The 144,179-nt window shown below is 39.8% G+C and overlaps 1 protein-coding gene across 1 annotated transcript; it reads right to left on the bottom strand.

The window, feature by feature from the left end:
• Positions 1-21,155: 21,155 nt before the first annotated feature.
• Positions 21,156-114,828, bottom strand: DKK2 (dickkopf WNT signaling pathway inhibitor 2). The gene is made up of 4 exons (XM_046657359.1): positions 113,910-114,828; positions 27,183-27,333; positions 25,839-25,994; positions 21,156-23,466 (listed from the first exon to the last, which is right to left on the bottom strand). The coding sequence occupies exons 1-4, from the start codon at positions 114,129-114,131 to the stop codon at positions 23,216-23,218; spliced, it is 780 nt and encodes a 259-aa protein (XP_046513315.1). The 5' UTR covers positions 114,132-114,828; the 3' UTR covers positions 21,156-23,215.
• Positions 114,829-144,179: the final 29,351 nt, after the last annotated feature.

Consider the following 144,179-nt stretch of genomic DNA (forward strand, 5'->3'; position numbering starts at 1 on the left):
ATTCCCACCATCCCTTTACGCTATAGCCGCTTGGTCGTCTGTAGGTGGCAGCTACACAGAGAGAAGAGCTCCCCATAGATCTTAGCACAAGCTCCCCCTGCATGGATTCACGTTAGCAGTGGATACACTTGGCTTTTAGAGTAACTGCTTGGCAATTCCCCCTTTGATTCTCCAACTCCAAACTCTAGACCCTATTTCCAACTCCTCCACAACTGACTAGACGTAACAAACATAACAAATTTTCCATAACACTCATTGCATCTCTGCTACTCCAACTGAACCCTAACCAATAAAATGGGAATTTACTCATCTTGACTTTTTGAAAAATTCGCCCAAACTATCATAACTCCTTTCTCATTCTCTCTGCTGTTTCTTCAGTGTTTCAGCTTAGTCCTTGTGATGGCTCCTATACAAACTTTTCTGAGAGTTACCTCCATAATACTGAAACAACACCAACCACTTTCAGGAAGTTCATACCTCTTATATGATGATTAAAGTTTTCTCCACAAAAAAGGATCAAGTAAGAGTTCTTCTAGTCATTGATTCATATGATACTTTGACTGACAGATATGAACCAATTACTGAGAGAGAAAATAGTGAGCAAGAAGGCATACATGACCATTACTCATGAAATTTAAAATCGAGTTGTTGATTATTGGCAAATAAATAGTCCATACAACACAGTGTAGAAAGTGTTATGATAGGGAGAGTATAGAAGAAAAGCAATGTCCCAGATCAATGGAAGGATGGAGCAAAAATATTTCCTAGAAGATATGAGACCTATCTTGAAATATATATATATTCCAGGGGAAAGAAATAGAATATTCACTTGCCCTAGATGAGAGGAAAATGGTGAGTTCCTCAGAGGAACTGACTGGGCTTCGTACACTGAGAACACAGTCTGACAGTCGGTGTGGTAAAAAGTAAAAATAAAACAAAACAGGAAACTGGAGAAGCAAGGGACCTTTCAGGCTGTATTATTCTAAGAGTAATAGGGACTGATGGTAGGGCATCAGTCAAGGAAATCATGCGATTGCATTTTGTCATGGAAATAACACTGTCTGCAAGAAGAAAAATGAATTAGGAGGAAAGGATGGCTTAACTAGGGATGAGAGTGAAGACAAAGCGATCAGTCAGGGAGCTGCAGGAATAATCCTGTGAATGGTGGGCCAAACCGGTAGATGTTCCGAATAGACAATGCACAGGACTTCATGATTCCTCGAACGCAGGGAAAAGCAGACATGAGTGATAACTCCCAGGTTTCTTTCTTGGGCAAATGAAGGGATAGTGGTGCCATTCACTGGGGTAAGAACCACAAGAGGGCATCTGGTGTTCTCAGGGGAGGTAGAAAGGTGAAGAATACAGTTTTTTACACGTTAGGCCGGAAGTGCCTATGGAATATCCAAGTGACAATATCTTCAAGACCCAAGGTGGAAGAAGAGATCTTGGTAGTAGAGACAGACTTCAGATTTGTGGAGGACGCACATTGTTCTGGCTTGCCTAACATCCATTTTCCCTGGTGATGGAATCTCCATTTCTCTTTGAGAAACTGCCAGCAATGAGGGAAGCCTGCTTACAGAGGGAGTCAGAGCTTAGAGACAGAATCCTGATGGAGAGAACAAAGTACTGGCCCTCCTGTTCCATCCTCCTCCCAGGTTAACAGCATCTCCATCATCCCGATCGCTTGAGACAGAAACATTTGTGTCCATTGCAACTCGTTTCTTTCCCACGCTACCTTCAGTTCTTCAGTGAATTTTCTTGACTCTACCTTCAAAATATAGAGAATTCAATCACCTATTATCAACAATACTCTACTGTGGATCACGAGCCTCCCAGTAAACCCTCTGCAAAATGATTTTGCTGCTTTTCCCATAAACTGACAGAATCATTTCCCTACTCTTTAACTCTCGACTGGCCTTGTGACTTGCTCTGGCTAACAGAATGTGGCAGAGATGACTGGGCTAGTTCTGCAGCCAGGTTACAAAGGTTTTGCTTGCTCCTGCTCTGTCACTTGAAACCCTGCCACTACCACATGAACAAGCCCAGGCCAGCCTGCTGGAGGGTGAGGAGGAGATGCCAGACATCCCAGCTGAGACTATTGTAGGCCAGCCTACAGTCGGCCAATCTTCCAAAACGTAGGAGGGCCAAGGTCAACAGAGCTACCTGCAGCCAACCACAAATGCATGGGTAGGCTTAGCTGAGACCAGACGAAGAAAACATCCAGATGACCTGAAGATGCATGAGTGATATAGCTAATGCTTACGGCATTAAGTCCCTGAGTTTTGGGGTGATCCATCCATCAACTCGTCTTCCTGATTCCAACTTTGCTTCCCTTATTCTGGCGACCAGAATAATCTCATCAAAACATAAGTTGGATCGTGACACTCTTCTCCTCAAAACACAAGCAATGGTCAGATTTCATTCAGAGTAAAGAGCCAAGGTCCTCACAAATGCCCACAAGGCCCCATGTGATCTCCCACTGGTTACGTCTCTGCTTCCATCTATGACTGTCTCCCTCACTCACTTTTCTGAAGCTACTCTGGAATCCTTGCAGTTCTGACACTCTCTAGGCTTACCCTACTCCAGGGCCTTTGCACTTGCTGTTTCCTCTGCCTAGAATGCTCTTTCTCCAGCTGTCTACATGGCTTACTCCTTCAGCTCCTTCAGATCTTGACTCAGATATAACTTTGTCTGTGAGGGTTTTCCCTAACTACTTAAAATAGCGGCCCCATTCTATTCTGGCCCTCCCCATCTCCCCTTCATGCCTTATTTTTCTCCCTATCACTTACCAGCATCTAACATGCAATGTATTTTATTTGTGTGCTTTTAAAATTATTTATGTGTTTGTTTCTTGTAAACTACGTGATGTGAGAGACTGTTGTCTGTTTAGTTGGCTTGTCTAGCCCTAACCCTTAAATGGCACTCGGCTTGTAGTAGGTCTTCAATAAAAATTGTTAAGTGAATGAAGACACAGCACCCTTATAATAAATAGGCCTAGATTTTTCAGTTGTGTGAGTCAATAAATACTCTTTTTGGAAATTCACTTGGTTTAATTTGAATTGCTGTCACAAGCCTCTGAATGAGTCCTGACCAAGTGAGGAATTGCTACCAAGATAATGGGATCTAAAGGCAAAGGACAGGATAGGACATTCCTGGGAGAGGCTACAGAATATGAGGGAAAGAGGATCTGGTTCTCTGAAAAGCATCAACTTTTCCAGGTGGAAGGACAGCGAGGAGGAGGCTGGTCAGGACGTTAGTGAGAGGATGCTTCACGACAGAGGGCGTGCAGACAGTGTTGGGCGTTACTAAGAAGCCAAGTAAAATGCCACCTGGAGGTGCTGTCGAAGCCTTGATCTTGCACCTTCTTGCTTAGGGTGTGATTTTGCTTCTTTGTGAATCTTGTCTGGGGCTTCTTCTGCTCTCTGTGATAGAACTAATTTTGTAATTCATTTTCTGGTTTCCTGCATCCTTTTTGCACTGGGACTGAACTCTCCAAGGAACGTCTGAGCTTTGCATCATTCTCTTGACGATGATCCATTTGGACTGGAGTATCAGTGGAATGGTGCAATTGTAGAGACAGAATCGGTTCTCCATAACCCAGCTTGCATTTATTTTCATGTATTCTTGGAGCTTGATCCACGAACAAGAACCATGCACCCAGCCACTTACAACGACTTTGGGGAGAGTCTCTTCCTTTAGTAATTTTAGAAACCACAGGGACCACATAAGGACTCTATAGATGAATACCATGAATTAAGAGAAAGAGGAAAACCGGTGCAAAAAAACCACTTCATAAGGGAAAGTGTTAACTTTTAAAGATGAGCAGCTGGGATTTTCATATCAGGCAATCAGAGCCAGCACCTGTGTATTAATGCACTAATGCAGTCTAAGGGTTTTTAAAAAGGTTTTACAGTGGGGTTGTGCATGTTCCCTCACTCTGTCTTGGAGTATTCAGATGCATAATTTCTAATAAAGATGACTGTGGCTCACTCTGCCCCATACCCAAGGGAAGAGTTCTGCTGAATAAAATTTCTCAGCTTATTCATCACTTCTCCTTGAGGACTCTGATACGAAGGCTGCACATGAAATCATTCTCTGTTTCCAAGTGATAAATTTTATGTTCCTTTATGCTCCCCAAAGATAGCATTAGGCTTTGAGAAGGACTCCTTCAAACCCTGAGTCCACTGCAATCGCAAGTCAGACTGAGAACAGGGTCCTGGCCATCCTTCTCCAGAGGTGACCACCAGAGTTCCTTCCACTCATTCAGAGATGAAGCCTGTCAGTAGGAAGGAAAAAATGTGTCCCCATGGGCCATTTCCACCCTGAGTCTTTTTTGACAGAATAGATTGCCAGTTGGACCAAAGTGGAGGTCCTTTAGTTATGTGCTGGGAATGGAGTTCTCTGGGAACAGTGCCGAGACCACCAGACTCATTGAACTCAACTTTTTACCATCACATCATCAGAATGAATTCCAGTCCCTCTGGTCAATATTGGATGCCGACCAACGTGAGTCAGGTGAAAGGTTACTAACTTAAAAATTACTTTGATTTTTTTCTCTCCCTCTGACCTCTTCCCATTGTCCTGGTAATTAACTCGTGTTTATCACTCCTTAATACAAGGTTATATGTCACCGTATACTGGATTCTAGGCTACTGGTTGACAAATGTCTGCTTATCTCTATACGGTTATAATTATTTAAGTTGAAAAATTTTAAACATAATTTAAGAGGGGGGTTTGTTTATAGGGAAACTTCATAACTAAGAATAAAAAGTAACTTTAAAATCTGACTCCTGCTGCATGTATAAAAGGAAAAATTTCTGATTCCTCCTTTGGGACTTGTCTTTCTGAAAAATTAAAACTTAAATAGACACAATGGCGTCATTGCCTTGGCTAATTAGGGTAATGCCAACAGAGGGTAATTACACAGGACGGAAAGTAAAACCAAGTTGAAGGACATGTTAAATTCAATATGTGGCAGCCAGACCCGCCTGTGGAATGATGTGTCTCAAAATACTTTTACAGCAGACGTTATCAAATTATTCTGCAATATCCCGTGAACTACCCCATTCTCCCTAGAAACCCATTTTTTTTTCCCCATAAAATGAGCTTGGGAAATGACCATCCTTCACAGGCATGAGTTTCAACAGATTTTTATATTATAGTCAACAAATACTTATTGAGAACCTGTTTTGAAATGCAGATGGAAAACAAGTTATGTTTTTCTTTTAACTGACTATTTCCCCCCTGGTGGTGCTGAGCTAAGCCCTGCTGGTGGACACAGAGAGGATGGACTGAAGCTTTCAGCTTCTATGGTCTGAATAAGATCAAAATGTTCAATTGTTAACGGTATCACCTGAGATAGCTGCCCAAAACACCTAAGTCAACTCACAGCCACAAAAACTTATTAATTCCTAAAAAGAAAAGTGAATATATTTTTTGCCTGGAGTTTATGGAGGTGCACAATGGGGTGGGTTTGTTTGCTTGTTCTGATCTGTTTCATAGGTCAAAGAATGTGTGTGAGATTTTCCAGATAGAGCAGCACTTCTCCAGTCTTGATGCTCTTTTTTGAAATAAGAAAGTTGCCTTGATATTACTATCAAACATGGAGCAGAATCGTCTTTGCACTGAGAGAAATAGTTACTCAGAAAAAGTCACAGTTGCCTAGGGACCACTGTGAAGGCATCTGGGTGGGTGCTCTCTTGGGACTGAGAAAGGCACGACCATCCTCCCCTTAGCCAAATCTCTGGGCTGCTGCCAGAGTGTGCTTTCTTCCCCAAACAAACAGGCCTAGTGTTTTTCAGTTGGAACACTTCACAGAGAGCTGGGGCTTCTGGCTTCTATTCCCAGGTGCACCATCAGATCATGGAATGACCTTCTGTGAGCAGACCCCTCTGTGATGATGTGGAGATGGTCGCCCATGAGCAGAGAAGAGGTTGGACGCGTGTCTCATGTTTTCTCTGAGCATCCTGCCTGAAAGCTGTTGCATGTCTTTGAGGAAGGTTAGCACATGATGTCATGACTTCCAGCATGTGCTCAGATGTTAAGAAAGAAGGGAGGACAATGAAAGCCACACTATCTTCCTGGCGGTGTTGTCAGGAATTGAAGCGGGGTGCACCAAGACGCAGGGGCAGGTGGCTTTCCTACCATAAGGCAGAACTTTGCATCATGTCACTCTGATGAGGGGAGCTTAGGGAATATTTTCAGCAAGGTGTGATGCACACTAGAAATGTTTGATGAAAGGACCTGGGGAAGTGATTGGGGATCTGGAAACATGGACTCGACTTGAACCCTTGGATGAAAATCCTCTCTTCTGGGTTGTTTCTGTGACTTGTAATATTACAGTGATGACATTTGCATTCTCCAGCCCAGGATTAGCTAGAGAGGAAGTGAGGGCTCAGTTCAATTGCTTTAGTGAGCACATAAACCATGACATCTCCTGGAAGATAATTCTAATTAAATGATAGTAAACCCTAAGTCCATTTGCCTCTCAACGTGGGTAACAGAACTATACACAGTTGTGACATTTGCCTGAATAGAAAGAGGAACTTTTTCTTCACCATTTTCTGCATTCTGGTTTTTGGGTTGAAAGAAGTCATAATTTTCAAATGGTGATGTCAGATCCATTCCCACAACAGAGATTAGACAATACCACAAACACAGATTTATGGCTTCGTGGGAGAAATCTCCTGTTTTCAAACATTTGTCTTTAACAATGGGCTACTGGCAGGGAGGGAAAGCCACCAGCTGCTCGTGAAAGGTATGATCTTTTGTTGTCGATGATGAACAATATACAGACAGGAGCCCTGGTTTCCTGCAGTGTACCCACTCCCCCCAGGACCACCATTGCTCTGTCGTATGTAACACTGGCCATCATGTACCGAGCACACGTGTGTGGATGGCATCACAGCTCACTTGTGTACCAGAATTATCAAATGTTCATCACAGTCAACAGTAAAAACATGACAAAATACCTTGCATTTCTATCAAGGTAATTTCTATATTCAAGGACTGAAAAAATCTTTTTTAAAAATCCATATTTAACTGTGGAGGAAACTGGAGCAAAAACATCGCTTCACTTTCCTCCTCTGTGAAAAGATGAGATTTTACTAAAACATCCAAACCCCTTCTATATCTAAAATTATTCCATCATAAACTTTTTAGTTTGCTCAAAGGTACAGATTTTCTAATAGTATCATGACACTGCACTTAGTAATTTCAGAATAAATTATTTAAAAAAACTATTGTCCCCATCTCAGCATTTTATGGCGATTTAGTGCCTTTTTGGTATGTCTTTAAATACTATCTTGCTCCAAAAAGGACTTCTGGGGATTTGTGAATATGTACACAGTGTAGTAAGATGAAATAAATATGTGCTGAAAGTAGGACAAAGAAAAGATAAGGGAGAAAATTAGAGTGAGGCTGGCATTTACACTTTCGTAAAGTTCACTCTGGTCCCCAGGGGTGAGTCTCACATTTGGCCCTCGTCTTTCCAAAAGCCAAAATGAAGTGGGAAAACACTACCAATTACAAGATTTTATTTTCTCTAAAGCAGTAGTTCTCAAAATTCATCTGAGTATACCTGGGGGTCCCTTACACCCTTCAAGGGGGCTGCAAATTGAAACTGTTTTCAAAGTAAGACAAAAACATTATTTCCTTTTCAATCTCATTCTTTCATGATGGCACAGGCAAGTTTTCCAGAGGCCACACGATGGTCACTCTGACAGTGTGATCATCTGAAGGCTGATGGACCGTGTGCCTGTGTATGCTTGCGTCTTAATAGCTTTTTGTGTCCATTCCTACTATGGTGACTATCAGTAGAGACGGCCCACATAAACAAAAGCACTTTGGGGGTCCTAAATCATTTTTAAGAGTGTAAAAGGATTCTGAGAACTGCTGTTCTAAATGCAAACAATTTTGTTTATTTTCACTATATATTAAAACCTGAAAATTTTCTGTCACGGAAGTTTCATATTAGCTATTCTATTTGATTATGAGCAGTGAACAACTTTCAGGTTATTTATAATGTATTATAATCTCAGGAAAACAGTGGGTCTTATTGTGCTCTTGTTCTGAAGTTGTTGAGGACCCGTTGAAAGCTATGAACTCTTGCAACCAAACAATAACAACAGAAACACAACGGCTTACAAAGAATTTCATAATGTTTGTGATCACCCATAAGTCTGTCTGTTGACACCATAAGGGTCTAAGTATTCCTGCACAAGGATCAGAAAGAAACCCAGATATCCTGGTTTCTTGTAATTGACTTCTTTAAAATACAGATTTAAGGTAAATTTGGGTGATAAGATAAAGGGAGGCTTGGTGAATAGTGGTTCCTTTTTCGCCTCTCTTTCCTGTCATCTCTGTTTCTCCCCACAGCATAAATTAAGGCAAAGTATTTCTAGCTACACTGTAACTCATTTTAGCCCAGAAGGGAGCAGTACTGCTGGTCAGGCTGGTGTAGGGGAGGGTTGCAGGCTCAGCTTTTCTTCCTTAGATCCTGAAAATAATGACCTCAATTACATAGCATAAATCCATTTCCTCGGAATATTCCGATGATCTCAAAAATAGAAATGCTCAAGTCTCATAGATTTTAAAACTTGGCTGCCTGCCGCGAGGTGGGCTGACGCGGGACTGCAGCAACTCGTGAGGGTGGCTTAGTTCCAACCTCAGCTTCTGAACTCACGAGGATGCATTTTCTGAGTGTCTCCTATAATGCAGACCTGGGCACTGCAGCGGCTATGTGAGTACACAACAGCATTTGGCTGAGACTCAACTAATTTATAGGACGTAATTCATAAATGAATAGACATAACATATGCAGGAGATAGTGTAACATAATCAAGCAGAATGGTTAAAAAGAGTGTTTCTAAATTCAGAAACCTCGGTGGGTGAGAGCATTTACTGGCTGTGTGGCTTGAGCAAATATTTTATTTTGGTCTATTGAGTTGGCATAAAGGCAGCACCTGATGCATAGGATTATCGTGAGAATTAACTTTAGTAATGCAAACGAAGTACAGAGAAACGTGTGTGTCGTATAACAAGTGCTCTCTAAATGTTATTACAGCGCAGCGCTGTGGGATGTGATGCAATGAAAAAGGCAATATGAATCTGGAGAAGGAAAGGATCACCAGGGGTCAGCAGGGTCTGGGGGAGAGTTCGCGAAGGAGGTAAGACTTCAGCTGTGGGGATACTAAGTGGAGTGGGGAGTTATAAAGTTCTTGGTGCGCCATAAATTTAAAATCTAATGGAGGAGAGAAGATCAGCCCCAATACATATAAGCAAAAGTGTCAGAAACATGGAAAGAATGCTCCGGTCTCTAGAGGTATATATAGAAGTGCTACACAGGCAAGTGAAAAGGATAAGGAGTGGGCGTGAGTTATTAAAACGATTGGAATGGAGCTAAGTATATTGCACTACTTATGGGACCAGATTGTTCCATTCATCCCTCCCAAATTAAACTTCACTTCTCTCGTAGGAATCTTTTGTGGTTAATTGTTCCAAAGGGAGGATTTGTCTTTTCTTTTATTTATTTCTAAGGAAAACACACCTTCTGCACACAGAAAATACACATGCATACACACTCACACCCCAAAAATGAAGTACCAGAACTGTTTATGTGCCTGTTAAGACATTTATGCTTTTTGTGTATTCATTGAAAGAATTAAAAAAATAAAAGATTATGGAAGGAATTTTGGAAAAGTCTCACAAGTACGTGTTAATGGAAACAGAGACATTTCTACAGAAAAATTTCAAGGATATTCTAAAGTAATGGCTTTGCAATTCTTTGCCTATTTTTTTAATGGTCATGATGATATATCCTGGCTTTGTTAGTGCACTTTCTCTGATTAAGAACCCCCATTACTCTAATTAAAATAACACCATCTGGTTTTAATACCACACAATAACTCTTCTACTCCTTAATCCCAGGGCTGAAGCAACATTCACAGTCTGGACCACGCAGAGGTCATGTGGTATTAGTTCACTGGCTGCTGCAATTTATGGATTTGCCGGTGGAGAAGCTGAGAGGTAGTGGTGCTAAAAATAAAATATATGTATATATATAATATATCTTTATCTAGACACACACACAGGTACAGGATTCAGAAGAAAGAAGAAGATCCTGAAGTTGTGTGCGTACACACTAGATCCTCCAACCAAAATAGAGACCTTCAGGTGCTAGAGAGAAGACCTTTTTGAAGAGAGAGCTTTCGATAGATCTCTATGAATTAGGGAAGGAAGCCTGTGACGTTTGGGTGGGGGCGTGCGTATGGAAACTGCTAGGCAAAGGGCTGGAGAAGGGTGAGTTTGATGGGAACAACCTTGGTGAGTTCAAAGAACAGAAAGAATATAAGCTTGGTTGGAGTGGAGTGACAGAAGGGGAGGGAGAGAGGGGCCAGGTCAAGAAGGAAAGCAGAGACCAGATCATGTTGGATTTTGAGACCATTCTGAGGGTAATGGGACACTGGAGTATTTGTAACAGGAATGTGTGACATTTCACTTTTTTCTAAATGTACAATAAGAAGAAAAGCCCAAGCTCAATTAAAAGAAATAACTGATACTCAGAAACATCAGGGAGTGGTGGGAGCTGGAAAGAGAGAGAACAGCGCCCCTCTTAGCTCTGGTCAACAGGTGATGGGCAGAATGCAGGCCAACATTCTCCTGTAGTTCAGGGTGTTTTGGGTTTTTGTTTTCAGGAGAATCTAGAAATCCAGATTTCTATGTAAGAACTTTCAATTTTCTAAATGTTAGCAAATAATACAAATTTTCCTAAAATTAGTATACAAGCCAGCACTCTGTAGACAACACTAAACATATTTGGAAGTCATATGAAGGCCTGGCCTTGATAATTGACCATCTTTATGATGCTACATCTTGACTGTCATAGACTGTGAAGGAGAACAGTGGAAAGGAAAACAGAGGAACACTTATCCTTAGGTTGGGTATCAGGAAACAGAAGGCAGACAGAGACAGGTAACTGAGGAGAGGTTGACGAAGGGACTTAGCATGAAGGGATTTACAATGGTGTAGGCAGGGTTAAGAAAAAGCGCACGGGATGTTGGTGCCGTCAGGGCTAGGATCAGCAGGTGTTCACACTGCTAGGTCTGAAGGCATCATTCGTGAAACCCAGAGAGGAGTTAGAAGGGTCTTCATCCCCATCTGTGGCCTTTGGTGGAGAAATAGCGTCACTGTCCGACTCTGCCACATCAGGTAAGAGCCAAGAGGAGATAGACTCTGAGCCCTCGTCTCATTGTCACATCTTCCTCAGGTGTCTCCCTTTGGCCAAACCAGCCAGGAGCTGGAGATGTAGGGAGCCCACTGGGTTAATTTCCTGGGACACAGGAGGGCAAAGGAAGACCATCCAGCATGTCAAGTAGGTTTTTTTAAAGTGATTTCCTATATATTACAACTTAATAATTATACCGATACAATCAGCAATAATGATCTTTCCAACTTAGCACGTTTTCATGGAAATCACTTATAAACTAAAAGTTGTGGCTTTTTCTTTTTAAACCAGCGAAATACAGTCATTATACAAAGTCTTTTCTACCTGACTCTCATTCTTCAAGTTCTTGCTTTTCTTCAAAGAAAGAAATGCTTCTCGAGAGTACCTTTCATATTCTGGTGAAAATTACTCATCAAATCCAGGGTTTTTAAGATAACAAGATCTGAACTCACAATCAACCTCATTTTTCTTTTTTTTTTTTTTTAAAGATTGGCACCTGGGCTAACAACTGTTGCCAAACTTTCTTTTTTTTTTTTTTCTGCTTTATCTCCCCAACTCCCCTCCGTCCCCCCACACAGTTGTATATCTTAGTTGCAGGTCCTTCTAGTTGTGGGATGTGGGACACCGCCTCAACGTGGCCTAATGAGCAGTGCCATGTCCACCCCCAGGATCTGAACCCCGGGCTGCTGCAGCGGAGCGTGAGAACTTAACCACTTGGCCACGGAGCTGGCCCCCTCGTTTTCCCTTTTAAGGAGCCAAATGTAATGGGCGGGTGGGTGGATGGACGGATGCCATCAGTGGAACACTGTTTGTAATATAAGAAATCACCATTCCTCCAGAAGCTGTTAAATTCTCTAGGCCACATTAGGCAAAGAAATATAGTAATATTTTAAAAGAGTGCATAAAATGACTTGGCCCACAAGTAAAGCACAGGTGTAAAATCAAAGCATATTGGTCATGGTTTGGGCCAATCTCCACCTCCACTTCCTCTGGCCCCCTCCCAGTGATATTGGCAAGTCGTTCTGTTCAGTCTGTGTTTCTGGTTCCCTGGCAGAATGACTGGACATTTAAGAAAAGTATGCAGTTAAAGAATGATTTACATATTTCCATCATGTTTAGTAATTCTGTATATTATCTAAATAGAAGTAATATTTTGGTAAGGGACATAAAGCAGTACAAGTTCAATGGAATCTTAAACTGACTGTTTAAAAAACAATATTTTCAAAGAAACGGTGATTAATTTTCTGCTCTGAGCCGTGTTATCACACACAGTGTGAGGTGGGGTGAGATGGAGACTCACTTGCTGTTTTAGCGTGTTAGTCATGCTAAAGCTGATTCCAGCCACATACTCCCTAAATCCTGCTTTGAAAAACTGCATATCTGCTTTCCATTCTTTTTTGTTTTGTTTTGGTTTTTGGTTTTTTTCCAAGCTGTAATTTTTATTTAATCTGTATCCTGAAATTGATACTGTTTTCTTTTATTATCATTATTTGATTATTTTATTGATGTCATGTTGGTTTATAACATTGTGTAATTTCAGGTGTACATTGTTATATATCAGTTTCTGTATAGACATCATGCTCACCACCAGTAGTCTAGTTTTTATCTGTCACCATACATAGGTGTCCCTTTAACCCTACAGCCCCACCTCCTGACCCCCTTCTCCTCTGGTAACCACTAATCTGTTCTCCTTAACCATGTGCTAGTTTATCTTCCACATATGGGTGAAATCATGTGGTGTTTGTCTCTCTGTTTGCTTATTTTGCTTAACATAAAACCCTCCAGATCCACCCATGTTGTCGCAAATGGGATGGTTTTGTCTTTTTTATGGCTGAGTAGTATTCCATTGTGTATATATATACCACATTTCTTTATCTGTTCATCAGTTATGGGCACTTGGGTTGCTTCCATGTCTTGACTATTGTTAATAATGCTGCAATGAACATAGGGGTTCATAAATCTCTTTGAATTGTTGATTTCATATTCTTTTTGGACAAATACCTAGTAGTAGGATAGCTGGATCATATGGTATTTCTATTTTTAGTTTTTTGAGAAATCTCCATACTGTTTTCTATAGTGGCTGCACCATTTTACATTCCCACCAGCAATGTATGAGGGTTCCTTTTCTCCACATCCTCTCCAACATTTGTTATTTTTTGTCTTGGTGATTATAACCATTCTGACAGGTGTAAGGTGATATCTTATTGTAGTTTTGATTTGCATTTCCCTAGTAATTAGTGGTGTTGAACATCTTTTCACGTACCTGTTGGCCATATGTTTATCTTCTTTGGAAAACATCTGCTCATGTCCTCTACCCATTTTTTGATCAGGTTGTTTGTTTTGTTGTTGTTGAGTTGTATAAGTTCTTTATATATTTTGGAAATTAGTGCCTTGTTTGATATATGATTTGAAAATATTTTCTCCCAGTTGGTGGGTTGTCTTTTTGTTTCATTCACAGTTTCCTTTGCCTTGTAGAAGCTTTTTAGTCTGATGCAGCCCCACTTATTTATTTTTTCTTTTGTTTCCCTTGCCTGAGTAGAAGTGGTACTCAGAAAGATGCTGCTAAGACCACTGTCAAAGAGTATATTGCCTATATTTTCTCCAAGGAGTATTATGGTTTCAGGTCTTATATTCAAGTTTTTGATCCATTTTGAGTTAATTTTTGTGTATGTGTAAGATAATGGTCTACTTTCCTTCTTTTGCATGTGGCTGTCCAGTTTTCCTAACACCATTTATTGAAGAGACCTTCCTTTCTCCATTGTATGTTCTTCGCTCCTTTGTCAAAGATTAGCTGTCCATAGATGTGTGGTTTCATTTCTGGGCTCTCAGTTCTATTCCACTGATCTGTGTGTCTGTTTTTCTGCCAGTACCATGCTGTTTTGGTTACTACCACTCTGTAGTAGATTTTGAAGGCAGGGATTGTGATGCCTCCAGATTCTGTGCAATCTCAATCAGAATCCTAATGACATTCTTCACAGAAATAGGAAAAAGAATCCTAAAATTTATGTGGAACAACAAAAGACCCCAAACAGCCAAAGCAATCCTGAGAAAAAAGAACAAAGCTGCTTTTCACTCTTGTGAAATGTTGAACTTTTGAATTACCTTTGAGTTGTCCACATGTCAAATGACACAGTGTTTATTTGTAAACTTTATAAACTGTAGAGGGTTATATACCCATGAGCTGTTCTTGTTAACATGATCCAAAATGCTACCTGGGCAAGTCTGTCCCCTGAAAGAAATGATTGGGAAGGAATGTCTACTGAGGGAGAGAACAATATATTATTAGCCCTAATTCCAGCACTCACAGCTGTGGTTTTCGGGAAAATAAGGAAACTGCTTTAGCAAGTACTGAGTAATCTTGGAGTAAAGAAGCATTTATGAAGGATAGCTGCTGGGCTCAACTCTCACACTAACGAGCTCTGTGACAGTAGGCAAACCACAGAATCCCCATAGTCCTAAAAGGTGAAGTTATTTCCAGTGGAGACAGCATAACCTAATGGACAAGAGTGCCAGCTCTGGCCTCCACGAGTTAGGGTTTCAAATCCTGGATCCATCTTCATGGCTCTAGAGAGGTTGTGGGAAGAATGACCTGAGATCACAGAGAGATACCACTAAGCCAGCACCTGGCAAACACTTGAAAGAGACGAGAGTTACAAGCCTGTTGTAAGGAAAAAAGTGTAGTGACACTTGTGATGCCATTCTGAGGCAAAGTACAAACTGCTGGATAACTATGTGTCTGAGTCCTACAGAAGAGCAATCCTTGCCAACTGATGATGAGGTAAGATCGGGCTTCTCAGTAAGATGACTGAAGAATCGGAGAATGTTGGACTAACACAGTGTTCTGTTTGGAAATTCCCTAAATCGTTGGTTTTTCAGTGAAGCTCACACCCCCAACAGCCAGTTTTTGTCCAATCAATCCTTCCCTTTGACATATTTCAAGGCTACTAAAACAAAAGTTTTTCCAAAAGAAAGTTCACACATCCCCTGCCCCCTGGGCATCGTCTTGAGTTGTCTCTGCCTGTCCCTTTCTTCCAGAGGGGCAGTGTCTTCGGCCTATCCCACTCTTAACACTGATAGGTTGTCCTGAATTTGTTTTTCCCAAACAACAAATACTCATTCTCTTCTGTCATCATTAAGCAGTATTTTGAACAAGTTCACACTCATTAAAGAAAGAAATCCTAACTGCTTTCAAGTTACCTTTACCGCTTTTATTTTAAGGAAAGTTTGGCACAGCATTCCCACATTTCTCCACAGCTAACATTGATTTGTAACAGTCCCAAACCAAAGCCCAGAGTGTACTGTAGAGTTTACTCCCCAAAGAGAGTTCTTTTTTTTAAAAATTTTTTTTTAAAGATTTTATTTTTCCTTTTTCTCCCCAAAGCCCCCCGGTACACAGCCATGCATTCTTAGTTGTGGGTCCTTCCAGCTGTGGCATGTGGGACGCCGCCTAAGTGTGGCCTGATGAGCAGTGCCATGTCCACACCCAGGATTTGAACCAGCGAAACCCTGGGCCGCAGAAGCAGAGCACACCAACTTAACCACTCAGCCATGCGGCCAGCACCCCTAAAGAGAATTCTAAGTCCCTTGAAACATGTGAAAAGAGTTTTGCTGTGTATTCCTCTCAGGCACTGTAAAAGACAGCATCATTATATTTGGATCTTGGAAAATTAGAAGGCATGGACATGTGTTAAATAGCTTGAAAGATACTGTGACATTTCCATAGACATTGCTCAGTCTTACTGTTATCTAAATAAGCTTTAAGGATAACACACAATTGGGCACAGGATAAATGGCTAGTGGAACAAACAAGAATAGAGCTGTAGGGAGCGATAGGCAAGGTAGGAAAAGAAATGGAAGTGAAATGATCTCAATTTCAAAGTCTGCCTGAAAAGCTTAAGTAGGACTTAGAATATTTCACACGCGCTAGCTGATCTGATGTTCTCCATCTGTTACTGGGCCCTGGAGGCTGACTGGCCATTAAACACAGAATGATGACTGGTGCAGCAGGTGCAGTGAAGTGGGAAGGTGTGGAGCAAATAAAACAAGTCCGTGGCATCTATAAGAAAGGTTGACCCCAGGAAATTTTAAAAGGTTGTGCGCTGTGATATTCATGACGTATGTGTGAGAAGTATGATGGCAAATGTATTTCTCATGAAAGTACTTCAATTACTTGCATATTGTTATTTCTTTAGCATTCCCAGGTCCTACACTACACAATTACTTAAGACTCAAAGAGAACTAGGACTTGCTTTGACAAATTACTTTTTAATGCAATTCATTGGCCCAATGTCAATGGGAGTGTTGCCGGAGCTACACCTTTTGCTAAAACAATTTTCTAAACCTACTGCTGTGTGTCAGCTATCCTCTTCCGTAAGTTTTCCTTGACACCCTTTGACATCTGTATCAAATTGAAGCTTCTTATTAGCACCTTTTAGGATTTCCAGCATTCCACTTGATGCATCTCTTTCGTACATTCTCTTGGGAACCTCTGCTCAATCTCTGTGCTCAGGCCCCTGTTTATTCTCTTTTCTCTATCCTCCTGCCCCCATCCCCCATTCTTCTATTTGTTTGCAACTGCTTCCCTTAGTGCATCCAACAAGTTCTCTCTTTTTGTTGATGTAATCCCTTCTTCACAGAGTTTTTCCTTAAGTTATCTAGAAGGCTGGTGAGAAACTTACAAAGGGCAATATTCTAATGAATTCTCAGTATTCTACCAAGGGCATTTTGTTTTTTTTATGTATTAAACACAAGGACACGGTATAGGAAAGAAACTTTTTTAACCTTTTTTTCTTATCCACAGTTTCTCTTTCTGTGTTTCTGATCCTCATGCCAGGCTGGAGAGATTCTGCTCTTTTTCTCACAACCCACATCCAGTCCAACAGCAAATCCAGTTGGCTCCCCCTCCAGCATACCCTGAACCCACTGATTCCTCATGACTTCCACCTCACCTCGCTAGTCTAAGCTGCCAGTGGTCCTTCCCTGGACTCCCTACAGCCTGCTCTCCGCACAACGCCCTGGTGATCATGCTCAACTCATGCTACCCCCATGCTCAGAAGGTCTTGCCATCCATCTGTTTCAAAATAGAACACTTCTGACCGTCAATTGATGTTCTATACCACCTGACCCAGCTCCTTCTCTGACCTCATCTCCTACGTCGCCCCCTTCCCCATCCCACCCATTTCCCCCTCAGCTCCTTCCCATTGTCAAGTTTGCACTTGCTCTTCTTCCTGTGCCACTGTTTCTCCGGAACTTTCCATCACCACCCCCTCACTTCATTCAGGTTCATGCTCATATTTTCCTCCCCTAAGAGATGTTCCCTGACCCAGAATCTGAAACAGCACGATCATCTCCCTCTGTTCCTTTACCTGCGTCAGTCTTCTTCATAGTGTTCATCTCTGTCTCCCATACTATTTGTTGAACTGTTTTTTAGTTATTTTTCTGCCTCCTAGCTATTGCCCTAAAGAACAACTGGAATGTAAACACAATGAGAGGATGGACTTTATTGGTTTGGTTCTCTGCTTCTACTTACTGAGCCTACAAGGCTGCCTAGGGCATAGAAGTTGCTCTCAGTGAGTGTGTGTTGAGTGAGGGAATGGAAGTTGGGAGTGTCTCATGGGCTCCTGGGCACCATTTGCTAAAATAGTTTTCAGAAAGATCAATAGCAATTTTATTTCAGGAATCTGTTGATGCGCTTCTACATCTAAAACAAATGCAGGGTGAGGGTATAAGTAATTCCACAGCGTGAAGCAGTGGAAGCAGCCACTGTGGCACCCCTAAAAAAGTCAGCTTGCAAGATGCTGTGGAGGCCACATCTCCAGACCAAACCTATTCTCAGTGAGGCACTGGTGATGCTTTGAATCTGCTAGGTGCTTAAGAAAGAAGCCCCAGTGAGGCTAATGTCATGGCTGATTTCTACACCTGATCAGTTTTACATGAAGGCAGCAATGCCTCTAATACAACTCACTCTCTAAAATGATGGGATTTTAGATAGATGGAATGCATAGGTGGATTCTCCTCCCACTCTACCGTATGGTAAAATATTATGCCATATCTAACATCTTGGTTGGACACTTTTCCAAAGTAAGTTTAAGTTCATAGGTCATGGGTTTCCAGACAATTGATTTGGATTGGTTGACATTTTTAGCAAAGCAAAAACAAAGATTTTCTCCATCTATTTTCCTTCGCTCAGGTTCCAAGCATCTCTGGCATGGTTTTTGACAATACTGTGCCCTAGATATGTTAACAGCACATTGCTTGAGATATCTGCTCTAAGAGCTGGAGACTGGCTTGCTTTCTAAATGTGGTGACATCTTTCACTTAATCTTGTGTGTCCTAAAAATTCATTGGCCTTTATTAAAAATGAAGCCTCTCATTCCAGTGAGACACTGTCCAGGCCATGGCGGGTGAAGGAGACACGCTTCCTCCAGGTGTCAAGAGTCCCCCAGCGGAGACGGAGCAGAAAATACGACAAGGGAGGAAAACTTTAGGCATTAACTTGAGGATTTTGAATTTCAATTTCTTTGGACTCCTCATTCTAAAGAGGAAGCTAATAAATACAGACTTTGATTTCTTTGGACTTCAACTTATTTTGACTTTAACATGTAAGAAGATTTAAATTTTGTACTTTAATTTCTCCTAGGGATTTTTTTTTTAAAGATTTTATTTTTTCCTTTTTCTCCCCAAAGCCCCCCAGTACATAGTTGTATATTCTTCGTTGTGGGTCCCTCTAGTTGTGGCATGTGGGACGCTGCCTCAGCGTGGTTTGATGAGCAGTGCCATGTCCGCGCCCAGGATTCGAACCAACGAAACACTGGGCCGCCAGCAGCAGAGCGCGCGAACTTAACCACTCGGCCACGGGGCCAGCCCCCTCTCCTAGGGATTTTTTAATGGACAGGATTTATATTCAAAATTGGGGCATTGCTGTATTGTTGAAATTTTATGATTGAAGTGCTTTTTTACGTTTTATTATCAGATGGCCAGTGTCTGACAGTGAGATGTCAGAGTCATTTAATTTCACTGCAAAACCTCTGAGAGACTGTGTTCAGTAATATGATGGATGTAATTTGGGATGGTAAAAAGAGAAAGGAGTGATTTTCCAGTCCTGACTGTAGCGTGGTCTTGAAATCGATTGAATTAGTGAACTATTTTCATCCATTTTGCAATCTTTTAGAGATAAAATCTAAATTGCCCACTGCTGGTCCTGAGAGGACCCACAAAGAAGGAGCAGCTGGCATTGGGAGGATGATTGAGACTTCAACTTATTTTGACTTTAACATGTGAGAGGATTTAAATTTTGTACTTTAATTTCTCCTAGGGATTTTTTAATGGAGAGAATTTATATTCAAAAGTGGGGCATCTGTGTATTGTTGACCTAATCAGGTACTGATTAGATCTTGATGACCTAAACAGGTACTGCTCCAGGAGATAGCTGATCAGATTTTGGTTAAAACCCACATCTTGACCATAGACAGATGGATATGTAAAATGGGTTAAGAATATAAAGATCTGGGTGATGACATGGGAAGGTTCTTTTTTCCTAGTTCTTAATGTTAGTTTAATGCAGAGTGTATGATAGTCCTTGTCTTACTCCATTCCTCACTCCTCTTATGGGATATGAAGCACCAGTTTTGGAGAATTTCAAATGAGATTCTTGAATGAGAAAGGCATGCTTCTCTGTTCCCTGCCCTTCTTCTTTGGCACTAACTCCCAGAAGAAAGTGTGTCATGTCTGTTCTGCTCATCCATGTTGCACAGTTTACAGGGCAGCTCCCACCGGTAGCACCGATGCTGTCTGGTGTTGCCTGGGAATGGGCATAGAGTCTGTCCCTTCCTGGTGTGCTCTTGTCCACAGATACACACCATATTCTCCAGTATTAACTTTGTCAGCCATAAGGTCATCTGTCATCTGCCTTTCTTTCTTAACCTTTTTCTCAAATGGCCTGAGTTTGGGGGAGGAGAAAAGTATAACTGATTGTTTCATCCTTCAACTCCTAAGTCTGCAATAGCATATTTTGTTTCTTGGCTAAAAAGGAAGTCAGGATGATTTGTCAGAGCATCTCACTGAGCTCAGTGGAAAAGAAAAATATCACTCATGATTGTTATAGTCCGAAAATACACTGTAGCTAGGAAATATAGCTGTTCTAAATTTGAGGAAATGGATAACTATTTAAGAATACACTTAAGTGGTGGATTAGAATAATGTGGGAATTATTTCAGCAGTGGGGCTATCTTCACTTCTGACCTCTAGCTATGGGACTGTTTTAGCTTCCTTAACTGCCACAGCTATGCTTAATCCATTCCACTATGGCACAGAATGTTGATTTTCCACATTTCCAGCCCATTAACATCTCTCATACAACATGGGTTCTTAATCGGTGCGTACCATTTGTCAAATGCTCCTGACATCTCTGGGTTCAGGAAGCAGAGAAAGACCTTCCCAGAAAGTGGATTTGAGTTCACTCAGGCCACGTAACTCAGCCTGTATCCATACAGGGCTAAAGATATTTTATAGCTTCTTTGTGCCAGAGGGGAATGAAACAATGCCCAAAGCATGTTGGCATCTCTATTTTGGAAAATTTTAACCTGGAGAGAAGACTACAGGAAATATGCTAGGTAGATTTGAAGAGGTTTGTTGGGCCCTTGTTCCAAGATGTTCCAGAAGGCAAAGTCAGAATAAATGGGTGGAAAATACAAGCTGGAATCCTTTAGTTTAATGAAAAAATAACTTTCTATCAATTACAGCTGTCCTGCCATGAAATAGGCTGCCTTCAGTAATAGTAAACTGCCTTGGATCATCTCCTGGTGGTGTCGTCCAAAGGATTCCTACGCAGACTGCAAAATGAGACCAAGTCCAGTTGAACTCAGAATCTATGGTTCAGTGGAAGTTTTCCCATAAGCAAAACACAAGGAAATTTGAATTCAATTTTTGGAGGAGAAAAATTTAATATATTTTATCTTATTATACATTTCCCCTAAATTACAAAGTCAATAGCTGCAAATATATTCTGCTACAAAGCTTTCTGTAAGAAATATCTCTATAAGAAAATACATCTCATTAACATTTCCTGTAAATAAATTACTTCAAATAATAATTTTTGAAGGGATGTACATAAGGGGAATAATGCAGAAACCAGATTGTGAATGTAATTGCAATATAGGAAATGTTTGACTGAAATGTTCCATTTTCATGTTGCCAAGCTTGTAGAAACCTGTTGTACAGACTTTCCTTCTTGGATAGATTAGCTTGTAATTGTTGCTTTAGCAGACATGTGGGGAAAATGTAAGTCTTAATCATCCTAGTAAATATGTGTGGGAAGCTGAAATTCTTAATAGACGTGGGCTCAGCTTCAATTTCTGCTGGGAGACCTTGAGTTTGAGACTGCAGATGGGGTCTGAGTAAAATAAAACTAAGGAGTGACTTGCAGAATACAAAAGAAAAGGTCAAAGGTAACAACTACAAGATAACTTTTTTTTTGCTTTATGCTTTAGACGTAATATTTAGGACTGAGTAATGTAAAAAAGCAATAAAATGGTTTCAAAGAATTTGGAACCTATGGTTTCCATAGATTAGCGATATGTAGATTTTACAAGTTATTCCGTTTATATTTTTTAATCTCAATGGCTTCAGAAAACGGAAACTATATCTTTGGCAATAAAACAGTTGTTTGAGAGAGAGATTGGTGCAACAAAATCAGGTGGTGTCATTGGCAGGTTCTCCTCATACTGAGATTATCTAAGGACCTCAAAAATATAAAAGAAATATTTTGAGGTCAAGTGACCTCACACCGAACTCATCTGCATAGTAAATATTGTGATAGCAAATCCCATGGAAAATTTCCATTTAGGTTGGGCAGCCAGGGGCTTCAACTATGCAAAGTCGGTTTGCAAGTCAGACCTATGATCTACGCGTTGCCCAAACCTGGATCCCTGACAGTCTTTCCCGTTGCCTTGCTCTGCTTCAGTGCAGGATAGACGGAGCTGAAGGCTCTGTGTCAGCTGTCCCTGCTGTACTGCAGAGGACGTAAAGAATGTGTGTACTCTAACTCTACCAAAGCATAGGGAATGCCAAAGCCTTCAAAAATAATCATCTATTAGCTCTGTTTCCCACCTATTTTGAAGATCTTAAAAATACTTGTAACCTGTGAAAATTCTGCTCTGTGCTAATCATACTTAATGGGCATAGTTTGGAAAGTAAAAGACATCCAGGGTAGGAATCACATAAAATTAAGAGAGATCCAATGTGATTCCTTTCGAATCTGAATGGACTGTTCCTGTCTTATTACACCAGTTCTTATTAATTATACGTGAAATTAAATTTTTGAAAAATGTAAATAAGCAGTTTGAGCAAGACCAAGGTTGTTTTTTGAAAGGCCTTGATAAAAGACCTGCAATTATTTTGAAAATATGTGGAAAATACTGACTGCTTTTTCTCTTGTCTAGCAAGCCCTTTAATTGAGCAGTAGACACAGTGCTCCAAGGTAAAAGGTGATTCTGTGTTGCAGATTAACTATGCTCCATGCTTTCATTTCCTAGTTAACAACTCTTCTCATGTTTTAGAGCCTATCATATGACAAGATACACTGGGAGTATTTTGTTAAACTGTAAGTTTGAATAGAAATATGGCTTTTAGATTATTTTTATGGGCCATCACCAACCTGAAGGAAACATCCTCCAGCACAAGCTAAACTTGTGGAAAGTCACACAGTATCTGTCACTAATTTCCACGCGGTGATTTTTTTCAGGAACAGCATTTTCACAAATGTGTACATTATTTACATCAACAAGTTGCATCATGGAAACACACTGGCTGTACTACGCTCGTCACCCTTTCTCATCCACTTGCTTCTCTTTTTCTTTCTCTCTTTCTGTGCTCTAGATTCGCAGCACGTTCCTTTAGCCATTCTCCTGGGATGCAAGTCCTCTTTTCCAACGTACGATGATGCATTGAATATGCAGATTCACATTCTGCTGACGGCGCCTCTCCTTGGGGTGATCAGATTTTCTGACACACGTGGAGTCTGGCTTTGGAGGAGTAAGTGGCATCTTTCCATACTTTACACGACAGGCCCTTCGCACAGTCACACCGCTGGAAGATTTCCAGCCCGTGAGAGCCCTTCTTGCGCTGTTTGGTACAGACCTCCCCCTGATGGAGCACAGGCTTGCAGATTTTGGTCCAGAAGTGACGAGCACAGCAAAAGCCTTCGATGCAGTCTGAGGAGCGTAGGCAGGGGTCTCCGTCATGCCCTGCGGACGTGTGACCAAAAGATATTATCATGACACTTTACAAAAAATTCTACTTTGCAACAGAAGCACATAAAATATTTTTACTTGTACTATCTTCCATGTTGTCACCATTTATAATGAAAAGTCTTGGATTCATATCAATTGGCTCTCCCTATAATCAGGTAAATCCATTATTGTTTATTTCCATTATTAGCTGTCTGAATATGAAGTTTAATGAACAGCTAGGACTGTGCTTCTCTTTACTTTGTCACGCTCTGCTTTTAGATATTTCCCTGATCATCGTTTTTTTTTTTAACTAGGTGAGTGAAAAATAAGTAAATAAAAAGAATTGCTTTCAAATTAATTAATTTGATACTTTCTCGGAAGGTGCGAACCAGGAGAGGGCTGAAATTCTCAGTGACCCCTAAGACTGCACATCAGTCAGAGTCTAGCCAGGAAAACAGAAACTCTGAGTGTTCACAACAGATAGTGGCAGGGCTAAGAAGTCCCAGAGGATGGTACAGCAGCACAGCAGGAAGACACGCCCACGTTTAGGCTGGGGGATCCGCAGGAGCCAGTGACGCCAGAATCCGGGGCTGGAATCACGGGCTGGGACTAGAATCCCAATGGATCCACCTGGCAGGAGCTGAAGCCCCAAAGAGATGGAGATACAGCTCTGCCAGGAGCTTTACCTGAGGCAGGGAGAATAAGTGTTTGCTGTTCCCCTCCTCTGCCTCTCAGGTTCCCACCACAGCCAAACCCATGTGGCCAGAAGCCCCCTGACAGGGAGCCTGGGAAATACAGGGTGGAGCAGAGACACAGCACACAGCCCCAGTCAACCGAGAACCTGGCAGAAAAACCTGTGGAAGCACAAATCTGGGCATTTAATTCAGAAAAAAGGATTAAGTCAGCAAAGGGCACCCAGAAAGAGGGGGTCAGCAAACTTCTCTGTCATGAGCCAAACTGTAAATATTTTAGGCTTTCTAGGCCATATGATCTGTGTCACAACTCCTCAGTTCTGCCACTATCTTGCATCTCTAGATAATGCCTAAAAGAACAGGCACATCTGTTTCACAATAAAACATTATTTACAAAAACAGACAGGTGGACAGAGTTGGCTTACAGGCCGGAGCGTCCTAACCCTGCTCTAAAAGGTTGTCTGTCCTCCCAGAGGTCACCAATCCCACTGTGTGATGTGGACACAATTCACTCGCCATCGACATAAGATCTCTTCCTAGTTGCCATCAGAATATTGCACATACAATTATATAAAAATAATTAGTAAACTGGAAACTGTACTGTGACATAGATATCTGTTGGAATAAGGAAGGATACTCATGTACTAACAAATGTGTGTGAATCCAGTGGGTTGAAAGAGGAGACATGGATGGAGGGCTCAGCCCCTCAGGGAGTGCAGACAAGACAAAGGATCCCTGATGAGGAACTGTCAATCTCTTTACACTCTCCGTGTGAGCATCAGTATTCCAGGTTGGACTAACAGGTCAGATATTCTATAGGAACTAGCTCTGTGGAACATGAATGTGTAGAAATGGTTTTGTGGTCAAGCAAGCTGGGGAAATAAAGTTTTTAAAAATGTTAATCAATTTTCCGCCTTGCTGCTCTTCTCAAAGCCTTTAACATATCAATGTTTATTATAATGTTACAAAACTGGGGAGATGCATTATCGCAAAAGTCTTGAACACAGGGCACATTTATTCACAGAATGTCTTGAAAGAGCAGTGTTCCACGAAATACACTTGCAAAAGCCTCCTATAAAAATGGAGGTGTTTCATGCTTTCAAAATTTTACTATTAGTGATTAGGTTCAATAACTTCATGCTTTCAAATTTTACTATTAGTGACCAGGCTTCCCAAATATTTTGCTACAAGGAAGGGGATTTTTATGGCCATACATAATCCCACTAGAAACCAATTATTTTTGGTAAGCTGGTTTAGGAATCCAGTTGTTTACCTGGTTGTTTAGTGAAATAAAATTTCTGAATCTGCAAAGGTGAGAAAGATACTCAAAAACTTAGTGACTTAATCACATAGCAGCGAACATTTTCCCATTTATTTTTCAGAATCCTTTATCCTTTGATCTGTGACAGAAATGCTGGTAGAGGAGATTTCTTCTAAACAGCAGGCCTGTTTAGGAAATGACATGCTTGATCAGGTACTGCAATTCTCATAATAGATGTCTTCTAAGGATTTAAGATCTCTAAGAAACCTCTAGCATCTTCAAAATTAAGAATTAATAAATTCTGTTAAAATCTTGCCACTAAAGTATCTCACTAGTATTTTTTTTCTAAAACCAATGGAATTAATTGTCTGTATTTTTCTCTTACTTCATTATAAAACAAGAAAAAGTAAACACAGGACTACAGATAGTGCTACCTTTTATATGTGGCATCTTAGTGTGTGGTCTTCCTAGGTTCTGCCATCCCAAGTCGTGGTTTGAGTAATGACCGTGGTTTCGATCTCTGTGCCGAGTGCCATCCAGAGCCGGGATGTGAGGGGTTAAGATGCTCTCGGTGACCGGGATGCAGATGCCTGGAGATGGTCAGGTGAGCAGTTAGACTTGTTCGGTTCTATAAGGTGTGGTTCTTAGCCAAGTATTCTCCTGATGTGAGGGATGAAGCCGTCTAGCTATCATCTATCTATCCATCTATCTATCTATCTATCTATCCATTCATCCATTCATTTATTTACAAATTTATTGAGACTGAGTATTGACTAGTTTGGCCCTAAGCCAGACTTCCTTGATTTGAATCTTGTCTCTTTCAAGACCAATTGGCCCCGGGCAAAAATAGGAAAAAAACTAGAATTCATTTCACTAAGTTATTGTGAATACATGTGAAGTACTTAGAATAGTGACATAGTAAAGCATGTATTAAATTAATATTAGCTATTAGTACTTTAAAACTGACCAGACATCAATCTCAGGATCCAGGTTCCTTTGTTCAGTCAATAACACAATCCTAGTCTACACCGTAAACATCCCTAATGGTACAAGTCTTCTTCCCATCACCTCCTGTACAAGGTACTTCCGGTAGGACAATGCCCAGAGGTCAGGACCAAGTATAGGAATGTGAGCCTGATTGTGTTGCTTTCTATGACTGAGTGTATGTTTCTGATCACCTTCTGCAACTATTGAACGGTCTGACCATGTGTCGTCTGGGGTTCTTCATTTCATCATTCACATTGATTGTCTGCCTGTGTTCATTGAGATTGGGTGAAGCCATGCTTATGGAAAGGCTGGGGAACGGACTCCTGTGTTTCCTTTTGGAGGAGCCAATCCCTCCATCACCAACTGAGTGTGCCACAAGGTGGAGCCTTCAAAGAAGGACGCCTGAGTCTAACAATCAAGGTGTGAAACTGGGCTGAAACTGGCAGACAGACTCACAGCTGTGCTGCTGAATCACAGCAGGTTCCTTTCTTCGGCTCTTTTGCACATATTCACTCACGTGTTTAGTGGAATAGAAGATCTAGTCATTTATATGCAACACTTGAACAAGACGAATCCTAGATCAGCACGGATTGTAAAATACAGAAGATGATCAGAGCCCAGGAAAACTAATATTTGGGAGGTGAGCAAGGTAACCGAACACGAGTCTAAGCCATGATCCAATCCCTGCCAGCTGTGAAATGCTCCTTACGTTCCGGGGGTCTGCCTAAGCAGAACGAGCCTACTTGCTGGCTGGGCCCCCTGCGGCCCGTCCACACCCAGCGCCATCTCACCATTGTTGCAGCGGGCACCCGGACAGCACATGCCGTCTCTGTGGCAGCGCTTCTTTTTCCTTCGACACACCATGCAGGCCGAAGATCCTTGGTGGGGACTGTGGCAGTATCTCCCCACCTCACATTCCTTGTCACTGCTGCAGGGGTAGGCCTGGCACGAAAGGGAACAACACCAAAAGCAAAGATTAGACCTGGTAACGCTTAGGAAAACTACTGCAGCAAACCACGATGGAAAATAAATCACAGTGTGTCCTCTCCAAAGGAAAGACACCATTGCAATAATGCTCCACGTAGTGACACTGACATAAGTGAGGACCGTATAAATATAGATGGTCGATGGTCACAAAGATAAAGTTGACACTATTCACATATTTTCATGGACACACTTTGAAGTTAGGATTTAGACTTTGCATTATTGGGAGGCTCAGAAACCGTCGTAGCTGTTGTCTTGTCACTGATTTAAGGTGTAAATGAACAGCCCAGCCATTCTGTTGTTCATCTGCTAAACTAGGATGAAGGAAGGTTAAACAAAACCACAAAGGCCGTGCCAGAAGCTAAAACACATCTCCTGCCCAATTATGGAACAAATATTTTAAGAGTGACTCTTCGCAATTCCTGCCTCTGAGGAGCAAGGAGGGGAACCACTTCCAGAACGGTTTGAGGCAATGAACTATTTGGCATGAAGAAATCAAGGAGCAGAGTCCTTGTTCCAAACTCGGCGATGAGCAGCAGCAGAGTTCTGAGTGGCCAGAGAGATGCTGAGGTCCAATCACATGGCCATGTTCTCAGGAGACAAAAAAGCAGACTCCTTGAGTACAAAAATAGCCCAACAGGCTGTCGCATCTTCAATTTACACAGAAGGGACTTCCTTTGATACAATTCTCTACCAGGTGTACGTTCAGAAGGCTACGTACGTGTGTCATACATTATCCCCAAAAATAAAAGTATGTTCTCTAGTTTTGTACTCCTTGCCTCTTGGAAGTTATTGGAACACTTAAAATGCCCCTGTTTTCAGAGACTGAGAACTGAACTGCTGAAATGTCACACATCAAACATAATCCGATTTTGAGGCACGTTGACAGGGAGACTTATTTGTGAGTCTTTTACTTTGCCTTCTATAGTTCCTTTTTTCCCCCTGATTTTCAGAGTAATGCATGGTTATCTATTTAATCGAAATATACAAAGAATAAAAAGAAGTTATGTAGTTGTTTTTAAGCAAGCAAAAATGATGTGAAGATAAAACTGTGATAAATTTTTGTGACTCAAATCATTAGTGTGGTTTGAGTGTTTTACTCATGAAATGAGGTTTGAGGGCCTGTGTGAGCACTGATTGTTCCTTCCCCTGTTCTTTCTCCCTTTCTGTTTCTTCCACTGCCCTTGCCTTCCCTCCCCCCATATGTTGTACACATTCAGCCCTCACGTATTTTCCATTTAGATCTGATCATCTTCATTTAGAAAGGGGAAATAAATATGAAGTTGATGTATGAGTCTGAGAACTTTACATGCTGTTCTATGGGAAAAAATATACTTTCAGCATCATTACAGAAAGAAAATAGAAAAACCACAGACTTCACATTGAAAGTGCTTTTGAAGGATTGCACAGTGGCGATGTTTAATGCCTGCATTATAATTGGAGCCAGATAAAGCTATAAAGTGAATTTGCATATTATCGTCTCATTCTGGACCTCCATCATTAGGTTTAAGAGAAAATGAGGTTGAATTCGGAGTATTAGGCTGTTTTTCAAGAATCCAAGACTGATGAAAACATGTCCCGCCTTGCCACACTCCTTCCCCCAAGCACTTCACTCTTTTCATATTTAAACCCATTAATTTTGAATGAAATACAATTCACATGTTTCTGATTCATTAACATTTATTTCATCGAATTGTTTTGCAAGAAACATTTGGTGTCTTACAAGTTTTTTTGCTTCCTCAAAAATAGAACAAGTTCTTTCAATGGAAATAAACACGTGCCACCTAAAACATCATGTGCAATTTACAACTCAGACAACAAATCTTCAAGGATTCTGAATATAGAATGATACTTTATTCCATTCCTAAAAAAAGTGGTTTATATGCTAGAAAGTAAGTTCTTTGCTAAAAGTAGCAGTTCATTTATGCAGAAAATTGTGGAAGGCACATCATCATCTTCCCATTCTCAGTTGGTGGGAAATGGAAAATATTGAAATGGAAAATACTTGAAATGGGAAATATTTGATGCAGATGTTATCACAAGAAGTAATATGTGCAGTAGTCCTTTATTTGAATGGAATATGATAAAATTCTCAATTTTTTCAGAGGGAAGCTCATTTGTCTAAGAGAGAAAATATAAGAGAGGATGTGTATTATGGAGTTTTATTATGCTCCAACATATCTGTCAATTGGCTTAGAATAGAAATGATACAAGCAGAAAAAGTATGCAGGAAATATTTTTTAATGGAAGGTTATTGTTAATGTGAACTTGTACTTCGAATGGAATCCCACAACATAATATTAAGAGGAATTCTTGGACAATTAAAAAAATAAATTTTAATAATTGAAATGCAAAGTTATACTACACTGCTTCTAGTATGCTTATGAAACACTTGGCTCCAATAAACAGCCTTTATATATGAATAAAATCAACAAAGGATGAGACAAATTGATGGAAGCAGGTTTTAGGGAAAGCAAGAGATATTCGGGGGCATGCCTCGCCTTCTGAAATCGATGTCCCCCAGCAAGGAACTACTCAGCCAGAAAACTTCCCTTGGCACAACCATTAGCAAGGAAACAGAGAACATAAGAAAATATGGGTCTGACCCACAAATAGCAATTCTAGTGTTTTCAGCCTAATGCAATATTTTTCAGTAAAGAGTTTTAAAAGAGGCATTTTCAACTCAAGTGTGAGGGCTCTGGGGCTTGGTATTGGGTTTTTTCCTACATTAACTCCTTTAACGTTTCTGGAAATGGTCTCATAGTAGATGAGAAAGGGAGAGAGTGAGAGATGGGAGCGAGAGAGAGGGAGAGAGAGAGAGAAAGAGAGAGAGAAGTACTTGGTTAAATAGTTATGGAGGATCCTGAAGAAGTGATGATGTGGCAATTAACAGACCATTGAAGGGAATTATACACATTAATAAAAGTGCCATCCAGAAACTGTCCCATGGAAGACCTTTATTTTCCATTTACTCTGGCCTCCAAAGGCTATTCCTGATCCCATCTGATGATGGTTTTGTGAGAAACAAAAAGTGAATTTGAGTACCGTAGTCTAAGCTTCCGTCTAACACACACAATGATACGTTTCCCTGGTACTTATTTTATAAACCAATAAGAAGACTGATTTTTTTTTTTACCTGCTATGGAAATGATTAATTGTGCATTTTGATGGCTCTTCACTGACTTGGCTCCAGGCGAATAGTCTGAGGAACAGCGATAGTCTGTGTGGAAGCCTGGGAATGAAGGGAAACCACCAGGGAGAGACCCTAGTACCCAGCCCGCCCTGAAATGCCCCCAAACGGAACCAGAAACCCAGCTGCATGAGCATCCTGGGCTCCTCGCCTTCGTGCAGTCTTTCATGACGTAGCCTCAGTCACAGCTAGGAGATGAATTCATCTGAGACATGAAATAATAGCAGACGATGGGCCATAAGTTAAGAATGTGTGAGAGCCATCCATGATCAGGCCGAAAAACAAAGAAGTTGTGCCCAATCCCTTCTAGGCTAAAAATAGAGTGATTTCCATGAATAGCAGTGCCAGTTATCATTGCAACCATGACGCGAACTAAAAAAAGAGTGAACACATTGGACACAGCTTGAAAATAAAGTCTATCAGAAGTTAGCATTTCTTTTTAGTATAAAGGATTTTTTTTTTAAGTCCATTTACTCTGTCCTAATTTGGAATCATTATTTAAAATTTTAGCAGCGAAGTGAAGAGAGGTTAAGTAACTTCTGCAAATAAGTCACATGTGCCCAGCGGCAGAGGACTCGGGGATCCGGAGCCCCGGCTGGCTCCCAGGCCTCTCTACGAGGTGTTGAGGAGCATGTAAGAGTGACGGTAACACACTCACAGGGAAGGTGACTGCGTCGTGACCTCCGTACTGATTATAGAGATTAGAAAAATAAACTTGGCCTCTTCTCTTTCTGGAAGCCTCCAACTACCAGCAGCACGTCCTGCTGCAGCCACTGGAAGGACAGATGCCAGCAGAAAACACTGACAAGACTGAAAACAGCATTTTCTCATTCAGTTTCTGGACCACACTTCTATGTCCACTTCAACTCAGTGTAGCCAGAGTTATAAGCAAAAGTCCATCATGAAAATCATGATAATTAAATAATATTCTCATGAACAAAATAAAAGGAAATGTTACTGCATCTTATAGGAACTGAGTCTTTTTATTTTTTCAATTATTCTCAAAACTGCAGGGAGAAAAGACCCATTAATTCGAGACTTAGATTTAGGGTAGAATTATTCTTTTTTTTTCAGTTGCTGCCCATGCCTTTGAACACGCAAATGCAACCATGAAGTAATTAGATTCCTAAGAGTAAAGAAAGGAGAAAAAGTGTTTCTTGTACTGACTGCTGAATAGACCTTTGGCCACAGCTAAATCCTTAGTTTAACTCCCAAGTTTTCAAAATAATGACATTGTTCCTGTTTAATGATGGGGCGAGCGGAAGTGGGGGGCAGAAGAGGGAAATGCCCCAAAGTGTTCATGTGGGATGGCCACCCATCCGGATTCTTGCAAGACCAGCCTGGTTTTGTTGTTGTTGTTTTAATAGGGACAATCCTTTGTCCCCGCCAGCACTGTTTGTAACGATCTCAGAAGGTTTCTGGAGCCAAAAAAACGTCATCAACTGGGTGGGCAGGAGAAAGCCTGCAGGGCGAGGACCCAGCTGTGGGAATGGAAAACATTTGGAGGGAGTGGACAGAGGGAGGTGGCAGCTAAGGGCTGGGGACTGGAACATGTCCGGGGTCTCAGAGAGAGCACAGCAGAAGGTTGGCAATTACATGTGGGAAACCAGATCAGACTGGCTTCCCCTGTGTCCCCAGAGAAAAGATTAATTTCCCTCGTCATGACATTCCACACGACAGATCTATATTCTGATGAACATGCGAGGCATGCTACCCTTTCAGGTGGTTGTTTCAAAATCATACACTAAAACTGCAACTCTGGGAGGTGTGGGGACACAGAACTCAGTCTGATCAACGCGGAGTTCTACACTGCACGCCAAGGGCTGTGCAATCCGAGCCTTTCCTCTGTCCACAGTTTCCTCCGGGGGGTAAGGTTGTACTAGAGGCATCTCTGAGGATCCTGAACATAAAGCCAGGAGGATTGAGCTATATTAAATTTGAGGGGAAAAGTTCAGATATTTTGTGATGTTCTGCATGTGTGCCACTGGTTCATTAAGGCAGCTGCTTTGTTACTCCTTCAATATTCAATAATTATTTATTCAGCATTTATTTATTGAACATCAGCTATGATCCAGACACTTGCAACTAGCTCAGTGATCTGCAAATATTTGTCTGTTACCCCTAAAGTAATTTTGAAAAACATATAGCCTCTCATACATTTGACAGGTAAAATGTTTCAGCATGTTTAAATTGGTTTTGTTAATATGATACATATTAGAAATTTTATAAGATGAAGTTCATAGTAATTTGCCATGATTCAATAAAATAGATTTACCGACCATATTGATCAATGCATGGTGACCCTAAAAAAAATCACAACATATCTATTGATAGGTATTTTTACTTGAAAAAATTAGATAGTCTTAGAAGACATTGAGTTAAATTTTAAAATATACAAACCATCGCAGCTATTTTGGATGTTTTGTATCCAGAACTTTCTAACTGGGGCCAAGCTTCACTTTTAAAGAATTAGTGATAAGAGAATTACTGTGTTTATCATGCTCTGATCAACCATTAAAAATATCTTTGTCAGGGGCCTGGCCTGGTGGCATAGTGGTTAAGTTCACGCACTCCACTTCAGCAGCCTTGGGTTCATGGGTCAGATCCTAGACACGGACTTAGCACCACTCATCAAGCCATGCTGTGGTGGCATCCCACAGAAAATAGAGCAGATGGACAGAGATGTTAGCTCAGCAAAAATCTTCCTCAAGCAAAAAGAGGAAGATTGGCAACAGATGTTGGCTCAGGGCCTATCTTACTCACACACACAAAAAAAAATTAAAGAAAAAAATATCTTTGTTAAAAGCAATAGGCCAAGTTCTACTTTAGTTTGTCATCCAAAAAAGGTTTTTCTACCTCTGGTTAATGCAGTATATCAAGATTTGGAATGCATGACAGTTTTGCCGTTTTTTCCACGTAAAATGGCAAAAGACTTATTGTAAACACAGGCATATTCCCAGATAATCTTAAGAAAAAGAATCATGGAAGTCCAAGATCTGGAGATTGATTGCCTTAAAACAATTCATGCTGTACACACCATGAAACCTGTACCTTTTACACATGTCCATTTTAAGGCTAAATTTGTTAGACATTTGGTTTTTGATATAAAAGTTCAGAGTTGAGAGAATTTCTGCTAATACTGCCTGGATTATAAATTAGGAATGATGGATTTCTGCCAGTGGTCCATTAACCTTCCCAGTGTTCTCAGAAAGCCTCACTCACGTCCCAAGAAACAATAATTCTGTGCAATGAAGGCAAGGTCCTCTCTAACTTGGGCTGTTCCACCCTGTTCTCTGCATGTCGTTAAGCAGAAAGGAGATTCCAGGGAATTCTCAACTTTGAACATGGACCAAATTCTCAACTGTAACCTGAGTATTACTGCTAATGATCACGGAGTGAATGAGGAGAGCTAACACTTCCTAAGTGGTCTCAGCACCCAGAGAAATCTAAACCATGTAGTTTACCTGGCTTCCTATTTTTGCTTTTTTTTGACCCATTTCCCCCCAGTTTGGAATATACAGGACAAAACCCTGCTATCCCTCTCAAAAAGCAGCATCGTAGGACTGCTTGGGCAGCAGTGGTTGGAGCCCTTTATACTCTGTATATGGTTATAAAGCCCTTTATAATCCTGCGATTGCTTGAGTTGAACTGTCCTAACCAAAATGGAGGAAGAAACTATACAATTTCAAGTTTTCTTCCAAATCCAGGGTTGAATGTCTGTAATATCAAATTTTCACTCTAGCCCTACAAATTTCCCTGAACTTTATGACCTCAGAAAGGTGGTGTGGAAGGAAGAATTTTGGAGTTAGACTGCAATTGGAATATACCTTCACAATTAATTTCTTGGTACAAGTTACTTAACTGAGTTTGTTTCCTCCTTGATAAGATGCACATAATTTCTACTGTCAGCAGCGTTTGTCTACTTATCTAATCTTAAAAGTCTCACAGGGTTTTTTAAAAAAATACTTCTTTGCAGGCTCCTTCTCATAGAAACTCTAATTCTATAGGACTGGAAGTTGTCCAAGAATTCATATTTTCAGTAATACCATTCTGGTGACCATATGATAAGGTAAGACAGGGAAACACTGCTCTACAGAATTGTTGCAAAGATTAGACATGCCTCCTATACATACATCATACAGAAAAGGTCTGGGCCTCATGAGATACGGACTCAATATTATCCCTCAGGTAGACGTGGGTCTAAGTGGGGTGTAGTTCCCTGACATCAACATGAGTCTAGGTGAGAGACTCACTGACAACAACAACTCTTTCCAGAAGGGTTCACCTGGACTCCCAGCACTTAGCCACTGTGCTTAGGGGTGGGCTGAGAGTTTCTAACACTATATGAAAAAGTAAAGTAACACATAGCAAACACATCAGTGCACTTTGGGAGAAACACAGGGCGGACTCAGAGCTGTCAACACACCCATGATGGCTGGATTGCTCACAGCCTCATGTGGTGTACACCTGTGTCTTGTTGGCAACACACAGTTTTGCTGCGTTCTTTGCATCTTGTATCCTGTGGGTCTTTTCATAACAAGTACTCTTCCTCCCCATATCAAGTATGATAAATAGATGAAGTGTGTTTTTATTATTTTCTATTTTTTGTATGACATCAAATTTCCCTTTTCAATGAAAAGCACATTTAAAATTCAAGTATTGATGACCAAGTAGATATGAAAACATAACACACTTTCAAACTGCTGTTTAGAAAAGACCTTCTTTATGATCATAGGACAATGTTGATATATATTTCTGTGCCCAAATGTAAACACTTGTGAATTTTAAATGTTGTATGAATTTGAGTCATTTTTCACTTATCATGGGTTTAGAAATGAGGATACGAGAGTCCTGTGAAGATGTATACGTGTGTGTATATATATGTTTGTGTTTGTGCATGTAGACACGCATGTACATAAGTTATCTTGTGCTATCTTGGGAAGTATGCTCAAGAAATGTGTAACAGAATTCACCCATGGGAAGGTAGACAGGGTTATTGAGAACAAAGAAAAGAAGAAAGTTTAGTTTCCATGTAAACTCTTTTAAACATTTTATAATTTGAATTGGGTGTGTGTATTATCTATTAAAATTAATAAAATTTTGAAAAGAACTAATACTACGAGATTCAGAGTGAAATTTTGGATTCTTTCTAATTGTGCCTCGTGGCTTTCACATTGGGAAGGCTTGGAAGAGCTTGGCTTTCCTAGAGCCAGGGCTCCTTAGAAGAGTTTCAAGAATCCAGGCTGAAGTTTCTTGGTTAAAAATTTTCTTTTTGTTTCATAAAATGTCACCTATTAGCAGAATCAGACTATCAATGCAATATTCAAATTTTATATATATAAACAATCCATTTTTCCAACAGTTATTTCATTGAGCTAACGTTTATTGTTGGCTGATTTCATTTGGTATAGAACATGAAAACTTTATGCTTCTCTTATCTCATTTAATTCTCTTTCATTTCCTCTAGGAATGAGGCGAGTCTAATAGTCAAATAGCCACTCGCCACATTCTATTCTGATTTTGAGGAAACAGTTGATGGAAGCCGATAAATTGAAAAGATTGCTCTTTTGTGGCCGGGAAGATGGAAAAAAGCACAGAAAACTATAATCCTCAAAATTCATTTGCAGTGAGAAGACAATTTCTGTTTAAGAACTACTTTAAGCCTTGTATAAATATTGCTTGAAAATATAAAATGTTATCATTCAAATTTAGAGTCACAAACAGGAAGGCAGACAGCGTTTTCTCCCTCCAGATGTGCTGGGAGGAGAAGCAATGATTTGAGAAGCATGGCCCAAAACGATTACCCAGAGGGTTGGAGCTAGCGGTCCACTCAATAGCGATAGCCACAAAGATTGAATCGACAAAGAAACCTTTTGACTAAATAGTAGGATGAAGAGTTCTAACACAGAACTCTGCCTAAATAACTCATCTATTTCTGCCTCTGCCATTTGGAGGGAAAAAAACAGTAAGTCTGTGAAGAGTCTTGGATTAGAATCATTATGATATTCTATGCTACTGAGATATGGAGCGACTGGGATGCAAGTTGTATGTGCAGCAGGATGAAGGACTTCAACTCCTGAGCTATGGATCAGCCAGCTTGTCTGTTACTAAGAGAAAGGAATGGAAGTTATCTCACATAATCAGCTGTTTTACCAACCTTATTCTTTCCCATTTCCCAGCTTGAATCCTTCTCTAGGTATCTCAAGCTGATATTTATATAACCTGTAAAATAGGTAAGGATCTGTGCTCCATGCCTGTGTTTCATTTTTATTTTTTTGGACTGTTCAGTTGATAAGGCAGATCTCACCTAGAAATGCACGCAAAGAGCACTCTTAGTACATTTATATTGTCATTTCTGGGTTCCAAAGACCAGGACAAACTATGTTTGAGAGAGTCTCTAACATAATGATAGGGTTAAAGCTCCTGGCGGAAGAGGTGCCTAACTTCCTGACAGATGAAACTGCAAAAGCCAAGGACTCATTTATTTCACCTGCGTTTACAAGACGAGGGTTGAAAAGCCCCATAGTGGAGAGTATTTTTATTTTTAATGTCTGATAATAGCAATAATATGACTGTATGTTGTTTATTAAAATAAAAGATTTTTCAAAAAAATAATCAGTATCCCAATACACATGTGATCTTACTTCTCAGCCTCCTCCTCCCATGAACCAATTTAAATTCTTATTGTATGGAAGAAGGAAGGTAAAGTGAGCACGTAAGGACAAAGGAAATGTCCATCTAGCGAACAATGTGGCATAGAGAAAGACATCTCTCATTGGCTTATAATCTACTTCTATCAAAAAAATTCAACTTAAATGCTTTGCTAGAGGATTGGAAAAAGAGGAAATTATGAGTCAGATGACAGATCCTTTGTGTGTGTGACCCTCATTTTCAAATCTCAGCCTCAGAAATGTGTACATCTTGTGATGGCCTAATGTGTTAGTAATCCCAAAGAAAATACATTAAAGACGTTGGTTCCCCCCACGCCATCCACATCCCAGTACATCTGCTTTGATGTATTGACCAGCACATTCTCAATAGTGCAAGAGAGGTCAGATGATTTGTTACTAGATGAAAAAAATGAAATCATGTCTGCAGGCTTAAGACACCTCCCCTCCATCCCATTGGTCCTCCCAGACTGTGCAAAGAATATGCTCCTCTGTATTTCTGCTGTTTCTTTTCTCAGCCCTTGTTCGTTACTAAGGATCCCCCGATGTACTGGCATTGGACTCTTTTTTAACACCTCTGTGTCTGGCCTCACATTCCAGCAGAATTTGCAGCAAATGTGGGGCTTTAAAATGTGATATGGGAGAGTGCTGGAGGGAAAGAGAAATGGGGTGCAGCTAAGAAAGCAAGGACCCCGGTGATTTGGGTAGATATGTCCCACCTCAACACAACTCAAGTGCTATCTTGATTAATAGGAAATTTAGACAACAAATTGAACAAAATTCATTAGCCAAGTGGTTAATAGAGACTTTACACAATCTCTAATCCTATGTTTTTTTCAAATTTTTTCCCCTCATGTCCAACAGTAAAGTGTTTCTAGAACTACATTTGGCATGCTATCTGAAATCTATCCTGTTTGTTTTTGTTCATGTTAACCAAAGAAGGCATCCATGTTACAGTAGAGATGACCAGAAAGCATGTCTGTTCTTAGCATGGGCTGTGATCCCCATGTACTGCCCCAGCACTTGCATTATACACCCAGCTACATGGGGCTACCTGCACATCCCTCAGTCCGCCACACTCCCTCATGACTATGCAGGTGCAAAGAGTTTCCTCTGCTGGGAACACCTTTCCGCCATTCTCTTCATCATCAGAATAATTCCAAGTCATCATGCAGAGATTACACCCAGTAACTTCACGTTTGGGAAAACTTCGGGCTGGCTCCTCACTCCCAGCTCTCACTCTTCCTCTTTAACCCACACTCTGCTGACATCTCATGCTTATCTGTACCATGATATAGACCATGCCCCGTTGAATTCTTCATCTGCCTTCTCTATGGTCTTTGATCATAGAAATCACCTTCCATCTCTGTATCCTCAGTAGTCACATAATGCCTGCAGTAATTTAGCATTCCACATTTTGTCTAGTAATGAATTAATGAATGAGATTTTGTTGCAACAGTAGTTGGAAATTTGTACCATTGAACTGACAAAAATGCTGCATAAGTACCCAACAGAATATGGTAAAAAGAAAGAACTTGAAAATTAAGAGGTGATTTTGGATATATTTTGCAATTGATTCTAAAAAATCAGCCAAGTCCTACATACACTGTCTGTAACCTACAACTACATAGCTAGTGACATCATATGTGCTCAAGAAGAAAGGAGGCTGGTTGATGAGAAATTTTCCAGCCAGCAACTCGACTGCGAGTGTTGCATGTTGAGCCTCCGATCCACACTTTCAAGCGCTATCATCAGTCCTTTACATTACGTTCCTACAGCTGACATTTTTCACATATAAATGATCTAAGGTGAAAAGTGGGCTCTGCCACAGCCATTCGCAGCAATGTCTCTGTGTTTCTCCTCTTTCCTAATTGTCCTCAGGGACTTGGTTCAGCCTGTTGGTGGGGAAGAGCTATGACACTGGGTACTTGTGAGGATCAGATGAAGCTGGTGACACTCCATCCTGAATACTTCTGTCTAATGTTTTTTTGGCTTTGTATCTCAATATTATTCTCATTGGTGGATCACATCTGATAGTGTTCCTAGTTAACCTCCACCAGTATGAGGTGTTATTGCAAAGAAGCAAGAAGTAACTCATGATGGCTTCCTTTAAACATCTTGAGAGGACGTCAATGGAATACCAAGGGGATTCAACTGCTTGATACACCTTAGTCTCAGCAATATAGCAACCAGTACATAACACAAGTAGTTTTTCCAAGTCTTGCCTCCTGGAACACCACACCAAATCATTTATTTGATGTCTGACTTGCTTATGATCCTAAACAAACTGAGTTAAACAAGGTTTTCACCAGCCATGTTAAATTACTTAAATTTCACTGGCGTGTCGATTTTTACCAAAAAATGTGGACAGTGCTTCTAGGTTTTGAACCAAATTCATTTTATGTCACGTCTGTGATTCTTGTACTCACCTATCCAACACCCCTCAACATGCCCACACATCAGAATTTCAGAGACACCCATATGTTTTTCAGGCCCCACTCTCAAATTTGAGAACGTAAATGACTATTCAGCCTAAGCTGGGTTGATATTTGGTATTTGTAGAAAGATAATATGAGCCTGTCGCCTGGGCAAAGAGGCAAGAAATAAGAACACTACCTTCTAGATCAAATTTCCTAAGCTACATGTTTTGAGTCCAGGCAGGGATGTCACTGTGTGTTTGAACAGGTTAGGTCTCCCTTGGACTCCTGCACAGTGTAGCTGCATGGGCTGGAGAGCAGAGTGGCTGGATCCCCTTGTTCTGCAGGAAGAGCAGAGACGCCACACCTGGCACAGCAGGTCTCAGAGAGGATGGATTACGGTCTGGATCTAACATTTCCTGGGTTTAAATGAGATCACCAGAACTTTATTCACAAAACAAGTCGTTTCCACATTAATGTTGGAATAAGTGATTTTTATTACAAAACCCAGCACCAGCAGGCTCTTTTCTGAGGGCCGATCAAAAGCATAAGGACCTGCTGCTTTTCCTCTCCCCTCCTTGAGCACAGCACCGTCTAGTACACACTGATCAAATTCTGCCTGGGATTTTAAACAGGACCGTTTGGAAAAGCCAAGAGTGAGCTCTTGAAATAAAACTGCTCATCTCAAAACAACAAAAATCGGAGCTGCACTTTTATAAATGGTATGTTAAAAACTGTTTACAACTTGCAAATGATGATTCCAAGAAACATTAGGATGCCTTTCTTATAGAGAGACATTAATAAATAGCAGTAAATTTGCTAAAAACATCCAGTCCTGCTTTCTGGGAAGCTTCCAAAGAGAAATGATAGATCTTTAAAACACAGTTTCACAGAATGAATCAGTTAAAAGAGCAATCAGCCAGTTACTTATTATATAATAACAATTAATATTAATATTTAATAGCAACTGTACATAGGACCCTTTGTCTTCAAAACCGTGAACTTCTTAAGTATCATTAACAAGTTAACTCTGTCACAACTGCCAACAAATGTTTGGGGAGCTCTGGGGAGAACGTCATTTAACGTCGGTGTGTTCTATCCTGGTAAATGTCTGCAGGAGGATCTTTCCTTCGTTAGATAAACACATTTGGATGCACAGAGGTGGGGTGATAACACGCACCCGTGTCCTGCGTCTGGCTGGTTACTGCTGAGTCCTCAACTCATACCCAATCCCAGGCAAAATGTGTTTCCAGTGATAGAGCGGTATGGTTTTCATTGAGGACAGACTTTGCCGAAAATGATACAAAAATTGTCTGGGAATTTGGGTGCATAACCTGGGTGTGGTGAGGATGAGCTTTTACATTTCTCACTAGAGTTCAGTGACTCTCCACATAACCCCAGCCCAGCCGTGGATCCTTAAATTCACCATCTCACCAGCCAAAAAGACTCCTCCTGCTAACAGATGCCATGGTTGCTAGAGCTTCTCCACAGACTGCACATATTTTCATGAGACCCTGAAAATAACAGGCTCCTGGAAACTACAGATATTTTGCAGATGTGCTTTTTACAAAAAGATTTCACAATTTGCCTAGGCATTCTATCAGTGTGCCACTTTACAGATGAATAAAGACCAACCACTGGTCTTTATTACAAATCACAAATTTTAATTGTAATCACTTTTCCTCGATAATTTCCAAAATTGTAAGCATTCAAGAATTCTACTTACTGGATATTTAATGATATTAAGGAATTACTGTTAACACTTAGTTTTGATAATAGTATAGCAGTTTTTTAAAAAACTTCTTGCCTCTTAAAGAAACAACTGGAGTATTTGTGGATGAAATAACATGATGTGCAGGATTTATTTTAAAATGATCTGCAGAAAATGCGGATGAGTTGGGGAATGTGGATGAAGCAAGATCAGTCATGAGTTAAAAATTGTTAAAGATACAAGATGGACACATGGGGGTTCACTCATATTATTCTCTCTTCTTTTGTGTATATTTGAAATTTCCATTAAAATAACAACTAAAGAATTCCTGCAAGATAGGCATAACTCTAAAACTAACCTTCAAGGAGCAGCCAGGTCCAAACATAATCTGAAATCACTTGGTTCCACACACACAGCACAGGAAGCATCCTGACAACATGGAATCAAAATTTTCTCCTTCTCTTAATTCCATCCTCACTTTGGAGAGGCTGGAAAGCCCACCTCTGGTAAGGTTGCCTCAGGCTGACAAGACCTCTGATTGTGTGAGTAATCTTCTGAGCTTTGACAAATGGGATTATTCACCATCTACTACATGGAGGTATCCATGAATTCATTAGCTTTATAAATTAATGCTCCAGCCTCTGATCCTCAAATTTCTAGAGTGAAAATTATGCCAGAGGCCGACGGGAAAACATCCATTCTGAGCCATTGCCATCCACTGATTATTTCCTGAGGTGCTGCTAATGTCGGTGTCCTAGGGTAGTAAAGATGCATGAGACATGGTCACTGCCCTCAGGAGACACCTATTAATAAGGCAGAAACAAGCCATTGCTTTTGTGGGCAGTCACCGCCCAGGTGATGACAGCACACTCACTCTCAGCCCATCTTTTCGGGGAACACACGGGAACTTCATCATCCTGGAATGGGCAAATGAGGGAAAGAGACTGGATACCAGACTGAGTGAAAATTTTCTAAGTACGTAGAGTCTCAATTTCTTGCTTTCTTTATTTATTCCTTTGGTTTTGGAATTACGGGGGTGTATGTACGACCTGCAAGTGTAGGATTGAATCTCTTAGTACTAACCACATCAGCTGCAGCTGGGTTCCCCTCTGCCCGCCCCAAATTCACCCCAAGACAGCTACTTGAAAGGTACTATAAAGATAAAGTCTTTTCTTTAAAATGTTGCATTGTTTGGCAACACTTGCTAAACGCCTGTCTAATTGACATGACAGGGATCTTTCTGTTTTTCAGGAAAAATAAAAGTAGCAAAGGATAGCTACTGTCTGAGCAGCCTTCCCATAAACTCACCGCTGTATTTCACATTCTGATTGGCAGAGAGCCTTCACGCATGTTCTCTCCTCTGATTAGGGAGGCGAGTTAGGTTGGCATTTTAAAAAAATTTATTGATGTGAAATTCACATGACATAAAATTAACCATTTTAAAGTGAACATTTCAGTGGCATTTAGTACGTTCACAGTGCTGTGCAACCACTATCTCTATCTAGTTCCAAAACATTTCCATCACCCCAAAATACCAGCCCCCACGCCCACTGAGTGGTTTGTGTAGGCTGCATTAACCTCAGCTTTATGGGTAAGGAAGCTTATTCAGCGACTGGTAAGTGACCTGCGGTTAGGCAGTGCTAGCGCTGGAAACAGAGCCCAGGAATTCCTTACCAGACCAGTGCGTCTCAAACGTTAGCCTGCATCAGAATCACCTGGAAGAAACGTTAAAACACAGATGGCAGGGCTCCGGCCTCAACGTTTCTGTTTCTGTTAAGTCTGGAGTGGGGTCTGAGAGTCGCATTTCTAAAAATTTCCCAAGTGGTGCTGATGTTGCTGGTCTGCCGAACATACTTTGAGAACCACCGTGCTGTCTTGAGTTGCCTGATCCCTATTTTCTAATTATAGGTTTTGCTAATTCGATCAGGGATATTATATATTTAAACAAAGTAGGCTTATAGGAGGTGTCCGCTTTCTCTGCTTCACGTGTTTATTGACTGGGTCAACATCAAAATGAAAATGTGGGTGAAAGCACTTTGTCAGCTTAAACATTACCATGTAAATTAGAATCTTATTTCTTGCTGAAGCTCAGCCCTTTTACTTAACTAGCTGAACTTATTCTCTCTTCCAGCATGTCTGAGGAAACTCCTAAACTGTGCAAGTTTGTACTTCCCAAACGCCAGAACTAGACGAGTCTCCCATCATGAGCTTGACACACCGTGCCTTCCTAGCATGGTCATGAGATGATGAATGAATTAGTTTACTTAACAATCCAAGGGAATAGGGCTTCTTTACCATCACTTGAGGCACTTCCAAATAGATGGCTGTGGACTACCCTGTCTGATTGACGTTGTGGACACAGCTCTATGCATAGGTTAATCCTACCCCAGTCAGGTTTCATGCCAGGCTCCTACTCTGCCTGCACTAAAAGGTCTTAAAACACCAATCGGGGCGTTCCTCCTCCCCTGGATCTCTGCATGACCTGATGCCAGTGTTTCAGCACCAACCTCAAACCACTTTCTTTGCTCCCCTATGTGTATACAAGTGTACAGACGACAACTTGCAATATAGCCAACATATGTTCCAACATCTGCCTGCCAGATCTGTGCGTGCTCTCCTGGCCACTCAGCTTGAGGTTGAGTAAGGAGGAGCCTTGCAGGAGAGTAAACGGTAGAGCTGACAATGTCTTGTTTCTAAAGTGCTGGGATCCTTTAATCTTCTTTCTTCCTTTGATGTCTGAGATTTCCTCTTTATGCAGTGACATTGGGACCAAATGAAACACCAGGAAACCATTTACCAGCAAAGGGGGTGTGTTACAATCACCTGCGGAGCCGCTGGTACCAGGTGACTTGAATTACTCACACATTTCTAGGTCTCTGCTCTGTGGGTGGGTAGCCATTTTGACTCTTTTTTACTTTGAGTAAAAAGATGACAGCTCCGGTCACACTGCTATGACTTCTATTTATTTTCTGCCCCTACATCAAATAAAGGCACAAATAATCAGGGGAAGAAACAAACCGTGTATAGCTCTGGTGACTCTAAAAGCAGTTGCTTGAAAAGGCATAGAATCTTTGTACAAATGGTTTTTGGATTCAAACAAAAGAGATAACATATAGTGGTCCAAGACGCTGAGGACTGGGAGACTGACTCTGGGTTCAGGTCCTGACTTGGCCATCAGTTAGTATGTAGACTTCGTACTTTTCACTTAACATCTGTAGGCTTCTGGTTTTTCATCTGTAGAATAAAGGAAATCATCTAAAAATGAAGTTTTCTTTTGATTTTTGTTTTTAACAAGCTATCTGTTGCAACTAATAAGAATATTGCCAATTTCCCGGGAGCTATTTGTCATTAATCTGCTTTTCTTTTGCATTACAGAAATAGTATGATATTACCTTCTTGTATTGTTTGTTTCCAAAAGGAAGGAAAATCTAGATAACTAGACAGAACAGGTGGGGAATATGAAATAGCATCAACACTGTTAGCACAGTCTGGCATTACAAAAAATTTTGCTAATAAGCAACATTTATTGAGTGTTTACTATGCACCATGCTCTGTGTTAGTGCTTCACAGGCAATCACTTGTGTATACAGATCCCACTCAGTGGAAAACAAGTCTTGAATTGCCAAACTTTAACAATTTACTCCAATTCAAAAAGGTCCCAGCAGATAATACGTTCTGTGAAAATCCATATGGGTGGGAACGATCCTTTGGAGAGCTTGAAAAAATATTACAAATGCTATTCTATTTCTTGTTCACGGCAGACCTTCCCATCTCTGTGAACAGCGAGTCTGTGATGGCAGTTGTCAGGCAGAAAACCCTGCAGCCGAGCCGGCTTCCTGCTTTCACTCCAAATCCAAATCCATCAGCAAATCCAGGCTGTTCTCTCTGCCAAGTGTTTTGAGAATCCAGCTTCTTCTCACTGTCCACCCTGTTCCAAGGCTTGCATCCTTGCCCTGCATCCCAGAATTTCTCTCTCACCGTTTATTCTCAACACAGCAGCCCTCGGGGGCCTCTTGAAATGAAGTTCGACCTTGTCAGTTACTCGCTAAAGACTGTCCACTGGCTTTGTGTCTCACGCAGCACGAGAGCCTGAGCCCCTTCTGTTTGACGTGAGCTGACCCTGTATTTCTTTCTTACCACTCGCTCCAGCTCCAGTCCCCTGGTCTCCTTGCTGTGATTCCTCCACACTGTGAGTCCTCGAATTTAGGGCCCAGCACCAGTTCTTCTCTTTGCCTGGAAAGCTCTTCCTCAGAGAGCCAGGTGGTCCACCCCCTTCTCTCCTTCAAGTCTCTGCTCATATGTCACCTTCTATTGAGGCCTCCCCGACATCCCATTCAACCGCTCCCTCACCTCCTTACCTCTTTATTTTTCTCTTTCTAGCATTCCTCACCATCTGACATGCCCTATATTCTAATCATTTAATTGTTTATACTCTGAAGTGTAAGCACCATGAGACCAAGCACTTTTTGTTTTGTTTCATTTATAACTATCTCCAACATCCAAAACTGGGTCTGGCCTGTAATAGATGCTCAATAAATGAATGAAGAGATACATTTTATAAACATAGTTTTGCTGCTCTAGCATTAAGGAGGTCCTTTTCCTCCCTACTTCTCTCTTTGAGGTTCCATAGACTCTTCCTCCTGCAACTGCTTTTCCTTTCTCTTGTAAAAGTTTGCCCGGCTACCTGAATAAGTTGTTTTCCTGAATTTGACTAGGGAGAGGTTAGTTTAAAAATGATAGTGTGTTGTTTATTTCTCCCCATCTACTAGCAAATTTTCTTTCTCTTGCAAAAATCTCTTACTAAAAGCAAAGTCTCTAAACAGAGTTTCTAACAAAGTCTCCAAAATCTTACCATGGAAATTTCCTCTCTTTCATTGGTAAATTTCTTGAAAGAGTAGTTTACACACGTCGTCTCCTCTTTCTGGCTGCTAATTTATTCCTTAACTCACCATTTAACCTCAAATCTGATGCTGCCAATGTGCCGAAGCTTATCTCTCAATCCTGGTCGTGCTGAGCCTTCCAAGAGCCCAACTCAAAGTGTTGTCCTTGACTGGACCATTCGCTACTCTTCTCCCAGGATATGGCTGTCCTTTATGGACATCATTTTCTCCTTAGTTTCCAGCACACACTATCCTGGTTCTTCATCTTGTCTTAACCAGGTCCTTTTCATTCGCTTCCTTTCTAACATAGTAAATCTAAACAGATTTTTAATTTTTTTGTAGAATCTTTTATTCCAGAGTTCCATCCACTTCTGTGGCTTTGACTGCCTTGTGCAGATGGCGTCTAGACAATAACGACTCAAACTTGTCCCTTGCAATACCAGACATTTCCCATTCCTACCATCTCTGGCTCTCTTCCAGCATCCTCAGTGTTGCACGTGGCACTCACCACGATTCAGTGAAGCCATCTCTTCCTCATGACACTCCTATTTCTCTTTAAACTTCCTCCCAAAAGGGGAAAACTTGTAGCGGTTCAAAAGGTTTAAAAGGAGACCAACAAAACCTTGTGACTAGTGGAGCAGAAGATGAGATTGCGGAGGGAGTGAAGGAAAGCAGTGTTCAGAGCATCCTTAGCAATAAAGTTAAATATGTTAAACTCTAACATTTTATTGTTTAATCAAATATAGAAAAGCACTAAAAGTTCTTCATTCTGGGTGGTGGAAGTCAGGGGCTTAATTATTCTTTTAAATTTTTAATGTTTTAAAATTTTCTCTAAAAATATGGCTCTTAAGAAAAAAAATTGATATGTTTACTATTTGGGAAAACATTTGCAAATATGGAAAATAATGAAGTCAATTATTTGCTTATCTTTTCTAAATTCCATTACACAAAATTTAAGTTTGGAAATAACTGCATGTTTAGTGTCGTGTTGACTAAACAAAGAGAAAACTAAATCTTACATTTGGATGTGAGCTTAGCTGTTATTTGACTCATGTTATTTGTCGTTATTTAGCTGTTATTTGAAGCTTGTGTTCAGCATCTTTGATACGTGGGCATCCAGCCTTGGCTCCAATGAGGAAATTATGACCTCAAGGGGTTGTCCGCTCCATTTTGGAAATGAATTCCTAAACTGTTCTTCCCCATGTCAAGTAAAAGTCCAATTCCCTTTTCATTCCTATCCAGCTTTTCTGGTTCTGCCTATTAAGTCTACTCAGAGTAACTCTTATATCTTATCAGTCCGAAGGTTTTATTTAACTTTCTGTGATTATCTCTTAAACCACAAGAAAGCCTCTGCTTGACTTTGGTCAATTTCCTTTAGGAAAGGACCCATTTCTATTCAGATAATCTGGTATCACCTAGTCTGACAGTAGATACAGCAGGATTTTTTTTAACTATCGGAATTGGGAACTTAATGAACTTTCCAACTTATGAGATGCAATGAAGATGTATCACTATGACTGTCTGTTAACTACTTTTTATAAATAATCAGATATTGTGCCCTTCAAAATGAAGAGTGATGTTGATGCCAAAATTCTTTATTTGTTTTAAGGCTATGATTTAAAATGAGCACTACCTCAATGCCAGTATGTATTTGGTGAGTCCTTCAGTAAAAATCATCTTCTAAAAAATAAAAATTGCCTCAAATCCTTCAAACATAATGATAACATGTTTAATTCCATGAACAGAAATAAGAAGTTAAAAGTTACTGGTCAACCACTTCTAGTGGAAGGCCTGAGCTTTTTCTAATCTTCAAACACCTTACCATGAATTCTCAAGAGGTTTAACTGAACTTATAGACATGGTTGCCACTTCTCTTAGGATTTATAGACACTCCAAAAAGCAATCTATTTCTGTTAGTCCAAATTCTACAGAATTTAATCTTGATCTTTCATCTTCCCAACATGTTAGTCAATATGCTTATAAAAGTAAAGCAAAACTTAAACTCACAATCTTCATCTTATTTTATTCTGGGGAGACAACATTATCTTTTATCCATTTTTTAAAGCTCTCTGACATATTTCTTTCTGTCTTTTGCAAGTTGCATCTAATTTCCTGCTTTAGCTTAGTTATTTCTTGGTATTCCTCCTAGGTAACCACTTTTATTTTGTGGTATTCCCATTTGTGTTTCAACTCCTTGTTCAAATTTTTCCATAGACAACCAGCTGTTAAGCTTAAGAACACCAGATGTTAGCATAAGATTTGAGATGCTGTTACCAGGACAACCAGCCCTGAGTGCTGGGCCATTCCCATCACTGTTTGGAGTCAAAGAGGGGATTGAACTTCACCTTTTTCTATGGAAATAAAACAGACAAAAACACATATGTAGCACAAAGTTAAAGAGCTGGCTAGGCCACCCTTCTGGTGTAAACTCTGTTTATACCTTCCCAGTAGTTCTGCTGTACATGAAAAGAACAAAGTAACAAGCATTTAATACAGAAAAGTGGGAGACAAAGAAGGCTTTAACCATTACCGCTTGGAGGATTGATCATATTTTGATGATTTTCAAGGTTGTAGATGAGTTGCCTTACTCAGTAGATGAAAAGGGAAAGCTTTGAGACATCTCATCCTTCCTTCCCTTCCCTCAGAAGCTCAGAGGCTACTGAGAGTTTCTTCTGTGTCCATGTGAGGCAGCCTCTCACGTAAAATGAGAAATCCCACATTTAAGTTACAACATGGCCCAGTGAAGAGTTAATCAAGAGATTCAGAGTGTTCTCTGCAGAAAGGGCACTATGTCAGCCTCCTTCGGACATTCCAGAATCACAGAATCACAGGACACAGAACTTATGATAATGTAGTACAACGCTATCTCTCTCAGGTAATGAAATCAAATATTTTAGACTTCAAATCTGTACTCACTTACTTTATGAATCTAGTAAATTTATTAAGCTCTTGCTGTCTGGTTTTCTTATGGCGACAAGGCCCTGGTGTGCAGTATAGTGAGGAAAATCCACGTTGTGGGTAGACTGTGAGTGCCATCTCTTGCAAATTATCAGCCAAGTCTCTGTTCCCACAAATGCATGACTACGGTAATAAGAACTATTGTACCTATGCATCATGGAGTGGGAGAATGAGATAATATATTATCTAAAGTACATTCTAAATGTTGTAAAAGTGTTATTATTCTAGGGGCCGGCCCAGTGGCATGGCGATTAAGTTCCCATGCTCCGCCTGGGCAGCCTGGCATTCACGGGTTCGAAACCCAGGTGTGGACATACATACCACTCATCAAGCCAAACTGTAGCAGCATTCCACATACAAAATAGAGGAAGAAGATGTTAGCGCAGCGACAATCTTCCTCAAGCAAAAAGAGGAAGATTGGCAACAGATGTTAGCTCAGGGCCAGTCTTCCTCACCAAAAAAAAAAAGCGTTATTACTCTCATTGATTTACATGAAAGCCCTAAAATAGAAATTAGCTGGTGTGATGGAAAGCTGTTTACTCTCCCATATGTAGCCAAAGTTCCCTCTGTGCCTGCTAAAATTTCACAGACAAAAAATTTAGAAGGTAAGCCATTATCTAAACCTCCTAGGACTGTGCATTGGAGTTTTGAAGTTTGGAGTTGTTTTGTTTGTTGATTCATTTCGCCTGACATACTGTTATATGTTTGCTTATAGTTTTCTTTTGGATTACCTAAAAGTTTGTTTTTATCACAGGAAAATAAGAGAGAAAGAAGAGATGACTGTTGTAATTGAATTTTAATGAAGACACAATACGTTCTTCAACACGCCACTCCGTTATTTCAAATGACAACCTAAAGCAGATTTGAGAGATGCCCGTTTTTATGTGACAGAGAAAAGTAGGTCTTTAGCTTTAGTTCATGGTATGCAGAAACCACCACTAGTGTTCAACAGAGGCTGTGTCTGTAGAGACTGGAATGGAAACATTTCTGGACAATGCGCAGGGGGTTCCCCATTGTGGAATACGACCTCACAAGTTCATAATTAATAACACTGCTTTGCTTCCAAAGGAGAGCCTTGGGAAACTGTGCAGTGAGGCAACCTCACATGTCTTCTCAATGGAAATTATTTTTTTATTCATAAATTAAGTAATAATGAACAAGACAGAGTGTGCTAGATTTCAATGTTAATTATCTTCTAAAATACCAACTTACTGGAAATGTAATGGGTTTTATTTTCTCTTCTAATGTTATACTCATGACGTCTCCAAAACTGGAGGCTGAGTGGCTTTTTGCCCCTCTCCCTCAGCTATATTTTCCTCCTATCCTTCTAAACTCAGAAGAAGAAAGCGTCTCTAGAGCTGAGCCTCTCTGCAAGGAAGAGTGAGGTGAACATAGTTTTAACATAGATTTGTGGCTGGCTCCGCTTGCTGAGGTAGAGTGTGATGTCTGGGGAGGTTTTACGGGACAGGCAAAGGAGCCACCACACCATAGTGTATCTGTTAGAGAATTGTTTTTCCTCCCGTAGAATCACACTCAACACACAACATATCACCCATGAATTCACCACAACTCATCCTTCACACTTAACAATTCAAAGGGGAAGCCAATTATTACTTTTTTCCAATAAAGGTCAACAATTATCTGACGTGCCATGGAAACCTTTGGTGAAATTGCAGCTACACCTAGATAGACCAAACGGTGTTATGTGCCATAATCAGAAATGCAAAGAGAGCAAATGAAAAACACTTCTTGGTACTAAGCTGTTGCTATTAACTACAGAATACTGACAAAATGAGAAATCCTATGTTTACGTCATGACAAAGCCCTGTGAAGAGTTAAGTGGATATTACCCTCCTGTGGAGCTCTCTCCTCCCGCACCCCAGCCCCAGAAACGGAACTCCCACCCAGGCTCCCAATTGAACTCATTTCCATTTATTGCAGTGTTTATCACAATCTGCTATAGTTGTTTAGAAGTTTCTCTAAGGACAAGTAAAGTGTATAGCTCATCTCTATATGCGAGTTCATGATATGGTTTATGATCCACAGGAAAGGATCTGGGAATAATTATCAAATATGGGAATTCTGAAGTCTAAAGAGCATTTAATCTAAGGAGTAAAAGAATGTAGTCCATATTTGTTAAGATGATACTCTACTAGCATTTTTAAAAAGAAGTAGAACTCTTGAAAAAATTTAGCTGACCACTTCTATTGAAGTAAAAGAACTGAGAATTCATTCAGAATTGTCTGCATTGCAAAACTTCTTTTCGCAATTTCTATGACCTAGGATAGAAATGACTGATAACGTGATAATGTATGTTAAAAGGTATGTTAGACATATAAACTGTATGTAAATTATATTAAGGGTCCTTGGAATGAACTGTTTTACTATCTTTTATCTTTGTTGAGAGTTTTATTAACAGAATATTAATTATCCTCAGCTCAAGAATAAATACTAATCACAATCCTTTTTAAAAGGATCAATCAAAAATAGATGCAAATCTGAAATCCAGGAGAATATGCCTGGATTACGCATTACCTACAATTTCCAAGATTTGCACCTATATTCAAGAAACAAGGGTGATATTGTCACTTTCAATTTCCCATTAAAATAAAGAAAGTCCTACTGTATGGAATAGATGGTAGGACCGGTGAAGGAAGTCTAAATTCGTAGGTGCATGCCTAGCATCATTTTTAAAGGATCTGGTTTGGTAAAATTTTAAGTAACCAAGGAGGACAAAAATTATGAGCTTAAGCCAAGCTGCTTCTAGTTTTTGGTATCCAGTTCAACCAATTGCTCTCCTGCCTAATTGATCCAGTTTTCTTCTTGCTCTCTCCATTCCTTAAATAAAACAAAATGACTATAAAGGTTATTGTTAAGAATTTAAGAGATGAAACAAATGACATTAAAGACGGACATATGTTTGCATTTCTTTTCTTAATAGTTGACCATATCAAGCAGACAATATTTTGGAAAGCCAAAAATATATGCCCAATTACTGTATTTGACTTTCTAAATTCACAAGACGTCTAAAAAAAGATTTTATTTGCCTGTGTGTGAAAATATTCCAAACATATAAAAGGGTTTTCCTGGTGGATTAGGAACGAAATAGCCCAAGTCTCCACATCACAAAAATTGAGTATATTAAGCTGTTTTTATGAGTGCCTGATTGCTTCATACAAGTCTGCATTCTTGATTGATCTCATTCTTCTTTCTCAGGGACTTTAGAATATTGGTCTTTCGTGCCATTAAGGTTGGCTTGCAGTACTCAACACAAGGAAATTACCCCTTTCTCTTTCATGCAAATCTCTCTGTTTATCTGCGAAATCTACTTGATTGTCTATGCCTATTTTTTCGAATGTTTCTTAAGAGGATACAGAGATTAAGTAGGACCTAGACCCACAATTTGTAAAATTGTAAAATTTGCATAAGTAACTTTATTCCTAGAACAGAATAGTCAGATTTTAATGGGAATTTCCCAAAAAAAATTTTTAATATGGAACATGCTTAACAAAGAATAAGTTAAAAATCTAAAATATGAGCAAATCCATGACAATAGTAGTTTGCGAAAATAAAGGATGTTGGGAGAGTTATGGTTGGCAGAAATTCACTCCTCTGTCTCTTATTCATTCATTTAACAAATATTTTTTTACCCCTTGTGAAACTGATTGGCCCTTCCTACCATAGAGTGTATAGATATTCATTTACGCTCATACACAATGATGCTTAAGTAATTTTTAACGTGTAATTTCTGAGTTTGCTTAACATGTCATGAATTTGTGAAACAGTTTGCTCACTGATGTGAAAACTGAACTGAATGGGTGCAAACTTAGGCAAAAAGGATAAAACTAGTTATGTGCAGAAAGAAGAACTTGCATATCTAGATATCCATTACAAATTTCTAAACAGTGATTTATGGCTCATTAAATAAAAGATCAACTAGCCTTAAAAGACACTGCTTGAAGTTTCAGGATGTTTCATGTTGATATTCATAGTGTTACAAAAAGTGTAAACTTTTCTTAACGTTAATTATAATTTATAATTAGAAAAATGCATGTAAATAATTAAATTCTCTTTTCCTACTGAATCTTAATAATGATTAATTAAATTGTAAAAGAACAATAAAGTGGGCAGGTTTATAGTTTTCCTATTTTCTTCTTTCTTGCTGATTTGTTCATTCTATGGTCATAGGCCTGCTTTACTTGAAGAAAATGGTTTAATAATATGGTCACTGTATATTTATTATTCATTAGATTTATGCATATTTGGGGAATCAGAGCATTTGATTTTTTTCCTTCTTTTTATCCAAATTTTTCTCTTTTGACAAGTTAATATATGAAGAGGTTAATTCGATTTAAATAATTCATCTATTTGTTAGAAGCTTAACTAATATTTTGATAAAGGAAAATTTTGATATTAATGTTAATACTAATTTTGGCTTGACGCTACATAGGAATCCTTATGCCATCTCACCTTCCCTTTCTCTGGAAAATCAAAAGTTGGCTAAATTTCTGCGTGTTCTAAACTGTAATCCTCAGCCCATTAAATGTTTCAGAAAAAAAGTGTTTTGACTCTGCTGAAAAGTTGGTACATGTTGTCGGTTATCTCTTTTGCAAAATTTTTAGAGTCGAAAAATATTTAACGTTTAATGATAGTAGCCATGTTTTAACATTATGTTAATTTTCCTAAGTTTTTAACCTTATTAAAACTTCTGAGATCTTGACATTTTCACAACAAAATTGTTTCAGAATTCCTACAGAGTCAAACAACCATGTAACAGTAAATTTTAAAATGTCTTAACCTTATAAAGAAATTTCAAACTCTTATGTTTGCAACCGCCAACAGCTTGTACCAAAAAAAGAAGAAGAAGAAAAAGTCTGGTAATAGTTAACAATCACAGGCTTTCTTTGCAAATGTGAGTTTTCTCTTTCTTGTGTTTCTGACATTAACAGTTGAGTTACAACAATGTATAAATTAGATAGACAATAATAAACTTCTTATGCAAATTTATGATATTCAAAATATGTTTTGCAACTTCTTCTACTGAAAAAAATTTCTCACATAATCCTGCCCCTCCATCATTCTCTACAAAACTCAGGCAAATACAAAGAAACCAACTATCAATTGTATACCACAATAGTTAAAAGACCGTAATGGGCCTGGCTCCATCACTTACAAAACTGTGTAACTTTGGGCAATTAGTTCGCCTCTCTGTGCATCTGCACAATCTTCCCTCGTGAAGTTTTCTTAGAGTGATGTGATGAAACATATAAAGCACTAAGACCAATGGCTGGCACTGAAGAAGTGCTGTAAGTGTTAGCTACTGCTGTTAATGTTCTTGTCATCGGGGCGAAGCAGGAGAAATTAAATCACGCAGAAGCTCCAAGTCGCAGCTGGTCGAACCGTCATTCTTTTTCTCATCACACAGAGGACTGGTTCTTAACCAGAGGTCTCTGAACTTGGTTGGGAAAACACGACGTCTTTATTTTCACTAACCTCTAGCTGCATGTCCTTCAATTGTGAAGGCACAATGCGATCACAGTGGTATTAGCAGTATCTGTGACTTTGTCAACAACAGAAATCACAGACATGTGCATATCACATTACAGTTATTTCTGGATCTCAAAACACTGTTTCCACTCACCACCAGTTTAAAATTATGGTAGCTATTAAACCTGCACCTAGATCTTGTTATTTAATACAGAAATAAACACATATATTGCTATATCACAAATTCAATTAATCATATATCAAGATAAATGGTGTTCCTTTTAGTTCTATTATTGTATCTAAACATTATTCTGAGAAGGGGTCCCTAAGTTTCATCAGGCTGCCAACAGGATCTTGTATACTTGACCTGCTGATCAAGGACACGGTGGGTAGAGCGAGCTTCGTGTATCTCTTCCATTTTTGATTCTCAGATGAATGTACCAACATACAATAAAATTATTAAAGAATGAGCAACTAAAGGAAGAAAAGGTAATTATCAGAAGTACCAGAGTTTTCAAAACTTCTTTATTTTGAAGTTTAAATGAAGACTATGAATTGAATTGCCAGCAAGGGGCAGATAAGAAAGTTGGAGACTAATAAGCAAATTGGTGTTTGTGATGGTTTTTTCATGTGTCAATTTGGGTAGGCTAATGTGCCCAGTTATTGAATCCAACTGATCCATCTAGGTATTGCTGTGCAGGTATTTTGTAGATCTGGTTAACACCTACAATCAATTGACTTTAAGGAAAGGAGATTATTCTTGGTAATGTGGGTGGTACTCATCCAATCAGTTGAAAGTCCTTAAGCACAAAACCTGAGGTTTCCCAGAAAAGAAGAAATTCTGTCTGAAGACTGCAGTGTTAACTCTTTCTGAGTTTCCAGCCTACGAATTTCAGGCTTGCCAGTCCCACAATCATGTGAGCTGATTTCTTTTAAAAGATAGCTAGTTAGAGATAGAGATCTATATGTCGTCCTCACTCTCTTTCTCTCTCGCTCTCTCTCATCTATCTGTATCTACAAATATATTCTATATCTATCCTATTGGTTCTGTTCCTTTGGAAAGCCCTGACTGATACAGTGTTCATTATCACACAGCCTACTTGATTTTAAACAGAATCAAGGTAAAAGAAGAAATCTTTCCCCTTCCACATTTCTCTTACACTCCTACATCCTTTTTACTTTATCTATCTCTTATAAATTTTGTTTCTTGACATTTAAATACCACCTAAGAAGCAGTTTTGAAAATACAGAATAGAAATATACCTTTATGTTGTTTTGTTGATATCCAGATAACCAATATTTCTTATTTCTTGGAATAGCTAATATCAGCCACTGTGTTAAAACTATGGCAACATATCTTTTTGAGAGTCTAATGAGTTATTTCCAAAAGTTTGGCAGGAATAGGTTTCCCAAGAATGTCAAAGCCAAGAGTCATAATGATCCTCCCAATTAAAAAGCAATAAAAACTGGAGCCTGTAACCAAAAATGAGATTTAATATGTGTAACCTACTTCCCTTGTTTTTAAATATTTTATATAATTCTTTGCATTTTCTTCCAAAGAATGTTAATAGCACTGAGAAGTTCTTGGTTGTATTTGAAGTCCAGTGAAAAATCCAGTGATACATATAGTAATTTAAGATTTAAAAATAACTTGGGAAAATCTGAAGACTTTTAAGTACATAGTTACAAATGAACTTAGGTTTGGATGTCTGTAATAAGTCATGGATAATTGATTTATACTTGTAAGGTGATTGAAATGATGAGATAATGACCAAGTAGTAATTTAACACAATAATTTGCCAAAAAACAGTAGCTAAAATAGTGACTCTAGTAAAAAGTTGGCTTTTGTGACATAATATTCCTTCACTGAAGAATAATAACAAACATTTCCAAACTTTGGAATCAGATTCTGAGTTTAAACAAAAGCATGCACTTCGTTCATTTTTTTCACACACAATGGAATTTATGTGGGAACATGCGTTATCCGCCAAAGTGTATGTAGCATTACTTCAACTCCAGCCACAAAAGCTGCAACTGAACACCAATCTCATCCATTTCCTGGGGCTTTCACTGGTAGCCAACTCTCCATCGCTTCTAGATTTTCAACCCTTCTAATTTTCCCAAGAATGGACGTGTGTTTTTTATTTAAATCTCATCTGTTAGGAAGTAAACGAGATGCCTTGACCATTGTTCGCATTTAGTTGTCTGAGAGAGCCTATTGGAAGCCTCTGGTTCTTTCCCTCTTTAAACAACATGCATCTTAATGAAGAGCCTGGAAGTCATAATTCTCTGGAGGCTGTCTCAGAACTACCAGGCTTTTCAGCCATAGGTTTCTGGTTAAGAATAGATCACAAGAAGAAGAAAGGTCACAGTAAGGAACTATCTTCAAAGAATTGTCGTCATTACTACCATTTGTGTACTACAGATGTGCACAACTTTTTAATTTTTTTTTATTTTAAAGGAGGGACTGATTTATTTGAAGCTTTCCAATCACTGATAGGGATAAGAATTGATGACAGTGAAGTTCTTTGGTGGATCCACTCACTCACTCATTCATTCAACTAACAAATATTGAGCATTTATCATAGGTCAGGCACCGGGGGAGGCACAAGCTCCACAATGATGGAAGAAGATCAACACAATGTTCACTCTTATGGAGCTTGCTGTTTGGTGGAGTAGAGATTAACAAACAAACATGAGAAGCTTAGGTCGGTACCCTGACTAAATGTGGTGCAGTGCCGTAGAAGCACAAGCAGAAGAAGCTCATCCAGATGAAGGGTCAGAGACAGGCCTTCCAAGGAAGCGACATTTGAGCTGAGATTTGAAGGGTGCGGAGGAGTTAACTGGTGGAAGGGAGGGCTGTGCTGAAGAATAGTTCCAGAAAGTGGAAATGGTTTGTGTAAAGTCCCTGTGGCAGGAGACAGCATGATGAAAACAAAGGCTAAAACGTCCAGAGGGATGAGAACAAGGTGGCGACAGAGCAAGAGGGGGCTTGCTCAGCCAGGACCCAGACACTGGTCTTGAGTGTAAAAGAAACTGGAAGTCACAGAAGGAGTTTCAGGAGAATGATCACGTGATCCTAGGGCACAGCTCTGTCTTCTCCGTTAGGATTTTGTTAAACATCTAGAACACAATGCCAGGCACTTAGTAGAGTTGATAAATACTTGTTAAAAGAAAAGAAAGAATGGATGAATGAAGGGAGCTGGGAAGGAAACCTCGGAGAGTGAGAGATAGTACAGGTAGAAGATTCAGAGACAGCTAAGTTAAGTAGAGCCCCATCCAATGCTGTGGCTCCTCAACTCTTTCCAGAGCGTGTCTCATTTTGGTTGTTAGCATCATTTTTATAGATGAGGATAATTAAGCAACTTGCTTAAGGTGATACAATGAGTTCTCATACCAGTCCTCTCTCCAGCTTACTAGTACATGTGTGTATGTGTGTATGTGTGCACATGTGTGCACACATACATATTTTTTTCTCTCTATCTCCACTGAGGAGGTCTTGATCACGATTGAGACTGAAAGAAAGAATCTAAATAATGGAATCCTGCCTCATATTTAAGTTATTGCAAATATTGCATTTACTTTTAATTAAAGTTGCTGTGAAACACAGTGTGCCCAACAGATAGCAGAGAGACCTACTGCATAAAACGAACTGCATAATGCAGTCACTGATGCTTCATTTTCCACACGGCTTTCTGGGCAGTTTGGCTCCGAATGGGTTGGCGGGATTCCTGGGCTGTCGTCAGACACGGGCTTTATGGAAAATTGAAGAGCTGGCTCTGGCTGCAGTTCCTTCAGGTTGAGAGGAGAAGAGTTGCTAGAATTGACTGCCCCACTGCAGGGAAGATGCAAAGACACTCAAGATCTACAGTTCCCCCTTCCTCCCTTTCCCATGTTGCCAATTTGGATTCCGCAGAAGCCTAAGTGGTCAACTTAGAGACATCCCAGAGTGAAACAAAAGTACTCAGGAAGAAGATTTGGCCCTTGACCTAAAGCACATCCCAGTTTCTTTCTGGAATTAAGTTGAGTGGTGGGTTCTTGGAGGATGAGGCTGATTTATGCTTAAAAAAAAAAATTAAGAGTCAGTTACCCCAAAGAAGCAGTTTCACGGTCTTTGCTTAGAACTGAAATCTGGCTTCCCTTATTCAGCCTTTCCCCAAAATTTCAGGCTCCAGTTTGGGGCTTTTGATATTTACTTTGAGTGTTTGCTTCGGGTGTGAACAATATTCTGCCACTTTATGAGCTAAGGAAAACAGGGAGAAAAATGTCACTTGGAACTGACTGGTGGAAGCAAAGGAAAAGAGCTGACAGAGGCAGACACGGGGTCCTCAAGAGCAGAGGACTCTCCCCAGGGGTTAAACTGGTCAAGGATTCTCCATTCTTACAATTCCAACCTCCCTCAAGCTCCGCTCTGTGGCATCCCAACTGACTGGGACAGACGACCTGGAGAACTTCTTGTTTCTACTGCAGAGCTGAATGCAGAATAGAGGAAAAGGAGATGCTTCCCACACAGTTTCAGGGATATTATGAGGTGCATAGGACTTTATGAAAAGCCAACCACTGTCATTATTTTCCTCAGAACATGTATTTTTGAGTCTGGGTCACTTTAGCATGCTCCAGCCCCGTGGCTTGGGTTTGAATCTCAGTTCTTCCACTTTTGAGGTGCCTGACCTTTGACAATTTATTTAACCTCAGTTTTCACATTTATAAAATAAGGACAATATTGCTATCTGCCTTACAAGGCTATTGTCAGGATTGAATGAGTTAATTAATGTAAAGAAATGAGGACATTCTCTGTTGCTCCATGGGATTGTTAGATTAAAAATGTAAATGAACATTTTGAAGCTTTCTGAATATGTGTATAACTGCACACATGCAATTGTAGTCCATTTAGAGAAGAGTAATGGTTATCTATTTTGACCGTTATCTCTCTAAAGAGTCAGTGAGATGATGGATGTGAACTTCTCAGCAAAGTGCTCCGCATAGAGCGAGCGCTCCACAGGAGCTGTCATTATGGCCATCCCCATCTTCCTCATCCTCCTCCTCATCATGAGTTATTGTTACAGGACACTTTCTTTTTCCAGTGGCGCATCCATCAGGCTGTCTTGATTGGCAGGCCCTGTTGCTGTTACAGAACTTCTCAAATGGTTGACCCAACATAGACTCATTGCTTTTGGTCAAAATTCAATCTAATTTTCCCCATTCTGGTCTAGTTTGTGAAGTGCTACATCCGCACAGGGCCTGTTGAGCCCACAGAACGTTAGGAGTGTGGCAAAACTTCATCACTGATCAATGGAAAACTCTTAAACCTGGACAGTGCAGTTCCAGAACTGCAGGTGAACCCCTAATACCCACACGGCTGCCTTGTATCTAAAGAGGGCAAACTGGCAGCCACAATTTACATTTGACAGTGTGTCTTAGGAAATCTTACTCTTAAATGCAATTGACCAGTTCTCTGAGAACGACCAGGAAGGTAAAGTTTCCAAAATGTTAGCACGACTATTTGGAAACAGAAAAAAAAGAATCAAATAACCGTTGTTATTATGTTTCAGACTCCTAAAATACCAAATTAGGTTTTGCTTTGCTTTGCTTTGCTTTGCTTTGCTTTACAGAAGTAAACATTTGTTTGGGTGGCCATCTTAGGATCTACTCTAGCGCTGACTTTTGTCATAGTGTGCAAACGTTTCCTTGCTTGTGTTTTCTCTGGGTAAACATATAGAGAATGTGATTTTCCACATGTACTCTGTCGTTTGCATTGCTTCAGGGGATTGGATTAGTCTGAGATATACAAGACCCCTGCATCAGGATAAACCCAGCCACACATTAAGTGATATTGAGCTATTCCTCCTGGACATGCAATTTCTTTGTGTTACTGATTTCTCTCTCCTAAAACAAAACCATGTTACGCTCCTCCTCATGCTTTCTATATGATTAAAGCAATAGTAGCTACATAATTCAATTTAACATATTTCAGAAACAACTATTACACAATTTATGTCTATACTCTGCTTCATGCTGGAGGAGGAAAGGACTAGAAGGTATATAGTATACTGGTGAGACAGAGGAGGGAAACTCCCGCCCTCAAGGTCATCAGCACCAAAGACAGGCACACAACTGCCTCCAGTGGAGGCCGGACCACTAATGTGAGTGCTTCAAAGTCTTCTGAAAAGTAACGCCTGAACTAAACAAACTTCCCTAAATCCAGAGCATGAGTGAGGCTGTTATTACTTATTTCCACTGTCTTCCATCTATTTTATAGTGTTCTTTGATCCATTCTTTGCATTCTACTTGTCTGAAAGTAATATTCTTGATATGTTTAATAAGGAGACCCCTACTTTGTTCCTAGATGCCTTGGCTGCTAATCAACAAAAGCCATTGAGAGACTTAATCCTCTGAGCTTGGCACCACATCAGTCTGGAAGTAGTTTACATGCAGAGTCCTTTGGAGTAAATAGTCATTAGAGGTCCCGTTGGCTCACTTGGTCACCCACATTTTGCAGTGGGTGGCCCAGTTGGTATCTCATTATTTTATTTTCCACCCTGAAAATAATCCAGATGTAGCAACCTGACACTAATTTCTTTGGTGCTTTAAATCCATTGTCATGGAGCATCCATTTATTTGTGATGCTAGTTAACAGATCCAGAGAAGTAAGGGCCTCAGGCTGGCAATGCTCTGATAAATTGTTTGCTAATATATCTTTTTTAGTGCAACCTCCCGAAGTGCAATCTGATCATTTCAAGGATAACTCACTAGTAATTTCTCACACCTGAGAACTTAGAGCATTGTGTTATCTCCCTTCCTCCCTCTCCTTTTCTCCCCCCACCCCACCATCTTTACATAACTGAACAAACCGGTTCACAGAAGCAAAATTTATCAAGGTTATTCACAAATTACAGAGCAAATTTCTTGATTTCCCGCTTCCTACCCAAATAGATCTGTCTACCTAGAGCTTCTTAATTGGTGCTTGGATCAGAGAGGCAGTCTCTATAACGACATCTTTCTAGGTTCAGCAATGAGAACTCTCAAGAAAAAAAAATCAACTAATGTTCTTGACTACCTAATAAGTGCAAAGCAAAGTTCTGTTAAAACACAAGAAGGATAAACATGTCTGCATTCTTGTTACAAAGCCAATATAAGTTGGTACTTTTTCCTCGTAATTAATGACGATAAGCATCTGGAAAATGCTTATAATAATATTTACTGAATGGGATATTTATTAACGTATGGACTAAAATCATAACATATGTAAAGTTCTTAGAACAGTTTCTGGCTTTTTCTTATAGGCACCAATATATGAAAAGCTATTTCGTTCTTCTCATATGAGTTAGCATTACTTTTCAGTAAGAAAACATTCAACATTTTGAACTTTAGAATTTATAAAACTCTGATTCTTCTGTTGGTTTCCCCATGGATGATACAAAGGGGAGAGGAGACGTGCTGGGGGAGGACGAGGGAATGCGGCTATCTAACAGATGCTGGGCATTATTCTGTATATTTCCATCCATTATCTCATTTAATACTCAAAATGGCCATACAAGGTACATATTGTTTTGTCTGTTGTGCAAAAAAACTAAAGCATGGGCCAAGAAAAGTTAAATAAAGAGCCAGGATTTGAAGGCAAGTTCATCTGGCTCAAAAACTCACATTTTTCCCTTTCCTTGAGTTCTGATCAGACTACTTAATTTTTCAAAGACAGGAAGAGTGTAGGAAGCATCCTGTCATCTTGTGCAAGGTCATGCGGTATCTTGGATTTTAACTGCTGCTAAGATTTAATAACTGTAGGAGAACAACCAGCAAGGTATCCTCCTGTGTACCGTAAATAAGCCACTCCACGGTAAATTACATACATGTGACATCTTAAAGGAGCCCCGCATCACTGTGGGACAGTGTTGCTGACCAAACCGTGAGGGCTTGCACGTGCCCGGGATCTGCTCTGCTCGGCGTGTAACCGTCGGCAGATGCTGGCTGTTCCCAGCCTTACTGCTGACTTACTCTCACTCGCTGCAGCCGGGCACAGGTGCAGGTTCCGTCTTTCCTCATACGTCACAGGACCCAGGTGTTTGTTTGTTTGTTAAACCTTGACATTTAACCACCTAAGACTGTTCTAAATGTTCAAATAGATTCATAAGGGGGCAATCCATAAAACCGGGCAGTTCAGTTTACTACCGTAAGTCTTAAAGTATTCATCCACAAATCTACACATAAAATTTCCTTTTGGTGAATGTATTACGGTATCTGCTACACCAATCTAGCCTACAGAAAGCTCCTCCCACGTAAGATGCTGTAAGAGCTCCGAAATAAAGTTTTAATTTTAACTTCAATTGCTGTATAGCTATATATGTTTATTTTGTTTCCCTATCAATGTGATTTGAAACAGCACATTCTGAGGCACTAGCATTATTAATTTCAACTTAGACTATGTGATTGTATATCTATAACATATATCATCCATGTATTTACATATATAGATATTTACCTGTAGATATATTTATGCATGCATCCATATATACACACATATATGCATATATCTATCCATATGTTATCAAAAATTGTTTAAATGTTTAGGCTCAAACCTTTCAAACTTCTTAAATTTTCTGCATATTACATCACATGTTATGTCTGCTTAAACACAAGGTGAAGCCAATGGAAGCCACGGAATTTTACTTTTATTCAGCATTTCACTATGTATATCATCCCAGAAGTATAACAAGTAATAATTCTGTGAGTTTTGGGGTGGTTTTTTTTTGGACACAGTAATATAATTTTTCTATTCTGAATGATTTACTACGATTAAATAATATATGCTAAATTCTCTGTAAACAAGTTCACATAATGTTCACTTATTCATCAACAAACTCATTAAACAGATTCTGTGTGTAAAGGCAAACTAATGCACTGTGGTATTGTGGCTCTTTTCGGTAACGCTACCAATAGTAACAGGCACTCTGAGCTGCTGCAGGAGGCCCTGGGCGGATGCGGAGGTGCCTGAGGGGCAGTCCAGGCTATCACGAAGTCTGTTATCTAGGAGTATTAGATGAGCGCTCTACCAGTTTTTTTAAAAACTCACATCCATGGTCTCATCTTATCCTTAGGACAATAATATGAAGTAAATATTATTATCTCCCCGCTCAGAGAGGGCACGTGGCATGAGCATGAATTCAACACAGGTCAGGCCTCTGGCCCCTGAACATGCTGCCCATTTGTAAAACAACTGGGTGAGAAGGATCTGCTCATAATTTGCCGATGAGCATATAATAACTCAATTATTTACAATGCCGATTGACTCTGCTATTATCGGAGGGTCAGCCTATATGGGAAAAAGGGATGAGTCAGAGTAAAGCAAAATTGTGCCCGATGGACTCACAAGGAGTGGTCTGAATTTTTTTAAAAGTTAATTGAATTAACAACAAAATTATTGTAATTTCATGTTGACACATTATGCAAACAAATATTTCTAGCCTTTCATTAGAAAATAAAGATTTTTCTTCTAAAACATTACATTTTATCCAGGATTCAGTCTAAAATTTTAAAAAGTGATTACACTTACAAAAACATTCTTTCATCCTCTTTAACGCCTCAATCTCGTTGGAATTCTTTTGGAGGCTGTTATGAGCAGAGGGTCGAGGTACCAACAAGCATCTTTCCACGAGCCCTCAGCATGCATCACCACACATTTGTTCCCTTCGTGTTTGAATTGCCTACTTTCTAAGCTGTAACGTCACAGTGGTCGTTCTGTCGCTCTTGAAACGTAGGAGCTGTGCTCTCTCTCCACGCGGGCCCTTCCTAGGGTGACCTTCACTGCCCTTTGTCTCCTCCGTGCTCTCTGTTTGGAATCCTGTCTCCCTTTAAGGGTTCCTGCAAAGCCGATCTTCATGATGCTGCTCAACGAAGCCTTTCCATGATCATTCCCAAGAGACGGGATGTTTCCTCTTCACTGAATGATTTTTGTTTTTAACCTTTCTCTACAATGCATTCTCCTTATATGACACATTTCATATATTTATGTGTTTATGTATATTCGTATCTCTTCAGCTAAATTATAAATTCTTAGAGATCAAAACAATTTTTTTCTTTGGGGTTATAGTAGCAAACTAGGGCAATGTTGGTATACTCAACAAATATTGGGCAAATCGATAAAATATTGCCAATGAATTCAACACTAATATCTTTCTGATGACACATTTTGTAATTCTAATATTACAAGCAACACAGCTAATATTTGAAGGTTTGGAGTATTTCAATGTATGGCAATGATAAAACCTTATGAACTGGCATTTATTCCAACCTGTGATTATTTCCTTTATTTACTGATTCTCTTCCTTTTCCACTAGAATAAAACCTCTGTGAAAACAAAGACCTGTCTGCTTTGTTCAACATTTTATTCCCAGGTATTTATTAACCATTTGTAGAAGGAGGGAAGGAAGAAGGAATGTACAAGATCTGTTTGCATAAGTTACTCCTCTCGTCACCACAATCACTAACTAGAAAGTCATCTGTGCCTCCTTGCCTAGCTTCTGGTGCTCCTAATACACCAGAACAGGAACAAACCCAGAGGAAGTGGGGCTGCTGACCTGGGGACATTGTATAACATAGAGAACACTGAGAATGGCTTACCTGCTTCCACCTCTCTCTCTTTTTAATTAACTAACTTGACAGTTATGAAAGCACGTAACTGGATGAGTAAAATGCTGACTTTGTAAATATATGAGAAAATATAAATTTGGGCCTTCCATATACACGTTAAGCATCACAGCTCATAGCACAAAGATGTGAAACCTAAGTTTACAGAAAGAGAAACCACAGTGGAGATACTGTAGATTATGTAAAGCAGTAGCCAAAACAATAAATTGGTTAAATATATTGCAAAGACTATTCTTTCTCCATTGAATTTTTTTAATTATGCTAAAATGATGCCATTTCTTTCCTCCCTCCCTCCCTTGCTCTTTCTGTTTCTTTTTGGCTCTTACAATTGGATATCTATAGAAAAAAAATAATAACCTTAACCTAAATCTCATATCTTATACAAAAAATTAACTCAAAATGAATCATGGATTTAAATGTAAATATAAAACAACAAAACTTTTAGGAAAAAAATGTAGGAGAAAACTTTGGGAAGTAGGGCTAGGCAAAGAATTCTTAGACTTGACAACAAAAACATAATCCACAGAAAGAAAAAATGATAAATTAGACTTCATCAAAATGTAAAAATTTTTACTCTATGAAAGACTGTTAAAAAGATAAAGAAAAGTGACAGAGTAGGTGAAAATGTTTGCAGACCACGTCTCTGACAAAGGTCTAGTATATAGACTATATATGCAACTCTCAAACTCAACAGCGAAAAGGCAAAAAATCCAATTAGAAGGGAGGCAAAAGGCAGGAAGAGGCATTTCTCCTAAGACGATAGACAGAGGGCAAAGGCATCCGAAAGGGTGCTCAACACCATTCGCTCCTAGGGAAATGCAAATTAAAAGCACAATGAAATGTTAGTACACACCTATCAGAATGGCTAAAATTAAAAAAAAATTAGCCACAATACCAAACATTAGTGAGATTGCAGAGAACCTGGATCACCCAGACTTTGCTGATGGGAATGAAAACGGTGCAATACTCTGGAAAACAGTTTGGCATTTTCTTAAAAAAAAAAAATAGCAACTATCATACAACCAAGCAATTGCACTCCTAGGCTTTTATCTCAGAGAAATGAAGAATTTCCGTTCATACAAAAATCCACTTATCTGTTGATGTTACATTTGGGTTGTTTCTACCACTTGGCTGTTGTGAATAATGCTACTATGAACATTGGGATGAAATATGTGTAGCAGGTTTATTCTTAATAGACAAAAGCCGGAAACAAACCCATCTGTCTTTGAGCAGGTGAATGGTTAAACAAACTGGTGTACCCATCCCACGGAATATTACTCAGCAATAAAAAAATGAATGAATTATTGACACACACAACAGCCCCCATGGAGTTCCAGAGAATTGTTCTGAGTGAGATAAAACACTCCCCAAAGATTATACACTGTGTGATTCCTTTTATGGAACACTCTTGAAATGACAGAATTAGGGCGGGAGAGAAGTAGATGTGACTATGAAAGGCAGCATGATAGATCCCTGGGGAATGGAATGTCCTGTGTCTTGACTTATAGCAATGTCAATATCCTGGTTGTGATTTTGTACTACAGTTTTGCAAGACGTTAGCACTTCTGGAAACTGGGCAAAGGGTATTCCAGACCTCTCTATGTTGTTTGTTACAACTGCGAGTGAATCTACAATTATCACAAAACAAAATGTTTAACTAAAAGGAAGAAAGGAAGAGAGGGAGAAGGGGAGGAAGGAAGTAAAGGAGGGAGGAAGGAAAGGAATCTTAGATATACAAATCTACAGCACGAAACCAACCCGAGTCTCTCATCAGGACCCAGTTTAGATCTCAGCCAGGCAAGCTTCCTCCATATTGTCCCTAATGGTGGCCGAGAGGCCCTGCAGGAATATTAAGATATTTCCAGGATGGAAGGGTGGTGACAGAGTCATTTGAATACCCACAGTGGGCTGCAACACAGTACAACTATAAAATGGCATAATTTTAAATTTCCTTCAACTCCTATTTATTCACAGAATTCCCTGAAAAGTTTGGCAGGAACTGTATCTTGACACCAAATAGCTACCACCAGTGTAGCGGGAGGTTCTCTTATGGAGATGTGTTACAGAAGCGAGGGTATACGTTGGTTCCTCTGCACTTTGGATAAATATTGTGCCTTTTACTAAAGAGTTCCAATGAGGAAAATAACTCTGAGTCTTACGTTAATTGTTTGAGGCCTTTCTTTGATGGCACTAATTGTTTAGTTTCAATGAAAGACATTGTCTGTTGTGAAGTGAAAGCAGAAATTTAAAAAAAAACATAGAGTTGGTTCCTTTTAAGCCACTCATGTGGTCATGCAGTCCATAAGCAATTTCAGGTCAAGTGTAAATAGTAGATTCCCTCTTAATGTTCTTTAAAGAGTTAGAAATTTCAGTGTAGATGGGCAGTCTCAGTGTGGAAAAGCAGTTTGGCACCAAATATATTCCTCTATAAACTAATAGTTCAGGGAAGTATTCTAGATTTTTCTCTTTGCACATAACTGGAGAGACATTAGCACACACACAAACACGCACACCCCCCATCAATGAACCCATGTCGGAAGAGTCTATACTCTCTCTAATTTGAAGCAGCTGGTGCATTCTAAATATGGAGAGCCCAGGCTTCCAAAATCATCAGAACTATCATTAAGAATCAGAGTCCTTGATTTAAATGTTCTTCATTATTCTTCCTGTAAGGGGATTTATATCACTTAGCTGTTAGCTTTTTCCCTATTGTTCCCCAACTGTCATGCATAAATGTCAACAAGAGTATATTTCATTCATACTCTAAAATTAAATTCTTTATCCCACAATCACCCATAATCACGACCACATACGACTATGATTTACCCTAACTAAAATAGATGGTGTGGGATTTATTGCTGGCTTATGTTTGAAATAGCAAAGGCAGATTTTTGAATTAAATAATTGCATACTAACTATTTGGGACATAATTACTATGTATTTTGTTTTCCGTATATCTCCATCCAGTTAGATAACAAATTGTTACAATGCCTTATTAGTAAAATCTAAGGGACTGCTCTGTGTGTGTGTGTGTGTGTGCGTGCGTGTGTGTGTGTAAAATATGCTCTTTGAGAACATGACCATTCTTAGTAGAGAAGAATAAACTGGATTATGAACTCTTTACTAATGATAACTTTTAAAAATGGTCTTTATTGACAACTCACATGTACTGTTACTGTGTACTTTGCCAAGGATCTCATGTGAAGGGCATGATGACTCTGTGAGTCGAGAGTCTGTAAAAATACTTCCTTTCCTTACTCGTCCAACACCTGTGTCCCTTTCCTGGGCAGCCACACCCTGATGTTTGATGTAAGAACTCAGCCGCCCTCATCTACTGTAGTTTGTCAGTGTGGGCACCTACCTTGTCCTGTTCTGCGTTGGCCAAGGAAAGGGACGCAGGACCCCAAACAGGCCACTCAGACCCTTCCTGGGAATTTGCATCTTGAGTAGAGAGGCCAAAGCATGGGATTTGTTTAGACCTCTTTCGTTCTGGTTGAGGTGCCCTAATAATGCCCATAAGGTCTTGTTTTCTAGAATCCTGGAGCTCCATGGGTTCATACTCTTCTGAGGCCCAGCTCATTCACTCATTCGATCTATTCAGCTACCTCAAATCCTTACAATAAATTCCTTTTTCAAAAAAGGTTTGTGTAAATCTCTTAAGAGTTGATTTCTGTTTCTTATACCCGAAGAATCCTAACTGATATGATGTCATCCTCTTCTTGAAGATTAGGAAACCGAGAGGTGAAGGAACTGTCCACAATCACATGGCATTTAGATAACAGCTGAACTCAGGTCCACCTCATTCCAAGCTCTACTTTTAATCCCTAAGCACCATTTCCTCTGCCTTCAGTTTCAGAAGAGTTCCAATGAGAGGAGACCTAGGTGATCACGCAGTCGTACGAGATCAGACCAAAAATATAAAGTGGATACAGGAGGAAGCATCCCTTGCTTTGTCCCATTTAATCAGATAGCACAAAGGAGTACAAAGCCATGACCGATTTTACAGAGATCTGGACGATCTTGTCATTCCCTTTTTAGTGTTTAATGTCACACAGCTGTGCCGAATTCCAGACCTAACGTGGGTTCAAGTACAATCCCTACCTGCATTTAAAAAAATATTTTTATTTCACACCCATTTAGCAAGGGAATATACGTGAAGTCCAATGCCACAAGTGCTAACATGTGTGTAAACATCACTTCAAAACTCCCATGAAGAATTACACTGAAAGTCAGAGTCAAATGCAGGAGGATCCAATTATGCATCCATGGAAAATAAGAATGGGAGGCAGCATGTGACGTCTTCAAGCCCAGGGTCAAGGACCTTCATCCCTTTGTGACTTGGGTACAGCTTACACCTCCAAGCTTCTGTTTTCATCCTTCCCAGGGTCATCAAAGGGAAGCAAGACTATCTAATGATCCACATAACACTCAGATTAAAGATCAAAGCAGGATGGGGTGAGACCAAGGCTGGGGTTGGGGCTGGGCTCAGCAGAACGCAGCCTGCCCGACGCAGCCTGATTTGTTCTACCAAACCTCTGGCTCTCGCTTCCTGCAAGTGACCGGACAAGCCACCCTTAGAAGCAACTTTTCATGGAAGTATTGTGAGCTATGGCCTTTTCTAGGTCTGTTCAAAAGTGGTTACCCTTGGGCCGAGGAAGAAGTAGAATGTGGTCTGAGAGACTGGGTGAGAGGGAAAAGGAGCGCCAAAGACCCCCTACGTTGCCAGGAAAGTTTTTAAATCATTATCTGGCAAAATCAACAACTTTCTCCCCTAAATTTTCTTTAAAATGCCTTAGAGTAAGGAATATTTATTGTTTGGTGTGCTAGAATGATCCTGGGCTATGAAGTCAAGCAAATCTGGTCTTGGCTTTGTCCTCCATGCTTCCAGCTTTGTGACCTTTAGTAAGTGACTTCCTCGTGCCTGAGTTCTCGGCTCTGTAAAATGAAGATACCTCAAAACATTCCCATCTCTCAGGATTACTGAGAGAGTTGAATTGGATAATCTATCCAAAAACTGTCTGGCATTTGATAGCTACTTAACAATATTGATACTTCCTTCCATTACAGAAACATCTTTGAGGATTGTTCCACTAGAGCACGCTGTAAAAATTGTTTAGGAAACATCATTAGAAGCAAGTGACAGCTATCTAATAGTGCCCAGTGAATATATCCATCAACAGAAGTCTGTTTCTTTTCTCTTTAAAAATAGAGTGGAAATTTAGCTTATGAAGAATAAAATGAATTAGTCACAGATTTTTTTTTTTTTGGTATTGGTATCAGTCAGGGTCCCATCGAGCAGAAACTGATGGCATATTTAAGGTGTATATTTGAAAAGGGTATAAAGCGGCTATTTACAGTAGTGTGGGCCAGGTTCAGAGCAGGAATGTCCAATAGTGGAAGCCAAATAGTAATTTAGAATTTTCTAGCAACCACATTAAAAAAGTGAAAAGAAACATAAGATTAATCTTGATAATAAATATGTTTTAGTCCAACATATTTAAAATATTATTTTAACATGTAATAAATATAAAAAAGTTACTAGTAAGATGTTTTTCTTTTTTTCATAGTAAGTCCTTGAAATCTGGTGTGTATTTCACATTCACAGGCCATCTCAGTTCAAATAATAAATTCTCAAGTAAAATATAATTCTACCAAAACAATAAAGTTATGTTTAATGGAAAGAAATGTTTTATACTAATTCTGTTTTTAAATTTTAATTTTAATTAATTAATTTTAACTAAATAAAATTTAAAAATCATCAGTTATACTATTCTGATAGTCATACCATCAAGTGGTCAATAGCCACATGTAGCCGGTGGCTACGATATTGTATGGTGCGGGTTTAGAGAACAAAAGAGATGGCACTGTAGTCTGAGGTGAACAGCATAGGGAACCATTTTCTCTTTTAAGCCTGAAGAGAAGGAGTGGTTACAGAAACCTGAATAATGTTGCTTTATGGAAAGAGTCTCTCCATACGCCTTTGGATGAAGTACATAGCCAACCCAGATGGCCAAGTAGAGAAGGAACAACAGGTGTGAATACCTGGTGCCACACTCCTCTAGTGGTGTGCTGGTAACCTGATTGTCCAAAAATGAAAACCCTGATTTGCAACATTCGCTCATTTCCCTGGTATAAATTCTCCCATCATGGCTGATTGCAAGCTAACAGCACAATGTCACTAAAAATAGAATTGGGGGAAAATGTGCAGACTGGTCCTCTGCAACATACCACTGCATTCCTGCTACCGTTCAGTTTCCTGTTGGTCTCTTCTGATGGCCAAACTCAACAGGTAACCAGAAGCAAGGGTACCCCTGATGCATTTCTCGCAGGTCAGCTTCCTAGGGCACTGACCAGGGTGGAGAAGGGTCAGAAAGGGCAAATGGAAAATGCACTCAGTGTTCAAAATAAAGATGACTCGTCTATGTTTTTCTCTTTTTCCTTCTGCGCATATAGAAGAAAATGATTACCATAAAGAAGCTGAAATCAATAGCATAGACTTTGAAGGTGGGATGTTAAATAGAACAGGTAACAGATTACTTCTTTCTAGATTACAAAATTTTGTTCTATGTGAGCATAGAATTTATGCAAAAGAGGAATGCCTTTCCCATATAAATCCACAGTGTACATTACTTAGGAAAAATAGTTAATATACCCTCACAAATTATGAAAGAGCACATTTCTTTTTTTCACAATGGATTAGAAAAATCCTTTGTGAAGAAAATTTTTACAGGCAATTATTGAAATGTTACTTTTTTGGTATGAAACAATGAGTTTATTTACATTAGTAGTGTAATTATTCAAAACTGACGTGCTACATAGAGAAAGTGTGATTCCCAGTTAATCATTTCAACCTGCATTTTAGGAATCACCCGGGTTTGTACTCCTATGTTCTTCTCAAGCTGTCTTCACCCTTATAACAGTAATCCGTCAGGGCACTCCTCTTGGTTCCGTTCCACCGCACTCCATGCAGTCTTCTCCAGGCTGCGCTCTATACCTTGCCTGCTGCAGAGCTCCCTGCCTTCTCTCTTTCTTTCCAGATCACCCCGCCGAGCACCACTGGGTGAGTCTTCCCAAGACCCTGCTTCTTACATCAACCCACCGCTTGAGAACCTTCAGAGCTCCTTTGACTACTGAAACAAGTCCAAATTCTTGGTCTGGACTTCAAAGAACTCTGTAACTTGAATTCACATTTCTAATGTTTCATATGAGCACTTCCATGCAGCCAGATCAAGTTCTTGCAATCCCAGAGCACAGGCCCAATTTGTCTCAGTGTCTTTGTTCCCTACTGATGCCTTCTTTTTGCCTGGCCTCCCTCACACACACACACACACACACACACACACATGCACGCACATACAAGCTTACACACATCAGAATATTACTTCTCCTCATCCATATTTTTCCAAGTCCCACCCATCATTGAGGTTCATCTGTGAGGCTCAGACTTTGCAAAGGCTTCATGACCACTCAGCCTACACCCTCAGCTCTAAACCCTGAACTCCAAGGACAGTTAATTCCATCCTCATCATGCCCCTTGGATCCTCTCTCCAGTTGTTTCCATGGCCAACCTTGCCTCACTCCTTTTTGTTTCCATCCTCACGCTAAACTCTAAAGTGACGCCATGGAGCCAGAAAGGAATCTAAGTCACTGAACTTGTCCTTTGAGTTCTGAGATAAGTAGCTGGCTATGAAACACTAACGATTTTTACAAGTACATGTAACAAGATTATCTCTGCTTGAACAGATTTGTCCTATCATCAGCAGTCACAGATTGCTGCTAGTCTGCCCTGAGTCCTGGAATCACCATATTAGAAGATGAAAGATTTGCATTAGGAAATAGAAATTCTAAAGCTTTGGGTTGGTTAAGCGCCAACCTGTGGTTAAGGGCCAAACTTTTTCTATATTTATGTCTGCATTGGCAAACAACTTTCTGATTGACGTGTGGAATGCAGCTTTGCTTACCTGAGCCAGTGTCTCTAGTGTGGTCTTTACAATTGCTGGAGTAACATCCGTCCCCACGTGTTGTCCCCTCCCCACCTCCTGCCCGTTAAAGTTTTGCCCATGGGTTTGCTTCTGGATTCAGTCTATTATTAATGATCTGGAATAGCAATCCTTAATCTATACTATATATGAGATGTTAGTGGAGATGGGAGTGTATATTAAAATAAAGTTGGGATATGTTGACTGGAACAAGGATAAGTTTCTTTACTGCAGAACTTCTCAGAGACTTTACTAGGCTAATGTGAAATGTGAATCTTTAAAATGAGAATATGGTGGGTAGCATTTGACACATATATTTGAATAGAAAAATCTCCCCCCACAGTACCCTGCCTTTAGAACATGAGAGTGCCTGAGTTACTGTAAATGAGTCATTGCACACGAGCATAGTAAATGAGTTATTGCATGGAAAGCACTTCGAACAGTGCCCGGCAGAAGATAAAAACTCTTTGGGCTTGTTGCTATCACTCTTGTCACACAGATGTCTTACTGAGACCTCACCAGCTATGCCCATGTCCTCTGAGAAAGAAAGAGTTGCACATGGATTGAATGGAGATCTTTTCAGGAGCCATGGAGATCCTGCATGGCTACTGCACAGAACCAATATGGACTTCTCTTTGGGTTCCTGTGAGTCAGAAACTAGTTCAAGTCCAGGGAAGTTTCTTCTTCTCCATTCTTGCCATAGCCTGGCTGGCTAGAGTTGAATTAGATAGCATGGAGTCAGTGGTTTAGGACAGAGCCTTCAGGGTCCCGCTTAAAGCTCAGTCCTTCTGTTGGTGACCATATACCCTTGGGCAAATTCTTTAAAGGAACTGTGCCCATAAATCTGTAAAGCATGAAAAATAATACTTATCACTCTGGTTTGTTGTCAGTAATTCAAGAGATTATGTCTATGAAGTATTTAGCCAAGCCTGATACGTGGCAGAACGCTCAATGAATGCCGGGTCCTAATTGTCCCAGTAATAGACTCAATTCTCTAGCTCATTTACATGGGAAATATGAACTAGCTTTACTCACGTGGTCATTGCCACAGGATCCACAAGGACCAGTTTGCTTCACAACGAATAGCAATTTAGTAAACATGCTGGCGGCTTGGATTGCAGACTGACTGGACTGCTGGATTAGGCCTAGAGGCCTAATGGTAACTCCACGCTCCTAGGAACTGAAGGGGGAGCCGTACCCCCTCCCAGTGACCGCTGCTCTGGGCAGACAAAACAGTCCAACTAGATTTCACAGGATCAGAAAGTAATCTCTGAAGCAACTCTTGTACCCCTTTATTTTCCAAAACCTATGAATGATTTCTAATATCATGCATAGCGATACAGTTGTTAGTCAAAATGAAAAGTATTCCCAAGCTCGGTGCTTTGATTAGGAAGCTTGTGAATAGTCCTGAAGTTATTCACAATCCAGTGGTCGGAAGCTGTGGGAAAAATAATTTTAAATTTAGACGTTTCATGCAACACTGCTAATGTTATCTGTCCTGTTTGGGTAGGGAGAAAGCTGGCAAGCATTGTGAGAGGGGGAATTTATGTGAGTTAATGGAAAGGCTGTGGCTGACCAACAAAGGAACTTCCCCAGCCAAAATCAAAACAAAGATATTAACTTGGAGGGGGAAGAAAGCCTGCAGCCTAATCGTATCACGCATTGAAACCTTATCTAGTGGTTGAAGCAATTTGGTTTGAAGAACTTAAAGAGCATTTTGTGGTCTGTGGAAACTGCCAGCAGACACTGTATTTAGCAGCCTCTCCACTATTTGGTTCACATACCATCCTCTCCTCTCACCAGTGGGGCCAGTTGCCTGTCTTTGTCTCTGCGTTGTTACCAGCCTGTGTTAGACCCCAGGAGGACCAAAGGCAAGCTCTCAGAGCTTCCAGGGCAACGCCCGTGTGCTGCTGGCTGGTTCCAAAGACCAAAGTGGCCACAGCACCTTTGCAGCTTTGCTTACATTCACTAAAGACAACTTTTCAGAGTCCACTTGTACAATTTCAGCCCGGGATTTAGACACATCCATCCCTCTGTCTTCCAGAAGGAGTCTTCCAAAACAGTCACTGGTAAATGATCCTCATTAAAAATTCGTAATTCAACTTTATAATAATTCTGAATTAAATAATTCAAAGGGTTATACTGAGTGAAACAGCTATTGTAGAAAAAAAATCATTTAAGAGTTAGAGACCAATTCTCTTCTTCTCTTTTATAGTTCAGCATGATGACTTTCTTTGTGTAAATAAAAGGGGAGTAACCAGGGAAGAACAAGGAGACCCAGACAACGAACTTATGAAGGTGACCCTCTGCCGGCTCCCCCGGCCCCATCTGGCCCCAGCTGCTCTCCTCTGAGGTCCTGGATTTCCTCCGAGGACTGTCCTGCAGCCCCGACACTAGAGCAAGTCCTACAGGGCTCCGTGTGGCCATCAGAGGGGCACAGGCAGCAACTCCACTCAAACAGCTTCAGGGAGACGGCAGGACCCACTTCTGCATTCATTTTTCTTGTAAAATATGCTGCTGCTCTACCGCAGAAAATTTCTCAAGACTGGTATATTATTTTATTTAAAAATTTGGTTTCATTTGTTATGGAGAATATTATGAATACCATTAACAGTATGAATTATATATAACACTAGATCTATTACCTAAAATATTAACTTCCTATAATCCAATTTGTTTCCTTTTTTATGTTTCCAGGATCTAATAATATTAAATGTTATATAAAGATTAATTATAGTCCTAATGTCATTTTCTAAGACAACATCTTTGAAAATTAATGAGTTAGGAGTTAAAATATATCGTGTTTTTGTTAATCTTTACTTCGTTTCTAGTTAGCTATAGACACTACTGGAAATATGTTCATTAGAGTTCTCAAAGTCTTTTTCCTACTTAAACTACTTTATATAAGAATTTATAAATTAAAGTTAAACTTTATCTCAGAAATTTCACCAATCCCATTTGTTGTCATTTTTCAGATTAGCTAAAAGTCTCAATGGATGTTCTACTGTTTTTCATGAAATAAGATACACAGAAAGGATTCACCTTTTGCTGAAAGAATCTTTAAAAAATAAGTCCACCAATATGAATCTTCATAATCCTACATGACGCAGGAGGAAAAGCACGTCACTCTCCCACGCAGAGCGAGGTTACTGAGGAACAGGATTCTGAACCTTTAAGTACCTTTCACCATGAGAAATCCGAGAGAAATTTTACTTCTATATTTTTACCTTATCCGCTGTGTGAATATCTGCCCCAAACTCTTAATTCTGTGATACTGAGAGATCTTAAGGGGGAGAAAATAGTCCTGAACAATTAAAAATCAAAAAAGTTTGAACCTCGGAAATCTTTCATTTGTAATGAAAATCAAATAGAATGTACAGAAACAGCATATATTTGCCATTGAAGACCGTCAGAGTCACAGAATCTCTTAAATGATAAGTGTTCAGATACAAATCACCTACAATGATTTGTAGATAAGATTTAAAAAATGCACTATGATTCGATTTACGGAGAATATAGAACATGCAACTCTAAGGGAAAAAGCATAAACAGAGATTTCTTGTTTCAAGTGTTCTGATCAGTATTCCTGATCAGAAGCAGGTTGTAACTGAAGCAGGTTGTAAGTTTAGTACACAAACAAGAAAGGTTTTTAAATGAAGTTCTTTGGAGCCCAGAGTTCTAAGGTAAACTCTGAAATCATGTGGGTGTTGAAGTTCACAGGTCCTGGAGGCCACCACTGCCCTCACACTCCAAGACATCAAAGAAAGGGCAACGTCTGGTGATTAACCTCATACACAGAATCACTGGGTCAGGGGAGGAGACCGGTTTTCGTAATTCCCTCGGTGGCCTGTTTCGTTAGTCTGAAAACCAGCAGGACCGGGAGAAACAGCTGCACGAGACTGCCTCTCTCCCTTTGGAGGCAGTCATGGCAGGAAGACAACCAGTAGGTTTGTTTCCTGCTTTGCTGAGGAGTGTCTGTCTGACACCTAGTTTGGCCTTTTCTCTAGGCCAAGGTTAATTCTGGGAACCTAATTTTAATTTGACAAATAGTAAATTTCATGTGATTTTAAAAATAAATCATTGAGTTGAGAGGAAGCATAGAAAGTTTCATCAACTATCATAGTAAATATTCCCTACAAACTGACATAAAGTTACCTTTAGAAGACTCCTAGAAAGTTCTATAACATAAAACAGCCCATTTATTTTTATAAAATCTCTGATTTTTAGAAATTTTTACTTTATGCAAAACTCAAGATTTGAATCTCTGTAATGCCCACCCATTAGTCCCACTCTTTCCACCACTTACAGAAAAGAACTCTTCCCCTCATATCAGCTGTATCACGCAAGAGTTCTTCCCACAGCCTCGGCATCCAGCACAGGGCCTGACCACAACAGGTTCTCAACAAATGTTTATTAAATACCTGGTTGAATGAATGAACAGTCACTCCATATCAACGCTCAAAATACTGCTAGCCATTCTTTCCAGGGCGAATGCTTCAATTACTTTATTTGTTCATCCTGTGAAAATCAGGTTTTTGGATTTTTTACCAGCCAAGTGCTGCGTGTTTCGGTGGGAATATATAGATCATACTTATCCATGTTATGTCCATATGCAAATAGATTCAATTCCTCCTGAAATGTCGGAAATTACCAAGAGGATCAACAAGGTTATCAGGGGGCAATCAGCTACCCAGTCACCTGAGAGAGAAATTTCATAATTTCCTCAGAGTTCAAGTCTTCCTTTATCATGTCAACTAGAAAACTTCCTCACAATTTCATCCAAAAAAAGCTATTGGAGGAGAGGAACATATTCAATTCACAAACCAAAACATCCAGGATAAAGGTGCTGGTGGCTTAAAAACTGATTTTTCTTCTCAAAAGTCTCCAAGACTCAGAGGTATTGAAATAAATATTCAGATCTGCAATTATGCACCTATATGTAAACAGTTACTCTGACACTTTGCCCTGCTCATTTTCAAATAGTTTCTTCTTTTTCTCTTCTATAGTCTACCAAATTACATCTGACTACATGCACCTACTTGGTGAAAATGGATTCCATCAGAGTGTAGTCTTACCCAACCATTGTTTTCTTCTGGAGGAGACAATGGACAACATGTGCAGATGCTTAATATCAGGCTCTTATTTCTAGAATTACAGGCTTCAAGCTATCAGGACTCTTCAAGAACAAAGATGATCCAGAGCCCATTTGGCATAGGAAACACCCTTTTTGTGAATGTTTAGGTAGGTGAGGCAGGAGAATGCTAAACAACTGGCCTGGAGAGCGTGAAATATCCCAGCAGAGGAACGTCGTCTTTTCTTCTCATTGTCAAGACATTCTGTTTTCCCACAAAGTAAGTGAACCATATTTTCTAATCTATTTTGAATGCACTGGGATTTTCTAGTCCATTCTGTTTCAGCCTCACAAGGTGGTAGCCCTTAGTCTGGCCACAAAACAAGTTATTTTGCTTAAATTTCTTCTGGAAGAAGAGGATATACAGTGTCTCCACATTTTTCTGTCAATTGTTGTAATCACTTTTATGGACATAAAGATCTATCCACGTCCCTTCCTTTACTTCAGTAAGGACCACCAGTCAATGTTTCTGCGGTGGGCAGTCTCTGAAATGGATGCCAGCAAGCAGATTACAACAAATTCCATTTACTCAGTAGCTCCAGTCAAAAAAGAAGAGTGAATTTAAAAATTATAATACTAATTTTAAATGAAAATATTCAACAGATTCTCATGTAAAAGGAATAGTTCCATAAAATATCAATAATACTTTCCAAAAGTGTATGTTTAAGAAATTTATTGTCAAATTTTCTTAAGATGAACCACATCCAAAGGTCTATAGACAATCAGGAAAATTGCCCCATGTCCTGTTTGGACAGAGCAATCGGTCTATTTGTGCTGGTTAGAGAGTATTACATAGTACTTCGTACTGAGGACCATGTCGGAGAGTTTAAATTTGAGGCAATGAAATCGCAAGTAATTCTGCTTTCACATACATTGATCACACTATAAGTATGTGACTTTGCAACTGATACACATAGCTTCCTGAGTACTATGTGAAAGCTGTCAGGGGGCAGCGGAAGGATTACAAATAGGGGTCACTGACTTAACCAACATGCGCACACAGCAACTCCTTAGAGGCATCCACTTTAAGTTTCTTTAGGGAAAAAAAAGTCATGAATTGGCTTCAGAGAAAGCATACAAACTCTGGAATGAGAAAGACCTGGATTAATATTCTGATCTCAGAGCTTAGCTTTTGTGTTCTTAGCCAAGTTACTTCACTTTTCTAAAAATAATCCTGTGCCTGCCTTCCGGAATTGCTGTGAGCATCCCAGGTGAAATTTGTACACCACCTTGCTAAAGACAGACTCATCGTAGGCGGTGGGGTTTTGAGAATGCGTTAGATGTAACCCTGCTTTATAGAGAAAATCTTTATATACATGCATGTGTGTGTGAACACACATACGTATGTACATATCTTTTTTGTGAGGGGACTTCTTCTAATTCAGTCTTTATTTCTTTAGTTAGAGAGGATATGGCTACATAAAAAATAAATTGCTAATTAAAAACTCTAAGTCAAACTTTTGTATTTTTTTCATCTTTTTCACTTTAATGTTCTACAGACATATATACAATTTAAATTTTAAGTATAACGTGAAGTATTTTAAATTGGTAAGACTTCAACTTTTCAAATAATTATAGTAGGAAGAACTGTGCCTGTGAAAGAAAGGGGAATGTTTTGAAACCTTATCGCTATGAAAATGAATAAACATGATAATGAAATATGTAATGTGAAAAGAAATACATAAAGAGGCGATAAGAGCACTTGTAACCGGAGAAAAGGAAAGTGTGTAAAGGGTGATAGGACAGAAATGTAAACGTCAACAGGCCAAAATAGTTAAAACAATGCATAGTTTTATGAATAATCAACAATAAAAACCGACTAAAACTTATGTATTGGACTTGATTTGCTATATACCTAATAAATTCTTACTTTTAAGAAGAATAGTCCTTAATTAATGGCATATTTGCTTTTGCTGTAGATTTTTCTTTGCTGGTGTTATAGACTGAAAAACCACAGTTCAACTGTTTTGAAATGATGTTCATGACTGGAGACTAAATACAGTGTTTCTTTCATCAACAATATAGCAAGAATGTTGTTTACAATGCCATGGCTTTTTCAATCTAAGCCAAACTCGCACTGTCAATTTTGTAACGCTGGACGCTACACTACTGGCAGCGCCTGAAACATCGCTCACAATGGAGGCTCCCCCTCAGGGAGCAAAAGGGCGATTCATACCTGCAAACCTCAATCTGTTATTTGTAACTATTCAATATCTTTCTGTCATGATATATGCTAATCTTGGTTCATCTTACTATTTTTCCTATTCTACATGCTAACAGAGGGGCCCTGGTCCAGGTTTCCTAAATTGTGACCCCTTTGTGGGACATAGTGTGCCTACATCAGCAAAGGACAAAGAGAACAGAATTCTACAGTCCATTATGTGCCAGACACGACACCAGAGTCTTTAAATGTATTGACTAATGAAATCCTCAAGCAATGTTTATCATCTCCGTTTCAAAGATGAAGAACTTGAAATTCGAATGAAGTCTTCTGTCCATGGATACCCAGGCAGGAAGTGCAAAGTCCGAGAGAGGTGAGGTGAGTAATTATTCTCAGTCCACGACTCCCTGAACTGCACTAACTGCGCCTCGTTATAGACGCAGAGATCTGAAGCGCCTGGGAGAGAAAACCCAGGTACGACTGGTCTAGGGCCTGACCTCTTTCCACGTCTCTCCATGTCATACGGACAGGGCTCTGCCCTCTGCTCAAAATGGACAAAATAAAAAAAGCAAAAAACTTACTCTTGGCTTAGACACATATAGCCCCAATGCGACCAGGTGTTATAACTCTCCAACATCACCAGCCTGGACAACACGCAAAGGAACACACAAACCTATGGAACCCCAAGGACTGCCAACAACTATGAGAAGGGAGGGAGAGGCAAGACAGAACCTTCTTAGAGCCTTCACAGAGAGCACGCCTCTGCAACACCTAGATTTCAGACTCCTCCCTGCAGCCTGTGAGAGGAAACGTTTCTGTCGTTTTAAACCACCCAGTCTGTGGTCCTTTGTTACAGCAGTCCTAGGAAGCTAACAGATCTTGGCAATCCTAAATCCTTTCCTCTTCTAAGAATTCTCTAAACAAACAATTTCAATCTTATACGATGATGTTTGTGGCTTCAGGACTAAATTAAGGAAAGAGCTTTTCGAGGCAACAGGACTAGGGTACAAATCAACTAGTACTGATTGTCATGAGGATTAAAGAATATATTTGAAGCTCTTAGCCCATAGCCTGAGAGGTGTCTCATGCTCAGTGAAGAAAAGCATTTTCCTTCTTTTTCTTCCCTCTGATCCCAGAGTATCTGTAGGTTGTTAAGTTCCTAGAAGGAAAAGACCTCACATCTCTCACACCATTTGGTGCATTGTCTTGCTCATAAGGGACAATATATTGTGTGTACAAAAGAATGAACTTTTTTCTTTTGGTGAGGAAGATTGTCACTGAGCTATCATCTGTGCCAGTCTTCCTCTATTTTTTATGTGGGATGCCACCACAGCATGGCTTGATGAGCAGCGTGTAGGTCCGTGCCGGGATCTGAACCTGTGAACCCCAGCTTCTGAAGTGGGGCATGTGAATTTAACCACTGCGCTACTGGGCCAGCCCCTCGAACTATTATTTTTTTAACCTAAAGAAATGAAAGGCTACTTATTTTCCATAAGCAAAGGCATATAACAATGCATTAAAGACAATTTCTGGGATAACTAGGAAAAATAAACGTTTTGAATACAGAGCAGACAAAAATCATTGTCCTTTGGAATGGGAAAGCCTTACCATTACATCATTACCTTTACTCGACTCTGACAGATCTCAGCCCTGGAAAACCCACTGGTCTTGGCTGACAAGAAATACACCCACCCAATCAAAGGTAAGCAGGAAGTGGAATGTTATGTGCCATGAAAATCTTACTCCGTGCTTAATTGTTTTTGCACTTGGTACATAATGACTTTTCCATCTTCCTTCAAAGAAAAGAAATCTTCGATTTCAAAACCATGTGTTGGGGAAAAAAAAAAAAATCTGTCCTGAATTATATCATTGAGAACTAGCTACAGGATGCCGTTTCTCTACAATGCCTGATTTCACAGTGCAGAGATACGCAGACAAGCCGTGCCAGTGTTCTCAGCCCACACCTTCACACCTGGCACACTAAGGCTGACCTTGGGGCCGTGCAGTCACAGACCTGCTGGATATCCCTGGCTTTGACTTGCTTTTTACACAAGCAGAAGCTGCATCTAATTTCCGAATGAAAGACCTCTTCACCGAAAAATTTATTTTTACGAAGGAATGGCTTCACAGTGTTTGCCATTTGGATTCTTTTATTTGACTTTTTCATTCTCTTCAAAATGTGAATCGAAATGTCTACCGGCTAGAGGGCTTCACACGCTTCTGCTCTGCTGGCCCAGTGATTGCTACTGCCAAAAAAAAAGAGAAAGAGAGAAGAAAAAGCAAAAGGAAGAGAAAATCACTAGTCGTTGAACAAATGTTGAGTCAAAAGAAAACATGGTATGCCCTGAAAATGGTATAAAAAATTAAAAGCTAATCTCATTCTAATATTCTACCTTCTGGACCTGGGGTTCTGGGTATACCCCATGTTGAAATAGTTACCACAGCACAGTCATTAAAATCCCAGGTCTTAGAATAAACGTACATATGTTTGAATCCAGCTGTGCAACTTATAAATTGTGTGATCTTGGACAAATCACTTGACTTTTCTCGGCTTTTTCTTCCTTTTCCGTAAAATGGGAATAATACTCATCTCTGGGTACCATGGTGGGGATTAAGTTAGATAACATATACAAAATTCTTACTATAGTGTCATGTAGGTTATTCCATTCTGTAAATGATTAATAGTATATAACTCATGGAACCTACTACAGGATTATGGATAGATTGAAAGTGAGAGCCCTCACGGCTCAAGTCCACTAAAAGCTTGGTACTTAAAAGGTGGTGGAAGGAGTGGTCTCACCTGAGGGTGCTGTGGGAGAATTTGCTCCTTGCCTCTCCCGTAGCTTCTGGTGGCTGTTGGCTGTCTTTAGTGGTCCTGGGCTTGTGGATCTCTGCCTTCCTCTTCACAGGGTGTTCTCCACATTTGCCTGCTATACTGGGGGAAACTTTGAAGGGGACTAGCTAATGGGTGGCTCAGTCTTTCTCCCCTACACCCAGGCCAGATGAGGGATCTGCACAGGACCACGACAGACCTCCGCCAGAGTTCCCCCTGGCTTCACTCTGCCCAGCATCATTTACCATCATTCCAGTTCATCAGAAGTGCTTAGGCTCCACCGCCACCCACGGCCCCCTGTGTGCCCTTGGCCAACTGGAGAGCCCTTGGGCCTTCACCATCACTGAGCCAAGGGCTATACGAGGATCGGTGGCACTGCCCTAGGTTCCGCCTTGGCAGGGTTCTCACTTAGAGGCATTCAGTCATAATCCCACAGATGGCAGCTCTGCCTCTATGGCCCCCCAGCCAAGCACATGCACCAGATGCTTGAACCTGCAGCTTCCTTTCCTACTGAGCAGGGTTACCACACAACAACACATCATCAGCGGGGTACAACTAACCTGTCTACTGAGCAGGGTTACCACACAACAACACATCATCAGTAGGGTACAACTAACCTGTCTACTGAGCAGGAGTTACCAAGCAAAAACGCATCACCCGGGACCTTGTTAAAATGAAAATATTAGGCTCCATCCCAGACGTGCTAAATCAGAATCTGCATTCGAACAAGATCCTCAAGTAATTTGCATGCTCGTTACAATTTGAGAAGCACCGCTCTAGAAGTTATGTAAGTCTTGCATTCCGAACTGAACTACTAGATGGGGCAATCTCACACGGAATTCATATTCCCTATTTGTTTTACTTTTTTCTCCTTTATGAGGGATGGTCAAAATTAGAATCGATGAAGCCACACGACTCAACATAACTTATATTCATAATGCTACGTGGATTGGGGAGAGAGAGAGAACAAGAATCTACAAAATAGAGTGCAAGAGAGAGGACAATTTAAATTAAGCCCACCATTCCAGACTGCATAATCAGAGTGGGTGAGGGATTGGGTGTATAAACATGCTATTGAATTACTCTTTCAGTCCCAGAGAGCTTCTTATACTGTGGTGTCTCACTTCATTGTGATACAAATGTTTAGAGATATGCATTTTTCATTTACTAACTACTCAGAGAGATCACAATTCTAGTAAAATATTCCAGTAATGAAGAAAAAACAAATCCTATTGGTTATTATCGATAGACCCATGTAGGAGTCACAGCAATGTCTTCCTAAGAAATTGTCAAGGGTGATTTAGACCAACGCCCCAGTAAGAATCTATTAACATCTATTCTATCATTAAGCACAAGTCATGTGCAGTTGTCAAAAAAGTACTTCTAATAAATTTTTTTAATTTACCACACTTTATAATTCTATAATTCAATAAAATTATAGAAGATGTGGTATACAGAATAAATGCTTAAAGGTCACACATGTTGTCGTAGGCAGAATAAGAGCTCCTCAATGATGCCCATATGCTAATCCCCGGGTCTTGTGAATATATTACCCTATGTGACAGAAGGGACTTTGCGGATATTAAAGACCTTGGGATGGGGAGATTATTCAGGAATATCTGGGTAGGCCCAATACAATCACATAAGTCTTTAAAACTAGAAAAGCTTTTCAGGCTATAGTCAGAAGGACTCTAAGATTTAGAAACGTTACTAAGGAAGAAGATCAGAGAGATGCGATGAGAAAGGACTTGGCCTTCTATTGCTGGCTTTGAAGACGGAGGAAGGGAGTCCCACAGGCCAAGGAATGTGGCTAGCCTCTAGAAATGGGAAAAGACCAGGAAATGAATTCCCCCACAGAGCTCCAGAAAGGAGCTCAGCCCTGATGACACAGTGATTTTAGCCTAAAGAGACCAGTGTTGAACTTCTGACATACAGATCTGTCAGACAATTAATCTGTGTTGATTTAAGCCACTAAGTTTGTGGTAATTTGTTATGGCAGCAAGAGAAAACGAAAAACAGAAAATAGAAAATAAAAAAATGTGAAACAGCAGAAACCTCTAGAGGATCTCTTTCTTCCTTCTTGATGCCTTTAACACAGTTCTCCCCAAAATATATGGAGATATTTTGATGATGCCAAACGTCATCCTATTCTTTCTTCCTTATATGGTATTTGGTGTATACCATTCTCTTAATTCACCTGTATACCTTGCGCATCCCATTTCATTATTACTCTGAACTTGCAATTAAAGCGGTAGAGGGTATTTTCAAAAATTTTTGTAAGTGGGGAGATAAAACGCAGAGATTTTTATTTTGGTTTTGGTTTCTAATGGACTCCTATCCTCTCCATTAGACAAAGTATATTATGATCATTCTGTTATCAGCAGAGTTCCATGAAGTATCTTCTTCCAGTGACTAAGCTACACTAGTTACAAGCAGACGTTTTTCAGTCTCATTTAATGAACACTATCATTTCTAGAGCAGAGGGTTCCCATGTCTGGCAGCATACCGGAATCGCCGGAGAAGCTCCTCAGCGAGGACTGTGTCTCCTGTCTTAGGGCAGCGTAACCACACAGAAACTAGAATCGTAACGCCATTGGGGGTTAAAATAAACAGCACCCTTCCACATAAAAACCAGTCATGGCTTCAAAGACCAATTCCAACATTTAAGAAAATGTTGGAAATAAAAACTAAGGAGCTAAGAAGGTTATCCAAGAGGTTGAATGTAGCTAATGAGCTAGCACGTAAATGTCGGAAATAAAAATTACAGGGCTAGAAGGTAATGGTTTGAGGGCTCACATTAAAGTGGCTTTTTTTTTCAACAAGTCTTTTTTTCTGTGTTATTAATGATAATCATGTTTGAATATATAATTTTGGTAATGTGGGTGAGTGTTGTAGCATGAACCAGAAGGAAGAATTTCAACATCTCAATGATAATTTTCAAGCAGTCCATTTTCCTGTATACCTAACTAAGCCCCAGGGAAGGAGTCTTCCCAGGTCTCAGATCCTCTTTCCATGCTTAGCAGCACCTGGTTGTGGGAAAAAGAATACCTTCAGCAAACAATCTTTTGGTAACCAAGGTTTTTTTGTCTGGCTCAAATTTCTAGAATCTGGTTGAAATCTTTAGTGACTCCAAGATCACGTTAAGTGCACAGGATTTGTCAAGTGTTAAATTCTGTATGATTCATTTGATGGCTGAATTGAGTGCAGGTGGTTCCCACTTTTCATTTTGCTCTCTGACCCCCTCTCCCCCACACCCACAGGGCATGCCTCCCAGCTTGACTTAGGTGAAGGAAGTGAGAGGGCAGGCAACAGTCTCTGGCTTCTGTCCTGTTTTTGTACAAAGCAAATCAAATGAAAATTAAGGAAACATGTAACTGTTAAGTAAGAACCTTTTGGCGAAAATATTCTTCTCAAATTTTGATTGAGAAGTAAAGCATTTTGAGAGTGAATTGGAATGAAATCTTAACCTTCCTTGGTTGTAAAATGCATCATTTCAGAGAGGAAAGTGAAGAAAATAAGGAGTGTTCATATGTCAAACGTTGAGAGACTGTGAAAACTTTTCAAAGGAACGGTGTTTTAGATGTTGTAAAGAGAAGGCATTCTTTAAAATAGAACTTCACTTCAAATTTTTAGAGCTAATGGATAAAATAAATGGGTGTGTATATCTTGAAAGAGCAACCACGGTCATAGTAACTTTGCTTTTTTGATGTTAATGATTTTTCCCCAGTAGAATGAGCCTGAATTCATTAAAAAAATAATAATAAAATAGGAGATTTGTGCTGATTTTTAAGTTCATGCTTAATTTGAAGCTCCTGTGTGGAACTTTAATATTCCTCCTGTGTCAATGAACTCAAGAGTAACGGAGGCTGCACTTTATATGGTCACAAAAAATTCAAGTTCTTTTTCAGCACGGGCTTAAGGAAGGCAGCAGTAGGGAACCAGTATTTTTTCATATGTATTGTCTTTCCTTACCAAAGTAGCCATTTATGTCAGCACCCCTGAAAATAACTAGAGTGACTCCATTTGTATTTTTAAATACTGTTCTAAATTATACCACTACAAAATAAGGATTCAAGTTGGCTGCACATGGAAATTGCCTGAAGAGCTCTAAAAACTAATGATACCTGGATTTTACACCAGGAGATGTGGTTCAGTCGGTCTGAGGTGCAGCCTGGGCGTCTGGCGATTCCGGCCTGTAGCTAAGTTGAGGAGCTGGTGTACTAGCGACCAGGTCATGCTGCATGGCGAGTATAGACACGTACTGACATACCTGATATTGTTAAGACTCAAGGTCAACAGTAGGGGGGACTGCATGTCATTACACAGGTTTGCTGAATCCTTGGGAAACATCCACGCTCAGAAAAACTCCCCAAGAGACCTCCACATCATGTCTGATCCCGCTCCTTTCCTGACTGCATGTTGTTCGCTTCAACGCCAATGCCCTCTACTGGTTATGTCCCTACTTATGTTTCAGCCTGCGATCAAACAGGGTCAGAAGAAAATAGGTGTTCTCTAATCACCACCATTGAAACCTAAGGAGCCTCCATAAAAAGCCACTGAAGCCTATTTCAGGGCTGAGAGGGACTTGAAAGGATTTATAGTTCACTTTCATCCATTCATTCAAATGATGCTACACATCTCCTCTGTGTCTGTTACTGTGCTAGACACTGGGTATACAATGGGGAAAGGATCTGATCTTCCAGTTTGGCTGGGAATGGGCAGTGAGGGGTCATACTGACCAAAAATATTCAGAATAGCAACAGTTATAATGAGAGAAATACAAGGTGCTATCGGAGCCCCTACGAGTCTTGTTTGTCCTGAGAAGTTCAGGAGGCCTGTAGGATGAGTAACAGGTATCCAAGTGGAATGTGTGATGGGAAAAGGAAGCGGCCCCACGTACAGGCGGAGGGAAGTGGTTTTGTAAGCCAAGGGCTTGAAGTCACGGTAAGGCAGTCAGACTTCCCTGTGAAGGGGAGGAACACCATCAGATTGGCACTTTTGAAGGCTCATCGAACTCGAGCTGTGATGTAAAGAGGGGAGGGGGAGGGCCAAACTCCTTTGATGTTACACACACACACGCACACACACACGTGCAAACTGAACTGTCTGCACACTTCAGATTATTTATTTAGTGTCTAATTAGGCTTATACTTGTTTCCAAGTTTTCAGGGTTTAACAGTCTAAGAAAATTACAAGTCAAATAAAATTAATAGCAATAATAAAATAGAAGGGTTTCTTAGACTTGATATTTTGCAGAGCAGAAAATTTCAAGGGTATTTTAGAAAGATGACAAATAAACATAATCAAAACTGGGTTGTATAACAAAAATATCAATTCATTACTCTATGATCAGGAATATTTGATTATTTGTAACGCCTTTTCATAACCTGCCAAATAGCAGAGAATTTTGTGTTTGCAAATCTGATATGAAAACAAACACGGACATCAAGGTTATCAAAGTAAAATCAAATATGCCTTTTCAACAACTGAAATGCTTTCATATCTTTACATTTTTAATGTGAAGGAATTATAGATTACCCACTAAATGATCAGTTCAAAAGGCAGAATGTCTGTGTCCTTCAAACACAGAAAAAAAAATTCCCCTTAATTTCAGCACTAGAAAATTATAACATGTCCTTTCTTTGCTAATGCACATCTAGTTATGTTTTGAGGACTGAAGAATTAAAAAATACAATTTAAATAGTGTAATTTAAAAGTAAAGTTGCAACTAAGAAAGGGCCTGGGCTCATCTCCACTGGAGAGAATCAGAACCACTGAGAGTCAGGAAGAGAGTGTGGGCTTGGAGAGGGGTCCGGGAGCGTCGGACTTGTTCTGCCTTTAGGAAATATTACTACAAACAGAAAGCTGGAAAAACCGTGGAAGGGCTAGAAATCTGCAGCTGGAAGGGGAGAAGGCAGAAGATGAGCTCCTACTTTAAATGCGTGTATTAATTATTGCACAAAGCCGGTAGGAGTTTGCAGCTGGAAGGGGGCAGAGCAAAGGAAAAAGGAAATTTTATTTCAGAATAAATTTATTAAATCGTGCTTCAACAAGGGAACTTGCAGCTGGGGGAGGGCAAAGGGACAGCAGTGTTTTTCAAGTAAGTCACTTTAATAAAACAGGCTGGCCCTCACGTTGACACAGCATTAGAAGGGATGCTCTCGAATCAGTATGAAAGTGGAATGAGGCATTGTGTGACACAGAAAGCGATTTCATGCCCCTTGGCTAACAGAGATTTTTGTTTAAATGTGTACTTGCTAACCAGTTTCTTAATCTCCGTAATTCTGTGGGAATTCTTCTGGAATCACAGGGAATAGGAATTTGGCCCCAGGTGACGGTTCCTCAATTCTTCACATTTGTAGTTCTAAAGGATTTATTTTCCTCTAAGCATCCCAAAGCATTTTGCCATCTGTGAAGTTTACTGCCACTTTATACATGTAAATGAGCTGCTGTTTTCACTAAAAACAAAACAAAACAGGACAAATCTGTGGTTTGTTTCCTCCGTTGAAATGATTTGATTTACCTAGAAGGAGGCTGCCTTCCCAGACGGTTAGCAAAGGGGTAACTACGATCCTGACAGAATGTGCTTTGAGTTATATTATAGCTCTGGTTCCTGGTTAAAGATCCATCAGCTTACAATTGCAAAATGTCCAATGATTCCCTTTGAAATTACAGGTTAACCCTTTATTAAGACAGCTAAACACTAGAGTAGGCAGGCAATAAAAAAGATAATACTTCCACCACTATTTTCTAAATTGAAATAGTGTCCTAGGTACACATCAGTGCTTTCGCACAATCTTTCACTGTTATCAATTTCAGCCAAATCCAATATTTACTTTAAACATCCTTTCTAAGAGAGGACGGGGGCATTTGTCTTTTTTCTGTATTCCCAGTTCTAGAACAATACTTATCCCATAGAATGTTCTCAATAAATATTGGTTAAGAGACTAAATGTGGGCTTCACCCTTACTGAGAGGCAGTAAGTCTCAGAAACGAGAAGCTCAGACTAAGGAGAATGGACCAAGCTGCCTTCCCAGCTCTCCTGTTAAGTTCTGAAACTGCTGGAAGTTTTCTCATTGCTTGGCTCTGAACCACTGGAAGAGAAAGACCAAGAATTTGCCTAAGAAAGTTGTTCTCAGAGTTTTCAGTCAAAGGACCTTATTAGAGTCTTAAAAACTATTGAGGACCCCAAAAAGCTTTTGTTTATCTTTGTTGTATCTATCCATAATGACCGTATTAGAAGTTAAAACTTTAAAAAAATATATTTATTATATTTATATAAAATTTTATGTTAAAAAATAATGATAACCCCATTATATGTTTATGAAAAATAACTATATTTTCAAAAACAGAAGAAAATTTCAGTGAGAAGCAGGGCATTCTTTTACATTTTTGAAAATCCCTTTAATGTCTGATTTAGTAGAAGACAGCTGGATTCTTTTATCTGCTTCTGCATTTAATTTCTTGTGATATGTTGTTTTGGCTGAAATAAAGAAAATCTGGCTTCACACAGGTACATAGTTAGAAAGGGGAGGAGTATTTTCATAGTTTTTTCATATCATTGTGACTATTCCTTTTTAATTATTACACCAAAACCCGACAGGTGGTAGTTTCTTAGAGGTTGGTTGCAATATGGAATCTGAAACTCTATCAATGAACATTTCACACTCTATCACACTGAAGTCCCTTGGTCTACTTTGCATGATGATTTTTCAACATCATCCATTGATCATTTAGAAAATGTTGGTTTGTGGAGTTAGGCAGAGCTTGAAAGCTCAAATCTTATCATGGCAACAAATATCATGAATTCTTTTCCTTGAAGTAACAAGTTCACTTTGTTCATTTCTGAGAAAATACTTGCTAAGTCTGAATAACCACAGCTAGTTTTCCAGTCATTCTTTCAGGTAAAAAAATGACGTTCCTGAAAAAAAGCAGCTGATTCCCCTTGCAACTCAAGGCTTGCAGGCATGTTATGGTATGCAGCAAAAGCACTTTATGCGTACTTCCTATTTCATCCCTCAGAATATTTAAAAAATATGTACTCAAGGATCAAGATGTAATACTATTAATTAACTTTCACTGCTTCATCAGGACATCCTTAAGAGAAAGTGGCATACATATGCATGTATGTGGGTGTATAATTTTATGATGAGTGTGTTGATGAAGAACACAATAGCTACTAGCACAGTCTGGTGCCATGCATCTTGATTCAAGTTAAGGCATGAACAATTTTACTCATCATTGCTTCGCACCAATGATAACAAATGTCAACAGTGAAAAAAGGCAATAACATCCTAGTGGTATTACGAAAAGAGTGTTGACCTTTTACACTCCTTGAAAGGGTCCTGGACGTACCCAAGAGTCCACAGACCAAATTGAGAATCACTGGCATAAGGCAACTTTGTGTGTTAATAAATTAGAAAGAGTAACTTTCTATTTTGCTCTTGAAGAGAAGAGTTACAGCACCCACTCTTACCATCTTTAGAACAGGTAGTTGCCAACTAAATATAACTTATCATTTAAATAACAAAATCATTTTAACCAGTCTCTCCAAGATGCAAAATGCATCCAGAGCCAAATGGCTGAAAGATCTCACATCCCATGAAAGTAAAATGGCTGAAGGGAGAGTGTAAACACAGACTTTAAAGGGATTTCAACCTTCTTTACTACAGCATGAGAATTATCACCTTTTACCAGCAAGTTACCCAAGGAGCAAATAGGTTTAATAACATTCTCAGTAGAACAACTCAGCAACAATTTTTTGCAAATGTGATTAAAATAAACATCTAGAATTTATGTCAGTTTTAAGATCAGTTGAGATCTTAAAATTCATTATTCTCCTCATTCATTCTAATTAACTTCATCTCTATCCAATATCCTAGGAAGTTACAGTTATAAGATAGAGACATATTTTGCAGAAGGGTTTTTTATTGGAACCATGAATGCTTTTCTAAAAGAAAAAAAAGTGTCTAGATTCTGGCTTTGGTAGAAAACACGCCAAAACACGATGTTTTCAGAGATGGTGAGAAAGCAGAGGGATACCCAGGTTCAAACGTGAGAAGAATACACCAGAAGGCGGGGATGTGAGAGTGGGACAGGTGTGCACCATTGGTTGGGGAAGAAACTCATAAAGGCTTTAACTACATCCTCTAAAGTTTGAGTCCTGCTTTTACACAACCTTCTCTAATCTGTTTAGTACAGTGTTATCAACATCCAAACTCTAAAAGTTACTTTGTGTGTGTGCGTGTGTGAGGAAGATTGGCCCTGAGCTAACATCTGTTGCCAATCTTGCTCTTTTTGCTTGGGGAAGATTGTCGTTGAGCTAACATCTGTGCCAATCTATTTTGTGTGTGATGCTGCCAGAGCACGGCTTGACAAGCGGTGCTGAGTCCACGCCCGGGATCCTAACCCAGGCACCCCAGGCTGCTAACGCGGAGCACAGGAACTTAACCACTATGCCACCAGCCAGCCCCTAAAAGTTACTTTTACAGTGACAACACTTTTTAGAGGATGTGCTCGGAGCTATTTACCTATCTCTTGACTCTCATCTGCAGATATCCCACCCAAATGGAAGATCCCTAAGTTGTACAAAGATTCTCAGAACTTTCTTTTGTGTTAACTTTTAATTTTTTTAATTTTAAAAATGTCTTAAAATATATTTGATACATGCAAAATATATTTAAATATTTGTAAGTTATCAAACTTAACTGTGAACCCACCATCCAACTCAAGAATTAGAACAATATCAGTAACTTGCCTCTATGTAGTATACCTCCCATATGGCAATCCCGACTCTCTCCAAAATTAACACCTTCCGCAATATTATTTATGTATTTTTTTCTTTCTGTCATTAGCCATTATATTTCAAAGCTTCGTTCATGCTCACTTCTAGCTACAGCTCATTTATTTATTTCACTGCTCTGTAACACTCCATGATATTAACCCAGCATAATTCATATATGCCTTCTCTTGTTGATGAACTTGGTTGTTTCCTGTTTTTTGATAATACAAGCAGTTCTGCTAGAGCCCTTCTTACACATATATTCTGGTGCACATAAATAAGCATTTCTCTCAGTTATGTTCTTGGGAATAGGTCATAGAATATACGAACGTTCAGAATTCTAAGATGTTTCCGGGTGGTTGTAGATTGCACTCCCATGAACAATGTGTTAAACTTCCACCTATTCTCCTACACACTTGGCCTTAACAAGTTCTTAATTTTTGATCACCCAATGTGTATAAAATGGAAGGTCAATATCTTAATTTGCATTCTTTTTCTTACTAAGACTTTGGCTCTGTTCAAATATTTATTGGCCATTTTATTACTCTTCTGTTAAATGCCTGTTTATGTGTTTTTTTCCATTTTTATTGGATTGTTTACTTCCTTTTTAATTCCTTGTTGATTTATAGGAATTTCTTGAATATTCTGGACACTAATCCTCAGTCATACAAGAGCTGGGTTGTCTATCTGTGCTCATACTTCTCCCAGTTACGTGCCTGTTTTCTATCTTCTTTATAGTGTCATTGGGTAGGCCAGTACTCTTACTTTTAATGTAGTCAAATTTATTATTAATGTTTTCCTTTAGTTAGTTAGTGCCTTGCTTAAAAAATTCTTTCTTACCCAAAGTTTGAAGGATATTTACTATATTTTCTCCTAAATGTTTTACATTTTTTTCTTTTTACTTGTAAACACTAATCCACTTGGAGTCGATTTTTGCGGGCAATAAGGTAGTGTCACAGGATCAGCTTTTTCCATATGGATACTCAATTTTCCATCATGAGTTTTTAAATAGTCCCTCCTTCTCTTAATGATCAATGTGCAATCTATATCTAGGCTTTCTAGTCTGTTTCGTTGGTTAATTTGTCAATACCTCAGAGTTAATTAATATACCTTTGTATCTTTCATCTCTCTTGAGACACAAATACTAAGTCCTGCAAATAGGATTACAGAATAATCTAAACTTTAGACGAAAGGAGATGCTTTTAGTTGCTAAAATGAAATACAATTTTCCTCAAATGTCTAAGTACCAGTATGACAGCTAAATCATACCGGTAATACATGCAAACATTAAAGGAGAGAAATTTAATACTCATGATCAAAATTGGACTATTATAAATAGAGTGATAACAATATCATAACACCTCTTATGTGATATTGTTTCCCCTAACCCCAGACAATAAGCAAGGCTTGCCCTACCAGAGTCATATTGGAGCAAAGCTATTTGAAAGTCTGAGTTTAAGGAGCCAAGTCACATCTCCATATAAGACTATTAGGGAACATCATGGGCAATCTAAGAAGTCATCCTCTTTGTCTGTTTAGCATCTACCGTTAGCTATATGTGTAGCATAACACAGAAAAAAAACTAAAAAACAAAACATTTGGAAGGCATCAAGGAAACACAGCTAATAAATGGGTTTTGATATTGTCTAGTCACTAAAAAAATGATTCTTACTAACAAAGAACAGGATTTACAAAGTGTTTTATAGGGGATTGTTAATAAATGCCACTTGAGTAGTTTCCCTGCCCTGGTAATGGCAGACTTGATGATTGAATTGATTTCCAGAATATAAAATTTATTAACGTTCTAAATGTATACAGATAAAACACCTCCTAGACTATAAAATAAATATGTTTCTCACATCTGTATGAAGTTATTTTCTTAGGAAGGTCCGCCTTGCCCCGTGTTTATCTTGCTCAGCCTGCTTCAAATTTCTAAGTCATTTTTCTGTGAGCTACCATTAACTTACACCTTTGTAGAGATGCCTATTTTGATCTGTGGATATACTGTGAAGATAGAGCTAAGGGGCCTTTCTGAGGGCTGAATGTGAGTATGAGGGAAAGAGAAAAGTTATGGATGAATCCAAGGGTTTTGGTTGAGCAATTACAAAGCTGATTTGCAGTCAAATGAGATGAGGAAATCCATGAGTGCAGCAAGTTTGGAAAAGGGAAAACATGAGATTTTGATATGGTAAGTATGAAATATCTCTTAGTGGAAATGCTAGTTGACACTTGGATATATTATTTTGAAGTTCAAGAGAGTGGTTTTGCCTGGAGATATAAATATGGGAGTCACTGGCCTATGGTGGTCTTTAAAGCCAGGAGACTATTCAGTCACAAGGAAATGACCACAGATGGCAAGGACTATACATCATAGTGATAGCAGACCAGTTCCCTTGTGCAAGAAATAATAAAATTAGTTTGTCATGACTTATTCTAAGTAAACCTGTATTATTTCTTATGTATGTCTATTTCCCTAAGTACTTAATTTTATAGTCTGCTTTGTAATGTAGTACAGAACCAGTAAAAAACTCATCATTCTATAGAATAAACCTTCACTTTTTGAAGATAAGAATGTCTCTTCGAATTACGTGATTCCTTTTAGATCAGTGGCAAAGGTTGGATTATCTCAACACAGCGGGATGAAATCACTTCTGGGTAATAAACTTCTAGCTCCCTCCTGAGCTGAGTAATTATATCTACTTCTCTAAAGGCAGAGCCAAGCCATTTTGTAGGGCACGCTTGAGTAAAGAAAAGTATCTTCTAATAAATGGGACATAATTTTCAAAATTATATATTGTGAAAGAGAGAATCAGAGATAAGGCAAGAACACTGCCTAAAGTTCTAAATTGTGACACTATGTACTTTCCTCATTATTTCCACTAAGGCTTTTCCTACCTGCCATATTCATTATGAGCAGTTGTTAGAGGCAGCTGTTACTAAGATGGAAAGAAATGAGAAAGTTCTTAAATATTGCTTTCTTAAACGAAAAAAAGAAAAACAAACTTCAAAACATCTGGGCTCTGCACTGAGGAATATTTTTGGTGAGACTGAAATGATTATGTAAAAGATTATGCAGAAGGAAAAGCCACTAAATTTCTTGGTTGCCTACATTTTTTAAATCTCCTTTTGCTTTTACAGTAGTTTTTGTCAAATGCTCTGAAAAGTTTAATGAACTTGTCTAGTTTTCATCATTTTTAAACCTTGAAGATTACTTAACATTGGAGTGTGGTTGCCCAATATTTGCCAATGATTAGAAAAGCCACCCATTTTATGGACAATTTTTAGCTCTTTTTGTTTGTTTATTACAGCACCATTTTCCACTCCTAGGGGACTTTCCCACCCTTCTGAGAAGTACCAAAATTCAGAGAGGTGAAGGGAGGAGACGTGAATGACAACACACATTACAAAAGAGGAAATCAAAACCAAAATGTTGGCCCAGACTCTTAGAAGAAACCCCACGCCCTGGGTCCCAGCTAAATAAGAGTTGGAGGGTTATGTTGTCACCTTCGTCAGAGCTGTTCTTGTGAGGCCAGTATTTCTGTTGTCACTGGAAAATAGCATAGCCAAGTCATACTTCCCAATGGAGGAAAGCGTGGTGTCAGAATTTCAAGAAGGTCCAAATCAGGACACCTGTGTGCCAGATAGGCGCAGCTGCGCCTGTGGGCTGGCCAGTGCTCAGGACGCCATCTGCTCAGCACATGAGGTGCCAGTTTCTTTGCCGAAGATGCGTTTGAAGGATGGGATTCTTTAAAGAGAAAACTCACAACTCAGCTGTGACATCCTTAGCCTTTCTCACATTTTAAAATAAACAATTTTAGGAAGAGGGATTAAAGGCTTATGTCTGAGAGATGACAAGTAGGGTGTAGCTCCACAAGAATTGCCTCAGAAGTCCTCCTTCAGATCGGCATTTGGCTTTTTATTCTGGTGACTGATGAAGTATGACTTTAGCTTTCAGAAAATTCCAGGTGCTAAGCATGTGCACATTCCAAAACGCTCTATGTTCCTGTCGCTGGGTTTGCAACAATCACACCAGCAAGGGAATATCTCTCTCCCCTAATCCTCCTGAAACGTAATGAGACACTTGGTCCACACCTTGATTTCCTGATCTTTAAGGAAAAGCTGGTCAGAGAAAACATGGTCCACAATCCAGAATCTATTGAACAATTAGTATTAATTGTCCCCCCCCCCCCCCGCCCCGCCACTAAAGCTAATACCTAGAAGAACTAACACTCACTTCTTCGCAATTTCAGAGGCTGTATTTCCCACAAGCCAACTTTAAGTCCTTGTTCAGCAATTGGTTACCTTCTAGTAACCATTAGCAATGATCAGATATTTAAAATATTTAGTTTTTCCTTTAATGGAAATTTACAGGTTACTCCCCTTGAAGATTATGGCAATTTTGGTTTCCTCTTCAGAGATGAGAAGACAATGACTTTGATAATATTTCTAGAGTTTACAAACACAAAAGTTCTATAAAGTTGCCAAGCTCCTAAAACAAAACAACATAAAACCTCAATATAGGGAAACAATCTCATTCACTTTTTTTTCTCAGTTTGGTAAGAAAATGGAGAGAAAAAATAGATTTTAAAATATATCTATAACTGCACTATCAGCCTGAAAATGCAGTAACTGTAACAAAGATTTCACAAATCCCATTTAATAGATCTGAATTTGACCAAAGTCAGAATATTCATCTGAATTTGCAGGCACTTGAACCAAGAATTCATGATTTTAATTAAGCCAAGAATGTAGACTGACTGGAGAAATTACTCACAATTCAGATTAAATGCCACTGATCATTTTTCTTTTTCGGTTCATGCAAGATCTACTTCAGCAAATCATGCTTCTGTGTTTCTGTATAATTAAAAAGTATTTTGTACAAGGAACGAAGTACGTGAAAGAATAATCAGACACACTTTCTAAATGAATTCCACATGGAGTTGTGCTGGTCTCCAGTCTCAGTGATTAGATTGTCTCTCCACTTCTCTTTATTTTTTTCTCACTTAAAAAAATTTTTGTGTTCTCCCCATCTCCCATCTCCTGCCTCTGGCAACACCGATGTGTTTTCTGTATCTATGAGCTTGGTTTTTGTTTGTCTTTGTTTTTAGATTCCACATATGAGATCACATGGTTCTTGTCTTTCTCTGCCTGACTTATTTCACTTAGCCTAATACCCTTAAGGTACATCCATGTTGTTGCAAATGCCAAGATTTCATTCCTGCTTCTGGCTGAATAATATTCCACTGTATAACATGCCACATCTTCTTTCATCCATTTATCCATCTGTAGACACTTAGGTTGCTTCCAATACTTGGCTATTGTAAATAACGCTGCAATGAACACGGGGGTGCATATGTCTTTTTGAGTTAGTGTTTTACTGTTCTTCAGATAAATACCTAGAAGTAGAATTGCTGAATCATATGGTAGTTCTATTTTTCATTTTTTGAGGAACCTCCTTTCTGTTTTCCATGGTGGCTGTACCAATTTACATTCCCATCAACAGTGCACAAGGGTTCCCTATTGTCCATATCCTCTCCAATACTTATTATCTCTTATTGTTTTGATAATAGTCATTCTAACAGGTGTGAGGTAATATCTCATTGTGGCTTTGATTTGCATTTCCCTGATCATTAATGACATTGCACATCTCTTCATTTATCTGTTGTCCATCAGTATGATAGCCTGATGACTTGATGGCCATCTGAATCTCATTCACTTTTACACATAAAAAAACTCAAAAACTTAAGTGGTCTCTCCACTTAACTCAGCAAGACAAACCTATTACACATTAAAACTGTAATCAATTAACTCTGAGTTTGAAGCTGAACCAGTATGGGACCGCAGATAGCAAATGTTGAGCTTGCCCATAAGGCATATGGTCACTTTTGTAGCATCTTCCTTCTTGCCTGACTGCCCCTCTCAAACATTCACTGAGTGCTCTGCACATGACAGAAGCTCATAGGGTATTGAGAAGACTAAGTGAGATACCATAAAGTTGGTTCTCAACCAGTGTTAGTTGTCTTGTCTTCTAGGAGCAAGGCATTGTGTGTGTTGCTCAAATATCCAACCACACTACTGCTGGCTGTAGGCTACTGCTAGGAATGTAGTGCAGAGGTATAGTGACACTATGTTTAGTATCAGACTGCATTAGCCATGGATAGGCAATGACCCTGATGTAGAGGTTGGCCTGTTCATCCTGCTTGATTTTGTGATTGAGTCACAAGTTGCTTTCCATTACACTCTTCCTTTCCTTTCCACACCTCTTAGCTTCAAAATATCACTCCTTCAAGTGCTTACATTAAAGCTCATTATGATCGCTATGGGCTCTCCACTGAGGATGCAATTCTTAAATCTGAGAGCATGGATTTGAAATCAATAATTTACCCCTTGCTCTGGCCACTCTGCCTTGATTCCCTAAGATATTTTAAATCGTCCTTGAAAATGCAGAACATCTTGGTCCCAACCATCAGAGCATTCTCTCCAGTTAGTATCTAACTCTCCCAAAAGTGGACTCTTTTAAAAAACAGAATTACTGGTGAGGTTGGGCTATGCTCTCTTTTATTATGTTTACTAAGAACCAGAATTATATTTTTCAGTCTTACTTAATTTTTTAACTGCCAGGCCATCAACTATATTTGCTTTTCTGTGTTGAAAGCTTGTATTTTCTAACAAGAAAATTCACAGCACACACTCCAATCCAATTTGTGAACAACACTGGGATGGCTGTGGCATAAGGCCTGCGTGTTGGTCACTTGTGCTTTTAACAATGGGAACCAACAGAGACTAAAATTCAGTTACAATGTGTTGCAGCTGGTGTGGCCAAGACCCCATTGGAAATGTAATTTTAAGAAGATTTTTCTTGTTAAAAAGCCATTTCCTTCTGAAGAGTGTTGCGAAGATAGCAGTAGGCCAAACAGGCAAGCAAGGAAATTCTCGAGGATTTCCAAGAGCTCTTTGGAAGCATTGTATTAATTTGAACAATTGCAGGAACATTTTTACTGAGTTAAGCAGTTTAGCTTTTTCCCTGAAATTTTAATAGAATGTGTTTGCATTAAAAAAAATAACTTTTGACAGACTTTCATTTTAATGTTTTTTGGCCTCAGCGCACTCATTTTCTCTAACAAGTGACACACGAAGTAACATGTGTCACCAGACTAGACTCTAGGGAATTGCGTGGGTATGATCTGTTCCTGCCTCTTCTTTCAGGAAAAGAGTGGGTTTTGGGTGGGACATATTGCTGGCTTGCACTCATTAACTGCTTCCTGGACGTCATGATTCTCTGAGAAATAGTAACCATATTACATAAATTCTGACCGGGTTCTTCTAACGGACAACACCTGACAATAAGGTAATATCATAAATAGACATGTTTTAATTTTGAGATGATAAAACCAGTCGAGGATCTTCCACCTTAAAACAATCAATTCTGAAGGATTTACAGTACAACCGCAACACCAACCCCATGACTCAGAAGGTCTTGTGGAACTTTTTGGAATTATTTTCAGAAACTGTACCACATTTCTTTGACAACTTCACCTTCTGTAGGATATAGTCGGTTTATGGAAGCAACACAAAGCCACTCAGAGGCAAGAATTTTGAATGTCATATGTTAATCAAGATGCATGACATTGTTTATGGTCATAAAGTTATGGCCTAAAAGAAATAAACATGTAAGTTTCAAAAGAAAGGTCTAAATGAGGATATCAAAGGAATGAGTTTTCTGCAGTGACTAATTTGGAAAAACAATGTTGGAGTGTGCTTGTTTAAAAAATCTATGGCCTGATTTTAAGCTTGCATCTTTATCAAACTTCTTCCTTTGATGTGTCAGAGCATGCAGTGTCCCTCTGTCCTCCCTGTAGTAAGATCTTGTCCACTTTACTGGACACCCCCCCCACAGCCCACTCTGAGGCCCCCAGACTCCTGCCTTCCTACTTTGGAAGTGCAAACTTTGTTATTTAGCCGTAGTGCAGCTTTGTGATTTCTTACCATACTTCTAACTCCTTGTGAGCCTGCCTCTTCCCACTAATGTTTCTTCAGAGCTTGTAAGTGATAAAATTAGGATCAGACTTCCTGAGGGAACAGCGAGGCATTTACAGAGGAAAAACGAAATAAAAATTTAATTCCTCGTAAAATATTTGGAAAATAAAAGGCAGACACCGCCTCTTTCCATCATCACCATAATGTCCAACATGAACAGACCTTTTCATGACTGTTTATGGAGATAATCTTACTCTCCCTGGTCAGCCTGACTGCCCATCAAGGGACCAGCGTGTAATTCATGAAGAATGACTAAAATAAGTTGATTACATTTTCTGTGAATGAGGAAGAGTTTTTACATAGAGATTGATATCTAGCTTTGTTTTGTTCATGCTTCACTTACAGCAAAAAGCAGAATGTTCCCATTCTTAACATAATTAAAGTTAAGATAGCTAGATAACTAAGAGATGTAATACAAGTGTTCATCCTCAGAAATCTTTAAAAAGGAATACTCATCAATTTGTCCACTTCTAATATTGTATTGGAAATAGGGGCATTAACTAGACAATTTCTGGGTGCCTCTTTCAACCTTAAAATTCCAACCGGATTCCACAAGAAGACCACATTTGTTTTTATGGCTACCTATACCAATGGCCCGGCATAGCATATGTGTCTAATAAATGTTTGTTTACTGTGATCATAGCATTTAATACACCTAAAAAGTAAGCGAGCAATTAGCAAGTTTACTGATTTCCCTGAAGAATTTAATCGCATCTGAATTTTGAAACGTACTAGTAAAAAGTCTCTAGCTGGTTTCTCTGGCCTCCAGTTTATATGAGCCAGCAGCACAGCACAGTGATGGAGTAGACAGACTCGAGGAAGACTGTTCAGCTTTAAATCTCAGCTCTGCCACTTAGCCACTCATCGGTTGTGCAGCCCCGGGACAAAGTAGAGAGAAAGAAGATAACTTAAGACATTATGTGCCATGTGGAGAGGTTTAGACCTCACGCTCTAAAAATGGACATAAGATGGAGAATAGCCTGATCAGATTCTTACTTTAGAAATCTCACCTTGGAAGTAGTATGGAGGATGGTTTGGAGAAGTCCAAAGCTATTACAATATTGTAATAGTCCACCGGGAAATGATAATGGTCTGAATCAAGGTAATGACAATTGAGATGCAATAAAAGGGCAGCAAAAAGGATCAGTATTAAGGAAGAAGTAGAATCCTGTAAAGTAGAGAATCATCACTCCGGAGCGGGAATAGACAGCAGGAAACCTAGACGATCTCTGGCTTGGACAGATGGTGGGTGAGATTCCTGCCTATGTAACATGAATGATCAGAGTTATTCATTGTTCACTACGAAATGCCTCCTTAGCAATATATAACATCTTTTCAACAGCTTTGAAAAGTACCCACCTTCCAGTTTGAAGAACTTTTGATGAAATGCATTTCCTCTGTCACAGTCCATGTGATTTCACACCCATACAGCTTGACTTTACAATTGGCTATTTCCATGAACTTCCTCCATTCTGAACCCCATAACTACTTATAATGTGCCCAAAATATGACTCTCAAGTTTAGTTTCAGAGCTTAAAAAAAAATACTTATTTCTATTTTTGAGACCCTCAATATGCCTCTCCAAGATGTTTTAAAAATACAGAAATAGTAGCTCATCTCACACACGAGAGCAAAAAGAGGTATAGGGGTCTTCTTGAATGTCATAGGCAGGATATTCCAACAGGAGGCAAGAGAGCTTTGTGTAACCTGCAGGAATTTTTTAAAAAGACCAAAAACCTAAGCTTTAATCAGAAAGATGAAAGTATTACTTCTGGTACTGAATTTTTTTTAAGAAATCCAGGAAAATCAAATAAATAAGGAAAAAAGAAAAAAACAAAAAATACCTTCCTCTTTCAATCTCTCTACCTACATAAAAAAGGCACGTGTCAAAACAAAAACTGAACAAAAGTAAAATCTGACTAGATTAACTCATTCTTGAGTTGATCCTATCTAATTCAGATTTGTCCTTCATAAATTCAGAGGGGAAATGTCTTAGTTTTGTTTTCTGTAAAACAACCTCTAATGATGTAAATAAGCAATATTTTATATTTCGCAAAGAGATAGGAAAAGACACTATCACTATGACTACCATTTTACTGATGAGAAACTACGGCTTAAAGGTGTTAGATGATTCCTTTAAGGTCCAGTATCTTAAAACATAGGCTAACCAGGTCTTCTGATGCTCTATACTTGTGCTCTTTCTGGTTCACCTGCTGTCCTGTGTAGAAATTACAACTATCTTCACCTGCATAGTCTTAGAAATAAAGTAGGACGGTACACATGGCACCCAGCCCAAAAGAGCAATACTGCTGTGGAATAACAGATTCAGATTAAACATGCCTGAAACAGCCAAGTGCTAAATGCAGCACAATTATTAGTCGCTCACTCTGGAAGCAGAGAAAGAGGCCGAGGTTGAGCACATCCCCAGGTGAAGAGGTTGACCACGTGCAGCCAGAGGCTGAGGCGCACTTGCAGAAGGGGCAGGGAGAGGGCTGAGATGATGGAGGCTTCGCTTCTCTCCACGAGGACCTGCTGCCTCTGCCGCGCGCCTCCCCCACAGGGGCGGACCCCTGAGGTCCTGCTGAGCTCCAAGCAGGGGGCGCTGAGTTTCCTGCAGGGTGAGGCAGGACTTTAACGGGTCAGTGGTGTTCAAACCACAGGTTTTGATCAATCAACTCATTCATCAATCAATTCAGGATTAAAGAGAGAGAGAGAGACTAGGACAGAATAAGAGAACAGCACAGAGCAGAACAGAAGGAAAGGACTAAACTGAAAGACGTCACACTACATTACCCATTGTAAGAGCGTTTATTTTCAAAACTTTTTTTCAGAGGGGTGTGCATTTGTGTGTGTGTGTGTACCAGACCGCAATGTAAATATATTTCTCTCCATGCATCTCTGTCAGAAACTTTAACACCATCAGCCCCATCTGAGAAGATGCTTGCACAGAGGTCAAGCCGTCTGCGTTCCCGCGGCCCGCGTTATCCCCCCTCTGTCTTCTGCTCCTGCCGTCCCGGTGCACACTCTCTCCAGCCAGGCTTCTTGCTAATCATGTCATTAAAGTATCATGTTGAATAAGTGAGCCAGGACAATATGCTCAAAGCCACTTCTTTCCGTTAATTTTGTTGAATCCTCCTGACATGATTGTCATCATGCCATTGCATTCTTCGATAATACGTTTTGACATACACAAATGTGGAGCTGAGTAAGAGCCCTGCTTATAATTTATCTCCTGCCAGCTTTTTAATCAACTGAATTTAATTCTTCTACGGAGCTGTGTTATTATAGATTTAACAGGAAGCTTTGCTTTTGATTATTTGAAAGGCTTATGTGAGAAGTCAGATGATCCAAGTTCCAGAAAAAACCCCTCGTCCTGGGCACTGACTACACACAGCACATCGGGCAGATCATGTAACTTCTCCCGGTTGGTTGCCTCACGTTAAAATGAGTGAGTTAAACTCGGCGATTTCTAAGTTGTCTCCAGCTCTCACTATGCCCACTTCCGCCTGTGGTACAAGTTCTGGAAACTTGTAGATTATAAAAAGTTCTCTTGGTTCTTTCTATAAAGCTCTCCACCTTGAATAATAATCATTAAGCACATCTGAAGAATCCTCTTATATGGTTTTTAAATATTCAAGCATTTTTAAGAGTCTATAAGGTTGAAAATAAATTTGATTTTTCACACTAAAAATTAATAAATAATTATAAAATAGCAAACAAATTACTGTTTAGTATGCAGTTCAAGCCACAAATGTAAACATAACTATTGTTTAAAGTACACATGTGCCTATTACAGTATGTAACATTGTGAGCTTAAATAATAGATACTTGCACATTCTGATCAGATGTGAGTAGCTTTAACAGCAGGTCTGTCATAAAGAGAAAAATTGGAGGCTATTTAAATCCCACGCATTCAAATAAGTAGGTTCAAGAAATAAAAGCACCTATCTTGATAGGAATTTACACAGTTTTTCTTCATCACCAGCCAGACAGTGGTAAAACGACAGAGCACCAGAAGAATCTGGGGCCATCAGGCTGGACTCTCGGGGCCGGCATCCGTCACACCCAGGCACTTTCACCAGGCTTTTTAACGGCCTTGAGAAATCATAAAGGCTTGGTTGTCTGACTCCTAACAAGTTGGTTAGACACAAAAGTTTTAATTTTTGATATAGGGACTTTTTGTTTGTTCGTTTATAGAAGGACAAAACAGTTGAGCAGGCAAGGGAGCTCAGGAGTCAATGAAGCTAACAATGGATTTCTGCACATGTGACAAAGGACTCCAAAGAAGGAAATGGCACTAGCAAAGAAGAGAAGGTGGAACAGAAGGAAAGAGGGTGTTCATGAGGAAAAGCCCACATCTCTGGGTAGAAGATTGTCGAGGAATCAGTGAAAGGAGTGCAGAGGAATGAGCCAGAAAGGAAGAGAGAACCATAACATGACAGAAGCAAGGGGATGTATGCGGTACAAAGGAGAGGCGACAGGCTGCAGAGTGCGGAGGATGGATGCTGGAAAAGACTGGATTTCCAGAGACAAATGAACAAAGTGCCTGTTGAGCCAAATTTCAAAGGGTTAAGAGAAAGTGAAGCTAGAATGAGCAAGTGAAGACCATTATTTGAATGCGAGCTGTCGTTTCAGTAGGTTTTAAACGACAATTTTCCCGTCCTCCTATTTGGATGAAGTTTTTTAGTTCACTAGTAGACAGAAACCAGAAACGCTTATTGGCAAACAGCTTGTTTCCGATATGTTAAAAGAAATGTATCACATACTTCCACGAGATGACTTTCACTCTCAATTTAACATTCTTAAAATAATTCCAAATTACCTGAATCATGAAAAAAACAAGTCAAGTAAAACAAGTAAAGAAAGAGAAGGAAATGGAATGGGAACAACGAGCCGCGAACTTCTGAGCCCTCCTGGCAGGACAGCTGACTCTCAAGGAGGGCTGCGAACCTCCCAAATTCTCAGCCAGCTCTCAGCCCCAGGCACTGTGCAGAAAGTGTCAAGAAACTTGCCTTGCAGAGACTTTCTGACCTCAGAGAGTATCAAATTAGTGCTGTTGGCAGCCAACTCTAAAATATTGTTCAATTGTTTTGGTTCCTGTGCTTAAATAACTCATATCGCCGTGGTTGTTAGGACCTCCACTTATCGCGATAGTATTGTTAATGTCTGATGTACCCTGGTTTCTGCGTAATTTCACCAATTACTCAACTATGCACTATTTTCTTATGTTTTACAAGACAACACTGACTTACATCCCTCTTAATGTTAACATTAAATACAAGAAACACAACAGTCTGTGTGTGTGTGTTTATTTTGTCTGGTTCTGTGTGTTTTACCATGGGTGTAACTGAGTTCATTCATTTCCTCCGTGTACATCACATGCATTTGCTTGGTTACCCCTGCCCAGCATGGTGGAGAGGATCAGGCAGCCGCTTCCTATTCTGTGCCTGAGTGCTTGACCTGACTTATTTCTGTAAAGATGGGGTAATAATGACATAGCACGGTCACTAAGTGCTCTTTCCTCCTCCTCGCTATGGCCCAGTGAGGAAAGTATCATTACTGTTATGATTGCTATTGTATTGTTACCCTATTTTACAATTTTTTTAAAAAAAAGAACTAGAGATTAAGTAACTTTTCCAAAGACATTAAGCCAGTCAGTGGCAAGCCAGAATTTAGAGTCTGTTGGAAAACCAGTGCAGCTACAGAGCATCTGAGTCTCTGAAAGGCAGCTAGGAGGGGTCAAAAGTAAGGAAGAAGGACAGGAAATAGTCGACTCTAACCCCAGACGAGTTCCTCCCAGCCCATCAGAGTGTGAGGCACGTGGCCGAACTGACTTAAAGCCATTGTGGAGAGGTAACTGCGAAGACCTCTGCCTTGCTCCCGCCTGGGGGCAGTGGCGGCACTCAGAAGCGAGGACATGGGTACCAGGGAGTGTGTAGTGGTTGTCGTGAGAAAACAGGATTTATCCCACAGCATTCCCTTCCACTTGGCCAACACTGTAATTTAATGGGAAGGAGTAGAAGAGAGAAAGGGATGTGTGTGTTTTCCTTGATGACGTGCAGTAGACCCAGCAAGGAGGCAAGTGGAGCAGAGACGAAAATAATGAACTGCTATGGTGCTGCCTTTGCATCCAGGACATGCTAATACACTTACTATATATGATAGATAATGTACTATACTATACTGCTCAGAGTAGCAGCTGGCAGCAACAGAGGGTTTGGGTTTTGTTGTGGTTTTAAGGAACCTAGAGTTATACCCACAGCTCTAGAAAATAGGAGGGAAGGGTAAAATGAAGGTCACGTTCCCTCTTAAATCTAGAATAACCTGAGCGTGCTGCAGGAGCACAGCTGGTAGTCAGGCGTGCAGGCTCCAACATCAGATGGCTCAGGTTTTCATTTTGGCTTTCTCCACTTACTGCTGTGTAACCTGTACCAGTTGCATAACCTCTCTGTGTCTCATGAAAATTAGCGTTTTATCATTTGTAAAATATTTCATCATTTATAAAATCAAGGGTGACAATAGGACTTGCTTCAGATGGCTGCAGAGAGGCTCAAAAGAGTTAATTCAAATGAAGCATTTGGAGTAGTGCCCGGCACAGAGCAAATAATTAAGAAATGGAACCTCTTACCATAATTTACTGTGTGCTATAACTACTTACAAGCCAGTTTAAGGAAATAATATGTCTGAAGGTCACTCACTTATTCCAGTCCCCAGAAGGAAAAACATTCTTATTCCACACGAGAAAGCACAGCATAGAGAACGAACATCTCTTAGGAAATGTCTGGATTGATCCACCACTTTAAGAAGTTACTCCTCCTAATCGTGTGCTTTAATATGATTTGCCAGTTAATGTACTTATTCACTCACTGATTTTATTTATTTTTTTGTTTAGACAGGGTGGGACAGTTAAAATGTCATTTAATTATAAAATATGTGATGTAAGCTATTGTGTGTACCAAATTATAATACATAAATAGAACCAACCCATTAAATTAGACACTGTCATATATTTAAAAGGACATCTGATGCACAATTGTCCCTTTTATTTGACTATGGAGGAGGGATAAGTAACTTTTAAAAATTTACTACTTTCATGCCTTTGCTGATCTTATTTCTACACTTATTATTTGGAGCACATAGATAAATCTAAACTAGTATTAAGATCCCACAAACATAATCTGTTATACAGGTTCAGTGGTTGTGGAATAAGGTTGAGAACAGTAATTCTGTTTTTAGTGCTACATAAACCAATTACTTGAGTTAAAATACAATAATTTAGATATGATACCGAAATCCCTCAGCCTTAAAGCTTTCTGATTCGATACGTCATTCCAAAGACAAAGGCTCATGGGACGAGCTCTCCCGGAGGACGTCTGATGAGATGTTGCTGTTATTCACGGCCTGCCCATCGCTGATTTGAACCAAAGAAGTGGGCAGTGACCCAAAGTTGTTAGCACGAGAGTCTCATTGGGAAGCTACTATTTAAAATATTTGGATGGTGACTTTTCTTCCTGTAGAAAGCTGTTCCTATCAAAATAATCTCCCGTATTTTATATCAGTTGACCTCTTTGCTTGGGAGACTGGTTTATATTTGTCCTAAAAAAACAGCAATTCGAGAAGAATTGTTGTTCCTCTCTAGTTCTTGGCAAGAGTGGACAGAGGAGGGAGAGAAAATTAACTTCTGCTTCCCTGAAACAGGAATCTAAATTTTCATTACGCATTTTATATTTAACCTTTCCATGTAACCTTAAAGCAATCTTATACAATGTAAACATCTATTAATTATTATTAACTTTGTTTCCCTTTGGGTTTTGGTCAGATTTTTTTTTAAAAAAAGACTCAGTAAGAGGCACAGGAAGACACAAATATTGCATAAATCTTTTCAATGATCAGCTAAATAATTAGGAGCAGTTTTCTCTCCTTTTTATAAATGAGAACAAGTGACCAGAGGTATAATGAAAGACAATGACATTGAAGGGCCGACAGAGAGTCACAGAGAGAAATAAGATTGTAATTCATTTTGATGTTATATCAATAGCAAAGAATGAACAGCCAGAAGACATTGAGTCTAAAATGGTAAATATATTGAGTATTATAAAAGGCCTCTATAATTTAACAGATGATTTTAATGTACATTTAAAATGATTGTGCAGAGAAAAGAGGACGAAGCGGCAATATTCTCCCAGAACGGAATACGTCACTTACCCTTCTTGCTTTCTCTACTTTAAAAACTGTAAGATTTGAAACATCCTGTGAAGGGGTGTGTATCAGAGGGGAGTACTAAGAAAGACTAAGGTCAGGTCAAAGCCACGGCTGCGTGAGTTTAAGTAGCCTTGTCCCTTGCTCTCTCTACTCTGCCCAAAACTAAAATGATGCATGCTCAGACTGAGATTATCATTAAAATACTATTCTTGCTACGCAATAGTTAACTTTCCACTTGTATCAACTACCAATTCCCTATTATTCACAGCGAAGAAAAGGGACCTTAGTGGAGATTATTTCAAAATCTTTTTCTTTTGGAAAATTTAATTTTGAAAATGATTTGCTCTCCTGATTACATTTAGCATTGGTTGATGTCCAGAGGAGATGGCAGATATTTACTCTCTCGCAGGGGAAAGTTGGGCTGGGGTTAAAAAAAAAAAGTCATGAATAATTTCAAGAAAGTGAAGAGATCACCTACAGACAACAGGGTATGCGGTTTATTGCATGAGTGTTTCTGCATGCAAATAGACACACCATTTTTATTAAAGAAAGTGCAATGTATGAATATTAGAGCTCTGAACGGACTCCCTCAAGCTTCTGTTTCAACGTAACGTAACTTCATCCAAACCACTACCCGTCAAGTGTCCAAGTTACGGCAGAAAATCACAGGATCTGAATCTACGTCAAACCAGTTTCAGCTTCTTTTTAGAGACACGTGTCAGGAAGCTTATCTACCTTTAAATATAATTATTTTCTACAGTTCTACTCACAACTTTTAACAATATTTCAAAATCCTACAGCACTGTATTCAAATTAATCTGTTTGTCTCAAAAAGACAAAGCAAAGAGTAAAGACTAAAAGAAGTGATTACAAACACAAATCCGGAAGGTTTTTCATTCACAAAACGTAATTGTGAATTGCAAGGGTAAACTGATTTTATAAACTGACTTTTTAAAAAATTTGTTTTTAAGGTGGCCTGTAAAAGTCAATACCTCAAACTCCAGAGGTGATGTTGAGTAACAGCGAACTTACTCAGAATATATTTATCCACATGATACTGAGATTTTGTTTAAAATTACTTTTGATTTAGAAAATTTGAAATAGTCTCTTTAGAAGTTCAAACATACAAATATTGGCACATACAAGTTCAGTAACAATCCTGTAACCTAACTTATCCTAAGTGCATGTGCATATGTACACTACCCTATAAAACTCATTAGCAATAGATGCAAACGGAAAGTCAAATTAAAACACTAATGTGAATAATTAAGCAAATCATTTTTGCTACTTCCTTATCCATCACCTGAATACCACCACACTCAATTTTCTACATCAGCTTCCATCCTAACTCAGAACTGTGTCTTTGAAAGCAAACCTAGGAAGGAGAATCGTAAGACCTCTGGAGAACAGTGCGTTATTCCTATGAGCTCTCTAAACCTTCCCTGATTTCTGAAGCGCCTTTTCCAGGAGTGATTTACAAATCCTCCACCTGGCCTATAGAACAAGCAGAATTCCCAGGAATACGAATGTTTCCTTTGTATGAAATCAGGCTACGATGAATCAAGAAAACCTCAGGGCCCGTTTAGTCTCAGTTTCACTTTGGTAGATTAATGAATTATCAAATATCTTCAAGCATTTCTTCTGCAATGGTAATACAATTTTTTATTTTAATTCTCTATCCTGAAAGCAAATCAGAAAAAATAAATGAACAATGATTTAATTTTCACTTAAGGAAAAGAAGACCAAAGACTAAGTTTCTAATACGCTCACTTGAAGTTGCATCCCACGACTTCTTGTTCCTGTATTTCTGAAAGGCAAGTATTTCAGCATCGTCCATCAGGATGTGGGGGAGCGGGCCGTGGGAAATCAAACTTAGGCCTCGGGAAGACACTACATAATCAGCTAGTTTGATCAGTTGCCACTTTACTTCCAAACTTCTCAATCAATCATATTTTTCTATTACGATGGATAAAAATTCAGCTCACCTACAATTCAATTCTAGTATTTTTCTCCTCAAAATGATATATGGCATCCTCCCTTTTGAACAGTCTTTCTAATTTTCATTCCATTATTGAAAATAAGAGTATAAGAATTTGGTAACCACATAATTAGTGGAATAAAGAAGATAAAGAGATGCTAAATAGTCAAAGAATTCCTTTTCATACTTGAAAGAAGAGAAATGTTTCTATTTGTTTCTTCATAACGGTACACATATTCAGGTCTCTCGCTAAACAAGTGAGAAGCCACAATACACAAAAGGTAATCCTCACGTTTCCCAGCTATCGTCCTGTGATTCAACTCAATGTTTTTATTTTCTGTGAACATTATCTCTGATAAGTTACAATTTGCTCACAAACCCAACGTCAAACTTCAAGGATCTGGTACTACAGTTAGGTAAATATAATAAAACATATTCCATAGAACCACTAAGTTATGGAAAGCATACAAGAAATTCAACTCAAAAAAAGAAGAAATTCAACTTGTTTGTAAAATAAATCAATTTTCATTTTGAATACATGCAAATAGAGCTGCAACCTCTTTAAAGAGCAAATATTTGGAGAGGGAGCAAAATAAATAGACATGTTTTCTACATAGTTATATACAGATATACTATCAAAACATAAGGGATAAGCTAGGTTCTGGGGTGCATCCCCCGTCTGGTCCATGTAACTTCTTGGCAATGACAGTGATGACACAACTGATAATTTGAGGAACATCGGGTGTTGGGGCCCAATGGTTATGGAAACAGAAAGTCCTTTACAGAAACTCACCAAATGAACACGGATTAGAATCGAAAGGAATCTCAAAAGAGCATTGGGTCCATCCCTCTGTCCTCTGCTGAACTAAACATTAAGCTCTTTCAACATTGACACTGTGGAACTTGCAGTCAGTAGCATTAGAGAAAAGTCTTATGATGCGGATGGAGAGCATCTTTCCTTTCTAACCTCTGCCTGTCCCATGATGGTCTCCTAAGAGAATGCGAAGTCCATCCTATTGAAAATGTCACGGTGCTTCCAAGGCAAGAGGAAAAGGGCACTAGAGTGGTCAGGTAAGTGTGGAGGTATGTGCAAGTGCGTGAGAAACTGCAAAGGATACGTATGCATGTAGTATGTATGCACATATATAGTTTATTTCCCTTAAGATCTAAAAAAAAAAACTCCTGTGTTTGCAGACTGTATATTCCGTTGAGAAGATAGCTGAAATGTTTGACATTTCTAAACCTAGGGAGCGCTCTGGAAATGCAAAACTAGCAAAACTGTCCCGTCAGAGGGCAGCAGGGGGCCAAGCCTGGCCGAGTCTTCCCTCGCTGCCATCCAGCCTGGCCCCGCTGTCAACCTTCCCCCTGCCGCCCGCGCTGCGGGCAGGGGCGGTGGAGGACCCCGAGAGCGCCCTGAGCCGCTGCCACGCGCTCCGCTGGTGGACACCGGAAGCCGGCCGGGACCTGCCGGGCTGTGAGCTGCCTTCATCGGTTGACAGTTCAGCTGTGCGAGGTGTGTGTGCTGTTGGGCAAACTGGCTTTCGGTTTGGCTTCCTACAAAAGAAGCGGAAGGGGGAGCTGTCGCGGTTCCCAGCTCCCACAGGGCCCCTTCTCCTGGCCTGTGCGCGCCGGCCACAGCGGGTGCACGACTGTGCGCGCTCCTGTCTCTGTGTGTGTCTGTTTTGTGTAACTGTTTGCATGTGACTATCAATCTGTCTACATGACACAGAAACGGAGACGCCGGCGGAAAAGTCCCTCTCGCAAAAATGACCTCGGCGTCTTCCTTGTGGACACCCAGGTCGCCCGCGCTCGCGATGCTGTCGTGGTCACTTCATTATTTTGCTTCCTCCTGGATTCTTTTATTTACAGTTCTACAAGAGTGAGAAACACGCGTCTATTGCACTTTTCTGGGATCTCACTTCTTTGAAGAGAGACAGTGGTTGAGAGAGGAGGAGAAGGTGAAAAGGGGTAAATTCTCCCTCCAGATTGTAAAGTGTGGTGATTTAGAGCCCAGGACCTGGACGCAGATGGTTCGGATTGGAGTCCCGCTCTGCCACTTACACTAGCTGTGTGCCTTGGGCAAACAGCTTCTACTTCGTGCCTCAGTTTCTTCGCCTGACTCACAGGGTTGTGAAGATTAAATATATGTAAAACGCTTAGAACAGTGCCTGACACATAACCGTCACTATTAACATCGTCCTCGGCATCAACGTGTTAAATTTGGAGAAGGACCATTCTGGTCACTTTCCCCACCAGCATGCACTAGCAAGGGCGAGACAGACCCTAAGCCGCCCGCTCCAAGAGCTCCAGCACCAGCAGCCACCCGGCCACTCCCGCCACTCCCGCCCACGCAAACCTGCTTCTGGGAATCCCTCCCCAGCTGTGGTGCGCACCACACCTGGGGGCGCGCTTGAGGGGCGCAAAGGCAAACGACGCGCTCAAGAGAGCTGGCTGAAGAGTGCATTTGGGGTGTTTCCTACCTGCCCCAGGTTTTTGCCCTTCTTACTGCCGCCGAATGCCAGTCCTTGGTATGTGCCCGCAGATCGATTGGCGGCTTGTGCAGGCGTCTCCCCGCCCAGGGAGGACTTGATCGAGTTGAGTTTGGCCCGGGAGCTGCCCAGCTGTGAGCTCTCCACCATCAGCACCGCGGCCAGAAGGAGCAGGCAGCGGGACGAGTCCTTGCCCCGCATCAATGCGGCCATCTCCCGGCGAGGGGTCTCCGGGGAGGCGCAAAGCGTGGAGGGGAGCGGAAGCAAGGGGAGAGAGGACTCCAACTCGGGGCCCCTCACTCGGGGCGCGGGGGCTCGCAGACTCTGTTCCCCCGACCCCTCTTGGCTGTGGGCTCCCAGCCGTGAATGAACTCAGTCTCACGCCTAAGACCTGAAGCGAGCGTGACCCAAGCCAGACCCGCTTCTCCACCAGGGCAGGAAGTCCTCGGGAACTGGAAGTAATCAAAGGCGACGAGCCTTCCAGCCAAGGAGGCGTGACCCGAGGTGCAAGAAGACCCAGCCCCGCGGACCGCGCTGCTTGCGTGGCTCCTGGCCCCGCACCTCCGCGGGTCCGCCCGGGTCTCCGCGGTCCAGTCCTCCTCCGAATGGCTCAAGAGTCTGCTCGAGCTTCTTCTCCTCCGGCCTCAGTCGCTTTTCTCTCCTCTGTTCCTTCCCTACCCTTTGTGTCTCAACCTCTGCAGGACACAAATCCTCCTTTTCAAAGTTAGCGGGCGCTAGAATGAGGGACCAGGAACCGCCCCCAGACCGGACCCTGCAGGTGTGAGCGAGCCGCGGTCCCCGCGCGCGCGCACAGTCCCCCGAAGGGTTGTCCCGGGTCGCACCCGGCAGCGATGCCCTGGCAGCGGCCCTGAGCTCTGAGCGGCCTCCCTCTCTCCGTCTGCTCTTTCCCCGCCGCCGCCTATGCTTTTTATAGCTTCCCACAGTGGGGTTTTTTCCTCCGCCCCCAATTCAAGAGTGACAAAGAGTGAAAACGTCTCCCTCACCCCCCACGTTCCCGCCCCCTCTTCTCCTTCCCCCGCGGCTGCTCCCTCTGCGGCCGCCCCTCCTGCTTCTCCCTTTCCCCCCTGCCGCTCCTCCTCCGCCCCACAGTTGAGAAAGTGGGATTCACCCCAGAGGAGCAGGAGGGCGCCTAATTCCTGACAACAGCTCCAGAGGGTGGAAGGACCTTTGGAAACAGACGGAGGGCAAATGTGGACGTGGAGAGAGGCAAGCTGCCCCCGGGCTTTTGGACTGCCACCACCCTTCCTTAGGCCCCCGACCCATCTCTAGGGTGTGACACCGGACGGAGCCCTGCAAAAGCCGTAGAGAAGAGTTAGGGAAGCGAGCGTCCGGCGTTAATACCTTGTCTGTGCGCGCTCGCGCCGGGTTTGAGCCTGTGCCTCCCGAGGGATGTGTGAGGCTGGCGCTGTGCTGGTGCGCCGATCCGGAGGGGGGCTTTCGAATCTGGGAGGAGAGGACCAGAGAAGGGGAAAGATGCTCCTAGTCTCCTTGCCCGGAGACTTTCTGGTTTAGGACTTTCTAGTCTCCTCTTCTCTATTCTCCAGCCCCCACCCACCGCACACGCAGAGATGTCTCTGTCTCTGCGGGGCTGGGAGGAACCGGGTGCCGCTGAGGACGCTCCGAGAGTTTGAACCTCACAGCTCTACCTGGCATCTTTACCGCGCCGGGCAACTGCCCCCTTTGCGAAGACGAACTACTAGACAGGAAGGGACGGGGCAGAGGAGCCTTTGAGGTCCTGCCTTCCTTGGCTTCCTGCCTTCTAGCCTCTGGGAATTCCATGGGAAGCCTTTCCTGCCAGACCCCAAGGCCCCCCAGGTCCAGTTTGCTTCTGCGAAGGTGGAAGGAGGCTCCGCGGGCGCGCGGCGCTTGGGGGCGCCGGCGGCAGCTGCGGGGCGAGGCGCAGAGGAGCGGCGGGCGACGCGCCTCCCCAGCAGGCTCGGGCTTGGCGAGGGTTGGCCATCAAGCCCGAGGCTTCCACGGCAACGAGAGCGGGCATTCGCAAGCGGTTGCATTTCTCCTTCTGCGCGCAGAGAAATCCAGGCAGCGCGGCACAACTCGGCGGCTAACAGCTGGGGGAGCAGGTTGCTGTGCGGAGCCGCTGTCTAGGATTTTCGGACCTGGGTTCCTCTGCTTTCACACCTGATCCCGGCAGACAGTAGCATGTGCAGGAGGCTACGGGCAACATGTTGTCGCTAAGTAAGAACGTTAGCGACTCCTTTCTTTTCCCCAAAAAAGGGCAGAGTTCTAAAGTGTGGACAGCACCAGCTCTGCATATTTCTCTGCTCCATCCGTGAGTCAGTCTGCTGTGCAATTCTTCATTTTCCAGAGTTGTTTTTTTAATACACAAGCAGAAGGGGACTAAAACTTGAGGACCCCCTGCATGTTGTCTTCTTTTTGGAGTGCCTTGTGCTTCCTCGGGGTAGAGATTTTCACGTTTAAATTTTTTATTCACTTTTTAAGAATGTGCCCAGGATCCCAGACACTGCAGAGGGCGAGGAAAACTGACCCAGACTCTACAAATAATCAGTGGGACTCAGTGCTCAGACTTTGCACAGGGTGTATCTTTTGCCTTCGTTCTGATTTGCCAATCAGAAAACATTAGAGAGGAGGAGAAAATTAAGTTAAGGGTCCTCTGGTTTGGATATTTTTCCAGAGTATTTTAGAGCAAAAGGAAAAGACAAAAGAGAGCTACACGTGTAGGCAAGCAGTCACTCTCCAGCCCCTGGAAGCGTGTGGATGCCCACCACCTGCTGGAGAAGAAACTCAGATGAACCAAGAGAAAATGTGAAGATGCTGTGCCTGCTTCTGTCAGTTCCCTCTTTCTTTACCTCCAACCGAAGTAAGAGCCCACCTAGTCAGACCTAATTCTTGTCACATGTACTGATAAAAAGTAATGTCCAGCTCAGTGAATTCACTCTCAAGAAAGCCCTCACCTCTGGATATCATGATAAAGAGAGTATCCCAGAGGCTTACACCACATCCCACACGCTCCCAAAGAAAATGGTACAATTACAGTTAAAAATCAAAGCCCACATGAAGTTTGCTTGCACAGGCAGTCTCATATATATATCAAACACAATCACACTTATGGGATCAAATGCTAAAACATATACAGCTACGATTCAGGCTAAAAAGGAGGTAAAAACTAGTTTCATTCATGATCCAAATGCTCTCTGCACAATTGTGTAATGGACAGAGACAGACACACATTACCCATATGTAGACTAGTAAATATAAATACCCCAAATCAACTAACTGCAAATAAACAAAATCTTCTGGATTACTGTCATAAGCCCACATGTGTTTTCTCATGTGAGTTTTCTTAAGTAGGAAGATACAAGCTTCATATTCTACTTGGAAAAATAGATTTTTTTATGCCTTTTGCAACAACATCATTAAGGAGTAAATATACAAAAGCAGCGTGTACAGAGGTAAGGATAGGAAGAAAATGCCTCTGTGGACATTTTTGCCTTTAGCCATACTTTCGCTCTTCTCTCTGCTCCTCCAGCTGTGGGGTCATTTTGGTTCCACAGAAAAACCACAACTGTCTCAGCAGTTGTTTCTGGATCCTGTTTTTCTTTTGAATACTTAGCCCCAAGGTAAGTTAAGTGTACATCTTGTTACTGTATTCTTGTTTTTCATCCCATTAGTTCTCTCCCTGTATTAGTAACCGCTTCCTACAATAGTCCGTTTAGCAGTTGTCCATGTGTTCATTGCATATTTATTAAGTTTAGGGCCTTAACGACACAAAGGTGAGTAAGTCAGGGCCTCGGCCCGAGAGAGGCTGGCAGTCCGCTGTCCAGGCCTTGCCTCCCTGAATTCTGCCTCTGGCCCCACTCAGGAGTCACTGCTCTGAGCCTTCCTCTCTTCTCACCCACTACCAAATTCTGCCTGCGTCAGTCTCTCACAGGGCATCTGGAACTTCTAAGCTGGGCTGAATTCATGTGACTATGGGAATAAAAATTTAGAGATGTCCCCCAGAGTCTTTCCTTTCCTTATAATTTAGATGTACATTTTAGTAATGTACAGGGAGACACTGCTACATTTGTGGTTGAACCCAAAGAAATGACACTAGTTGTGGTCATTTTAGGTTCGTAAGAACAGAAAGAAGTATGGTACTATGGCAAACTTGGGAAGGGAAATTATTTTTTAGTAGGTGCTGTAGGACTCCAAATCATCTTGTCCACACAGGATGAACGTGAAAGACCTTTATCTGGTTGGATGTTAAAGGATTTAGAAAGTATGGTTATGTGGGTTTCCTCTCTCCATAGTAAACCGGGCTACCCGGTCCTTTATTCTCACTCTTGGGATGCTATCACATGAGAATTTTATGTCTTCATTCTGCCTAAGGAGCAACAGCACTATGTGTTTCTGTCAATTCCATTTTAAATAATTTGTAATAAATGTAAATTGGCACTAGTATTGTGAACAGTTTTTGTGTTTCTTGATAGGACTAATTTCCATACCAGATATGAAAAGTTACATCTCTTATTTGACCTCTGCCATAGTTTCAGCTGTTGACTCCTTTATGCCTTGATCTCATGGACAATAGGACCAGCTAATGAGCGGAGGTCTCATCACTCACATCTCTAACTGTGCACAGACATGCACAAGCGATGGTTCAAGGGACTTCACAGTAAATCAATCAGAAACATAGTAATTGCTTAGCTAATGGCTTGGTTTTTAACCCTTCACATATTGATCACCTTCTCCATACTTTGTCTGCCACCCAAATGAAAGAGAATTACTGAACAGATCCTTCTCCTAGAGCCTGAACCCAGCTAATAAAAAGCGTATAAATGACATAGTCACAAACTCAGGTAGACAAACTTCTATTGATTCTCATGCAAGTGAATGACCTTAGGTAGAACTGAGATTAGAAACAATCTCCAAATGTTTAACATCAAGCTCTTCCCTTCCTGATGCACAGTTTCTGCTGGTTCCATACACTGCGCATCCTTCTTGGTGCTCTGCTTGCTCCCACTGCTGAGTTCTGGCAGGCTATTTCAAGATTCATCTTTGGAAACAGTACTATACTTGGCAGTGAAAGAGAGGTTCTTAATTCTTGAGAGAGGTTCATTGCAAAAAATCTCATCTTGGAGAGCAACAAAACAAACAACTTTTAGATAACCTGGACCAGTGGTTTCCAAGTTCTGCTCCTTGCCTCACCAGGGTTCTACACGAGTCCCACATGGAAGTTACAGCTGCTGTATTTTTGACGAGACCTCAGGGGAGAGGGCTCCAGGAACAAGCATCTTTAAATGACTGTTTTTGCTATTGTTTTCATTTGAGGGAGGTGGTGTTGGTTGGCTGGTTTTAATCAACTGTTAGCTGCTCAGATTTGGAAGCTACAGTGAGTTGGGCAAAATATTCTATGAGCCCTCAACCTACTAACAACAAGACGGGTGGATTTCTACCCTTTTATCATTACAGATTATTTCCAAAACAAACACTAGTCAAATGGGGAAACTATTGAAAATCTGGTAATTTATTCAGTCAGAAGTGATTTGGTCATTTGAAGTGAGGACTATCAGAAAATGGAAGGGAAGGCTGACTAAGCCAGTCCTGCTGCAATGTGTTCGTCCTGGTCAATTATCTGAACTGATGACTAACGAACATGGAAAAACCTTAACTATAAAATAAAGTGTGGCACAGAGGAAAACATAATGGGAAAACTATTTGCGAAAAATAAGGAAATAGATTCCCAAGTGGCAATTTCAAAATCTGTGTTTGAAGCAAAGCTGGGCTTGGTAAGAGGAAACGTAAATTGTGTTTGGTTTATCTTCAAAGGATCCTTTTGTAATAGAGCCTACATTTGGATACTCTAGGAATAGACTACAATGCTCAAAAACAGTTTGGAGTATGAAAAGTCAAGATACTAAACTTCCATCAGCTTAAGGAATTTTATAGGTAACTGGCTTGGAATATATAGCAAAAATAAAAGTAATAAAAATAACCAAATATATTGAATGCTCACTCACTCTGTGCCAGACTTAAGTACTTTACATGTACTGTCCCCTGTTTGTATCCTAGAGTTTGTGCCTTTACAACAATGTCCAGTACTAAACTAATGCCCAGTGAAGAGGAGCCTGCAGCACAGTCGGCCCTCATCTGTGCTTTCAGATGCCAAGTGATGCAGCGATGTGCAGGCACTGGAGAAAAGGGGGTTCCGTGAGAAGAGGATGGAGGTGCTTTCGCATCATTGCAGCTGTGCTTAATGTTGATTCCTCTGAAGGGGCCAAGAGAAACCACCTGGTAAAGGCTACAGATAACACCAAGAGCAAAAGTAGTGACACCAATACCGCAGCTCCATGCAGCTATGCTCAGTGTAGTTCAGCCTCATGGAAACAGAATGATTGTTTAGCAGAGAACCGAAAATGGCTCTCTGCTCTGAGGACGCTGTCTTACTCAGCTCAGGCTGCTATAAAAAGTACTACAGACTGGGTGCTTAAACTACAGAAATGTACTTTCTCACAGTTACCGAGGCAAGACGTCCAAGATCAAGGTGCGACCAGGTTTCGTTTCTCCTGAGCCCCCTCTCCTTGGCTTGCAGATGGCACCCTTCTTGCTGTGTCCTCACATGGTCGTCACTCTGTCTTTGTCCAGATTTCCTCTTCTTATGGGGACACAAGTCATGTTGGATTAGGGCCTCCCTAAAGACCTCATTTTAACCTAAGTACCTTTTTAAAGACCTCATCTCCAAATGTGGTAACATCCTGAGGTACTGAGGGTTAGAGTTTCAACATATGAATTTGGGGGAGATGACACAATTCAGTCCATAATAGATGTATTTGTAGACTCGTGCATATTTAATTATTTGGGGAAAGAGCAACATTTCTGGAACTCTACCACAGTTCATAAACTTAATGTGGCTGATGTGTCACATGTCCACTTAAAAAAGTTGTTTAAATTTTTCCTATTATCATTTTACCTCTGGCCTGTGTTAATGATGTTAACTTCCTCACCTTCCTTCTGGGTGTGAATTATGGCTAAATATGAACCCAGCTGACCGAGTCTGAATGTGATTGTCAAGATTCCGCTGGGGACCCAAAAAAGAAAACAAAGAACACAAGCCATTTGCCATGCAGATAAGGTCATTTCTACATTTAAAAACAGCACTCTGTTAATGAAAGATGGAAACAATAAAATCCAGGAGTATATGATACAGAAATGAAATCATTGTAGATCAAAGAGAAAGGAAGCAGCAATCAAAGATGGAGTGACCTAGCAATCAGCAAGTTGTTCCGCCACTAACTTAATTTGTCCATTTATTCAATTTGATTTGTTCAATTTACTCTGTAAATTAATAGTCACTTGGAATCACAGCACCTTTAATTAATTCAAGGCAGTGCTAAATATGTGGAAGCCGAGGGACTATCTAATGTCCTCGAAACTGCTCATGAAATCATTTTTTAATACATGTGCACTTTGGCCGCTTGGTTTTTAAATTATCAAGAAAGCTGAGCTAGAATAAGCTCAAATTTAGTTTCTTTTTTTGTTGTTCTTCTTTCTGAAATCTATAAAACGCTGTTTTGGTCGTTAATGTCAAGAATATACGTGCAGATTTGTATACACCTAAGATCGAATGATATCTCCTGGAACATAACAACTGTTTCCACGCTCTAAAATGAGGTTAGCCTTTTCTCCAATACCAATCTTTGTATTTTGATCAACAAGAAAAGGAAGTTCTTAAATCTTTGATCAATTCACCTTTTACCTGTATCAAATTCACCTGTATCAAAACGTATTATTTAGATATGATCTTAGCATGTAATAGAAATATGCAAATTTTGAAAATTATCCTTTTGTTCTATAATATTGAATATGTTTCTCTCCTCCACTTAACACTGGAGCTAGCAGTAGAGCCAGGGATATGCAAACTTGGAGACTTTCTAATATGAAAAGGCAAGACTCATTTATAATCTTCTAAGCACTTCTTTCAAACTCATGGAATTACCTAATTTTCTTCTAAATGTTTGCATAATTCTAGGTCTTCCATTTAAAAAATCCCACAGTTGCAAGTTTTGATCATAAGTTATGCTTACTACAGTCCACCACTCTTCATTCTCTTTAGTTAGGTGTAGATACAGCCTAAGACTTAGCTATAAGTTAATTTGTACACTATCTGTCAGTCATTTGTAAAGCACTTTCTGAATATAGCAGACATGATCATCTGCTTTTCTTTTTCAATGGTCATCTAACGTTAAAATGCCCCTAAGGAGACCACTCTAAGTAATCCCCCTATGTGAATCCTATATATAAGGGATGGAAACTGCAAACCATTGTGATATTATTCTCTGATAAGAGTTCCAAGGATCTACAGTTATTATCAGTCTGGAAGATGAGGAGAGGTTCAAGCTCATGCAACAGAGGGCATTAATGCACATTTATCAGTGGTAAGAAAGATGAAGAGCTAGAGATTATTACAAAGTAACTTTTCTGGGAAAAAGAGTTTAAAGACCTTTCCTATCCTGGTGTTATTGAATGGAAGAGACTTGACAAAAGAATTCATTTATTCCTCCCAGGAAGAGGTTGCAATACTTCTCAAATATTAGATTTTCAAGATTTAAAATAAAATCAGAAAGCTTTCCCTTACGCACATTTCCCATTACTCACAAGGAGCCACCTTCCTTTGCTGAGGGCTATGCCGAGGTTGTCCATGAGGCATTGAAGTCTACTGTAAAAACTCTTCCAAACCACTCAGAAACAAAGGCAAACAGACAGCATTGCAAATGATTCACTGAACGTGCGGAATGCATTGGAAATGAACAACACCTACTTCATCTCACTCACTACCGCCTATTCTCAAACTTTCTCTGGCTACTTGGAAAAAATGCTGCAAAATCAAAGGACCTTGGCACCTAACCCTCCTTTAGCTCCTGTGACTGCTCACCATGGTGACAATGTTTGCATCTTTTTTGCCTGATTCTTTAAAGAAACTACTTCAACTGCTGCTTCCCTCCTCACTCCCTCTATCCTGGTGTTACCAGTTGCTCCACTGCTTGTGACAAACCATCAACTAAAGCAGCCCCAACACAAGGGGGTGGTGTTATTCAAAAAGCCGATAGGCAGAAGTTTAAAGGTTGAGTCTGGGAATATATGATGGCATAGTTTTTAAACTCCTGCCATGCAAAACCAGAAAAAGACACTAGGATAACAAAACCAAAGAAACACAGATAACATCTGTAGTAAAATTAGGCAACAAAGTGAATGAGCAAAATCAGCAGTAGTTGTAAGGCCCACATGGTATTAGTTTCTGTGAAAAGGGGTGTTGAGGGAAAGCAATGAGGCTCTGAGAATAAGAGACCCCTCAGATCTCCACCAGCTCCTCACTGGAGAGAATGCAGCCAATCTTAGAACAGTAGACAAAACCAGCAGGGAATGGGTCCCGCAGGCTCTACGTCAGGGAGCAAAGCTTCTCAGTGAAGAGAAACTCTTGGAAACAGAATCCAAATTGAGCAGGCCAGGAGCAATCAGGACAAAAAGAAAAAGCCTAGAAAGAAATGAGCAAAGGGAGGAAGTTGATCTCAAGAATGTAAGGCCGTTTTTAAAGTCACTCATAAAAACAGAAGAAGGAGCGTCAGAGCGATGTAGCTAGAAAAGTTATTCTGGCCCAGCCCTTTCTCTCGTAGCAAAGAAAACTTAACTAACTTTAAAATGGGCAACAGAAAAGGACTGTAGCCCAATCCTGCATGAATTTAACATGTGAAAAGAAGAGAATGAGGACTAGAAGGGCATCACTAAAAGCCAAAAAACCATGCCCAATGAACGCATAGAAACAGTAACCTAACATTCCAAACATGTAAAGAAACCGAGACCAAAACCGAAACTACGAAAGTGTCATAAATCAGAAGACCCAATATGCTTATAATAGTTTTTCCCCAAATAAAAAACCCAAGCAGTGGAACAAACAAACACTAACTAAATAATTTTAGAAAATGTTCTAAAATAGTATGAACAAAAACAAAAAGTTTGAAACTGCATACATAAAGTTACATGGGGGAAAGTCAACCCAGAATGGAAAACATTGTAACATATTCTAGTTAAACTACTGAACTGGAGAAGATATCCTTCAGCCAGTAGGCAAAAATATCATGTCACTTTCAACAACTATGTTTTCTACTAGGAGACAATTAAGTAACATATTTAAGATATTCAAAGAAAGAAAATATGAACCAAGGGTCTTGAATCCAGCTAAACCAATCTTCACGTACAAAAGCTCCAGACAAAATGGTTTGTGAATCCAAGAAGTTGGAGAATATTATTACATAAGCCCTTCCTTAGAAATTTATCAGAAAATAAGATTTAGACAACCACTGATTGGGGAGACATTGAAATAAGCACTGTTACAAAATATACAATCACCTGTAGAACTAAGCATACAAGATGGTCTTCAGAGAGGGAGAGAGAGACAGTATTATATAATGGCTATATGCAGTAACAAGTTACGCAAGAGAGAGGGAAAGAGAGAGAGTGAGAACAACAGACCAATCTCCTTGTGAATATCGATGTGAAGAAATCTTAAAGCAGTAGTAAACTCCACCAGTCCTTTTAAACAATACACCATAACTAAATGGGGTTTATTCAGAAATATAAGTTTGAAAAATACATTATTATGCTCTATCAGTATAACAGAGCTAAGGAAAAGAATAATATGATCATCTCCATAGACGCAGGAAAAGCATTTGGCAGCACTCAACCAACACTATTTGTGTTAAAAATTACCCAACAGAAGGCAAATTTATGGAAATACATATATATACCTCATCACAAAAGTTAGCATCTTTACTTAATATGGAATCATTTGACGCTTAGATGAGAAAGTCAGAAACAAGACGAAGATGACCACAATCTCCACTACTACAGAGCACTGTGTTATCAGTAACAGTCATTCAACTCAGGAACAGAACTCAATTACAGCCGTGGAAATTGGAAAGGTTAAAGGGAAACTATTTCTATTTGCAGATAATGTAAGTCTATATCTGGAAAATCAAAACAACAGAATTTACTGAAGAAGCCGTTTTTAAACTTAATATCCAATAATCACTAGTCTTCATATATAAGAAAAAATCTTATAATGGAAGAGAAGAACCCATGTCAATGCCAAAAACTAATAATGCAATTCTTAGGTATAAAAACATAAACCTGAAATGTCCAAAATCTATATGAAAACAAGTAATACTCCCAGAAAATAAAAAAGCAGACTTATGCAAATAGATAGTTATACAATGTTCTTGGATTAGAAGACTTGACATTATAAAAATGACAGTTATACTTGAAGTAATTAATAAATTTAATATAATCTCAATAAAAATACTTTATGTTCATTTTCCCCCGAAACTGGGAAAGTTGATTCAAAAATTCATTGGATTTTTATAAAAAAAATCTTTGAGGAGAGTAAACAAGAATGGTCAGGAAAACTCTGAAAAAGAAGAGCAGTGGTTGGAGAGGTGAAGACAACTTAGCAGAAATTCAAGCCCGTAGAAAAGGTGTTAATTGTTATTGGCACACAAACAGACACACAGGCCAGCGTGACACAATAGAACACTGAGAAGTGTTCGAGACTGCATATGGACGTCTGGTATGTGATAGAAGCAGGTTTCCAAATCTGTGGGCTAAACGATGGACTCTTTAGGCGTTGGTTTAACTAGAGAGTCATATGAAAAAAGTTCAAACTGGATCTATTCCTCACACTCTAACAGATAAGTCCCAAATGGATCAAAAATTTAAATGCAAAAAAACATTAAACAATGAAAGAGGTAAAAAGAAAATATGGATGAATTCCTCCATAAACTAAATCCCTCCATAACCAGGGAAATGCTCTTCTGATTTAAAATCGAGGAGTAATAAAAGGAAAGATGGAAAAATTTGATTTCATAAAGATGATTTTTTCCATGGCAAAAATCACCATAAAACAAAGCTAAAAGATTAATGACAAATAGGAAAAAATATTTGCATCTTATATTAGAGACAGATGTATAAAGAGCTTCTAAAAATGGAAAAGTCCAACAGCTCTATAAGGAAAATAACCTAGAGATGGGAACAGAACTTTAGAGAAAACACTAAATGACTCTTAAAAAGATGAAAAAAATGCTTGTACATAATAAGAGAAATGCAAATTAAAACTACTCCAATATATAATTTCTTACCTATAAGACTTCAAAAATCCAACTGTTTGACAATATCTCTACAGCAAGGCTGTGAGGAAACGAGCACCCTTCTACACTGTGGATGGGAATACAAAATGGCATTACCCCATAAGGAGGTGAATTTGGCAATCTAACAAAATTACATCTGCATTTTCCCTTTGAGTCAGTGAGTAATCCCACTTTTAGGAATCTATTCCAAAAATACACCAGTAAAAATAGGAAAAGACATAGACACAGAGGTATTTATTATAGCACTATTTATAATATCAAGGGTGTGAAAAGAATTTAAATGTCCTTAAGCAGGGCATTGGTTGAATATACCCAGGACACATCCACAATGGAGTTCTATGTGTCTGCAAAAAGGAATGAGTAATATATTTACATATTACTATGACGTGATCTTCAAGATGTATCATAAAGTGAAAAAAAGCAAAATGGAAAGCTGAGTATTATCATTTAACTAAGAAAGCGTCAGTTACAAAAAATATATCTGTAACTGTATCTCTATCTATGTCTTTGCTTATGATTAAAAAAAATAGAGACAAACCATCACAAAAGCCAAATGGAGGACAGGAATAGAGTGCAGGAGACCATGGGTATAAACTAGTCTTATTTCTTAGAGTTGGCTTTGTAAACATATAAACGTTTTACATAACTATGAAATCATTATTCATTATGGAACTATTTTCAATAATCAAATTCTAAGTGGTAGGGTTGGTGTCGTTATCCTGAGACTGTTCTGTGGCTTCCATGGGATTGTAATTACTTCTGTGTGGTGAGGGACCAGGATTTTAGATATTGGAGAAAGTAGAAACATATGCAAGATCCATGAGGCTAAGGATAAATAAGCCCTGTATACTGGAATTTGAATTTTCAGCATCGCTATTAACTTCCTACTAAAAGGATCCAGGGCTCTTTGCATAAAAGGCCAACTGCAAGTCTGAAGTAGGAAATATACAAAACATCTCAATAAATCAGATCACAAGGAAATTATAGAAGATGCTGGGATCAAGCATGAAGGATTTAGGAGCCAACTTAAAGAGTCCCAGTTGGGAAAATGTGCATCAATAAGGAGAATATCTGCAATATACTGAAGCACATGAAATAGATTTCGACCCATCAGTTCATAACACTGTTACAAAAACCATTGGTCACCTCTGGAGGATGCAAAATAACCAGCTTACTATTTTGAAAAATGATAAAGAGGAAAAAAACAAGCATTTATTCTGCCTTTCCTATTCTCACCTGACCTCAGGATGGCCAAATAAATTGCCAAGAAGTTGTCTTCATACAGAGGTTAATATATAGAGAACAAATGAATTACAATATCACCACTTTGCAATTCTGAAGGGTTATGGAATCTAGGCAGTCACCACCAGTGTTTGATAACACTACAGAAACGAGACAGCCACATATTATGTGCTGCCTGATAGAAATACATGTTACCACCTCTCATGTGGTCCTGCCAGAAAACTGAATTTGAATCTAATCAAGCCTCTAGACCAAAGCACAAATTTTCAGATAGACAGGGACTGGAGGAACATGTTAAATAGCACCCTGGGGCTGAAATCAGTAAAATCCTGGTCATGTGCAAAACTCTGCATAACAAATCATTCAGTTTTTATGAATGTAACAACAACAATGAAATGCAAAAAAAGATGATGGAGGAAGACCCCTGTAAATGAAAAGATCATTAAGAGGCACATTAGACAACTGTAATGCAAGGATCTTGTAAGGATCTGATTCAAGCAAACAAACGGAAAAAATGGGTATAAATTTAGGAGCTACTGTTAATTTTTAAAGTTGATCATGGTTACTGCAAATGAGTTTTCTTAGAGAGTCCTTATCTTTAAAGACACATACTGGAGTATTTACAAGATGAGATGGCTTTAGGTCTGGGATTTGCTTCAAAATAATCTGAGAGAGGGGTGAGCGTTTTGAAGCGTGAGTGACGCCTGACGGGTCACGAGTTGGTAATTGTTGGAGCTGGTGATGTCTACAGGTAGATTCATTATACTCTTCCCTCTATTGTTATAGCTTTGACAGTTTCTATAAACAAAAGTCATGACAGCAATGACAACAATGTTAAAGTAAAACCTCCAATTAAACAAACAGGTGGCCTTTGGGGCAAAGTGTCTTCATGAATAGTGATTATAGCATTTTATATTCCGCTAAACTCTTGAAGAGAACTGAAAACATTGAAACATTGAATCTATAAGTATCCTAAAGGCCTCACGAAGAATTAACCTCTTCTAAACTCTTCTGAAACGACAAATTGGCTTCACCGTGACTATCTATATATATTTCTTACTAGGAGAAATATGTTTTGACTTTTTTCAGGTGGCATCTGATTTCAACAGTACTATCCTTCTGTTTCAGTAATAACACTTCAGACAATGAATTCTTTAGTTTGGGGAAAAATAGCCAGCGTACTTCATTGGCTCAGATCCCAAAGAAGTGCATTTTGTAGTGTGGAATGGATAATGGTAATGCAGGTCCAGAAGCTAGAAAAGAATAAAAAAGAATATCCAAAATAATGCTACTGGTATTAGAGCTCACCTATGAGAGGAAAGTTTTACAACTGAATTGATTTTTTAAGGGGAAGTTTACCTATAAGTAGACACTTCCTGAATTGGATGCCCAGACTCACCTTTTTCTCAGAGAACCTTTTCCCTGAGAACTGCCTCACATTTACAATTCTTGCAGCTTCAGGGCAAGTGTTCTGCTGATCTTGTTGGTATACCATCTGCCTTCCTGGCCACAGTAATGGATTTGGTGTTACATCTGAACCAATAAAGCTTTCAAGTCTCTTTCTTCCCTGTGAAATTTGGAATTAGCACTAAAAATAATGGTATAAATCTACATGTGTTCTTGATATAAGAAAATGCAAGCTCAGAATCTGTTGGTAGAACATTCTGCCATGTGAACAGGAAGGAAGGAAAGTCAGTCTTTGATAAGAGAGATTGATGCAGATGAGCAGAAAGAGGGGGAGATGAATGATGGAGAGAGGGGACTTACCACATGCTGTCGAAAATAATAGATTAGATCAGCAAATGGGGGGATGTCTGGTGGATGGATGAATTGATGGATGGGTAGATGGACGGATAGGTAAATCGATAGAGAGATAACGATAAAGCAATATAAACAAATGAATAGCTATCACATGCAAATATCTCCAAGTTTTATAGTTAAGTGAGAAAATACAGTGCAGACAAATAGAGTCTAGCTGTGTCTGTGTGTGCTCATAAGCTGAACACTTAAACAAAACTTGAATTCCTATTATTGGTTCTGGTTTGGTCAGGGAAGTAGGACTAAGGGAAATGAATTGGTGAGGGGTAGTTTTTATTACAAACATTCCAATATTATTTAAATTTTTATAGATCGTTTGTTTTATTTATGTAAATTTTAAGATATACTTATATTCAAGTATTAGTTGAGCAGGTAGAAAAACAAAATTTAAAAATGTTTATATCCCAGAATCACCAAACAAGAACTCGAGGACCAGAGGGAAAAAAAAATCTGACTTTATAACAATTAGTAAAAGATCTAAAATTCTATCAGTTAAAAAATTCTATCAATTCTCAACTTTACCACTAAAAGAGACAAGCGATAGCATAAGACCCATTTTTGGAATGTAATATTTTATTCCTTTCATAGACCTGCTTTCTTGTGTTTACTTAGGCTGACACTGAAAGAATTGTTATTCTCTAAGCATTTACATTCCCCAGAAGAAAGAAGCCATAAATTGTGTCGCTTAGTGGCCCAGGCAGGGCTGGGAATAAACACTCAGGACAGAAAATCCAAAATATATTATAGTTATCAAGAGTCAGGACTCTGACTTTGTTTTTGCAATTTCTTCCCAAAATACCTTTTCTCCATCCACTGGGTTTGACTTTAACAAATGTTTATGAAATTCATTATACATATAATTACAATTGCCAATTGACAAACACACATAGTAAAAATTGACCTCAGATTTTCTCAGCTAGTCAGTTCCTTCACAGTGATGCAATCAAACCTTTTCATTTATTAAAGATTCTGATCAACAACTGGTCCACAGTTGCCCAGCACATCAGTAGCAAAGGCCAACCTGAACTCCACGGTCTGACTTTACTTAAGCAATGCTTCCAATAAATTCCACTCAAGTAAGGTGTGCACATTTTCCGTCTTGGACGCTAGAGGGAGATTGTTTGCTGTTATCCACTTTTAGGCACATTTTACAGCAAGGCTCTTTCCTTTGATGGTTATCCAGTCTATGGCTGCACATGGTCACACGTGGCAGCTTTGCAGCCTGAGGCTCTATCAAGAAAACACATTTTTAAGAACACTCTTCTAACATATGTGGGAAAGACACCAATTTAGGAAGTAGTTCACATTTATTTACAAAATGAGATTCTAAACTGAGGAAATTTAAAATGGGTAAAGATAACGTCTAACCAAAGTAGACCATAGGTCAGTCCTGGTTAATGCAATCACATTTGCTAAGTGAAACATTTTTTAAAATGTAATAGTTAAACTTTTAGAACCTCAGGGGCTATAACCGATTTGCACTAAAGTATTTTGGCAGAAAATATATAATGACATCCTCTCTGTTCTCATCTCCCTCTCCTCTCCTCCTTGTTCATTCAGTGCCCAACACACCAGCCTCACTGCTCTTTCTGAACCCTCTAGACATGTTCTCACCTAAGAACTTCTCACTCACTGGTCCCTCTGCACACAACTTCTTCCTCCCAACATCTGTGCTGCTCATTCCCTCAGTGGTGTCAAGTCTTTGCCCAAAGGTCATCTTCCCAATCAAGCCTACCCTACTCAAGATTGTACTATTACCACCCACCCCATAGCCCTCCTTATCTCTGTGAACTTACGCTATATATTTTCTTTTCCTTATGGAATTGATAAGTTTCTATTATTCTATGTATTTGACTTATTTATTATGTGGATTATTGTCTGTGTCCTCTACTAGCATATAAGCTCAATGAAGATTTTAGTCTCATTTATATATAAACGTATTTTGAAGACCTAGATTAATGCCTGGCACATAAAAGGCACTAATTGCTAAAAGACTTAATTAAATCCTCTTCAATTCAATTCTATAAAACATTATTGTTTTGTACTTGAATTTAACCATAATTTTCATAATCTCAACATCTGTTATTGAAATGACTTTTTCCTACCAGAAAAACTTGCAAAGATAACGACGTTTTCTTTATTTGACATACAGTCCCACAAACACTGATGGATAACTATCATATCTTGTCTTCCTTGTCACTTGGCATTTGAAGTACCTTCATTTTTCTCAACATCCATGAATAAGAAATGCTCTTATCATTTTTTTCTCTTCTTTTATATCCATTATACTTTATCTGCATTTTTCCACTGGAGTTGAAGAAGTATAAAAGACGGCTTAGAGCAGGAATAACCATAAGCAAAATTGTGAAGTTGGATTAAGTAAATCTTGGATGCTGTGCCAACAAAAATCATCTAATAGGGGCCGGCTCCGTGGCGGAGTAGTTAAGTTCGCGGGCTCCGCTGCGGCGGCCCAGGGTTCGGATCCTGGGCGCCGACATGGCACCGCTCATCAGGCCACGTTGAGGCAGCGTCTCAGATCCCACAACTAGAAGGACCTGCAACTAAGATATACAACTGTGTACGAGGCGGGTGGTTTGGGGAAATAAAGCAGAAAAAAAAATTAAAAATCATCTAATATTCCATCTCCTTTAGACACTGCCCCTCAGAATGTTTTATCACTAGCCATCAACTAAGCCCTGCCAGAGCACCAACTCTGAGAGGCTTAAGATACTGCTGCTCTCGGGGGATATTTGTGCTTGAATAAAACTGGAAAGCTCCAAGATCCCTAGGTTCCAAAAAAGCACAACTCTGTGTCAGGCAGTAGGAGGGACCATCTGGAAAAAAGAGGAAATCTCCAGTCATGCTTTGAATCACATCACATTAAAGGTCTTGGCTCCTAAGACCATCACTGAATGAGAGTTTCGAATTGGTGGATCCCATTTGAAAGAGAATGCACTATTAGTGCATAAGAATGTGTAGGTCAACAGGCCATAAATGACAACAGTAAAACCATAGTAACTGAGGTGGGCATGCAGAGTCAGAATGAGTACAGAAAAGGGTCGAATGTTGGGTACCTATAGGGGGTATCTTTGCTTATGCCTCCCAGCACCATCTGTCCTTCTCCTTACAGTAAAAGCATCTTGGTTTTCCTTTGTGAAACTGCACACCACCCATTTCCCCATTCTTCTTTCACGTGACTTGCATGGTGGACGCAGGAGCCAGACCTAGCAACTCAGAGCATGCTATCCCTGGCCACAGAAGTTGATTCTTAGCAGCAGGGTCAGAGTTTTGCTGGAAACCCTGAGAATGAGAAGTTTCCTTTGCCGAGATTTCTTAACTGGCAGGATGTAAGATAGGAGAGCACTTACCTAAGAAAGAAGACTCTTCAGGGGAAAGCAGAGTCAAGAGATGAACACAGAAAGATTACTAGTTATGGCTGGAGCCAGACCTGAAGTCTAATCCTATTATGAGAGCCAAGAAATTTCCCTTTTTATCTAAGCCTATTTTGAAGCAGGTAGTGGAAGCAATTTGATAGTAAGAGCACAAGCATCTGAGGGTGAGAAACAAGAGCCCAGCTCAGCTCGTCGCACCTGCCCAGAACCGGAAGCCAAGAACCAGAACACTCCCTCTGCTTTTCACGGGACTGCCTGTCTCCTGTTCTTGCCTGGCTTTGTGCTTCTACTTATTCCACTGCTTCTTTCTGAAAACCACCTTTCTTTGCTGACTTGTGGCTGTCTTCTCTCTGTGACCGGATTTGGCTTTGCTGTAGAGCCAACTTCCGGTCACATCTCTTTATGATCTTGGACTCAGCTTTTCTTACCTCGCTTGTTCACTCAGCTTGATCATTCTAAATTCCACATTCCTAACTAAGAAACTCTGTCTAGGTCCCTTTACCAGCAGGGTCACTTGGTACAAAGAAGCTCCGTAGGTCCACCATCCCGCAGAGTGGAAGCTTCAAGTGGAGACAGGTGCTTTTCAGAAGGGATGCGCACAGGGAGGGAAGGATTAATTTTTCTACTATAGAAAGTAATATAAAAACTATTCTGATTACCACAGAAATACTTACACAGGACAAAATCATAAGAGATAACATTAAGAAATAAAACATAATGATTTGAATCATTTATTCATGCATTAAGAGTATTATTGAATGATTTGTGTTCCATACAGAAGACTTTGGTTTGTATTAAGAGTAAACTAAAATATAAATATCCTAGAAGATTTATTAGACATGCTTGAAGTTATTCTGTCCGTGGTGTCTTACAAAGTTTGAAATCAACAGTATACCTCTGTAGCATTCATAGGTGTGTGGTATAAATATATTTCAGAAATAAATAAAGATTTTAGAACCAAACCAGACATTACATTCACTCTGATAATTGTTTAGAGATGTTGGTTTCACTGGAAATTTCAGGGGACAAAAGGAAAACAGAAAAACATCAATGACTAACCTACCAGATCAATTGAAAAATTCAAAATTGTTTCTGATGTTACAATAGAAATAATTTCTCAAGACATCATAAAATAATTTAAAACATATTCAGATTGCTGCAGATATTTATCTAAACCAAAAAAAAAATTATAACCATGCAAACTTGAATGTGTCTGATTTAGTTTCAGGAAATCTTTATGACCTAATCTACAAAGCAATTTTGGAGGCAACTAAAGCGAAAAATTCAAGCTCTCCAAGATCTGATATTTTTCCTGAAGTGTGACATAGTGAAAGAATCTCTACTAAAAAGAGCAATGATGAGGCAATTGAGTAAACAGTATTAGTTCGGAAGATGAAAGAGGCAAATGACGCATTGAGGAATCAGTAATATAAGCAACATAAAATAGATAGCTCACGATGCTATTAAAACTGTTGAGGGTTCCTACACTGCTTGGTATTTCAAACTTATAAAGGTGATTATGACAATATTTTATTAGTAAAGCAAATTGGCAATTCAATTTTAACATAAAAGTATTCTTCTTGTGTTTAAAGATAAAAAGAACAACTTTGAGAAAAAGGTTGATTAAAGCAGCCTCCGGTTTTCATTCCCTGAGGCACACACTCTTCTCCACCCGCCGTCCTTGGTGTGCTCATCTCCTCAGTGGTGCAGAGACCCAGGTTTTCAGAGCCCACGCTGAGAGAGGGGAATTGACTCATCCCTGTAATGACACTGCAGAAAATTGAGAAATCTCTGAAGTAAACCCTTGTCAACCCATCTCTCCACACCACAAGGTGAATATCTAAACAATCATTGTAGGAAACACCCCAAGATCTGTTTAAATTACCCCAAGATCTGTTTAAATTATGACAATCCAATTTCTAAGGAAGAGGACATATTTTACCTAATGAGAGCCACATATCATTTGTAGGATTAGAAAACTGTTAGGAGTCATTCTTATTTAAATTAGTTAACAAAGTACAAAATCACAATAAAACAAAGTAGATAGACCAGGATTTTGTAATAGCGGTCAGTTCAGCAAGCTGTAGCCTTTCAAACGGCTGAGGAATACATTCAGCTTTTGGAGGGCCCGGAAATGCTTCCAAGAGGCGTAGGGATGGGATGGGGATTGGTGAACTGCAGGAAGGTGGCAGAGGCCGCGGGCAACACAGATGCTGAGCTGCGAACGCACATGGCAGGAGCTGAGCAACCACAAAGTTTACGGGCGACGAACGAGAGGAGGCGGAAAAAGCAGTGAGCGTAGTAAATCAGTCTCTCAGGAGCGGACAGGAGAGCCCCACTGACTTATTTCACCATGTCAGCTGCGTCCGGTTATGATTCTCTAAAAGTTCTGTCTCCTTAAACCTGGACGACTCTGAGAACATCAGCTGTCCTTGCTCACACGCACTCTTCATCAGATATCAAAAAGGACGTTTTAATGTTCAGAATGTGTGCCCACATGGCCGGCTCTTCTGCTGAAACCAGGGCTCCCAGGCCTGGGTGTGCCCCCGCAGCTCTGGTATCTGGGATGCCCGACACCATGCAGCCGCTGAAGGTGACAAATAAACGTCTAATGAGCAAAGAAAGAAATTATTAGCAGTAACCTGCTGCATATTTACAGTTGTCCTTACAGTGAAAATAAATAAAAATGTGGCACCAAAACATAGCCCGTTGCATAATTTTCATGATAACTCAGGAGAGAACTGAAATGCATTGACAATTCACGGTTTAATGCATCTTCCTGATTTCCTTATAAGAGGACACTGGTCTGAAAGTCAGGAGAACTCTGTTACTAACCAGGTGTGCGACCTGGGCCAGTAACTGAGCCTCAGCTTTACAATGACAACTAACATTAGCATCCATTTAAACTCTGCAATATAACCGGGAGCAGAGGTCATTTTACTTTAGATATAATTTCAAGTATTTTTAAAACACTTGTTGAGCTCCCTTGTTTGCTGTTATTCAGAAAATAATTAGTTCTGTATAGAGAAATTAATCCCTGCCCTTTTCCCTAAATGCATGTATAAAATTATTTTATTCATTATTAATATGCAGTCATATCATTAATCATTTGCTATGATATATATATATATATATATATCCTGTTTTATTCTCTTTCTTAGGAGTATAGGAAAAACTTAGTATTAACATTCTAATGCAGTTACATTTGGAAGTTTATAAAGTAAAAAGTTAAACTATAAAAGTTGAAAATAAAGAAGAGAGATAAACAAAATTCAGTTATTAATTTATATATTCTCACCTTTATCTTTTCAAAAAAATTTAAGGTAGTTAAACTAAAAAACCTAGCACATAATATTCCAAAGAACAGTCTTTCTGTATTTGCTGAAGTTACTTATAAGAGGAACAACAGGGAGAAGATAAATCTTTTAAATATCAGGCTAGTTCCCTGGGGACAATTAAATCTGGGATGTTTGTACAACGACTTACGTCGAGAGGCACTATATCGTGGGACAGAATGTGTCACTACAGGACAATTATATAACTTAAACACACCCGACAGGAAAGCATCCATCAGAAAGGCAAAGAGGTAGGACCCTTCACCAGGGCCCAGAGCTGCACGTAAAACAGAAGGAACTCATTGCCAAGAGCTTAGAGACTAAAAAGCATAACAACTACAACACTAATTTTTGAAAGTAGAAAAAGATGAATGAAAGAAATCTTTTTCAAAATCATGGCTTAGCTCTATAGTTATCACTGATCACTTGTGAAAATGGACATGTTTTCAAAATGTGTTAACTGAAAGTGACAGTAATGACTCAAGAACTCCAGAGCTCAGTCTATGCATCCTCACCACCTGTGTACTCCAACAGCAGCTGAGGATACAGAGAGGCTCCCAGCACAGTCTTCCCTCAGGCGGCCCACAGTCCCGGCAGGGAAGCAGGTTGGCAAAGAAACAAGGGACACTGCAACACGGAAAAGCGGAAGCGTGACAATATGCACGGGGGCAGAGAAAGCACAGAAAATTAATAATTGTGAGTAATTGCTTCTCTAGAGATTTGAAAGAGTAAAGGTGTAGAAAAAGGTTTCTCAGAGGAGGGGACTTCTGAGCCCAATAGTTCAACCAGAAGTTCACTTTCCCTGCTTCATGCTCTGTGTTCCTGAAAAGACAATGCTTGTTTGGGAAAAGGAGAAAAGATCATCACAGCGGGTTTCATTTTATTCCTTGGCAAGAAATAAAGGAGGATTACAGGGGCCAGAAATCATGGCAATTAGAGGAGGAGGGCCAGAACTTAAACAGTCATAATAACCAAAAAGAAGACTTTTAAATCAATTTTAAATTGAATTTACAATCATTATGAAGCATTATTTTCCTCCATATCTTCCAAAAGGATCTAAATCTGCCAAACACCATCCACAAATTTATCCTGCACATTTGTTTCTAGTAGAGTGGAAATTGTTTACGTAAGCTGTCCCACTTTCGATAGATGGTCAGGGGCATGACCTGAGCGCCTTCGAATACTCAAAATTCACTGTCAGAGTGAAAGATCCATCACATGCTCTCCTACTGTGTGTCCAAGATAGGCTCTGAGGATAAAACAAAGGAGGTTGATTATTTCCCACCCTGGTTAAACTTCTAATCATGCTAACAAAATGCATCATATGACTGCAGGACAAATTCAAGCTAAGATCTTCTTACAGGCTGTCTGTAGGACCATAGAAAGAAAAATACATCTAGTGCTCACTGAACTAACTGAAGAAAAGGGGAAACCATCTTGGGGTAGGACTGTTATGACAATAGTTCGAAGACTAGAGATGAGGTCTCAGTATCTGTGATTTAGAGCTCTCATCTTGGGGGCATCTGTGATGTGCCAGGCAGTTCCTGAAGGACTGCACGCGCATTTTTTCATTTAGTCTCCACCACATCCCTGTAAGTCACTGATGACACATCCAATTTACAGGTGAGGATGTGTTTTGAACCCCAGGCTTACTTGTCTTCAGAAGTTTCACAAAGTATAGGATTAAATTTAATGAGGATGGAGGAAAGAAAATATGGGGACTTTTCAGGCAGATTAAACAGTCTGAAGCAAGGTGACCGAGGTATCTGAAGTATAAATTCTGCCTTTTTTATGCCCAGGAAGACAGTAAGCACTCATGTGCGACAACGCTCGGGTCACCCTGCGCTCTGTTCTCCTCCCCACTGTGCTTGCCCCTCCTAATTGTCAGAACCCTATGGGACTGGGAATCAGTCCTTAGGCTGAGGAAGTCCAGGGGCCTCGCCCCAGGGGGAGAGAAGCTGCGGGTGTAGACCATACCTAAAGAGCTCAAGAGGCTGCACTGGGTGCCGCTTTCTAGCCCGGCATGCACAAGTGCAAAAGTTTGGCCTGTTCCACCTGCGGGAATAATGTATGCCATGAATAATGGGAACATTTCTCTTGCTGTTATTTTTAAGGATTCCAAGGAAATTCATAAAACAGCTTGCTTCCTCTCAAGAAAAGAGGAAAGATACATTCATTTTGACAGACGATCTCCTCTCCAAATACCTGTCATAAATTAGTTGCTGTTTCCCTAGCAGAACTCCAAATTCCCCAAACCAGAGAAGACAGTTTTATTTGCTGTCTCTCATGTACCCTCATTGTCAGCATCAAGTCCCTGAAGTGGTGGTGTCAAGCATGACATCCGTGCCCACATTGTATTTCAATGAACCTCTTTAAATTACTGCTCAAGCTCTAGAATTTCGTGGAATAGAATTGGAAATTTGTTGGTCTGAACTTATTACATTCTTAATTTTATGGGAGATGGAGACTTTTTGCACAAGAGAAAGAATCTCACAATAGACAGTAGATTCATTACTAAGACAGTCAGTATTTGTCATTTCACGTTTGTGTTCTCTTTTAACAAGGATTCTTCAGTGAAACATTTTGTGAAGTGATAAATTATTTTATAAAATATGCCTGTCCCCTCTACCCACCAATTTCCATGTTTTGCTATTTAAACGTTCACTTAGATTGTCTTAAATTAACGTAAAATTTTAAGTCACAGAGCCAGGTTTGGAAGGCTGGCAGGATGGATTCCAAATCCTGTGGTTTTTGTAACAATTACTTTCCCGTCTTGTAATTCTTGTTGATGACTGTACTGGGCAGCTGGCACTTGGAGCTCCACAGTAGAGCTCACTCAGGAGTAAGAAACCTGACGTGCGTTGTCTGCGCCACCTCCATCTCTCCGCTTCAGTGCACGCACAGACTTCTGCAATAGTCTTTAGGTTAGTGTGTTTCCAGTCTAACATTTTCATTAATTCAACTGAGGTTGTTTCAGAGTGCTCCCAAGAAAGTTAAATAATTTGAAAGACGGTTAACCTCAAAATGATCTTGATAGTTTGGATGAATTGAGCTATCAATCTTAGAAACTTCGTGTTTTAGTCAGTTTGGGCTGCTATAAAAAATTACGAAGGATTGGGAAGGTTAAACAGCAAACATTTATTTCTCAAGATTCTGGAGGCTGGAGTCCCAGATCGGGGTTCCGATGTGGTGGAGTCCTTGGTGAGGGCCCCTTCCTGCTACGTCCTCACATGCACTTTCCTCTGTGTGTGCAGCGAGAGAGATTTCAGGCCTCTCCTCTTTTTATAAGGGCACTAATCCTACAAGAGGTTCCACCCTCATGACCTAATTACCCCCCAAAGGCCCCACCTCCTAATACCATCACACTGGGGATTAGGTTTCAATACGTGAATTTTGGGGAGACACAAACATTCAGCTCACAGCACTTAGGAAGTAGGCCTTTTAAATCTTTATTTTCTGGAGGGAGAGAGGGCATGCAGTGAATACAAATGGAAGTGGGACCAATAACACCTATTTCCAATTTCTCCTTTCTGCCTCAAGGTTCCATCCCGGGAATAGCTCTGGATCCTCTTCCTAAGCGTAAATGTGACTTTTGACTAATGTGATGTTAATGCCTCTTCTTAGCATGTTTGGTATAGGAATCCTCTGCTCCGGCACAAAGAAAGATGGGCGCGTCGGTTGCCTCTTGGTCACCACCCTGCTGTACAGATCTCGAGTGTCAATTGTGGCTGCCCTGGTTTGTGACCAGGACTCCGCAGACCTTCCTCCCACCATGAGCATCGTGAATTGCGACTCTAATTCGCCAGAAGAAAGTGCGTTCTTAGTGCTTCCACCTCCTGACTCGGATACAAGAGAAGCAGGGGCCTACCCTTCATTTGCTTACTACGTCTAAGATCAGCTCAGAGAAGCAGGGGCTGTATGACCATTGGTTCAATGACTTCACTAAGGGAGGCAATGTTATCAATACTTAGTTGAGAGAGAAGCACTACTGCCCGAGAGAAGTGGGGAGCAGAGTTGCCTCTCAGGCTGCCACCCACAGGATAGACCTGGAATGCCAACTACCACACGAAAACCTTACATAGTCATTGTCTTGTTGATCATGACTCGTGGGACATTGGCAGTAAACAGACACCTATACTCTTCTCTCAACCTCCAAGACGAGAAAATTATGGAGACATTGAAAAAGCAGGCTGTCCAAGGTCCATAGTCAGAAATGATAGTGTAGGACTTAAAACCATCTGGGACGGATTCCACCACAACTAGGGAGTATTAAAGAGTTTTTTTTTTAATTAATAACAATTCATATTACTTTTTATTGACTTTTTATCATTTTTAATTTAAATGTTTAATTACATTGAAATTACACTTAAAAATCCAAAGTAATATACATAAAATTTTCCAACCAATATGAGCATATAAGATTTTAAAATATCCTAATTTTGCTAGGTTAAGCCTTTAGTTTTGAAGCTTCTTCTTCCATTTTTCCTGTATTTCTACAAAATGGAAGATCTGCAATATTATAATTACTCTTTTATTAATTCATTCTTTCAACAAACACTTACTTCATGCCTACCTATACCAAATTCTGTTCTTGGCCCCTTCCTGTGGAATAATTTGCTCTTTGGTTAAGTACATTGAGTATCCTAGCAAGTAATACTCAGATTTACAGGCTTTTCAAACATATATATATATATTTGAATATATATAAAAAACAGGCTTCAGGTACGGCTGCTGTATCTGGCTTTAATATTAATAATATGAATCATAAAGAACTTCTATCATTTATTGCCAAGAATGCCTTTAAAGACTTCAGATGGATGGCCAAGCATATCCTCACATTTAAAAATGAGGAAATCAAGTCAGAGATTAACCAACCTGCTCACGTTTCACTTACTGAGCACAAAATTATAAGATGGCCAGAAATAATGCACCCAAGGTCAATGATGGTACATTTCAATTATAAAATCATCACTTATCCATAAAAGAATTTTGGAAGGGGGAGGAGATTGAATTATCATATCTCGATCTGAAATAGTTAAAATTCCCAGTCAATTTCTCTGTAGGTTACAGAGAGTTTAAAGCTGAGGCTAACGTCAAAACTCATGCAAAAAACTGTGAAATCTGATAGCCTGAAGAGCAGGGTAAAGGAATTTTTCTAACATCAAAATTTTTAGTGATGGCAGCAGCGTTTGTTCATTTATTTATTAAAAAAATAATTGACAAGTCACTTTGTGCCAGAAATACAACAGTGAGCAAGAAGACACAGTCTGAAACTTAGCTGAAGTTTTGGTTGTGTTATTAATGAATTGAACAAGTAAATATTAAATCTGTAATTTAGATAACTATCATGGGAAACTTCAGGATACCTTAGGGAGGGAAGAGAAATTTCAGGATACTTTAAGAGGAAGTAATGATGGGCAAGTTTGGAATGTCAGAGAAATTCTCCTTGATGTAGTAATATTGAAATTGGAATAAGACGGATAGCATCAAGTCAAGTAATAAAAATGCTGGAGTGGTGGAAAGATATTCCAAGGAAAGGGGACCATGTGAGCAGAGCTGGAGTGAGAAGGAACTTGCTCTGTGAATGTGACCCAGAGAAGGGCAGGGTAGCTGCAGGCACAGAGTGGCAGAGGTGCAGTGTGGTGGGAGGTGCGGGGACAGATGTAGGCCGAAGTCAGACCATGTAGCCACGTAACAGAATTAGCACTTTATTCTAAGAACAAAGGGATACCACGGAAAGGATTTACGTAGAGGAGCAGCTTGAACAAAAATAACTTGAAAAGTCCAGTCTGGCCACATAGCACAGAATGATTTGGAAGAGGACAAGGAAACTAGATTGAAAGTTGGAATCATCCAAGGGAGATGTAAGGGATTGAAATAGGAGAAATGGAAGAGAAAGGAAAAAGATAAGATGAATTTAAGGATAGAGATGCGCTGGCCCACAAGAGGAGTGATATCTCATCACTAAGCCTGGAAGATTCCAGGTAATGAGGTTTCTTTTTATAGATAAGCTAATTACTAAGAGGCAGGAAGCAGAGGGAGAAGACACCTTAGGAATTCAATAATCTTGGTAAATTGGACATTGAGATTGTCAGCTGAGGACAAGATGGGGCAGGGCTAATAAGAGATCTCAGGAGAATGGTGATGCTGGAAATAGATACTAATGGAAGCAAAATGATAGTCATTAATAATTCTTGGGCGATAACGATGTTTCAGGCACCTAATTTTTTCCACCTCGGAGCAGCTCTATGAGTTACAGAATTTTACCAGCCTGAATCTCTTTCTCCTATTTTTTTCTTATGCAACATTCTCAGTAGTAACAGTCTATTTTGTTTACCATTTAAATTCGTGATTTAAAAAAAATAAATATATATATGTATAAATGAAATTCTCTCTCTCTCAGAATCCCCATGCATTGGTGAAGTCCATATGTAATTAATGATACCCTGATTTCCTGGGTTGTTGAAAGAGTAAGTTTGAGTAACGCCAGAATTTCAAAAATTTTCCCTTCTAAAAGAAGAGTAAGATAATTCAGTGAAGGTTTTATACATAACTTATTTGTACTTTCCACAAAATCCTTTGCAGTGCGTATGTAATGAGCATATGGTTTACAATCACAAATTCATATATGCAAAAATTATGCCTTTTTTTTTGAGGTAGATTAGCCCTGAGCTAACATCTGCTGCCAATCCTCCTCTTTTTGCTGAGGAAGACTGGCCCTGAGCTAACATCCATGCCCATCTTCCTCTACTTTATATGTGAGACTGCCTCAGCATGGCTTGATAAGTGGCACATTGTTCTGCAGCCGGGATCCAAACCGGCAAACCCTGGGCTGCCAAAGTGGAGCGTGCAAACTTAACTGCTACACCACTGGGCCGGCCCCAAATTGTGCCTTTTTAAAACTGATCTCTGTGGATTTAACTCCAATGCCCCCATGTCAGTGAAAGTGGAAAATTCAAGTCTTGTCAAATCAAAGTAAACTCAGCTGTTGCTGGGTATTTCTCACATGAAGAAGGGAGAGGTTTTAACAGAGCCAGTAGGAGGAACTCACAAACTCTAAAAGGTGCAGAGTAGAACCCAGTGATTGTTCAACGTTTCTCTCTCATCAAACTCCCCTTTTTATTCTCTTCAAAACAGACTGAGATTCTTCCACCAAGACACAAATTCCAGGGAACAGACTGACAACAAACTTATCAAAATATATTAATTAATGAATGCCCTGTCTCCTTTACCTAGACACTGCCTGGTAGACAAAGGCCATTCAATGTATATTTGTCGGATGAATAACTGAATGAATAAATAAAATAATTTTAAAGATAAGCATAGGACAGAGTCTTGAATAAAATACGTATTCATTGTCAAAATGTATTTTTGACAGTGGATTTGTATGACCTACTGTTGTTTAAATCTTTAATAAAATATCTTCCACTTCACTACAAATGATAATTGGATATAAGTAAAAACACAGAAATGTAAAATAACAAGGACGAAAACATGCAGGTGATTTAATGGTTATCAACAAAACTGTTCTTGAGTGCTGTATACTCCCCCGGTGTTTTCCAACATGCACCATGAGAGTAGACAATACCTTCCTCTCCTATCTGAGCAGCTTTCAATAAATCAATTTTTTAAAATAAAACTTATTCAGTATCTTTAGCTTTACATATTTTAAAAACATCGATACAGTCATTTGGAAAGAAGTGAAATTTCCTTTTAGGAATATACATAGTTATAAAGTCTCCCCACATTAAATTCTATGTTTTTAGTATGTAGGCCTGCCTCGCTAGACCCGTCACTGAATTTCAGTTTCTCAATCCCGTCAGGTACAGCACACAGGTGTAGCTATAGCTTACAGACTTTCATTTCTCATTTTTTCCTACTGATACAATCAAAGTCCTTTCTCACACCGTATTTTTCTCTCTTTATGTCCTTGTTAAAGAAAAATAACTTTGTTCTTTTCTTTTCCCTTTGGAAACAGTTCCAATAAAATTGCTAAGGATTGCTTTATGTTAGTGTTCTGTCCAAAAGAGTTTTCTGCTTATCTGTAGTGCAGAGACATAAAAAATTTTCAATTAATTTTTTAATGCTTTTTATATATTTTATACAAAATAGACATGTATAGTCTCCAGACCGTCATGAACATGAAAGCATGTGCCATTGATTTGAAACTTCACATTCTGTTTTTTCCCTTTTACAGCAGCTAATCATTTAGTAGAAGGCCAATAATTAACCAACTGATTTAACAGTTTGGAAGTAGTCAAAACTGATAATGCAGCAAAAAGAGAAAAAAGTGCC

The sequence above is a fragment of the Equus quagga genome, chromosome 3 (assembly GCF_021613505.1).
Source record: "Equus quagga isolate Etosha38 chromosome 3, UCLA_HA_Equagga_1.0, whole genome shotgun sequence".
NCBI lineage: Eukaryota > Metazoa > Chordata > Mammalia > Perissodactyla > Equidae > Equus > Equus quagga.

What these genes read in the sequence shown, in the direction of transcription:
- DKK2 (XM_046657359.1), bottom strand. Translation starts at nt 114,131, where the DNA reads ATGGCCGCATTGATGCGGGGCAAGGACTCGTCCCGCTGCCTGCTCCTT. An exon ending in AGGGCAAAAACCTGGGGCAG is followed by an intron (nt 27,334 to 113,909) that starts GTAGGAAACACC and finishes CTTTCGTGCCAG; the next exon opens with GCCTACCCCTGCAGCAGTGA. An exon ending in GGGTGCCCGCTGCAACAATG is followed by an intron (nt 25,995 to 27,182) that starts GTGAGATGGCGC and finishes GACCATCTCCAG; the next exon opens with GCATCTGCATCCCGGTCACC.